General features: G+C 36.6%; 6 protein-coding genes across 13 annotated transcripts; 1 reads left to right on the top strand and 5 right to left on the bottom strand.

Annotated features, from left to right (window-relative positions):
- The first annotated feature begins 49,961 nt into the window (after nt 1–49,961).
- Nucleotides 49,962–51,299, top strand: LOC115626553. Its single transcript, XM_030521931.1, has one exon. The coding sequence runs from the start codon at nt 49,962–49,964 to the stop codon at nt 51,297–51,299; it is 1,338 nt and encodes a 445-aa protein (XP_030377791.1).
- Nucleotides 51,300–52,721: 1,422 nt separating this feature from the next.
- Nucleotides 52,722–72,577, bottom strand: LOC115626309 (excitatory amino acid transporter 3). 3 transcript variants are annotated; one of them, XM_030521644.1, is made up of 11 exons: nt 72,560–72,577; nt 57,090–57,425; nt 56,925–57,020; nt 56,697–56,864; nt 56,586–56,628; nt 55,477–55,519; nt 55,222–55,405; nt 55,031–55,161; nt 54,256–54,685; nt 54,106–54,202; nt 52,722–54,042 (listed from the first exon to the last, which is right to left on the bottom strand). In XM_030521644.1, exons 2-11 carry the CDS (start codon nt 57,272–57,274, stop codon nt 53,980–53,982), a joined length of 1,440 nt encoding a protein of 479 aa, XP_030377504.1. In that variant the 5' UTR covers nt 57,275–57,425; nt 72,560–72,577; the 3' UTR covers nt 52,722–53,979. The 3 variants fall into 3 exon arrangements, with proteins under 3 accessions (XP_030377504.1, XP_030377502.1, XP_030377503.1); XM_030521642.1 differs by lacking the exon at nt 72,560–72,577 and adding an exon at nt 66,664–66,948; XM_030521643.1 differs by lacking the exon at nt 72,560–72,577 and adding an exon at nt 58,054–58,178.
- Nucleotides 72,578–73,223: 646 nt separating this feature from the next.
- On the bottom strand, nt 73,224–74,450 carry LOC115626310 (cyclin-dependent kinases regulatory subunit). The gene is made up of 2 exons (XM_030521645.1): nt 74,094–74,450; nt 73,224–74,004 (listed from the first exon to the last, which is right to left on the bottom strand). The coding sequence occupies exons 1-2, from the start codon at nt 74,147–74,149 to the stop codon at nt 73,833–73,835; spliced, it is 228 nt and encodes a 75-aa protein (XP_030377505.1). The 5' UTR covers nt 74,150–74,450; the 3' UTR covers nt 73,224–73,832.
- A 257-nt stretch (nt 74,451–74,707) lies between these two features.
- LOC115626604 (transcription factor HNF-4 homolog) lies at nt 74,708–110,270 on the bottom strand. 2 transcript variants are annotated; one of them, XM_030521996.1, is made up of 8 exons: nt 109,117–110,270; nt 104,284–104,431; nt 78,566–79,013; nt 77,721–78,217; nt 77,512–77,649; nt 76,808–77,044; nt 75,753–76,487; nt 74,709–75,319 (listed from the first exon to the last, which is right to left on the bottom strand). In XM_030521996.1, exons 2-8 carry the CDS (start codon nt 104,375–104,377, stop codon nt 75,273–75,275), a joined length of 2,196 nt encoding a protein of 731 aa, XP_030377856.1. In that variant the 5' UTR covers nt 104,378–104,431; nt 109,117–110,270; the 3' UTR covers nt 74,709–75,272. The 2 variants fall into 2 exon arrangements, with proteins under 2 accessions (XP_030377855.1, XP_030377856.1); XM_030521995.1 differs by lacking the exons at nt 104,284–104,431; nt 109,117–110,270 and adding an exon at nt 94,356–94,990 and having other exon boundaries at nt 74,708–75,319.
- On the bottom strand, nt 106,343–108,059 carry LOC115626605 (catalase). The gene has a single exon (XM_030521997.1). It carries the CDS (start codon nt 107,964–107,966, stop codon nt 106,446–106,448), a length of 1,521 nt encoding a protein of 506 aa, XP_030377857.1. The 5' UTR covers nt 107,967–108,059; the 3' UTR covers nt 106,343–106,445.
- A 1,359-nt stretch (nt 110,271–111,629) lies between the features above and the next one.
- On the bottom strand, nt 111,630–143,166 carry LOC115626365. 5 transcript variants are annotated; one of them, XM_030521717.1, is made up of 10 exons: nt 142,981–143,166; nt 135,057–135,859; nt 115,662–115,768; nt 115,476–115,587; nt 114,960–115,413; nt 114,673–114,887; nt 114,453–114,611; nt 113,665–114,032; nt 112,088–113,058; nt 111,630–111,946 (listed from the first exon to the last, which is right to left on the bottom strand). In XM_030521717.1, exons 2-10 carry the CDS (start codon nt 135,566–135,568, stop codon nt 111,791–111,793), a joined length of 3,054 nt encoding a protein of 1,017 aa, XP_030377577.1. In that variant the 5' UTR covers nt 135,569–135,859; nt 142,981–143,166; the 3' UTR covers nt 111,630–111,790. The 5 variants fall into 5 exon arrangements, with proteins under 5 accessions (XP_030377577.1, XP_030377579.1, XP_030377576.1 ...); XM_030521719.1 differs by lacking the exon at nt 135,057–135,859 and having other exon boundaries at nt 142,981–143,164; XM_030521716.1 differs by lacking the exon at nt 142,981–143,166 and having other exon boundaries at nt 135,057–136,201.
- Between the last annotated feature and the right edge of the window lie 1,013 nt (nt 143,167–144,179).

Below are 144,179 nucleotides of genomic sequence, written 5' to 3'. Positions count from 1 at the left end.
AACATAACATTTACCGCAATTAATCAGGGGTGTCGATGGAACAAACGCACGCAGGGGCCGACCGCCTAAAAGTAGACTGTTAAAGCAAAAGCCGTGAAACAGGAGTACACTGGAATGCAATTGCGTTGTGCCAAATCCAATTTGAATTAAATGAAATAAGTTACTTGTGCAAATGCTACAAAAATATTTGTTTTATTTTATATTAAAACCCTTGTTTCTCAACTTGTCTATTGATAAAAAGTACTTTATTAAATTTCTTTTTAAACATAAAAAGGTTAAGCGGATTTAAGGTTTGAATCAATTAAAATAGTTTCCGAATTTTTAATGATTTTCCGAACATTCCAAAAACAATTATGTTTGAAAAAATTCGAAAAACGAGCAAATTTTATTTATTTATGTTTATTTATATTTTATTTAAAAAAAGCTAATAGAGTTGAATACAAAAATAATGTAAAATCATATTCGAGTAGGGTCCATAAAAACTGCGCATTTTCGATTTATTTTATTGATTTAGGCTTAGGTACACTTTTTAATCAGATAATTTTTTTGTTTTCTTTATTTCTGATTCACTGAAAGGTTTTACAATGTTTCCGATTAAAACTTATACCTAAGAGTGATTTGTGATTAGAATAAAGAACAATGGATAAATATATATATGAAAAATTGTAATATTTAGCCTCCACATGGAGCTGTCTGTTTACCAATGGCGAGCAGTGTATTCAGTTTGGGATCAAGCCGGAATACAACCGTTATCTGCTACCTGTATCCAACTGTGAACTTGTATCTAGAAAAGTCATTTGCTGCGGGGGCTGACAGTTACAGGCTCGTAAGATAGGCCCACAGACACAGATTCAAGCACACACATCCAGGCACACACAGACACACACACACAAGGATAGGCAGACAACTTGAGGAGGGTTCATGTTGGCTCGTTTGCTGGCCTGTATGCGGCCTGAGCTTTGTATCTATGGTCACGAGCATCACAGCCCGCCCTGTCTGCCCTTGTATTCCAGCCCTGCCGCCTGTCTGCCAGCCTGTCTATTCAAAAATTGATTTGTTGTTATTTACATGCGACATTTATCTAAGTTGTGTTTTTAAAGCGGCATTTTTCGGTGCCATCAGACATTATGGGTTGCCCTGATAATTGGCTGTTGTTGGTGCTGTCGAAAATCCAATTTGTAAGTGTCAATGACAGTTTTTTCCCTACCTTTCCTTTCCGCAGCGGCCGGCTGCCCATTTTTATTGGCGCTTAGTCCATTGAACCGAAAATCACAGTTGATTTTGCATGCAACAGGTTGGCTGCTTGATGAGGATACACAAAGGTGGCACAGCATGACATTTGTTATTGTATGCCAGAGAATGGCAAATGTGGACGTAAATGATTTTATTTCTATAAAGGCTTAGAGAACTCGAATGCGGTCGAGCGAGATAGACGCGCCACACGAGCGAGACGGCATGCGTCTAAAATTTTCTCTTTGCTTCAAATTGAAATCGTTCGTGTAGAAAAATCAATCAAAATTGCGCGTGTGCATTTTTGAATTGACATGCAAATGAATAGTGAAGTGTGATTGAGGCAATAGCCAAAAATATCCGGCTTATAGAAATGTGATAGGAGAATATTTGTATAAATGTAAATGTGCTCATACGTCTGAGGTGGCAAAGCTTATAGCGAATCGTTTTAAACTGTATTATATTTAAATTTTAGTAGGAAGAACTATTAAAATTAATAAGTTGTTAGAAAGGACTATAAGTTTGTTAAATAATATTTTGGGGGACTCAGGTTTGAAAGGCGGACTTTTTAAAAGCACAACGACTTAAATCTCTTTTCTAAAGAAATACAATGAATTATTAATAACGTTTTAAAAAGTTTCTTTGTCAAAAACATTGCAGTCAATTGACAAATATTTATGTCCATATTCAATTACTTTCATGCAGATAGAAAACTATTTTTGAGTTATATTTGAACAAAATGAATTGCTGATTCTCTAAATAATACTTTATATTGATAGACAGTCTCATATTAATATAATCTGTGTATTTTTTCAATTATGGTGAAGGTTTACAAAAAAAAAAAAAAATTCATAAATACTATACAATGCAGATCTGATGGAGAAATCTTATTAGTGGATGAATGATTGCTAATGATTGTCTACAGCTCTTCATAGATGATGGCATATTTGGGGATTGTCTTTAAGAAAAACCAAAATATATGTATTTACAAGCTTTAAAAAGTGTAGCTATAGTTTGCAGTTAATTCTCCATAGAATTCGTGAAGTGATTGACATTCGAAGCCTATTATTCATTCATTAATTTATATAGTATTTCCTTCCGAAGTATATTTTAAATAATAACATGGCCCAGCAAGCTTACTCTACCTTCGAAAATTGCAGTGAACATTTATTGCAATTAAATAATAAATCAGCTAAGGAGGAAGTAATGACTGCACTGTCGACGGCAGCGGCGGCAATTAAGCGCAAACAACATAAAATGGCTTGGGAAAATAATTTGCACTTCCTGCGACGTCGACGGCCCAAACGATTGCCGTAACGACTGCGGATGCACTGGCGGCCGGAGAGTAGGCTTGGGAAAGGGGTCGAGCAAGTCAAGTCATGCACTTAAAATTTCATATAATTTCGCACGTGCAACTTTAATGAACTTTTCACACTCATTACACCCTCACACATAGACATACACACAAACAGAGAGACACACATACACACATGCACACATAGACAACAGCATGTGCACCTAACTTCCGTTTTGGTGCTTTTTTGTAACCGCATGCAACTTCCGCACACACACACACACACACACCCACCCACCCACACACAGCAAAACGCACATAAGCGCCCATGCGATTTCGCAAACAGGGTGACCAAAGTTCTAATAGAGGAAAAGCAGACGACTTTTCTACTTTTAATGGTAATTAAATTCAGCATATTCTATTGGGTGAAGTCAACTTAACGAGCTCAGGGGCCGGCTCTTATCTTAAGCTTAATATATGCATGAATAGAAGCTCGAACATAGCATGAAATTCAATGCCTAGAGGCATTACTTTCTTTAAATTCACACTAATGAGCCCAAACCGTACAAGAGATGCAAGATTGCAAGTATTCCAAATAGGATTTCTAATAATATTATATAGTAATACTATATATGCAATAATTTATATTGCCAAAAACATACACTAGTACATACTCAATCAGAATAATTACTTGTTAAGGAGACTCATTTAACCTTAAATTCCAGCTAATGTCAATCAATCTTTTCTTAAACCTAAAGTTAAGAACTTAAATATTTCTTAACCCTTCCCTTAGCAATATACATGATTGATGGAAAGAAAATCTAGATACACTTTAATTTAAATACACAAATGAGAACATTTTCGTACTTGTAAATAGATTTAATCTGATTCCAAGAAGGGGGCGAAGCTTTGTGTAACTTTTCTCATTCGAAAAACTAACAAAGGTTAGGTTTACTTTCTCAGTTAGTCACCTCTACCTTTTTTTTTTCCAAACATCAGCTATTGTTAAAGTCATTCTCATTTTGTTAACTTTCAATGTTTCGACTTCCTTTCTAGTTTGTGATATATTCTTTCGACATTTCGTCTAAATTATTAATATTATTACAGCCAAACCACTGAGAAACGGCAATCTGTAAATTACAAAATCATTATAATTATTACCTTTAGAGCTTAAATTAACAAATATTTTCTAACCCAATCGTTTTGGCACCAAAGTAGGGCATGATATTTGCATTTTTTGCAGGGAATCAAAGAGATACTGAAAGGTATTAATAGTAGTGGAATGGTCACCTTGTTGGCTATGTCCTAAGGCATGGTAGGAGAGCATGGCCAAGTATTCGGTCGTTCCGGGCTCTGGGAGGGCAACAACATTCTTGACTTGTCAAATCGTGCGCATAAAAGTTTAGCCATGAAAAGTTTCGCCTTTTACCTTGCTCGTCTCCGTTGTTATTGTTGCTATTGCTGTTGCTGTTATTGTTGCTGCAACTGACACTGACAGCAGAACAACAGCAGTAGCAGTAGCAGTAGCAGCAACAACTACAAAGTTGCTTCCTCCCATGTCAGGCGCTGCATTTTGCGTCATGTTAGGACAGGCGTGCGTCGTTTTACGTGAGTTGAGTTTGCGATTTGTCAAAAGGGCTGACGTGAGCGGTTGACAGGGGTTGGGGGTTGGGGGATGCTGGGTGGGGTGTGTGGGTGGGAGGGTGATAGGGTCTGCCGCAGTTTGGCGATCGCTTGCTCCAAGCACTCGAGACAAATTGAATTCATGTATTTTTCGCAGTTGCTCTGCATACCAAAATGCTACGAATATATGTACTTGTATATGGACGGACTGTTTTATGCTTGATTTGCAAATTGCGCATACGCCGCATGGTGCACGCCAGGGGAAAAATCACGCTAATTGTCGCGTTGCAAAGTGCTGTGTTGCATACATTTAGGCAGACCGGAGCAGTGAACTGTGATGTCTGCATTAACATTAATTTGCATAAGGCATGCCAATGGCCCAGCAATGATATTCGAATAGAGCGGAGACTTCGAGAGAATAATAAATACAAGTACACACAATTATGGATGTATTTCTAGAACGGAAAATAGTTTACTTTGAAGAACAGATGAAGTATTGCGAGAAGAAATAGTGGCCGTAAATAAATAAAAGACAAATCGCCTAATAATGAAAACAGTAATGCTGCCATTGTGATTAAAAAGCTTAACTACCTACAGTTTCAAAAACTATGTACAGTGGTTATTGAAACATAAAACTAACGTTTGTAGCAATACTTCACAGCAATCGAGCATTGGAAGTGATGTGGGATCGCTAAGGATGACTTGTCAGTCAGCAAAGGATCGCATTAATAATTCCATCAATAACGCCACTTTAGAAATATCGAATATAGTAAACGAAAAGTAAGGTAGCAGCGATATTGTCATAGATACTTTGAAGCTCAACGGGACACACTACGAGCTACACTTTTCACTCTCTGTTATAGGATTATAAATATTTCCATTACCCACGACACAACCCTTCTTTCCACTAGTCTCACCTACGGGTCGACATGCAAATACTTGTCCCAGCTGCCGCCACAGCCCAAACGGTCTTGTAGTAACTACAACATTGGACTGACAAACCAAACGAAAGACAAACAAAGTCAATGCTCGCAGCTATTAGTGAAGCAACAACAGAAACAATAATGCAAACAACAAACACTTGGCCAGCAGCACCCGGAGCTCTGAAATCAGCAAACCAAAACCGTGCGAAACTAAAACTCGCGCAACAAATGAAGCCAACTACAAGGACGATGACAACGCCAGCCGCAAAGCATGCATAATTTATAAGGAGCGGGTGCGGTGCAGTGGCTATGCTCCTGGCACTGCCGGGGGGCGATAAGCGATGGGCGGTGGTGTGCGGTGGTGGGCGGTCGTAGGGGGTGGGAGAAGGAGCCCGCAGCTGGGAGGTTCTTCCAGCGGCAACATTTGCATTTCAACACTCATGAGAACCAAATGCGCGTTTAACAAATGGCAGACTACGATGACGTTGACGATGGCACCGAACGCCGACCGCCAATGGCAATAGCCATAATGGCTACAAAAGGCAAGTGGTGCAGGTTGTGGTTCAGCAGCCATCAGAAGCCGCTGGTGCCGCTGTGGCTTCCGGCTTAATCTGGGGCACAAATGAAGCAATTATTTGCGCTGGATAGCGGCTAGTGGGTCAGTTGGCCTCGGCATAGTGTCTGATGCTTTTCAAAGTGGTCAAAGCGAGTTTGTATTAATCATGCGCCATGTGGGCCTGCAATCCAAATAATGCCGGATTATGATTGCATTGAACCTATGGGACTGTCCAACTTTTTGGCTAAGTACTCGAGGGCTTCCAACTCGTGGAAATTGGGATAAAAGCAAAATGTAGCACACTAACAATTATTAGCTCTATTTGCCTATTAAGCCTAAAAGCTTAGAGCTTTTCGCATACAGCAAAAATAATTTCGTTTCAACGTTCGATGAGTTTTCAACTGTAATGCTAAATTTAACAGAAATGAGTATAAAAACACTTAACACCTATCGTTAAGATTATTGAGAGTGCTAAGGAACAAGCAACTATTAAAGAACTACTTGCTGCCAGTTTTAATTTGGTGATGGGCTTATTTCTTACAATACGCTTTGTTGCCTAGAATTGGTCTATTTGGTGTGACACTCATCTAATTCAATCTGATCCCTCACTTTAAAACATCATCTTCCCCCATTCATCTCAGCCTACGCCCTGAAAAAAGAAGAAAGTATAATAATTTAATTTTTCAAGCTATTATATGTATGTGTATTACAAATTTAAAGATCGAAGAATCGATTTTTGTGCAAGGTATTTAAATATCAAGGTTGCGTGCATATAACATTATTGTTAAACAAATTTTTTCATAGCCCCACAAACAACATCACTGTGGAGTAGTTTCGTAAATAAACATTGGTTATTACAAACAATCGACTCATTGTGCAAACAAATTTCCATTTATCTATTGTTAAAATAAATCGTTAAAATAAAACGAAAACCTGTGAGCTCTCCATCGAAATGAAACGAAATCGACATGACTTGTAAGCTTGCATTTTTACCCAAAAACAATAAACAAACAAATGTTTTAATTACTTTACGAGTATATGCGTTTTTGTCACATACACGTACATAACAATTCTGAACAGTAGAGATATGCGCTCCCCAAAAAATAAAATTATTTCAATGGAAAAGTTTGGTAATCTGTAATCGAAATGAACAAATGTGAAGTAATTATTATTTTGCAATAAATATGATTAAATAGAATGTATTTTGCGGAAAAAACAACGACTTAAAATAAATAAATTTGTGCATAATCTAAAAGCATTTCGTTTACCCGCTTTGCCGACAAACAACAAAATGTATACAAGTTGCATAAAAACAGGAAATATATAAATACAGAGTGATGGATTTTCATTAAACTAATAATAACCGAAAAGGCGGGGCATTGTAAAAAAGTAACGAATATTTAAATGAATATCGATTGCGTTATAAACAAAGAAAGAAGTACTTCGAACAAAAGGTATTATTGCGATAAAGGCTGCTAAATAAAATAATCAAGCAATATATTGTTTGAACTGCATATATATAACTACACAATGGTGACTGCTACATTGTGTAAATAGCTATATGTATACATATACGAGTATATATGTATATTTACTAAAAAAAAACTCGTTCAAACACAGATTTATATTCACATAATAACGATGAATGCCATCCAATGCAAAGGAAAATAAAGGAGATTTCAATGCGTTCTGAATATTGAAACAAGCTGTGTGGTGTATATTTACTCCTGTTATACTCTTTAACCCTTTGCGTGCAGGGTAGATACAAAGTTTTGGATATTGCTACAGAAAAACAGCGACTAACAGATTACAGAAATCTCGCCACGGAGCGGTCCAGACTACCAGTAATCAGAATGCACTTATCGATTCGGCCTTATGCAGCTGCCCTGACATTTGAAATTGCGCATACCACACGTTGTCTTAACAAACATTTCAATTAGCCAAACTGGCGTTTAAATTTCTTGTCAGCTGCAAAAACTTGATAAATGCCAAAGTGTCAAACAGTCCAGAACGCCGACTAGGTGGTCGATATACGGCAAGAGGGAGGAAATTGTGGGGCGGGGGATGAGGGCGGCACAGGGACAATGACAGCAGCCTTACACACGCCTGGCTGAGTTTGTACTGAGCCTGACGTCAAAACATTTAAAACACGATTTTCACATTTATTTTGCAATTTTGTTATTGTTAAAGCTATTGTATAGACGGCTATACATAGGATAGATATGTATGCATGTAAATGTACGGTTGTATGTGTGTTGGGGCGGCGACATATTGGCAGGCGCGTCTAGCAACAAAAATTGAATCAGAGACTGTGGCTGGCAATGCTTCAGCATCTGCCACAGCCTCTGCCACAGCCTCTGCCACAGCCTCTGCCACAGCCTCTGCCACAGCCTCTGCCGCCGCCACTCCGCAGCGCCGATTCGATTAAGTTAAATCGAATTTTTGGTTTGCCGATAAAAACATCAACTAAGTCATTGTGTTACACACACACACATACAAACACATGTGTGTGTGTGTGTGTGTGTGTGTGTGTGTGTGTGTGTGTGTGTGTGTGTGTGTGTGTGTGTGTGTGTGTGTGGAGGCAGACTGGCGTCGACTGGCATTGTCAGAGTCACAGTCCACGACGCTGCCGCCCTCAACAAGTCCATTGGGGGGCGTTTAGAGTTGCCAAGACTGGCAGCTTGCAAAGTTCTCTTTTGCTTTTTTACTTTTACTTTGACTCTTTCCCCGCTTTCTTTTTCGCAACATAAAGAAGATTTATATCGGCAATAAAATATTTCATGCTCGAGCGCATTTCAACTAAGAACAATGCGCATAAACACATACTCCCACATATCTACGCATACTTACCTATCGACTCACGTGTGTGGCAATACTAAAGCACACCTCACACGGACGACAACCGTACAACACTCGACCAGACCACCTCGGTGGCGAACAGTGGAACTAAAGTTTAATTCCTAATCCCAGTCCCATTCATTACATAAGTCATTGTGATTGAGAAGTCGTGAAATCTGAAATTTACAACCTCTTTTTTTATTAAAATAGTAATAGCTCGAAACATTTACTGCAGAAGAAGTTCTTCTTGACCCACAGAAAACAATTTAAAACGATCCAAAGGGATGCCATTATTCGATAATTTTAACAACTCTAATAAATCAATTAAAAATCGTAGAAATAATTCAATTGAAAATTCAATTTGCCTTTAGTTAGAAATCAGAGCGCAAGAATTGTCATCTCTTTTGTCGTTTAGAGGCCACTGTGCGGCAGTTATTGAAGCAGTTCCGCAAATGGCAGCCATTTTCTTGTTTTTGCAACTAGGCAGACGAAGTTGTTTTATAAAGTGGGCCTAATTCATCATAGAATTTTTGGACTTGGGCAAAAGTGGAACTAAGAGCTGTTAGGCCGCATGGGGCTGGTGTGAGTGTGAATTATTATGCAATGGAAACATAATTGATTTTGGTCTTATTTGAAACCGTCTTGTATGGACGTTATTAATTTTATTTTTAAAACGGATTGCTACACATTTCCAAACTGGATTGTATTTGTTTTCAAATTGCTTCCCAAGTCATGCATACACACTTCAGAATTCGTGTAGATGGCCTATATGTTCCCAACCCTCATCAATCGGCCGGGATATCCACATGCTCCTTTAGCTACCTGTAACTGCTTTTGTTACTGTTATCAGGCAAATAGGCTGGCTGACAACCTCCGCCTTTGTGTTGTCTGTTTTCTATATATACAAACAATTTAATGCCAAGGATAACAAGGCGTTCCAAGGGATCACACATACACAGACACACACACACACACGCACATACCTACATGCAGCTGCCAGTATTCAGTGTAAAGTCAGGGAGCATGCAAAGCTGCCTTAAGCAGCAGTTTTGGAAGAGACATCTGCCGCATGCCCGGCTGCTGGAGCGTCTCTCGATTAACCCTATTTTTTCGAAATCCAAAACATTTTCAAATCTAAGCTGGTCCTGTAGTTTCAGGTCAGGATTTAAAGCCAAGAACAAAAGACATTAAGTGTTTGATGGGCAATTTATTTAACATTTGCAATTGTTTGTTTTATGTAACTTAGTTAATAGTTATTGAACAGTTGGGACAACTTTTCATATTTCTGTTGACCTTTGCTGGAACATATTGCACCAGCAGTTGGCAAAGGGTTAACTTCTGTGCGAGACTGTAAAATGCTTGCACAAATGCAATTTCTGTCATTTTTAATGGTTTTATAAGTTGCACACAAGTTGCCGTTGTCGTCTTCGTCCGCCCTCCTTTCCCATCCCATCCCCTCCCCTCCTCACCTTTCATGCAGCATTTCTGCTGCTGTTTATGTCCTTGTTGCTATCATTATGGCGCTGTTCGGTATTTGCTTGACTTTACTTGACTTGACTTGCCGGGTTTTAGCCCAGCATTAGTTGAGGTATTAAGTTTGTTTGCTCTTTAAATGATTGCATTGGACTTCCTGCCGTGTCGCCCTGACTCACGAGTATATACTTGTACTAGTGTGTCCACTTTGTTTCGCCTGCTGCCTGTTTCTGCACCTGTCTGCAGTCCTCTACACCTTTTTAATGATGATGCTGCTTTTGTTAGTGCTCCATGTTCATGCCACAGTGGCTAACTATCCTAGTGGTGGCAATTAGTAAGCCGCTTGTGTAGCTGGTAAATGTGTTTAGTTTTGATTAGCTGAGTAATTGCTGACGTTGTAGTCCGTTGTTGGCGTCTGTTAAGCACATTTGTGCATTTGACTGACTTGCAGTTTTAGGCTCCGGTCATTAAAATGCTAAATTATGAGCAAATACCACCCGGAACTAAGGGGCGTAAGTCAACAAACCCACTTAGGCTGGAAGTCTATAATAAAACAATTACAGCAGAAAACAAATGCAAATGCATTTCGTAATCGTAATCTGATTCTGATTCTGTGGGCTTGTATGATTGCCTGTGAAGAAAACTAAGTTCAAATGATTATTTAATAAGATTCCCTTTATTTCCCTTTATTTAAGTCATTTGTGCTGTGAGTCTATCACACGCATGTTAATTTAAATTGAACGAAAGAAAAATGTGCTTTCAAGATCCGCAAAATATACATATTGTGTGGCACACAATGTTTTTTGTTTCGAAAAATGATTTACTTCAATTTCAATTGCACATTGATATTACAGAAATATGTGCATTAATAAAAAGGTTTATTAACCTACAATCAGAGGTGTAGTGACATTAATCGAAACTAATCACAATTTCAAGCAAAAATTTCGGTTTTCTGGCAGTACAAATATTCTGGAAACAAACTCTTTAACTATATACTATATACTATATAACTATATACTTATATGGTTAAGTCCAGCATTTATGGAAAATACAAACTCTATACAAATATTTTGTTACTTGTAAATGTAGCTTATAAAAAGTTATGTTATTGTAGAATCAATGTCACTATACAAGTATATTGCTCAGTGTATGAAACACACACACAGCCAGTAAGAATTGCGTTCAGAGCTGAAGTAATGCGCATGCTCACCTCAAATGCTGTGGACTCTCATTGAAAGGACTTGCCGCAAACACTGCCGCATGCCACACGCCTGTGAGAGTTTGTGGCCGAAAGCTTCGTTGTTGTTATCATTGCGAAAACGGTCAGGGCAAGGCAAACATGTGGAGTCAACGAAGCGAACGGGCTTGGCAGTCAAATGGGCAACAGCAAGGGCCTGTCTGCATCAACAACGAAATTGTTGCAATTGAAATCAAAATTCTGCGGCAGCTTTAAAACTATTCAAAAGTTATGAGAGAAGCGAATGCGCAAAGTTTAATTGAAAACAAAACCGCCCCTCCAGGGAGGTGCCGGAATCAGCCAAATAGAGGCTATTAGCTGGAAATATGTGGCAAGTAGCGGGAAACTCATCGTTGGCGGCGAAACGCGCGCAATTGAAGGCAATCGAGCGATTTTGTGTGCTACGAGAGAGCGAGCAACATTTGCATAAATGTATTTAATATTCAAATTAGTTTCATCGCATTTCGTCTATGCAGTTGTGTGTTCTTGTTGGTTGCTTTAAATTTAGTAGCTCCCTGCAGCATAATACTGGTAAGTCGAAGTCTGCCTCTTGTCTGTCTGCCTGCCTGCCTGCAGCCCTACGTTATCGTTGGGACACCGATAATCCAGGCTGTCGCTTCAAGTAATTGCCTTTGACGGCAAAGAAATGCATGCGGGCACACAACATCCATTGGTCGAAATGTGGCCAATTCAGTGGGCTTAGCGCAGACAGCAAACCGCAACTTTGATGGCCAACACGACAACCACAAAAACACAGACGACCGAAACAAAAAGGGAATTGCACATTAGGCAGATGTCGAGCTGGGAATTGTCGTGGAAATTTGCGCTTAATATAATGGTTGGCATTGGGCGTTTGTTTTAAAAGTGTATGTATGTTTTGCTAAGAAAAAATGAAATGGAAAAAAAACGTGAACTTTTGGGTTTGCATAGAATGCAGGCACTGTTAAGTTCTTGCTTACTTGCAGTCTCGACACGCTTTTCCTTTACAAGTTGTTGGCCTTTAATTGTAATTATTCAAAGCATAGCTATTAATTTATACAATACTTACCTCTTATTAATTGGAAGATACTACAAGAATTAATTTATTAGGAGCAATTTAAAAATATTATCATTGAATTCATTTTGTATGCTTGTAGAATTTGTCTTCGATTAATATTGCTTTATAAATTTGTTTGTGGAGAAAGCAATGGACACATTTTAAAATCCTCTGCTAACAAATAAGCACAGCCTAAGAGAAATGTTGAACTTGTTATTAAAAATTCACAAAAATTTGTTTTTATTGCAAAAACTGTTGCCGTAGCTATGTATTAATACTGATTAAGAGTCGTGTGTAATTTCAATTGAAAATATACGAATATGTTCATCCTTTGAACCAACAGCACTTACGCATATTATTACAAACAGATATTTCAACCTGCTTAATACATTTCAACATGTATTAATACATTTAGTTGCCACCAACAAAAATCCCAATAAGTACTTTTATTACTTAAAACTAAAATAAAGCATTCGTTAGAGCATGCATTTATCTCTATTGCTTGTGCTGGAAAATAGTGCAAAGGATGTTTTTGTTGGAACATTGTTCCTCAAGCTGCACAAAAATCCTGACGTTCACTGACCTCAACTCTGGTCCTAACACTGGTCCCAGCTATTCCGTTTGCCAACTCCTTGTACTCATGAGTATGTACATATATTTGTAATCCCACCAACAACATAACAACTTGTCGCAGGCTGTGGAAATGTGTTTGCGCATTTTACGGCGACCCGCGTTTATTTCCAGGCCAAGCTTTTCCGTGTGTCTGGCTTCGACTACTTCAGCGACAGTTTTTCGAGTCGTTTGCCTAAAAACATTTCCCTCATCTGTTTTGCAGCTCCCAGAGCGGCGTTGCTTTTACTTTTAAATTTTGTTACTTGAATACCCTGTAGCCTTGCGCATATTTCCATATTAAGTATATTTTTATAGCTAATGGCGCTTTTAGCTTAATATAAACAAACACAGAGATGACTACAATATATACATATTCGTATACAGATATGTATAGTATGTATTTATATGAAGACATGCATATCGCGCTGCATGCTTGTAATTTTAGCATTTTATGTGTTTTTATAACGATTTTTATGAGTTTTCGCTTATTTCGGGGCTCGAGTTTCCTGTGCCACCTGTTATCAATTGATTTTTGCGCCCCAGACACCAACGCCTGTCAATTGCGTAACTGTAACTGAAACGACGAGCTCTTGAACTTTGCTGTTTGTTCAGCTATTGTGTCTTGTTGTTGCTGCTGCTGCTGCTGCTGCTTTTGAAACACAATTTGCCATAAACACGCATATGCATGCTTGCATACATACAAACTCGCATACTCGTATATTCTACAAAGACAAAGTCAGACAATGTGGCACGTCAACGCCTGCTGGGGAGCGGAACAGCGGCGCACATGTTGATTGACAAGCTCCAGCTCTTTAGTTAGCAACGTACAACATGTCGTATACGTTACCTATGCGATGCTACCTATGTTACGCACCCACATACCGGCCATAGGGATATGACTCCAGAGGGAAAAATATGAAGTTATACATTTAAAAGGGTTCGCATTACTGATTGCTTTGTTTAGTAACCGAGTCCGAATACATTTTCAAGGCTTTAAAGAAAACCGACTCTGCACGGTTGACTTCAAATTATCAACGGTTTTTATTAGGGAAGGTATTGTTGAGTTTATAAACAATTTTTTAACTAACATATGATTTGAGATTAAATAATTACAAATTTCCTTATCTGGTTTTTAAGTAGACTATATTTTCTTTTGATTGATACCAGCTGCTTACAGTGTTTGTTTACTTCCTGTTTTATTTTCCAATGCCCAATGCTTCGTTTTTCAAATCTATTTTCTTACAAAATGTGGGCATAGCTTCAGAACAAGAAACAATATATTTTAACTATGCATTCGACAAATAACATATCAGTCAATACTTATTTGATAGCAACTATGATTATTTTAACAATTCGAATAATTCAATTTTTATATTTCAACAGTTGAGAATCTGATATAAACGAACTGCGGGTGTAAAGTTTCAAGTAAGGAGTAGGCGACAGTTTGATTTAAATGTATTTTTCAAAATTATGTATTTAGAATATCGTTTATTTGAAATAAATTATCAGTTAAAATATGAAGAAACTTACACTTTATATAATTCTTGGGATTGTGTCACTTCTCATTTTTATTATATGCCTTACGATTTTCGGCTGTTACTGTTGTGCGGGCTGTTCATGTTGTTGTTGTTGCGATGACGATTTAGATGAAGATGTGGACTTCGGCTTTTGAATGGGTTCACATTCTCCTTGTATATGTATCGCATGTATACTCCTGGTGTACAAAGATGAAAATGCAGACCAGTCTTTCAAGTAAAGTGATGCTCAGTATATAGATATTAACATCTGTAATCGCTAAAGCCATTAATGTACTATACGTTGAGAAGAAAATAAAGGAAACATCCACTCAAGGTTGCTCTTTTATAATAAGTAACCATAGTACTTATTATCTGAAAACTAGCGTTTTAAAGCCCAGAGTAGCTTACGCTACAATGTTAACTAAACTAGACTATAGTGTGAACTAAAATAACTTTTAGACAAACTCTACTCCTCCTACTTATCAAAAAAATATATAAATTTGTTGGGTCTTTAAAATATTAAAAATGTATACCTGTTGCGGAATAATGTGTGGAAGTATTAAATATTAAAAGTGCTAAGAGGCAGAAGTTCTTCTCAGTTCTGCGAGTTATGATTTTAATTTCACTGCCTTCTGTTTTCCCCGTTTTCTTTATCACCATTTTCGTGATTTCTTAGTTGCGTGGAAATGTTGATTTTTCCAAAGTTTGACTTAAAGCCAAAAACTAAACTATTCCTATCTAGCAGCCAGCGGGTTGACATTGCTATATGAGTTGCCAGTCTGTTGCTATTGTTGTTGTTTTCTGCAAAAATGGTTATTGTTATGTTTGTCAGCTTCCACGCACACGCACACGCATACACACGCACACTAGCATACAGGATGCGCCCGTGCGGCTTGTTTTCGTGCAGCTGCTTTGTGGGTCCTGGCATTTGGCTTGGCTTTGTGCGTGTCGCTCGCACCACATTAACCAAAGTGTTATGAAAGGCACGCTGTGCTCCTGACACTACCGCTGACTTGACCTTTCGCTTTTTGTTTCTGTCTCTCTCTCTCTCCTGCCATACCTTTTGTTTGATTTGGCATGTTCCATGCTATCAAATTTTAAGGCTATTATAAACAATTTGGTTGCCTGCCTTTTGTTTAGCGCAACATTGAAATTCGCCACTTAAATTTTAAGATTCTGTAATGTTGCGCAGCATTATGTGCTAATTTGCCAGGCAACTAAACAAATTTGGCCACATTACTCATACGCCATGTGGCAGGGACAAAGCAAAAGGATAAAAACAACTTATACAACTTGATCATAAATGTACTCAAAAGTTTCTTTGTGAAGCAGATGCTTCAATTTCTGCCTTTCAAGATAAACAACGAATAATTTCTTGTGTACTACAAAGCCGACATTAAACTTTTACTTCAGCACAATTTATTTCATTATCACAAATTATCCCAAATGCGTGAATAATTCTTTAGTATAGTAACAGATTATTTATTCAAACAAAAAGCAAATAAATAGCTTTATTGCTGGTATATGCGAAAAAAAAACTAGATGCTGCTTAGAACAGTTCTTTGTAGACAATAATTTCAGCACCTTGCTCTTTGATTACGACGTTTTTAGTTTCCATCAAAACTTATAGCTGTTTTGGGAAGATAAGAAGGCCCTGCTTGAGTGTTTGCTAGCTATGTTGAGAAAAAAAGCATTTAATCTGCATTCAAGCACTGCCATCTGAAGTATGCTACACTTTGCGCTTCTACTTGTATTTAATTTTAAATTCTCGCTCCCTCCACCTGCATTGTATTTTGAATATTTGTGCAATTTGCACCCGGATGATAATCGTAACGTTGTCATGTCGTGACTGTTTTTGTTGCTGAATTGATTTAATGACTTAAACGGTTTTAGTTTAAATTATTTAATTGTATAAATGTTCCACTCCATTGCCCTTCTCTCCGCCAACCACGAGCTGTGGCTCGTTGTTTTTGTTGTTGCTGCCGCTTCGTAATTGAATTAAATTATTTAGTGGTCGGTGTGCTGGCAATTCCAAAAAGCTTTCATTTTATTTCATTTTACTTACATCCCATGTGTGCGGTTGACTGTAGTAGTTACATAAATGGGCGGAAAATGCAAACTGCTCCACGAGTACGAGTAGTTGAAACGAAATTGCATTAGTTGCGCTTTTTTGGGTTTAAAAAAAGTTCCACCCAACAAGGGATAATATAAATATATAGTGTGTGGCGTAAGTTTAATCAAATGAGCTGAATAGAACACTTGATTGCTTCTGTTTTTACGAAAACTTTATCGAACCGGCTGCAAATTAGAACTAATAGGTACAACAGAATATTTATTGGAAGCTTTCAATTGTGTTGTTCTGCCATGATTTTGGTTATTCAGTTAAAAAAATACATATATCTAACAATATACAAAATTGTTTAAATAGTTTCCAACTGCCTATGATGAAATGAAGAAACTATTTGTTACACTTCAATATTTACATTTATAATTTAAATTAAAATCCGGAATTTCGCATAAAAATACTTACTTTAATAAATGTGATAGTGTCTTTGTCTTTGTCAATGTCCCAACTCAGCCTAAACTTAAATATCTTTTATCACATTTTAACAGTTTTGATAATTTCACTTTAAATATTGTAAGCTGCTTTAAGATCGTTAATATGATGTTTCTTTTTCGCTAACAGCTCAATTCAAAAATTGTTGTACATTTGTGGCGTCTACTTTTGTGTCATACGAGTATTCTGTTTACCTGTGGTCATAAATATGAATTATTTTTAGCCATATTTATTTTTCATTGTCGACCAACAGCTTAGGTTACCAAGAGCTCTTCTTTCTCCGGTTCGGTGCTAAGTAACAAGAAATTCCATTGTGTGTCAGTGCATAAAGTTTATTTAATTCTCTGACTAAGGCCTTTAGGCATTCAAATAAACAAACGCAAATGCCAAAAATATATACATACTTGTACTCCTACTACAAGTATAATTATACATACTTGTATGAATTATATTTTAATAAAATGTCAACACAGCGTAGGAATAAATCCCAAGGCGCTGCACAAAGTCACAAGCGGCAACTGTCAAAGTTCAAATGAGCTGCTACCTCTTAGCTCTGCTCCTAACGGCCACGTTTGTTGACCCACCAGTCGAACTCATAAAAACACGCACACACACACACACACACACACACACACACACACACACACACACACACACATGCACTTAGGCGCCCATGTCTCGCACGTGTGTGGCGTAATTATTGCGTCGCCAGCTGGCGTCTGGTAGTATTAAAGTCTAGCTCCCACGTGCCAGCCCATCGTTTAATATGCTTTAAAATTCATTTTTATTATCACAATATTTGTATAATTCCTGCCTCCCCAAGTTTATCACCAACGCACAGACGCACACTGGGTCTAAATAGTAGTAGTATTAATGACAAAATTTAAAATAAAATATATAATATAAAAATATTCATAGCACTCTTACCAGGTTCCTAATTACAAAAAAACCAAAGACAATGTTTTATTTCAATTCATATCAATAATCAATAAACAACTCGTATTTATTGAATTGGGCGGATCATCATTACAACAATCCTTATAGGTAAATGAAAAGAATCCTTTGGGGAATATTCAATATACTTGTTCTTGTATTGGCCGTTCTAATTCCTAAAAGAAAATGTTATTAAAATAAATGGAATAAATACGAAATTAATATGCAGTGCCCCATAACTATATAAGCTTAAGATTTTTTTTAAAACTATTGCACATACGATTGTATGTACTTTTCAACCTTTTAAGCTAAGCGGCAGTCTACTTGTATATATGAATACTTACGGGTAGTGAGAATTATTGAACCACCATCCACTCATCCTAGAAGTTGCACAATTTCCTCCACTCCAGTTGTCGTTATCGTTGTCTGGTGTGCTAAACTTTCGATCTAAGCTTGCAGCCATCGCATTAAAATAGGTGCCATTATGATCTCCTAATGATATTATCTTATACTTAGCAGCCTCATTAGCTACAATGAAATTGTTGTATCGAACGAAACGGATATTTAATCTGAGTTTATTTTCTATTAGTATAAGCAATTCATGTTGTTGTGAATTTGTCAGATGGTGAAGTACTTCCAAACCAAGCCAATATTCCCCTTCGGGGTCGCCAAAGCCGTCGCGGTACTCAGCCCAATTACGATTGAAATTCACACTCCCATCTACCCGCCTTTGAATAACCATCCATCCTGGACCTGCTATTTGATCAGTACATTGGACTTTAAAGGGTTTCACACCAGGCAAAGAGATGACTTGTAAATTTTCCATTTTCTTCCATTTTTCCTTCAATATAACTAATAATTGCTGCTTTCCCGTTGTTGTCGTATTGCAGGTTTTCAATTTCTTTCATCTTTTCACCAAGTGTAACTTCCAGATAATTTGCCTTTTTTACTATATTGTCGGGTGATAATTTTGAAAGCAATAGAGTCCGCATTTACGTTCCATCTCCACGAATGAACTGCAAGACTGCAATTTATTGTTTTTTCAAAAAAGGAGGTATTTTTATGAGTTATGTTATTAACCCTTTAACATATAGTATTTATTTTAGCGATTCGATGCTGTGGACACTAGAGGTTTTAAGTAACATAAATGTTACGAAAATAAACATAATCACGTTTTTCATTTCACTAATTTTTAGGAATACGTGGCTGTAGTCGATAGTTGCACCGTCGTTGAGACACTGAGCTCTGCCTAATTTATTTCCATCATTATAAGTAGTCGCCGGATTTGTTCTCAAAAGATTAAATAAAGAGGGCAGCAGGCACATGCTCGGGTCACAAATGCTCCGACTTTTGCAAAGAGCGTGAATTTTGATGCTTCTTATCAAATATTTAGACGTTTAATGCGTTCGTTTATATAAAAAAACAACAATGATCACGTTTTTGTTTTTGTTTTAGTTACTTAATGTTGTGGCGTTAATGAAAGAAACGTAGCGCCACTCGGTGATCGTTTTAGAGACAGATCGTCGATTTTGTTGAACAATTTGCTTAATAAAGACAGTGTCAGATCTGATTGCGAATACAGGCAAGCAAGGAACATGCGCATTGTCGGACAATACAGAGCTCAGCAGCTGTGTTTGTAATGCATTGATTTTTCTAACATAACTTTCAATTTTAATTGTGCCTTGGTTGGTAAATGTTAACAACAAATTCAAAATCTAGATTAACTTGAGTCTTACAAAACTGACAACTTATTAATGCGTTCAAGTTTGAGCCCACTGTGCGATGTTGTGGTGCTTGCAGCTGGCACCATAAGTTGATGGAGTGGTAGAGGGGGAAAAATGCAAAACTCTTTTTGCATATGCGCGTTTTTATGGCATTTGACAACATTTTGTTGTGCATGTGTTTTGCCTCAGTGCGCGGTTAATTTACATTTTCATGGTAATTAAAGTGTGCGTCGCCTGTCAAGCAGCCGGGCCACAAACCCAGAAAGCTGCCAAGTTCAACTCGTTTACATAATTATGTGTGTGGCAATATTCTCATGTATTTGTACAGATGGGTGTCTATGTGTGTGTGAGTAACTTTTGCTTAAGATTTGCTGCTTCCCACAGAGACAAAAACCAGGACAACCATTTTGTGGCATAAATAAATTTATTACAATAATTTTCTGTCTGTGAATAAATGTATAGGATGTGTGTGTATGCTGCGGTGCTGTTTGCATTTCGTGCTTTGTGGTTGTTGAGGGCGAACAGTAACAACTGTCAGGACATTTGCATAACGCACTAATGTATGCTATGAAATAAGTTTTTAATGTTTGCCAATTACTTAACTAAAACACAACTTGTCTGATTTGAAAGCCTAATTGTTGATAATGATTGAAACAAATGGCGCTTAATAAGTTTCTGTTTGTCGTTCTAAGTGCCTATAAAGATATATTTGATTGGCATTTTAATTAAAATGAAGAATACGCAAAATGGAGTTCAGTCGAATTTTATCTCCAACAAGCAAAAATATAGGCATTGTTTAATAATTGGGTTAATTATTAATTCTAGCTGCAGTAAATCGCTTTTTTGTTTCGTTGATATATCTGTAACTTGGCAATCGGTGTTGTTATGTAAAGATTAACCAGTTGTAAGCACTGGCTGTATGTTTTATATTTTTAAATTTTCATTTATATATTTTTTCAATATTCAATAATAATGCGTATTTGATAATAATTTCACACAGCCGTAAAAGGTTGGTACTAACAACAAATTCTACAATATTTTTTAATGAAATATCTATTACATTGATATTTACATTTTTTCTTTAATGTAACATTTCAATTGGTTTCAATGTTAAAGGGAATTTAATATTTGTGCATAAAGCAGCGTGTCATCAAAATAAAAATGCCACTTTAATTACATAACTTATTATCATATTAATTGCATTTCCACCAAATCATAAATATTAATTTCCATAATAATTTATTTGAACACATATTCAATCAATAGAGCATAACAAATTGGCAAACAGGGTGAGAAGCGTATAAATTAAAGCAAAACAATTGGCAGCAGAGCAGCAGGAAACGTGCTTTTGAGTGCAAACAAGCGTGCAAAAACATGCAAGCACATACACATGCGTACATACATATACTTGTAGTATGTATGTATGTATATACGTAAATGCATATTTATATAGATACCTAAGGATACGCCTTCAAGCCAAATGGTAATCAATTCTGAGCTTAACGCAGGAAAAGTAAGCAGACAAATGTATTGCTCGATTGCTTGATAAAACATAATTTATGGACGAAATGAAAATTGAATCAAAAGCAATTGGCATATTGTTAGAGAAGTTCATTTAAATACATTTGGACGTGCAATGAATGAGCGACAAATTAGCTTAACAGATCTAATATATAATTTGAAAGGCATTTAAATATTACATGCCTAGGATTGGGCAGAAGTAACGTAATAAGTTTCCGCTAAATATATTTTCGCAATGCTATTGTCTAAGAAATTTAATGTTTTTAATCAACAAAATATAATCAATAGTACAACAGTTTGTAATAATATATTGCTAATTGTTTTCTTTCTTCTGCAAATTTTCGTATACTTGTTGAATACTGTCCACATTGCTGGCCCTGTCACTGTGTTTGATCAAAATACTCAATTTTGTATTTCTCTTTGAGAAATTAAAAAGTAAGCAAACAGTTTTCCATCAGCTGCAGAACTGATGTTTCTAAATAGCCATCAACATTGACACAGATGTCTCAATAGAACCTGTCATTTATACGAATTGCCTCACCATCAAGTCAATTGAATATTAAGCATACGCAACGTGTCCGCAACATTTAAGCCGCAACTCTGCCCTTTTCCCAAGCTTCATGAATAGTTAAAACGCAGACAAACACATAATGAAAATTATTTGAAGGCCCAACAACAATGACAGCGAGCACTCATTAACGTCAATAGCGCACAGACAATAGTGTTCACACACACACACACACACACTTAACAAGAATTCATTTGTACAGGCTTTCCAAGTAGATAGCCAACAAAAAAAAAAGCAGCAGAAAACTCAAGTAAACGGCCAAGCAATAAGCATGGGTGGCTCCTGTGGAAAGTCAATAGGCAATGGCAACATAAGTCAACACTAATGCCAACAAATAATGAAGCTAGCCAGTCAGAGCACATAGCCAACCCAAAAGCTGCATGCACTTGGAAAAATAAAAATTAAAAAACCCTAATAAACGTAAATTTTCCATATTGCTCGTAATGAGGGGTTTATGGATATTCGCCAATAATTAAATAAAACATAACTTAAATAACATTTCTAAAAACAGAAACTAAACTATCTAACAAAGAGGAGCGTTTTGATATTCATTGTGGATGTATATTTTTCTTTAAGTGTAGCTAATAGGAAATAGATGTGTGTTGGATTTCAGTACCCACTTGAAAAACCTTGATAACTGCTGCTGATGCTGCTTCTCCATTACTGCCATTGCCACGGCTGGTTTTGGCATTTTGTGGAGTGGTATTACGAGCGCTTAGCAGCCACGTTTCAGCTAATCCGCGTGCACAGCAACTGGCGAGCTGCCGAGCAGCCGAGATGGCGAGCTCTAGACACCCGCATCGCATCTATGGCGTCTTAGGACGGAAATTCCCAGCACTAATTATTGACAGCAACAGGAGACTGACAAGTGGCCGGGCGAAAGCAATTAGAGCTGGGGCGAGGGCAGAGTTTGGTGTAAAATTTTCGTTTTGGCAAGTTTTATTTATTTGTTGTCGTTCGCTTGTTACCAAAAAGCTTTGAGATATGGCCTAATTAAACCATTGAGATTTGTTTCGTGTGAATGAATGACTGAGCAGCAGGCACTTTGTCTTTGTGCACGCAACGAGCAATGCTTCAGCAATTTTAATTTGTTGCAAATAATTTTTTCTTGAAACTTTTGCCCCACTCTATAGCTCGCTGGGGACTCGTTTCCTTTGGGCGCAATTAGAAAATATTTTCGCCTTTGCCTCTTTTTTGTTGCTTTTTTGTTGTTGGTTTTCCTTCCTCTGCTTGGCTATTCAAAAAGTTTGTTTGCCCCGAATCAGGCGTAGGCTTTTGAGCCAAAATGAACTTGTTGTTAGAATTAATCACAAGCATTATGCGAAGTTGTTGCCGCTCATGAATTTAATTTCGTTTAATGGTTGCATTAATTTCTGAAGTTATGGCCAATGCGCTGAAGCGTAAGGGAAAAAGGGTTAAGGTCGACACAAATCGATTTTAAATGTAAATTCTAAAGATTGCATTTCATGAAATATGCTAAATGGGTCACAGTCAGAGATGTGGGAAAGCCTTGAAATGGTTTTCTGATTTAAGGTAATCTTTGGCAGGCCAAGCAATGGTAGGCTTACATCTTTAGTGGCATTTTACTTTTGATAACCTGAAATACTCGTACACAAAATTTAAAGGGGCTTATCTGAATACACAGCATGTTAGACAATTTATAAAAAATGGCTGATAATGTGCCTATTTTAATTTAGAGGAATGCGGTTCAAGCAGCGGCTACTATAGTATAATCATAGCTAATGCCCCTGAAGCTAGTAAAATACAATTTAATAGTGGATTTTTAAATTGAATGGCGTAATTCCTATTGACCAACAATGAGGTTCTTAACTCAGAAGCTGGTAAAATACTTTAATGAAAAATACTCAATAAAATCTATTAAATTCTAAGAAAATTATTTGAGAAGAGCTGCCTGGGGCTATAAACGAATGGATTAAATACTTTCCATTAGTTACTAAGCCCATAAAAATTAAAATTTCAACACTCACATTCTAAGTAATTTCTGAAATTGTTTTTTTTAGATTCACCTGTTTTGTTACTTCATGTTGAAATGCAATTATTTTAAACGCTTATTTTGTTATTTTTACCTAAATTTAAATGTGTATTATTTAACATTTAAAATTTACAACTTTAAAATTAGCTCTTAAGAGTTGTTTCTCATTGCGTCAGCTTCGAACAGTTCTAACTAACAATGGCCTTCTACTCGTATTCGCTTTGCTATTAAAAATATAGTATATTATTTTCTTATATACAATGAAATACATAGACATTTTAGCTCCACCATGGATTGACGACCACAACCAGCCATTGTTGATGCTTCCAATTAGATCCCTTGTGCAGGCATCTAACGGCCGCTTAACAGACCGTTCGACCCCCACGAAAAATCATTTTCAATTCCGGTTATGAAAACAAATAAATTTCAATTGGCTTTTTTATTTTCTAGTTTTTTGTACAGCTCTCTACTTATTTAGGCGAGTGTTTGTGTGTGTGTGTTTGTATGTGAATGCGCACGCCACTCAACTAGACTTTCAATTTTGGCTCTGAAACAAATAAAATTCCAAATGCCAACATTTCCAAAGGCCAATGCCAAGACCAAGGCCCACACGCTTTGCTCTACCATTTTAGTATTTATGGCTAGTTGGCTGTGGGTTGGCTCAACACCTCGGCCAATATGCTTGCCACTTAAGCTCAGTATGTGCGAGTACAACGTGTCATGCCAAAAAAAAACGAAACAAAAAAAAAAAAACAAGTGAAAGGTGCGTGTTGCTTTTTGCAAGAATTTGATAAACAATTTTCAGGCCCGACACACGTACCGGCAGTTATTTAGGCAGTCAGCAACCAAGATGGCTGCCAACGTCTGCTGGTTTTCATTTAATAACGGTATAACAGGTCGCCTCAACTCTTAGGCCAAGAACAAGACAAAGCTATGCGCCCCAGTTATGTGAAAGTTTGAATGACTTTAACTTGCGTACTGTCATGTATCCTAATACACTGAAAAGCTAGAACAGTTTTAAAAATAAATATTTTTAAGGCCTAATAGTAATTTATTTTCGAGTGAACCGTTTTTAAGATTCGCATGCCACTTCGGAATTTGAAAGATATAAAAATGACTACTTTTTAGCACATACTATTAGTCAGAAATGAGAGCTCTGGAGAGTTATACATATGTATATACATATAATGTATGTACATATAATTCCTATATACTAGGAAAAACTGTGCAACCAGACTGATGAATACGAAGTAATAGTTTCATGAAATTCGATAAATTATCTTTGAAATTGTGTATCAAAAACAACAAACGAAACAAAATGTTTAATAAGAACCACAAAAATGGAAAACAAATTTAATCCTACAATCTGACCAGGAGAATAGAAACCTACAAAATGAATAGTCAAGGGTTTTGGCCAGTCCTTTGTGCTTTTATAGGCTTGTAAGCCACCAAACACGATAGCTCGTAAGAAAAACCCGTCGAGTTAAAACCGATTAAGGTTTCAAAACTTCTGGCATTGTAATATGTGAAAACTTCTGTCTGTGTATCTTTAATATTGAGCAGTTGAGACTATAATGTTTTAGTGATTTATAGTTAACATTCAATGCATATTTATTTGATTATATGTCTGCATTTTGTATATACATAATTAGCATTGCATTTACCTGCAAGAAACGCCAACTGGAGAGATAAGTAATACTATCTGGTTTATTGCTGTGCTAATATATAATAATATTTTCTATTTGATATTTCATGCTTATTTGTACATTAAATTTATAGTGGCATTATATTTTGTGCAGTGTACATATAAGTTGTGTTTCGGTCGAGTTTAGTTGACTTCGCATTGCATTACAGGGTACTGGTAACACTTGGTAAAAAGTTTCAAATGCACTGGAAGCTATCCACAACGTCTAGGCTGTCCAACTCAACTCAACTTACACATAACTTGAGGAGAACTGTTTGTTTGCCTTTTTGCTGTTTACTAGCTTCAAATTTACTTGCATCTTTTCTTTTTGTACTTGCTGTTGCTGTGGGCGCAACAAGCAGTTGTCCTTGTGCGAGCATTGTTTGCTGTTGCCTGCTTTTGGGCGCTACCTGCTGAGCAGCGCGAAAGTCCGAGCAGCTTTCGCTCTGCCAGTGTGCGCTGAATTTGAAATTAGATTCAGTAAAGCGTAAAAAATCGTTTTCGATGAAAATGAGGGAAGGCGGCCTGAAAAGCGCAAACAATTTGATCAGCATTATTTCTTACGTCGTTGTTTGTTGTTGTTATCCATCCTTTTTAGGCTGACCTTTAAAATGCGCAATCAAGCGCGATTTTTTTATTATGTCTGAATAAGGTTTGTTGGGAATTAAAGACGGAATATTCACGTGATCGTGATTACGATTCAGAATGCTAAATTATTTTGGAGCTAAGACAATTTTTTAAATGATGTTTTATATTCTATCCAAGCGGCCTCGATTGGCAACAAAAAAAATTGAATACCATACAAATATTTCACGATTATTAGGCTCAATTAAAATTATATTATTATTCCTAACTTATCGGACAATTGTGTTGAAGAGTAAAAGCCTCTGATTTAAATATTTAGTATCCTGTTAGGACATACAAGTAAATACTACATTCAGTAAATAATAATGTTATCCAATACTTGAGATCGTGAGCAGGACCTATCGCTTTGGCACGCCCCTATTATTAGTATGCGTTAATTTAAGCAAAAACAAAGCTTGCTGCAGGCGTATGAAAATGTTTCAATGTTTAACTGCCATATACATTCGTTTTTGGCGCCTGAGGATGAAGAATTCAAAAAATACAAACAGCCAAAACATCAGAAGCAGACCGTCCATTTAAACCCCTACTTAGCCTTTTTCCGCAAGCACTTATTCATAATTAAATTGCTACTTCTTTGCCTTTCTGTTTCGTTTATATTCTCCTTTGCTCTGCGACTGCTCTGCACTTTGGCGATTCCTGCTATTTGTCTAAGGCTTCAAGCCATTTTAATTTAATTGCCTGTCTAATTTGTATTGTTTTGCAAGTTTTGCCTGCAATTATGCTAAGAATAAATGAGAAATTATGTTTGGCCCGCACTCAAGTTTTGACCGGAAAGCCAACCAGATAGAGAATTTCCTGCAAACTTGTTGTGTCATTCGATGTCACATGGTTTTGTCAGCACAAGGGTTGCCTAACATTCTATTTTGGTTGAATGATGTGCAGAATTGCTGCAAAAAACCTTAAATGTTGGAATGTTGAACCCTGGCCCATGTGTAACAATTCTAAAAATACCAACGAATGTCAAAATTCGAACACAAGTCCAATGCTTGGCCTCTTAAGAACTATATTTTCGTGGAACTACTTACTTTTGCAAACATTCTAAATTACTTAATAAAATTCAATATGTATGTATTAATCAACAACTAAGGCTATTTTTCCCATAATAGCAGTTGTTTTAAATCACAACCATTTACCTGTGCTGCTTTTTTGTTGTAGCAAATGTTACAGATTTCGAAGCAGCAAATAATATGGTTGTCGATTTCAATATCAGACAGATGGTCGACTATCTGTCTGGGTGCTGCGCATCGCATTTCAATGACACCGCCAAAAAGAAAACCGTCTCAGACAGCTAACACCAAATACTTTTGCAGCCTCTTTCCTTCTTTCTCTGCTAAGACCTTGGCGAGCCGAGTCAGTCAACCGCAGACTGTTATCAACAAGCGGCAAGAAGAACTGGCGGGCTCCTCTTATCAACTCACCATTCAGATGCGTTAAGTTTGAAAACCGCAGTCGACGCACGCTGTTCAACATCAACATCAATTTTCAAACGAAACATAAAACTTTGCGCCAAGTTATGGGCGGCGCGGAGGGCGGTAATGAGCTGAGGCCAACAGCCAGCGACAAGCGATATCGGTATAATATAACAACATAACTTTTTGAACTTTATGCGCGTCGATTGTTGTTGTCATTTCAGTTCGCTGTCAGGTTGTTGTTGTTGTTGGCGGCAGCGGCATCAAAAGTTTCGCGGTTTCAAGTAAAAGTTTTGTCTTTGATTTTGGCCAAATATGAAAAACTGAACTTTTTGTCCTGACAGTTGCCCAAGTTTTCCGGCTTTTCTGCATTTCCCTCTTGCTTCTCTTCTTCCGAGCGAGTGGCATACTTTTTAGCTGAAATGCGTGAGATCTGCAACAATGCAGTCGGGATTCGAACTCTGATGCATTCTAGTTTATAATTAATTATTATGTGACATTGTAGAATGATTTTCATGATATCTGCATTGCATATGCATGACTAATCACAACAAAAGCACAGCCACAATGGTAGTGAGAGCGGCACATCATTAGCCACTGGCAGGCACCAGTATTATTTATGCAGGCGCACAGTGATTTCTCATTTGCGTGGAACATATGTTCAAATCGTTGACAGTTGTTGAAATTCAATCTGTCTCGCATTTTTGTGCTGGTGCAGACATTTGTTTTAACCCCCACAACCCCCTCGAACACCTATTGTCATTATACAGTGGGCGATATATTTGTTCTTAGCGGTTTTCATACAAATGTTTATGCAATATTATTGGTGTATTTATTTATTTAAGTAAGATAAGCTCACAAAAGTTAGCCTCGTACCCGATTTGCGCAAAAGAACCAGTTGCTTCTGTGTTATTTTCAGGTTTTATTTGCGTTGCTAAATTTCTGATATGTACATATTTTGCATTGAATTTCATTTTAAATTGCTATTTATAGAAAAAATATATGTAATTTGTGGGGATTGAGAATAAACTTAAATCATTAAATGAAATGGTGAGCAAAAGGCTTGTCATTTGAAGTACTTGTATAATATATTTTTGCCCTTTCGTTCTGACTGCTTTTAATGTAACAGCAACCACAAGTTATTGGTAAACTATTTCATAATATCATTTTATTTAGGGCGGAAATCGGATTATTAATTACGCAATTAAAATCCCTCTGTCATTGTTGTATTATACACATTTACATTAGAGTTCATTTTACATTTTTTTTTGTCTAAGTTGAAGTTTTCAGCCGATAATTTTCTTCTTGTGCCCCCAGTTAAAAAATCGCTCAGTGGATCGGTAATTAGGCAGCAATCATTGCTTTGTTTGATTGATTTGAGCAAACACAACTGCTGCCATATGGCATAAGCCAGTACTTATATATAAGTACAAACACATATCGGCGCGGTTGTCTAAAATGTCAAATATAAATATTTGCGTGGGCGCCATTCGGTTTTTGGTTTCGTGCTCATTTCGGTTTTGGCTTGCATACTCTTAGGCTCCGCTGTCGTGTATTGTACTTGCCATCGAGTGGTGTTTATTTATCTGCCACTCCGCCACTCCGCCATTCTGTCAGTCCTTCTGTCTCTCTGTACATCGTGCATGGTGTTGTTTATTGAACTGGTGTCCACGTTTGTTTGAACTTTGGTCGCCCTGCAACTTAGTCTGGTCCATTAATTACAATGTCAATAGATTGGGTTGCATGTGCGTTTGGGCGTTTGTGGCTCTTTGTGTATTTATACTGTTAATGAATGAACTGTAACTTAGCTATTGAAGAGCGCCCCTCATTGGGCTCAGAGCCCCGACAAGTCAGGCGTTTTGTAAACAATGTGTTGTAATTAAATAAATGTTTGTAGACACAGCTGCCAAAGCACAGAGTATAAACAACATTCTGATGGGCTGACAGGCTTGGATTTAAGAGATTCAAATTGTAGGTAGGCGTGTTTACAGTAATGGCTTAATAGATTTTCAAGCAAATATGATAATTGCATTTGAATAAACAGCATACACAACTAATTCTAATCCCTTTCTAATATATTTTCAAAGAAAGTCTCTTTAACTTTTGTTCTTTGCTGTATGAGTAGCCACATATATATTTGTAATTATTAAACAGCAACAGAGGTTCTTCATTAAAACAAACTAAGTGAATGCATAAAAATTGCAATCCAGTATTTAGCATAATTCCATGACTTTTATTATTTGCAATTAATATTTTAATCGTGCAGAATATATTTTTACCTTTCTACTTTTGCATATATACCCGTACTACTCTACATTAATCAACAATTGACTCCGAAGTTATTGATGCGAAACATATCAGCCGTTGAAGCGTATAAATTAATCTCTCTCCCTATTATGGTATGTAACAATTAAAATTATTATTTTTTAACATAATTATAGTTTTTGTTTATGCAGCATTTAACACACATATTCTATTAGTCGAATTATAAATGAAATGTGTTTTATGGCATTCATATAATGTTTATTTTTTTGATAATAGAAAAACACATTTTGAATTTTCCTAATTGTAGAGTTCCATGTGCGGACAAACATGTCACCACGCTTAGCACGTTGTTATCACTTCTGCTTCTCCCAATATTCACACAATTTATTAAGCAAGCGAGCTAGTTTTCAGCTCCTAAACGGTTTTATTAAAAAGTTGTACAATTCCAAAGTTATTAGGATATTAATAAAAGAGTTACTTTTTGATTTGGGAGGCAATAATTATTTAAGATTGGAAACAAGTTTCTTTTCCTCATATTATTACAATATATTTTATTTCATAACCGCAGTACCTTTTTATAGATAACATAATTTGAAGTATCCATACATATAAAGCCTAGATATAGATAGTCTGTAATGTCTATAGGCTTAGCAATAATGTATTTTTTGGGAATGAATCAAAAGCATATTTTCAATAGAGATGTGAAGGATGGAATGTCTTAATTATGTTACTCGGCGCACAAATTTTTTATTTTTATTTAATAAAAATAAGTGTAGGAACATTTCGAGCATAATAAGTAGCTTACATGTTTTATACACATTGTTGCTAATCCCAAGTATTTTGTTCAGCTTATTACAATCGTATTCAAAGTTGGTTCTATTGCTAAGCCCCGGCAATAACTATAACAATGTTTCGCTACGAGTAGTTGCAAAATTATGAACCTATCGTATGGCTTTAATCTTTGCACCGTACGCTTTTCAATTGCCATTCAAAATGCCATCAATTACTTGCGTCCACACAGCCTACATGCTCGAATATGAAATTGTGTGTGTGTGTGTGTGTGTGTGGGAGAGAGAGATGGGCATGAGATTTTGCTAGTTATAGCAAATCCACAGGCATTTAACCGCAAACACTCGGCATACACGCCCCACACATACTACGTACAGAAATGACGCGCGCCTGGCCGCATGCCACAAATGCCGCACACTAAAGCACTTAGACATATAAGCACACACACATACATACATATTGGCAGTGCCTTTTATCGATTTGCCGTTATGTTTTGGCATGCCGGCATACACAAAAACTGATTTTTAATGCCCGAAACCCATTTGGACATCTGCTTGACCAACTGTGCGAATACGCAATTTTTCGTTTCCATGTTCATTAAACGCCATTTTGGGTGTACGTGTGTGTGTGTGTGTGTGTTTGTTTGTGTGTGTGTGTCTGTGGGTATGCCTGTGACGAGTTAATAAAGTCACATAATGTGGCAATTTTACGCGTCGCGCATTTGCGCAGATAAATTTTATATACCAGCGTACATTTTATTTTCTGACGCACTGTTAAGTAGAGATTATGTGCTAATTTGCCAGCCGATGCTAGGACAGAACATTGCGCATAAAAACAAGCTGCAGGTCAGCTATAATTTATGTCATTTAATATCCGAATTATTATTTGCGGCAATTTTTTATCTAAATATATAGAGTATTGGCTCAATTCGTATATCATATTAATTATAGAGTATTTTAAATGCAAATTCCAGGTTTGTAGTCAAATGACATAGTTTTTAGCTCATCAAATGATAGGCTACCACGAGCTCAGCTACTGATGCCTCCTCTCTCGATTGCTTACAGTTTGGCATGCACTGTGCGCTAGCTTCAACACTTTTGAGGTATCAATCGTTAAGCTGCTCGCAAACACATGAGCATTTATTTTCAATTTAAACACGTGCCCAGAAGTGTGTGTACGTATAATGTGCGTGTGTGTGTGTGTGTTTTCGGTTGGGTTATTTATATGTTTTTGTCTCCCTACCGCTTGTTGCCTCATAAGCCATTGATACGTTAATGTGTGTCAGAATGTTCGAGTGTGACTGCGACAGTGCTTGCCGTGGGTTTAAGTTGGCTTTTTAAAGGATTTGTACTACTTGCGAGTGTTCTGTGCTGTTTTTTATGCGTCGTTGTTGCTGCTTGTGTTTTTGTTTTCACAAAACAAATACATCACGTATACGCACGCTTCACTGCCGTCGTACAAACAATAAAACACCCAGATATACAAGTATGTAGTATATGTATGTGTCTGTGTGTACATACATTTGGATGCACAAATGAAACTGAACTTCAGTCACATACTACATATATATGCATGTATATGTGTATTTATTATTTAAACGAAGTGCTGGCAAATTTTATTTTGCTTATTTATTATTTATTTGATATACTTTTGGGGGTATTTGTTCTTTTTGTTCTCCTGATTGCTTTTAGGCTTTAGCTGCTGCCTTTGACATGAGCTTTCGAAATGATGCAACAGTGTGTTAAGTCAATATATATGTTTATATACGTATGTATATTGAATGTGTAGGCATGGCTTATAAGTTTTATTAATAATCAAAAAAGCAGAAAAAAGAAAAAGTTATCTTTAATTGGTAAATATCTATAATTAACATAATACCTCGTATTATTTGCCATTGTTTTATCATATTTGAATCACAAATTTGGATAGATAGAAAAAAAACCTTCCTTGCATGACAATACGAGCCGAACTACAAGGCTTTTTCTATAGATGAATCAAACTCGTTTAAGTAATTCAGTTTATTAAAATGTTTTTTAAGCGCTTTACAACATAACATAACATTTAACCTTCAGTACCTCAGCAGTGGATGTGCGGCTCTTTAGTGTCTTTAGGACATCTCAAGATGAGGCCATTTATCTTATTAGTTCAGATCATTGCAGTACTTTTCGTTGTATTTGCCAAAGGTATAGTATATAGTTAATAATCGCTACAAACTGCAAGGAATGGTTTATTACCGAATGTGCACCTGAAATTTTAGTTTTATTAAAATATTGATCGATAAACACTAGTAAGCAAAAGATTAGTGCATATATTGTGATTACCATTCAACGAACGTACAATTCCCTTGTGAGCTCGCCATAACCGCAACGAATTCCCAATTGGGTTCACCTTGTACAGGTGTGCCAATATTCATTAATATCTGCACATCGTTTGCCACCTGCCAAAATGCCAATGCCCCGATAGTTCTGATGCGCCTGGCCACAATTTCATCTAATTTCCACTTAATGTATTTTTCATGAGTCCACACGGCGTATACCTAATCAGTTTCAATCATAACACGCATACTCGTACACACACACTCACACCCTCATGGCCGTGTCAACAGTGGGTCAATATATGCTAATCACATAGGCGCACGTCTCACGCCATTGAAGCCACAACGCTCCCATTGCCCCTCAGTTCAATCAGCCGCACATTGGGGCCGCACACTGGGGCCAGTACGCTAACTTACTTAATATGCAGTGCCAGGCACAAATTAAAACTATACAATAACAGCAACAATAATCAGCAAGAACAACGTTGGCAAAAAGAGCACAAAATTGTGTTATCATTGGGGATTGTGTTTTTGGACCGCTGCCTGTTATTAGATTTCCGCTAACAGACAAAACAAACTTCACTTGACGTTAACACCAGGCATCCACATCCTGTCGACAGTCATTATCATGCACGTATGTCTGTGTATGTTTGTGTGTGTCTGTGTGTGTGTGTGTGTGTTTATGAAAGAGGGGAATTAAATTCATTAGCAATTTGCACGCCAACCAGCAGGCCAATCTGCAGGAGCAGCCGTCAACAAGCGGGGAGCTGGTTCGGCAGACGGGCGGGCAAAAAAGCAACAGCAGCAGCAGCACTAGTTCCCGTTGAAGCTGACATTGTGTGCTGCAGATACGCACACATATACACACACACACACACACACCCACGCACTTGCGCTCTAAAGCGCTGGGAAGACATGCTGACATGCACATGAGCATCCGTGCCTCTTTAAACAGTTTCGAAACTTGAACGAAGAAAACAACACACATACGAGTAGCTCGGCACGCAATTAAGAAAGAAAACTTTACAAAGCGGCCCTAATTAGCAGGTTCGAGGAAAATTAAACGTAACAGCATTTGATGTTTTCACATAATCGTACTTAACAGAGATTAAGTTCTTTCTATTATATTGAAAATAATGCACAAATTAAATCATTTACGAGTATTACAATAATAGCTCAATGAGCTCAAAGTTGGCCAGGTGTTTGCAAAATGTTGCTGAGCTATAGGAGTTCACAAGTATAAATCTGATAAAAATAATAACATACCTCATAGCACTCTCCATTTCAATTGGATTCCACTTTTATTTAATATTTACCAAACAGCTTGAAAACAAATTGAAACTAGATAGTAGTTTTGATAAATGTTGCCGAGCTGTATGAGTTTGTAAATCTGATAAAAATAATAACATACTGCCCATTATAATTTTGGAAACAGCTTACGTATTATTTATTTACATACAAGTATGTATGCACACTTTGACGAGTTTTGTTTGCGTTTGCTTCATGACTAAATATTGAAGCTACTACTATCTTCCACATAGCATAATATAGTATATTAGTTTACTTGCCAGCCAGCCCCAATGCCTCGAAGCTAAAACGTATACTATATTGGACCCTTTCAATTGACAGACTGGGTTGACTTAGTACGCCACTCTATTGCATTGATTTTGGGTGACAGAGTGTGCAGACAAACTAAACAGAAAGCCACTCAAGCATTAAGTACGCCCAAACACCGCCTGCTCAATCAATCAGTTTGCCTGCCAGTTTCCCTACTTTCGTGGGCTACAGCAATAACAACAGGCTCTTTAGGCTCCCAAGGCGAAGGTCGCAAATGTCGCCTGACTTCAATTAGTCAAGAGTCAGACGTTCACAATTCACCTGCCAGCGATTCGAACGAACAACATTGTCAACATTGTTTTGTTGCTCTGTGCATTGGTGGTCTTGTCCTCTCTCGGTCTTAGGAGAATAAAATGGCAGCAGCTGTCATAAATTGCACGCATCTACACACACACACACACATACATATACATACATACACACTTGTACAAATCATGGACGTGATTAATATTGCGCATACGAGCCGTTGTACGAGAGCAAAATCAAATTATGTATTAAGTTAATTGCACAAACACCAGTGCCAGAGGCAAGCGAAAGCATTTGCTTAATTGACAATCAAGGGGAAAAAGAAAGAAAGCCAACTGCTTGGAAAAAATGCGTAAGCATGAAAATCAATCAGCGCCACGACAGTTTCCTTTTATGATCTTCATTATGAAGCAAGGCAACGGAGCAACCTGAGAAACATTTTACGTATATCGACGGCAGGCCATCAATCATCTTAGGCATTTGAATTAGAGATGCGCATTTCAATAAATAATTCATCATATAGAGCGACAAATCACGGCTCACTTATAAAGTAAACTTAAAACTGCAACCATTCCAACAAATTTGTTTTTTCTTCAGCATGTTTTTTAGAATACTTTAAAGCTGAACTTATTTTGTATATTTTTGGTTTATTTGAATATAGTAGTAAAAAAAAGAGGTCCGGTTTTAGTTAAAGCTAAATACCTTTTTCAAATTTGATAACCATTTCCATTCCATTCCATTGATATTCCATTTCCAACTTATCATTTACCATTTAAATAAGAAGCCACAAAGTGAAAGTGGACACTTTTATTATTAAACTGTTCAACCGACAGTTGAACAACTTCCAATCAATGCTAATAGAATTCAATTATTGCAGAGCAGAACAGCAATTTGTCAAAAATCATCGCTGACTGCCTCACAAAACAACAACATCAAGCTTGTTAAGTTTGTTGTTTGTTTGTTTGTTTTTGATTTCTGACCATATTCAGTGAAGCGTTAACAGCGCAGGGCAATATTTGTAAGTAGCTGTCCGCCAAACATTTGAACAGCTCTAATTGCTTGGCAGACAGGAGCACGACCCCAATCCCAGCTAACAGTTGTCAATTGGCTTCATCGCTTCGGCAATGCATTCGGCTGAAATAAAAACTGTTGGCACACACTTCTGCTGCAATTTGGCAATCTGGTCAACAAAGTAAGTGCCCTTTTTCTAAAACGATGTCATTTAGCAAGAAAGCTGAGATTTAAAAGAACACAAGGTTCAGAAATAAATTTCAACTGGCTATTAAGCAGGTGCAGGACGAATTAGGCCAGCCTCGGATATTCGATAGTCAGTTAACGGAAGACATACATTCTCTTATTTATTTTTCCCAATTCTTTTGAATTAGTTCCATGGTTTCAAATTTGAAGAACAGCCTAAAAAATTCTTTTATGTAACAATTTTTCTAAATAAATGGAAAAATGGAAACTTGTGAGCGAACATTTTTCCTTAAATATCATTAGTGGGTTCCTTCTGATCTCTTTATTTCTTAGGTTTCATTAATTTTAAACAAAACAATGCACAATGCAATCACATTTCTAAAGATATTTTTATAGCCTGTACCCAAAGGGTGAAAGGCTATACTAGTTTTGTGCGCATGTATGTAACACACAGAAGGAGGCGTGGCAGACCCCACAAAGTATATATATTCTTGATCAGGATGAGAAGCCGAGTCGATATAGCCTTGTCCGTCCGTCCGTCTGTCCGTCTGTCCGTCTGTCCGTCTGTCCGTCTGTCTGTCCGTCTGTCCGTCTGTCCGTCTGTCCGTATGAACGCAAGGATCTCAGAAAGTATAAGAGCTAGAATAACCAAACTTGGTTTCCATATTCTCCTAAGACCGAGAAAGTACGAGTTTGAGTTTTTTTTCGATGCACCCCCCCACTCCCCCGCAATTCGTGTTTTTTCTTATAACTTCCGTAATTCTCGGAATTTTGAAATCAATTTTGGTAGGTACATCCAGTTAGTACTAATGTGTCCGTGTGCCAAATTTCATCATGATAGATCAATTCTGAAGAAAGTTATAGCCATAAGTAAAATCGCTGCTCATGCGCTGCCTCTGTCGGCAGCGCTGCCCGCAGCTGTTGTTGTTGTTGCTGCTTTGGTTCAACTTTGTGCTGCATACATACACGCATATAAACACGCATAGGTACGTGATGTAAATGTATGCTGTTAAAACTAAACATAAACATATATTCTAATTTAATTTAATTAATTAATTCATTAATTTTTTTTAATAATTTAATTTTTTTTTTAATTTTTTTTTTTTAATTTTTCTTTTTTTGTGGAGAGTACAGGCTATTTTACTGTCGGGCTTGCTCGACTGTAGCGTTCTATCTTGTTATATATTCTTTCGAGCTTTCATTACCAGATGAACGACATATGTCCGCCGCTTAGAATTCAGTCAGTAACGACAATTTATTTAGCTTTTATTTTATTTTATTTAGCGTAGGGGTTAGAGTTGTCATTTAAGTTTGTATAAATTAATCGACAGCACTGCTAATGCCATAGGCTGTCCATTGCACATTTCATAACAATAGCTTCAACGTGTATCTCTTTTCCAAAACTGTAGCCATGTGGGTGCTTTTTAAAATAAGTTTTTCCCTAACACAGCGATTCCTTCATCCACATATGAAGGGGTTATATTTCAGACGCAGTATTTAACTGTATAATATCATTACACCTGCTCTACAAATATGTGTTCTTAAATAAACATATCTACTATGTTTTGAGAGTCTCTTCGTTCTGTCTGTCGAAGCAATTCCATTACCTTTCGGCCGTCTTTTGCTCATCTCTCGATACAAGCCCGGAGTTGTTTAAAGCGCGCCCGAAACTTATTGCAAATAGCAGCCAATTAGGCTACAAAGAATGTTAGCATCTCGAATTGCCTGAAAAGTTTAAACAGACTCTGCCTTTTAAACCGAAACCAACACAAACAACGCTCAATGAGTTTGCCTAATTATTAAGAACAACTTGAAGCTATAAGGAGCAGTACCAAAATGAACTTCGTTTTCCAAATATCAACAATTAATTTTCAAGCAAAAATATGCACAGCCTCACAAAACAAACGAGCAAACAAACAAATAAGCAAACAGTCATATAAAAAGTATGAAACGAGAAACGAAATGACTTGCCAAATGCTGTTGGGTAATTAAAGCTGAAAAAAACCGAGTGGAACGGAGGAGAGCAGCTGCGAATCGAGCTCGAAGCTGGGAACTTTTAAAGCGAGAGATGGGAGCGGGGCAGGTGGCCAGGAATGCGCTAAGGAATGCTTCAAATGTGAAAGCGCAATCCAGCATTGCGCTGACTCCAAGTCTTCTTAGTCTTCGAATATATGGGTGTATTAGTGTGTGGGTGTGTGTCTGTCTGTGTGTGTGTGTGTCGGAAGTTGCAGGTGCGACGCCCAATGTCAGCATCATAAACAACAAAACAGCAAACGAAGTGGATGATGCAGAGAAAGCTGTTGATGTCGATGATGGCACATAAGTCCTTTGGAAGCTGCCGCACTCTGTTTATTTTTTATACCCTGTACCTGTAGGGTATATTAGGTTCGTGCCAAGTATGTAACAGAGTATATAGTATATATATTAGTATATAACAGGCAGAAGAAATCGAACTAAACATGTCCATGCTGATTACTTCTAATCATCTCCGGCGCCAAGAATAAAGCACAGCAAATAATAAAGAATAGAATCTGGAATATAATAGAGAATAGAACAATGAATAGAACAGAAAAGGACAATAGAATAGCGAATTGAATACAGAACACAATAAAGAAAGAGGATAAAACAGAGAATGAAATGTAGAATATAATAGAGAATTGAATCCAGAATAGAATAGAATAGAATAGAGAATAGAAATTAGAACACAGGATATAATAGAGAATAGATCACAGAACAGAAAAGAGAATTAAATAGAATAAACAATAGAATACATAATAATATAGAATAATAAAGAAAACAGGAGAAAATAGAGAATGAAATATGGAAAAGAATGCAGAGTTGAATATAGAATAGAATACTAAAAAGAATATGTATAATATAGAATGGAGAGTAGAATACAGAATAGAAAACAGAGTAGAATACAAAGTAGAATAGAGAGTAGAATATGACTAGAATAGAGAAACAAATACAAACTAGAATAGAATACAGAATAGAAGAGAGAATAGAATGCAATATAGAATGCAGAATAGTACTTTGCGAAATTGTAGAATTTTGATTATGTTTATATTTTATTCTTTTTTTCTATTAATAGTACTGTTCTTTTTACAATAATTTGAACAAGTTTTGCAACAGAACAGAAAAATACAATCTATTTAACGAGGTCCTTTTACTCAACTACATTACTCTGCAGGTCATCCCAAAGTGAAGCTGTTCTGGACACATGGTGGTCTGCCGGGCACCACCGAAGGCGTGCATTGCGGCAAACCGATGCTGGTAACCCCCATCTATAGCGTCATTATGTAAATTTTTCTGTATGTTTGTAATTATAAAATAACTACTATTATTATTATTATTTTTATTATTATCCGTTGTTTATTTACAAGTACATACTAGTGTCCTTAAGCGCGCAAACATAAAACTAAAAGAAATATACACACAAATATGGGGTTGCCTTATAGGTTTTAAGTTAAGTTAGAAAATAATAAATACAACTTTATGATCTTAAATTACGAAATTGTATATAATTTCTTAAAACTGTACAGTACTGTTTTTATTTAAAAATAAGCTTATGGAATTAACTAATTATTTTTTATACTTATAGTGCATAAGAATCGAATGGCAAGGTCGACCGGATGTGAGCTCTTCAGTCTCCTCCTCACAGGCCCCATGCTCTGCGCAGCTAGCTCGTTAAGGAAGTCACCAACTTGGATACTCCTTGGTCCTTTTCGATATTAACGGCTCTCATATACCAGGCACAATTGCTCGCAGAATTCCAATTTTCCCTAGATGGGATTTTGTAACGATTCTGTAAATCTACAAACCATATCTCCGGGCAAGAGCAATACAGGATAAATTGAGTGGGCGCAGCAGCGTTCGTATCCTTGTTTATAAGCCACAGACTAGGTGCTGGAAAGGATGTTCGAAAAGCGATTATACTAATTAATATTAAAATAAGTTTTAAATTATATGTAAATACCAAATTAATTGTTATTTTAATTTGTAAACAAATAAGAAATTTATGGATATTAATTAATTAATACTGTTCTTCTTCTTGTAAAAGGAGCTATGTTTATCCTTTATCCTTAAAATTATCACTTACCATAAGGCAATTATTTTATACAGTTTTTTTAAAGTTTGAAATAAAACAACTGCAAACCGCTGCAAACTTATTTATCTATTTATTTATTTATTAATTATTATTTGGTTTGGAACCCGGTTTGACATGGAAGCCGTTTAAAGAAAATTTTTAGTTTGCAAACTGGCATCTTTGCTAGGTACCAGGCGAACATAATGCAGCAGCAAGCTGCTGCTTTAAAAAATTTAAAAATAAAATTCAGTCAGGTCTCAAACCATTTGCAGCTGGGCTTCAAACCAGTTGGGTAAATTGGTTGCAGGCCTGGCTACTAAATGGTGCGAAGCCCGGCTTGCATTTAAAAAGTGTAGCATACTTTTAGGCTGCCGCATTTAATTAAAAATTTTAGAAAAAATTAATCTTGCTGCTGGTTTCTGTTCGCCTGGTACTTCAGATGTTGATTTTTAGCATTTGCAAGCGTTTTGATAAATTTGTTGAAAGCCACGCCGGCCTCGGTTTTAGTTTGCAAACTGGCATCTTTGCTAGGTACCAGGCGAACATAATGCAGCAGCAAGCTGCTGCTTTAAAAAATTAAAAAATAAAAATCAGCCAGGTTTCAAACCATTTGCAGCTGGGCTTCAAACCAGTTGGGTAAATTGGTTGCAGGCCTGGCTACGAAATGGTGCGAAACCCGGCTTACATTTAAAAAGTGTAGCATACTTTTAGGCAGCCGCATTTAATTTAAAAATTTTAGAAAAAATTCATCTTGCTGCTGGTTTCTGTTCGCCTGGTACTTCAGATTTTGATTTTTAGCAAACCGGCCGTTTTGGCCATCGACCAAACTTTCTATAACCACCCTCTTCACCCCCCTCACCCACAACAATAAAAAATTCATTAAGAAATCAATTTTTAGGCATTTTTATTTCCTTTTATTTACAAAACAATAATTATTGTTATTATTAATGCAAATTTAATACCTACATAGAACAAGTTAAAGATAGGAAATAAAATATACACAAAAAAGGACAAAAGGGATATCCATATATTATTATTATTATAATTTCAAATTCTTTGTTTTGCTGGCTTAAACTTTCGATTGCCATTCTCACTTTGCTCATTTGGCGAGCTGTCGGAACTTCAAAAAGGACATCCATCATCATGAATCCATATACATACATACAAATAAATACATACATACATACATATACATTTTATTATTATTATAATTAATTTAACTATTATTATAATATAAGCAATCCCTTCGTTTTGCTCCTTTCGTTTGCCATTCTAATCAAGCCGACTTCTGTTCAGAACATTGATCCTGCCGTTGGTTAATCGCAGGATTTTCCTTGGTGTTGTGTTCTTCGAAGAAAAATGTTTGTCGGTGGACGATTGTTTCGCTAATAACTTTTCTTAGGATTGATCGAATGGGATCAAATTTGAAGCAATCGTAGATATTTGTATCCAGACGTTCATCCAGAAGGATCATTTCTCTCGTCGGGCTGATTCAGAATATATATGTATATAGTACTATTTTATGGGGTTGGAGATGCTTCCTTCTGCCGAAATTCAGAAAAAATAAATTAAACAAAATAATATAAACACGATTAGACTCACATGATGGGGTATTTCACTGTCGGGCTTGCTCGACTGTAGCGTTCTCTCTTGTTTTTTCTTTCTTGTTTTCTTCCTGTCTCCCTTTCTCTCTTGAGTGCTGAAGCATGCTTTTAAATTAACGAGATTATTATGGTGTTGAGCTGAAACTTCCTGCTGTCGTAAATATAAAATTGGCTTGTTGGCAAAATACATTTTTTAGATGTTTGCATCAAATTGAAAAGCAGTAGATTTTTCCTATTTTATTGAAGTGGGCAACAGTGCGTATGCTCAATAATCCATTCGATTTTATGTTCAACCAAAAACTTGGGCTTCATTTGAAAGTTTTTAGTGACAGGTAAACAATGCTCATAAATATGCAAGCATATTGCCAAAGTTCTGGGCTACAGTTTTTTCTTCACAGATGCGGATTAGCTTTTAATGAAACCTACTAGCTTATACGCATATATGAAGAAAGTTTATACCTACGCCATAATCACAAAATAGTTGGGCGAACAGCTATTAAATGCCGCAGACAGGAACTAACATTAGCTATTCATAAGCTTAGTAGTGTGTCCTTGGAAGCCTGGCCAATTTAATAATTAAAGAGCTAGTTGGACGAAGTAAACAGCTCTTTTGGCAATGCACAGCTGTGTATCTAAAGTACTTTATAAATAAACAATCAAGTAAAAACGTAAAATAATAGGCAAATATTTGCATGTGTTATGGAAATAAATATGATTTTGCATTAATTACTGTTTCTACCTCAATATAAACTTTTAGCATTACAAAATAGATAAAATAAACACTCAACTATTGGCAGCCCTTTTTAATAACCCTTTTTAGTAACAGAAATAGCATAATGGTTTTGTATAAATAGTCCAAATACTCGCGTTGGGGTCCTCGAGCTATACTTTAGGTAGTAGACACTCGATTACTACCACCAATACCGCTAGACGACAGGGAAACGATATGGATTGTTTAGAAACCAATGCGCAGCACTCGTAAATATTTATTATATAATGAGCTGAACCTCATTATGTAAAGAATGAATTTAAGTGGGTCCACGCCACGTGAATTCCTTATTAAATTCTCATCCTAGTTCGTAGCTTACTAACACATACCCATGTTAAACTTTATAGATTCGGAGGCAGTGTAAGCTGCTGTTTAAAAGCAATAAAAATCAGTGCAGTTTTAAGGCATTACAATTTTTCTAAATATGTTTTTAAAACCGAAACAAATTGTTTAACTTACAATTGAAAAAATCCACAAAAAACCACAATGCGTCAAATAAATATCAATATATTATAAGCATATACATTAGAGCTTAATATCCTAGCCAAATGCCTTGTGGCATAAAGTATATTCTGAACTTTAATTTATAAGCGAAAGTGAATATCTTTGGCATAATTCATACTTTTCTCCTACGAAATTTTATGAAGTCCGCAGGAACTTTTCCCCACTTATCATTCTTACAAATATTTCCCACTACGTTAAAGCCAGTCGCCACATATTTTAATAATTTATAGCCCATTCAAATTTATGGATTTATCCTCCCATTTATCTATGATTTGTATAAAAATGAAACGGATGTAAAAAATGTATTTCTCCCTTTAAAGCAGACAGACACTTATGTAATGCCCCGGTCAATGTGTTTCTATATAGATTCTGACACTCGATTTCGTTTGTTTGCTTAAAAAAAAAAATACACACAAAAAAACTTTTGTCACTTTTCTGATTGATTTGTTGGCCAATTTGCTGCCAGGCCCAAAAAGAGTTTCGTAAAAGTTTCGCACAAACTTTTACTGTGTGCTTTCTCTATTTGCTTTTGTGCTGCATAAGCATGAGCTTAGCTTACAAGTATATACATACGACTGTATGTATATACTTACTTGTATATGCACGTCTGTGGCAGACGATGCTTCAGGGTCAAAGGAAAACAAACAATGAAGGAAAATCAATCGCTAGCTTAGCTCTTATCGCGCATATCTTCAACTTGTATGTTCCACTTAATTTTCAAGTTAGCTCGGGGGCAATCAATCAGACAGCTGAAGTTTCCATTAAAACTAAGTGATAATAATGGGATTGTCAAGAAGACTTTTCGTGTGAATTGTGAGCGGGATAGGATAGGGATCTGAGTCACGTTCACATTTTGAAAATCAATTCCTAAGACTGAGAAGAGAACATACTTTCTATAATCTAATCATGGTCTTACATATACTAGTATTAAAGAGGATATTGAATTGAAACTACATCTTAACAAATAATTTATATTTTTGCGAATTTAAAAATAAATGAAAATGCACAATAAGAGAACAAAACAATTTTCTTTTCAAATTTCAGGTAAACACACGCTCCCTATGCATACAGGTTGTCAACTTAAAGCTGGCCACGAATTTCTAAGAATGTCTAAGCAAGGACTCTGTGGAGGGCTCTGTGGCACACAAGGCATGGTGACCGATTCACATACCATACTTAGTGTTGGTTTGCCTGACTCGTAGTTCTGATGGTTGAATATGTTTTAAAATTAATATTTGTATACGAAACTGGCAGCGATGTTGGCCGAACATTCAAAATGCATAAATAAATAAATAAAACAAAGACTTTTTACCTTACAATCCAACTAATTTATCACAATTTCAGCAATCTTTCGTCAGCACACCGTCGAAACCCCTCCAAAGGACACTTCCCAACTAACATTCCCCTACACGTGCCATTACAAATATTAAAATTCAATTCCGACACCGAAATATTTGCCGCATCGCCTGCTTCTGTCATGCAAACAAACTGATGCATTTCAACATCTTCATTTCACATGCATAACTGGCATCATGCACATAATGATAATATACGAATATTTTTTGGAAAAGCAATTCCAATGTGAAGACCACAAAAGTGCATAGCCAGTAACTGCGAAATATCTATGTTATAGATGTACTGTGTGTATGTAAGCGCACACATATTTTATGCAAAGCATTTCAGTTTTTAGCTGTTTAGTTTTTTTTTGACTATGTGCACAAAATTCCAAATGGTTTGGCTACGACTTCCTTCCCAGACATCAAGGCAGACTGAATGGCTGCCTCTGTTTGCCGCTTGCCCAACTATGCAGCAAGTCCACGCCCGCGTCCGACTGTCTATATAAAATGCATTACACAAATTGTCGTTTATGCCACCCGAACCACATGTAAGAAAAATCTGCACGTAAACCGCACATAAAAACTATTACGGGGAATACCACCGTTCTGGTCTACATTGGGAGCTGGTACACTGCGAAAAAATACAGTTAATATAGACAACTCTTCAACTACAAAAACTGAAGCCGCAGCAAATGTTCACTCTCTAAGGACCCATTGCCATTTCGCCAATAACATAACAATAACGTAACCGCCGTTAATTTCGAAATAAATGCAAAATTTCCCAACGCTGTTGAAGCTATTAATTTTGTTCCCCGCTCTCCGTTTGATAAGCGTTTTCAATTGCCACAAGAATGTCAGTAGCTTTTATTAATATAGTAATATAATTCTTCTAGCTCTATGTATAAGTTCGCCAATTCTTATAATTGCTAATAATTTATAAGATTTATGTTGTATTCAATTTTGTGATTACAAATAAAAACGTTGAACTGTTTTTGCGTAAAAAAAAAGTATGCATACAAGCAGATCAAATAAAACAACTGTACTTTCAAATGAATTATTCAAAATTTGGTAAGAAGTTGAATACGTCTTCTTCTTATTTTCTTTAAATGTGAAGGAGCAAACGGCGCAGTGTCTGATAACAAGCCGCGACCTGCGACCTATTCCCCCTCGCCCCCTTAAACAAAGTGCAACTATTACTGCATACTAAGCGAACTACAAGTACGTAGTAAAGAAAACAGGGAGCAGTTATTGATGTACATACATACATTAAGGCCTTGATAAAAGGAATTCCGGCTTTATGCCACTCTCATTAATAATGCATGATACACCAAAAAGCAAATAATTGAACAATCAAAGCTTTGAGAATTCGCTCTAACTATGCTCCTCAATAGAATTTCCATTTAATTCCAATACCTGTTTCTGCAGTTTCCCCAACAGTTACAAAGTTTTCAACCTAAAACACCTCAAGAAATCGCACATCCGACACTCTATATCCGTTGAATTTAGAATTTAACCAAAAACAAACAATTTATTGAGACTACAGAAGAATTTGGAAAAGCTTGGTATTATTTTTGATACAAGAAAAACTTACCATATTTCTTGAAAAGCAATTTGGCCAAGCTCTACTGTATCCTGTGTTTTGTTTGTGAGTGTTTTGGTTGTCAGTGTCGCTTCAGCATGATATCGATAGAACGAATTGGCAGACATTTCACGTACACACATACAGAATCGCCCACATATGCTGTAAATGGGTTAACATTTCAAACTTTCAGCTTGCTCGCTGTCTCAGGCTCTCCGCCTCTCCGCCTCGGTCTTACTCGCACTTGGCAGCTTTAAGCGCCTGACTCTCGGAGTGGTTTATCGTCTTATCTCGTACATATTTTACAAATTGCATCCGTTTGTCGCTTTTGGCAGCCATATTGCATAGCTAAACAACTTCCGCACGACTGATTGTGAGTCAATTACCAAAATTTCATTTTGTCGGGCTTAAGCAGATAGTTTGACTTCCCGGTTAGTCGCTTGATCTACGCCCTGCCTACAATTTCCACGTTATCGGGCGAAACGTGAAGCTACAAAAATATATATAATTTTATATTTTAGTAATGATTGTGATAGCTTACAGAAAATTAAATTTATTTCGAGAAAAATATCAACTTAAAAGCGTTTTGTTTTTGACAACAGTACATTTGAAAACCTAATATTAATTAATGAGTTATTTAACTTTTAAAAAATATGATTACACTTATTTATTTTCATATCAGTAGTTAAATGCTTTATGTTTGGAAATGAAAATTTCATCTTGGAGATTTATTTACAATGTTATCAATAAATTCATGTTGTTATAGAAAGAAGCCAAAATTAGAGGCCAATTCTGTTGATAACTTAAAAGACTCCCGGAACATACTTAAAAAGCGTTAGTTAGAATGCATTGAAAGCCTATTTATTGCCCTTTCTTTAAAATGGTGCTGATACACGAATACGGCCGGCTGGTGCAGCGCCTCTGTTTCTGGCAAAAACTATAACAACAAAGTGCGAACACCAGCCATGCCCACTCAACGAACCATGAAGCGAGTCTAAAACAAGAAAGAGCATTAGCATCAGCAGGCACCGAATTGAACATTCATACATACTTGTACTCGTACCGGGAGGGAGCAAATGTTACAACAACAATGAGAGTCATAAAACCGACAGAGGGACTGACCCAATGAAATGGGCTAAGATTTGCGCCAAAGTCACGTAAGGCAAATAAATTTTGTATGATGCTGGGTAGCTGGTAGCAGCTCGCAGCTCTGGACCTAGGGGAGGCGTACCATCAAAGTAGCTCAAATTTGTAACGGTAATTTACGCTAGACAGCTAGCCAAGTACATAGAAGTGCCGCAAACTTGTAAGCATATACACACATACACATACATACATACATATTTACTAAGTATATCATGCAATGACTACTAAATAGACTTGACCGCGCCCAACTGTTTCCTGTCGCTCTCCAGCTGCCCAACTTTGTTCGGCTGCCCATCTAATTTAAATGGATTCGCATCGTGCACCAAATTGAATTAAAAGCCCACACACACACACACATACACACACACACACTCACACCCACATACATACACTCACACACAAACGGGCACTTGGAAAAATGTGCCCAAATTATCCATAAAAATGTAAAAATCTTTTGCACGCAATTTACGAAATAAATTTATTGCCCGAAATATGCTTTTGATTTGCCTTTCTATTCTACTTGTATTCTCCCCTTCGACCATTTTGCCCATACACATACAAGTATATACATACAAGTATATCTTTTATGGCTCTTATAGAAATTAAAATGCCATTAAATTGGCTGGCAAGTAAATAAAGTGAGCGCCCATAAATGAAATAAGTAGACGCAGTTTTATTAGTTGTCTGCAGTTGCAAATTGAATTGGCATTAAAACAAACTTTTATCTTTTTGCTCCGCCTCCGCCTCTGCTTTGTTTTTGGCAACAGCTCTCGATTGCCTGCCCCATTTTTATGGCCCAAATACCAGTAAGTATCTCAATTTGTGTGCAGCCACCGCTCTGCTGCTTCATTTTATTGCAGATGACGGTTTTTATGTCTGCATTTTGAAATTGTGCGATTTTTAGTTGCTTTTATTAGACAACTTGTCGCAACAAGATGGAAGCAACACAAAGCAAAGGCGCTCCTCTGAGTGAGGGAGCGTTGTACCTTTCGTATCAATTCTTTATGCTGCTTAAGTTTTATGTGCAATTTCATGATTTTCTCACTTTTATGAGAAAAGTTTTATTTATGACTCTCTAATTTGCTGTGCGTTATTATTTGCAATCAATTCTTGCATTAATATCTGTCGATAATATCAAGGAAACTTGTGACATTATCGTAGAGTTGTAAGCGAGAAAAGAATCAATTAAATATAAATGAACATGTCTAAGGTATTTCTATTATTAATTATTTATAATATATAAAGAAACTGCTTGTAATTAATCCATTTAATAGCTATAAGAATTAAGACAAAAACAACTTTTCATGCCAAAAAGATAGTCCCCTCATTTAACTCCTATAAAAAATATTTATTTCTTAAACTCTCTCAATCTGAGATTGTCAGTTGCTGAATGAAAGATGTTTACTTAAAGAAAATGAAACATTATTTCAATATTGCTGCCTCTCCACTTACAGACCCCAATACACAATCCCCACAATCAGAAACAAATTGATAATTCTGACCTAATTGTGAACTCTATATATCATTGACTTAACTACTGCATTTAGCTATTTATACTTGTATAGCGATGAGGTGCAGGTTCACTCTTATTTTGGCTACAATTTCCATTTAAATACCAAAGCAAAATAACTTCATCAACTTGGCACTTATACGGAAGCGCAAAAACGAAACGAAACGAAAAGGAAAGGCAAGGAAAGGAAAGGAAGGGAAGGAACCCATCCCAGCACCCTCTTTCGTATAAATTAGTTGTCTGAGGCACCACTCCCTCCATGTCCAGCCATTTGGCAGCCAAGTAGCCGTGTGCTGTGTTGATTTTACGACATTTAAGAAGATTTATGGCTACACCTTGCTTACAAACGTGCGCCAAGTTCACCAGCGTCCATCGTCCAGCGACCGGAAGTCGTCGACTCGGAGTCGTCACGAGCCAGCGATGCTGCAGTTGACGTCCAGTAACCAGATTCAAGTTGGGCAAATTGCCGAAAGTCATTAAGTTTGCGCATCAGTGCAACAGCAATGAGATTTCCTTCAGCCGTGCACCCAGGCAGTCGAGCAGCGGATAGGTTGCAGCAACATTCAACGTTGTTGGCAACGACTGCTACGGCTTATTTTTATTCAATCCCATTTTTATATGCGTTCTGAAGGCCCAGACCGAGTCGGAGGCGCTTGGGCTCTTAATACGTGCCAGTCTGCTTTGGCGAGCTCTTATCATAAATATAATTACACTTTCATTTCCGTTTTCGACTCAAGAGCATTTCGTCTCGTGGTCGTACTTGACGTCCCATGTGGCGTATGAGTAATGCGCCTTTACTACTAGATGTGAGTGTTTATAACACTATAATGTTCAGAAGCAGCGTAAACTGCTGATGTAACTACCCCCCCCTTTGTTGGGCTACGTATTTTTTACTTACAATTATCCAAAAAGAGAAGAAACCCTTTATAAATATAATTACAAAGATAGTCGTTGATCCGATTCAGAAAACAAAAAAAAAAAAACACAGAAAAACACAGTAGTAATCGATATAGTATCACTATCATAATGGTTTGCACTACGCTTCAATTTCCAAAAACATACTAAGCAGCTTATCTGAAAGAAAATAAACCAGTAGATTTCTTTGCATACAATTGGCAATAATCACCAAACAAATAGAAATCCTATATATACTATATATAATTATAGAGATAGTCCTCGACCTGATTCAGAATACAAGCAAACAGGCGCTATATCAATCCATATAGAATTCAGTAGTAATCTATATAATCTATTCTTCTACTCGTTGCGTATAGCACATAGATAGGTAGTTCACCCAAATAACCATTGGAAGACTAACCTGGTAGAGGAATTTCGAAACACAAGTTGAAATACCGAAATATCGAATTCAAAATGATTTATTTGTAGGCTCAAAGTATACTTATACGTTTACGAGTAAGGGAAACTGCTGGCAATAATAAAAAGCAACCAAAAACAAAGAAAAATAAGTCAAAATTTGCAGTTCAAAAGCATTCAAAAAATATTGATAATGCGAAAAAATCGCATTCAACTGGAATAGTGACCGCCATCCACACACAGCCGAACCCAAGCACGTACATACGGCAACTGCCACAAATAACAGAGACACCGGGACACCGGCAACAAGATGTCTACAATGCTGGAGGAGCTGCAGCAAATGACCAACGCCCAATTGTGCATCATGTGCCATGACTATCACATCACACCTGGCCACATAACCAGCCAGAGTCGTCGGGAACTGGAACGGAGATTACTGCTGGCCATAATTGCGGAGCGAGCCAAGCAGCGAGCCAAGGAGCAGAGTCGACGCGAACAGGCCCTGCGGGAACATTATGAAGTCTGCAAGAAGCCAAATAATATTAACAACACTGCGCCCAGGCGTGTGCTCGAACAGGTGGCCAGAAATACGGGAAATCTCGCTCCTCTGCCCGCCCCCAATGCTGTGGCTCGGCGCGGCATTCTGCGCAATGCCACACGCCATGCCTGCACCATGACCACGCCCTCGGTACTGCAGACGAGCCACATACGTCGCCCCACGCCCTATCCCTTGCCCACCCACCAATACCAACGCAGCCGCCCACACCCCACACCTCAGTGCTCGGAGACCTCGACGGCCACAACAATAGCCTCCATAAGCAGTCGCCTGCCCATGCAGCTGTGGCGGTATCAAGCCGCCCGCGGCTTGGGCGCCCACACACTGCCTCTCAAGCGGACGATCCGCATTGAGGAGCGACGCGGCGGAGAGCGCCGGACCGCTGGTGCCGAATGGCAACGGCAAAGCGAGGAGGAATGCGAACAGTATGATCAGCAGGATGAGGAATACAATCATTATCAGCTATATGCTCAGCAGTGGCGTGAATATGCTCATCGCCAGTCGCACTTCTGGGACCAACTACCCATCGCAGATAATAGGGAGCATACGCAACATGCTCCAGAGATGGAGGAGAGCGACTTTCGAAACAACTATGGCTCCTTTTCAAGCTGCAGCAGCAGTGTCAGCCTGCTTAGCCGCCTGACACAGAATAGCCAGAGCCTTGAAAACTATTTGATGAGCGCCTCACGCCTAGCCTGTCTATCGAAATCAGCGGCATCAATGAATCAGGCATTTCAGTTCAAATGCGATGACAATACATCGCAATCGGAGCACGAGTTGCGCACCCTGAACTATTTGTCGGCCGAGGAGCAACTGCAGCTGCTGGCAGAGAAGCGGGCCTATCTGGAGGATAAGGAAGTGCTGGAGATAATGCGCCGCAGAGATCAGCTTGAGGACAGCGATGATGGATTTGAAATTGATTGGTTCGTTTCGGAGGAGCGGCAACGGCATGAACCCAGCTTCTGGCGCTATATGTTTCAACTGATCTGTTGCAATCGCTATGGCAAGCTCGATGCTGAGAAAATTCGATGCACCATTCTGTGTTGCGGCATGGCGGTATGCGTGTTTATGGTCTACAAAGCCATGCATTGAACACACTGCACACACCAGAACCATGCAAGCATTATGAGAAATAGATTTTGTTTAAGAAAGAAAGATATAAAGATATCTATCTGATACGAGAGTTCGCAACCAACAAATCTGCGGTAGGTGGTGTTAGAAAAAAAAGCCATCATCGAGCTTGGCTTGGGTTCGGCATGCGTGTCAATGTCGATGCATTGAGAAACACTGCTGATTGATTGATTTCTGTGCAACCAGTTTGATTTCTCAATCATTGCATTGCACTGCTCTCGCGTCCTAGGTTGCTATTCAAAATTCAGAAAAATGTCGCAGAAAAAAAATTTGTTTCCATAGAGTACAACAATAAAATTTAAATTTATGCGCGCAAATGCAAACAAAAATATTAATTAAAGCGCCAGCACAGGGCTGCCCTTTTACCATCGGAAATATATGTATACAAAGTATATTGTTCGATATGTGTTTATTTCATTTAATGAAAAAAACAGCATTAGAAACAGTTAAAATTAACATAAATCGATTGCGCACCATATAAGCCGGAAAATGTAAGCCCAAGAAACAAGCAGGCCCAGGAGCTCGGTCATCTTATCTTAACTAAAAGAATATATTAGCACGCAACGCGACTCTTATACTACGTCCTTTTGATTTATTTCTTTACATTGTAAGCACGACGCTTAAATGGAAAATTTGTTTACATACTCTACCGATTATTGCACTGATATGTCAGTTTTAATATTTATAGCCTGTACCCAAAGGGTAAAGGGCTATACTAGTCTAATATTAATTGGTGCCATCTATGGGACATAGGCAATACTTATTCGGGGTGTGTGTCTTATTTCAAATAACTCTGTTGTTAGCGCATGTGCACAAGCATCTTTAGTTAATACACTTACCTTATTTTAAAGAAACATAAACCATGATTATCACAGAAATCTCATCCGACCGTATTCCAATCCAATACTTGGATTCCTCAAGCCCTATCATGTAAAATATCACTTGCTTTATATAGTATAGGGGTCATATTTGGCGGCATTGTTATCAATAGGCCGCATAAGTTTATTCGATAGATAGCTATGTGTTATGTCTTGAGCTTGATATTCCTGTTCCGAAGGAGTTATGTTACCGATTAATGCTACATACCTGGGCATCAAGCTGGCTTACATTCAAGCCTCGTGGTTGCCAACTGCTGGAAACTGGCCAATTTCAATTGGCTCCTATAGCTGGCCTGGCCAAACTGCTCCTGAGATGCAGGAGGGCTGTCATTAATACTCCGCATTTTGTCCCAACATGGAGCTGTGGTGTCCTGTTTCGGAGATTTGCAGATAAACAGGCACACCAGTTGGTTCAACGAGCGATTAAGACCTCTCCGCAGCAGACTGGCCAGCCAGAAAGGAGCCGCACCTTTAAATACTCAAAATTGTTGTATATGTGTATATATGTATATGTATTCGCACAATTTTATTAGTAAACGTTCATTAAAACTACACTCAACTACAAACATGTATGTTATGCAACTTATTACGATTAGAATTCTTTTATTTCTCGACATACTCTTGCCGGGTTGGAAACATTTTAAACTGCAATCGGTTAGAGAGTTAGTGTTGATTCGATTTTACATGACGTCACAAACCTAATTTAAATTTATTTAAAAGTATGTAATAAATACGTACGTATAAATTATAATGCAGTTGCTTCGGCTGAACGCCTTCGCGTTGTGCTCCTTGCAGCGCTTTATTGTCCTTCAATAAATGTGGTTTTATTATTAATTTTATTATTATAAATATCCGTTTATGTTAATTTTTATATATACTTAAGCTATTAAGTATTTACAAAGCTCAACTATGAACACGAACTTTAACGGCATTGAAATTTAAATGTTTTATAGTGTTACGAAATCTATTTGATCGTTTTACCATTTTCCATGACAATCAATAAAAGGTGTATTCTCAAGTTATAAAGTATAATTGTCTTTTTTCAGATCCATAATTGGTTATGGTTTTGTGTTTATAAAGCTTGCTTATCGACTGCACCAACAAGAACTAAATACATACATACTTGTATGTATATTTAATTTTCTTTAACACTCTCGACTTGCATTTTTGTTGCCCTCAAATATACTTTATAATAATATGTCCATTAATTTTTAACTTCTTGTATTACTAATTATGAAATTATGCAAATTAATTATGCAAATTTGAACTCGATCTGATTTAATTGTAATTATATTATAAATTATTTACACAATGAAATACATAAGTATTGCTCAAATTTAGTCGCTAACAAAATGGAAGAATTTTCTTTTAATCGCTTTAAATCGATTCTTTCATTTGCTTCATTTAATTTGTTGTTTTTGTTGGTTTTGTTGTACAGTTGTCTCGCTTAAGACAAATGCTTTTAAAAATTCGTTGCTGTTTTAATTGTGTTTGTGTTTTTATTAGTACTTGTACTCTGGCAGCTGAGAGGCTGCTGCTTCCTTAAATCTTCTTGAAACTCAAATGCGTCTTGGTCGCCTCCAATGCAAACAAATTGAGGCCAGCTAACGAAAACGATAGGCGATGTTACCATAATCCTCCTCATCATCGTCGTCATCATCGCTATCGCTATCGTCGCGTGGCAGTATATGGAGCCAGGTCCACAACTTGGACAACACGCCCACTCATCGTTTGCGATTATAAGCGCCAAGGCAAGACTGCCTTCATTCCTTCATTTCATGTCCATTGGCGCCCAGCTCGAGGAGCTCATGGGGCTCAGCATTTAGCTGTAAGGCATAAAGAATGTGAGCACTGCGTTTAAAAACTATTCATAGGGCCTGTCAGCTTACCCGGTCTACGCTCGCCAGATCGTTCTTCGACAGATGATTAACCAAAATAGTGCCGAGGGCATCGCACATAACGTTGATGGTGGTGCGGAAGCGATCCCTAAACAAAAGTCCTTTAGTAAGCAGTACTTAGCCAACCACAGCTATACTTACAGCAACCAGTCGACCGCAATAATCAGCGACACATCCTTCGGCTCCAGCCCCACCGTGTCCAACACCATGACCATGGTAACCAATCCCGCTTGGGGTATGCCAGCCGCTCCAATAGAAGCCGCCGTTGCCGTAATACTGACCGCCACAATGGTGCCAAAGGAGTAGCTCATCTCACGATACTGAGCAATGAACAAGGCCGCAACAGCCTCGTACAAGGCCGTGCCATCCATGTTGATGGTGGCGCCCACAGGAATGACGAAACGCGTAACTCGCGGATCAATGCCCATATTATCCAGACATTTGATGGTTAACGGCATCGTAGCCGAACTCGATCCTGTGCCAAATGCTGTGGCCAGCACTTGACTGAGCTTGGCAATATAGCGATAGGGCAGTCGACGTGTTCCCAAAAAGAATATCACGGCAATGGTACCTAAAGAAATTATTTAATACACATAAGTACGATGCCTGCTTCCAATTAGCCTTAATTATGAAAAGCGGGGATGGAATCGTTTTCAATTTCTCGATTTTGAATCTTTTTAATGTAATTCCCTTGGACTGTTTTCTTTTTTTAAATATTTTATTTTTTGTGAAAAGAAAAATATTCAATTATCAAAATTATTTAAATGGATTTTAATTAAAACATGATTGTATTTTCTTTTTGAAAAGAATAAATTCATGATACTGCGAGTCAAAGCTCTTAGAAATAAAATATAAATGTATAGTATACCAAGTATAATAATATAATAAAAATCAATTAAATCAAACATAAACTTACCAAAGCCATGCAGGAATAGGCCTATCATAACTGTGATGAAATACCAGCCTAATGACTGTATGGTGGCAGCTATAGATTCCATTTCAATGATCTTAGCCGCTATCAGAAATGCAACACCCAGCGGCGATATCCTAAAAGGCAACTTGATTTGAGCGCATTTCCTATAAACTGGTGCTCCCCCGTTTGCTTACCAAATAACCCAGGACGTGATTGTCATCATTGCCTCACTGAGCGTGGTAAAGAAATCCTGCAACAGCTGGCCCTTCTCCCTCATCCGGCCAATGGTCGTTCCTAATATCACACTGAACATGACTAGACCCAGAACATTGGAGCCTTCACGTTGCGCGGACTTGAAGTCCCATTCCTCCATCGGCACTGTTAACGGGAGAAGTAGTATTTGATCAATCAATGGAGAGTTCGCTTGAATTCCTTATTTTCTCACTTACATGCGGGCGAAATGCTGGTATTCTCAAAGATCTCTGTGCGATGCTGTGGGTTGAGAGAAGTAAGCAATTTAGGCAAAGATCTTAGTGGTTATAGTACACCCCAATAATCCAATTGTGTACGTAAATATGCATCCGAGATATAAGTATGTGTGGAGGAGTATTTCAACAGCCCTCTGCTTGGTGCTTTGATTCAATTTAAAGCTGAGCTGCTAATGGATGCACACACACACATACACACACACACACGCGCGCGGGTGTAGATTCATTTAAATATTTGTACGTGCTATAATTGAAATATAAACCATAAGCACTGCCGCTGCACTCGTTCGCCGTTTCCCATTTGTTTTGTTCATTGGCCGATGTTATCCCCAAATACCGCACGGACGAAAGCAGCGACTCATGTCAGTTTTGATTATGCGACTTTTTTTGTTGTAAACAGATTTTTGCGCTGCAGAACCTCAGCAGTAGCACCACAATTGGATAATTGACGTTGACGTTCAGTGGCCCAACAGTGCGTATGCGTAATGCCATTTCGCGGATTAGCGATCGTGACAAGACACAGCAGAGGGGCCCCTAAATGTGGTGGCATTTCAGCAGCTCAGTAACACTCAGTGATATTCCATTCCCTTACAGAAATTTCCACTGCCAGCCATTCCTACTTCCAAACAAGTTCGTTTTAAATAATTCCCGCGTGTTACAATGTATCTTTTTGTAACTATTTTTCAATCAAACAATCTAATTAGTCCTCTCTATTCAACGTGCATAAACCCCAAACTAAAAATCAGTCACGTATAATGAGATCATTAAAAACCATCACATTTATCACTTATGTTCCCATTTCTAATGTTTCGTCGCCCTTTTTCACTCCAGCTATTCCTTTCCTTCAAAAACCACCTCAAATGCTATTATTCTTTTGCAGTTATTAACGTTTCATCTTGTTTCTCCCATTCCTAACCACTTTCATTAACAACTAAAAATAATGGTATATTTCTTGGAAACCAATTAATGTTCACTGTCAACCAAATACTTAAGCAAGGCTATTGTTTTTTAATTTTAGGCGACAGTTCTAATTTTAATTCTATTTCATTTTTTAATTAGATGTGGCTTACCTGAAACATTGTGGACTGTATGATGTTATCCGTAAACATATTGCTATAATACAAAAATATTGAAGTGTTAGTGTAAGTGATAATAAATATTTCTCGAGTCCGTCCACCTACCGCACTAAATCCATTAACGTATCGGGCGTCAACACCTTTGATGCCTTATCAATAGTCTCGGTGCGCGTTTCCACAATTTTGGCGCCCTGGCCGGGCCTGATGGTTGTGACTAGACAAATGCCCAATATAACGGCAGATAGAGTCGTAACAAAGTAATATGTTATCGCTCTGCAACAACAACAACCCGTTATTGAAAAGATACAATTAATAGAATTGTAAGTGACCTACCTTGTGGCAATTTTACTGGACATGCTCAGATCCAAGCCACCAATAGCGCTCGTTATGGAAGAAACCAGTAAGGGCACAATGAGACATTTCAACATGCTGGAAATTGGCAATGGAATAGTTAATAAAGTTCAGGACTTAAGGATCTGCAAATGGCCTCTCACTTACCGCAAGAATATCTCACCCGGGAATGATATATACATAATCTCACGTTTTGTCCATTCGCCGGTGCTGTTCTTAATGATAAAGCCCACGAGGCCGCCCGCAAAGACACCAATGACGGTGGCCATTGTGAGCACATTCTCCTTCATGAAACTTTTGAATTTGCTTTCATCTTGCTTGGGTCGCGTCATTTTGAATGTGTGTGTGTGTGTGTGTGTGTGTGATTAGATGTGCGCTCTAGATCAGAACGCACTATTTCGATGCGTTGTCAATATGAATTAGAATTCCCTTGGACTTAGACAAAGCTAAGCCAATTTAGGGACCTTCTCCTTAGGTTTGCTGCTGCAAGTAGAGAAACGGAAAGCCTGTTATTATTCCTATGAAACTAATCCATTTTAAGGCCCCACACTGGGCGCTCATATTTTTGAATACCCCAAGCTTTTATAAATAATTTCTTTATGGGTTGCTGTAAGGTTAAAACAAATTTATGAGTCACCTTTGCCATTTAAATATATTCTGTTTGTGTTCTAAATAAATATTTAGTTGCCTCTAAGATTAAGCCTTATTTATAGCTTTTTAAGAAATGTAAGTGAAAACCTTTCAAGGCCTCTTTTTATGAGCGCATTCAGGTACAACGCACTTCTACTGTGTTTTTTTTTTTACTGTTCCACTTCTGTTGCCTTGTGTACACATATTTTATTATAATTTTTGTGTTTCCATTGAAACGTTTAAGCTCTTAAGCGCATTTGATGGATTAGGAACGCCCATCCTAAGAAATCCAACGATTGCGGTCACTAAAAGTGCCTCATTTTAGGCGCCTAATTATTATTATTATTATTTTATAGAACTATGCCCGCTTTCCTTTATGCTGTGTTTAATTTATACAATGTTAGCTTATTTTTAATGCACTTTGCAGTATCACCTTTTTTCACCCTAAAAGCTTATAAGTATTTTAATCCTGTCAGCTCACTTTTTTCAACAAGTCTATCGCACATGCGCAGCTGCAAAAGTTTATTTTGCGTCTACTTATATAGGCTTTTTATTTCACGTCCGAGTTTTTCGCTTCTACCTCGCTTGGCGGCAAGCCGTTGACTACTGAACGAGCGAGCTCAGATGTCGAGCTTTTGGCAAATGAGTTCAAATTACAACCCCCATGAACCTGAAGCGAAAACTGCGATCCAGCATCCGCAACGGGCGCGTCGCTCGCTCGTAGAACCGATTCGGTATGGTTCTCAATTCAAGGGGTATACGAGCATGCCTGTATGTACATACTTGTATGTATGTTGGTTTATATAACCAGCTGCCATCGGTTTTTGCGATTTGCCTGGTGGTGTTACTTTTGACGCTTCAGTAGTCAATGGGCGGATGTTGTTTGTTGCGTTTCGCGGAAGGAAGTTGCCCAAACTTTCAGGATTTGCTGTACTTAGGGCTGCAACAACCAAGGTCGTTGAAAGTGCTGCCCAAGTATGCCCAAATACTCAGCCATGTAAGCTGGCATCGACACACCCTTATAGAATAATACAAATATTGTGGCTGGCAATTAAAACCCCAACGGCTTTTAGCACCAATTAGGCTTTGACACTTTGGTTTTGTTTTCAAATTCATTGCACTTGCAGTTTTTCGCACCAAATGTGCTAAAAATTGTTTACAAACAAACAAATTGCATCCATAAATGCAGCTCAATTAATGGACTCGATAAACATTTTCCATCAAGTGAATTTGAATAGAATTCGCCAACTAATGAAAAGTAATGCGCGCTCTCTACCGTGGGTGCAAGGCCATCATTTGTGCCCCACAAATGGCCATACGCGTCCCCTCCGACGGTGTGATCAATGAAAGCTGATAGTCCGATCATGTGCCAACACTCAGAACTGACCCAAATTGATGTTAGTCTCAATGTAAAAAGAGTGCTTAATTGGGCGCACAGACAACGATCTATGCACATACATTCGAGTAGTACTTGTGGTACGAAACCACAGTAGAGAGCTGTGCAGCACAATGGATTAATAAAGAAATTTCACACTTCGCTACTCGTGCCTATTTGTTGCCTCAATGGCAATACAATTCACAGGCAGATGTGGCAAGAATGTAATTTACAAATTTGATCGCATTTTCGACAAGTACATATTTGAATGTGACAGCAAATTGAATTTGGTTCTGAAAGACTAAAATCATTAGGAGAAGGCAAATGTACCTTTGTGAAATGCAAATGTAAACCAAATACAAATTCACAAATAATTGTAACAAATCGAGCAAAAGTATAATAACTAAAACGCTAATAAATAAAAACAAACACACATATCGATTGCAGTATTGAATACAACTAAGCACTACAGAGCTATGCTCAAGGATTTGAATTAATTTTAAGAGGTTATAAATGTGAATATTTCTGGCCGGGCATGAGATTTTTATATACAAGTACTATATATTCGATTTAAAGTAATTGAAACTATCACTAATAAATATTTAGCAAGCGCCAACTTGAAATTATTGCAGCGATAAGTTTCGTCTGTCCATTACAATGGCAGGCTTCTTCAAATACACATTAAGCTGCTTAAATCAGTTCTAGAAATGTGCAATTACCGATAAATACCGGTTGAATTCCTAGCATAAGGGCTCGCTCCCTGATTGATCATCCCACATGAGGTAATGAGATCATTGATCGTGGCTGAAATGAAAACAGTCGCGTGCCTCGTAAACTGCGCAATAATCGCTTGGGAATGTCATTATGTGGATCTCATGGAATACCTATCTGTCTGCCTATATAGTACACATTTCTGTGGCTCATCTGATTGCTGTATCGTATTTGAATTGTGACATGTGCTCGTCGTTGAGGCTGTGCCACACCCCCGTATGCGTGGCAGCAGATACATAGGTGTGTGTTCTATTTATTGGAGAATGAAATTCGATTCTTCACAATAGGTGCACATTTATTGTATGTGGATGGAGAAACTATGTATGTATGTTCTAAGCTCATAGTAGTTCTATATTGTGGTTTGCTGACAGACCATCCGAGGTGAATGAAAAGCATGCGGCCTTTTAATAACTAAGTAACTAACTAGCAAAAGCATGTTTATCCTACATTTCCTTCATCTTGTTTGATTAACGATCATCTCATTTGATATCTACATACCGGTTATACAACTGCATATAAACCTGTTTTGTAAATAAGACATTCCCATTTGTATATGGCAATTTGAAAAGCATTCACAAACTAATTTACTTACAAAAACTGCACATTAATATGCCGCCTAGGCACGAGTATGTCGTCACGCCTAGCCCCTTAGTCAGACAGTGCCGCTATTTGTTTGTTATTCTTGTTTTTTTATTATTACTTTGTTTATTTGCAATGCATCAACATTGCATAAATGTGCCTGCTGCTGTGTTTTCCACAGAATTGACCGCGAATAGTGCAAGTAAATGAATTTATTTACACATACTTCTGAGTAGGAACAAATGTTTTCCAATGCAAGCGCGAAAAAGTCAAAGTATATATAATACTTGTATGTAAAGTGCTTCACTAATCATTTCAATTTATTTATAAATAATATTGCACTTCCTAAACGGAAGCTTGTGATATACGAGCATGTGGGCTTTGCAATTAAGCATGGCAGGATCACAAGTCTGCTATTGAACTTGGTGTGAATGACAACGGAAGTATAGGATTGCCATGGAAATTCGAAGCGACTGATGATGATGAAAGCTATTTGGGGTGCAACGATATTTATCATTCAAACTGGGGAACTTGAACTAGATCGCATAATTGTGCAATATAACCAATTTATTATAATCATACAAGTAATTCACGTATTGCTGCAGTCATCCGTCTGTTTGTTGTAGCTCTTCAACTGCACACTTGGCATATTTCTTCACAAATTTCTAATATTTACGGTCTCTTTAAAAACAAATGTTGTTAAATATTTATTTTGTTCTTCAGCATTTTATCTCAAGTGTTAAATAAATGTAATTTTTAGTGGGGATACTTGTAGTATAGTATTTTTACTTCTTTCTATGGATGAGAATGACAAACTCTAATTTCTCATTTTAGGACAAATTTCATAGAAAAGTATTGCTCGTTTTAAAATAATAATAATAACTGACAAGGACTGCGTATAAAAGCTGTTAATTAATGAGTTCTTTACAGTCTGTAAAGTCTTTAAAGCTAAGCAAGTCAAACCAAAATAATTGAAGATCCATGATAGATTTTCTCTTCCAACCTTGAAAATCGTCGAATTGTCTAGAAACTACACAAATAATATTTATCAATAGAGTGGAACACGCCCAGAAAGTGCTGATTAAGCATGCCACTAACCTCTATTTCTAACACATACTGGACAGCTCGCAACAACTGCGAAATGCCCTGCATTGATTGGCATAAAGGTCAATCAGTTGAATAAACAAAACAAGATAGAACGCTACAGTCGAGCAAGCCCGACAGTAAAATAGCCTGTACCCTCCACAAAAAAAGAAAAATTAAAAAAAAAAAATTTTAAAAAAAATTAAATTATTAAAAAAAATTAATGAATTAATTAATTAAATTAAATTAGAGTATATGTTTATGTTTAGTTTTAACAGCATACATTTACATCACGTACCTATGCGTGTTTATATGCGTGTATGTATGCAGCACAAAGTTGAACCAAAGCAGCAACAACAACAACAGCTGCGGGCAGCGCTGCCGACAGAGGCAGCGCATGAGCAGCGATTTTACTTATGGCTATAACTTTCTTCAGAATTGACCTATCATGATGAAATTTGGCACACGGACACATTAGTACTAACTGGATGTACCTACCAAAATTGATTTCAAAATTCCGAGAATTACGGAAGTTATAAGAAAAAACACGAATTGCGGGGGAGTGGGGGGGTGCATCGAAAAAAAACTCAAACTCGTACTTTCTCGGTCTTAGGAGAATATGGAAACCAAGTTTGGTTATTCTAGCTCTTATACTTTCTGAGATCCTTGCGTTCATACGGACAGACGGACAGACAGACGGACAGACGGACAGACGGACAGACGGACGGACGGACAGGGCTATATCGACTCGGCTTCTCATCCTGATCAAGAATATATATACTTTGTGGGGTCTGCCACGCCTCCTTCAGTGTGTTACATACATGCGCACAAAACTAGTATAGCCTTTCACCCTTTGGGTACAGGCTATAAAAATAACAATTGCCGGCAACTAATGCTGTCGTTCGTTGTTGTTGCTGCGGGAGTGTTTATACACATATATGTATATATGTATGCTTAAATATGCTTACTAATTAAATAGCTAGACACCTTTTTTAATACAAGTACATGCAATAAATGCAAAACAACAAATATTTCAGTGTCAATGCTGCTTCTAATTTGCATTTTCATTGTAAACAATTATAAAAACATCAAACAGCGAGAGCGTGGACATATGCTAGAAAAGGCGAGTCTCATACTTTATGGGAGAATAAATTAAAATGCCGACGCCTATTGAAAAACCAGTTCAGACTGAACGAAACTGCAATGAGTTAGACCATAGACTGAGATCATGCCAATCAATATGACTTACTTACTAAGTGGGCTCAATTATTGATTAACTGGGTGTTGGACAAAATGAAAAATATTTAACTATAATCCAGGATTATAATAATAATATAACCGAAACTATTCCAGACTGATTGGCTATTCGTAAATAGATTTATAGATAGATATAGATATCATTAGTGCAGCATAAAGCACTGAATAATCGTAAAGTAGTCCGTTCATAATTGATTCAAAGACATTATCATATCGTTCAGATCCTCTTTTATGCGCATGATAATTATCCTTGATATATCATACCTCTATACTGCTAATGCAGAAAGGCATGAGCGCCACTTGAACGCCTTAATAACCCAATTGTCAGGTGGGGATTACCTCGCCCGCGCTTTCATCTATTAGCGCGCATTCACTTGCTTTGCACTTAAGGCCCCCGCCTCATACCCTTCGCATACAAGTTCATTAAGCCTTTTGGCTTGCAGTGTCCGCCCTGCAAGGACACACAAGATTACAGCTTGGATGCACAAGTAAAAGCACCAATCTCCATTTGATTGCTATATTATGCGTAGAGGAAATATATAGCAAAAGGGGTATTTCTGACAAATTTTAAATATAGAAATACATAATCAAAGATAATTTACAACATTTAAATAATTCAAAACTATAGTATATTCTACGAAGTATGTATGTATGTCCTTCTCAGAGAAAAGATCCTGTTAGCTTTCTATAGAAATAGAGGATATGAAAGAATTGTTAATCATCTTTTTAACCTACCCAACATAATAAAAAGACCTCACCTAGCAACTCATGGTCATAAAGCTACCGTTAAGCTAAGAATCAACCGCTTTAAGCCAGATGGGATGATAAGCCATATATATGGATGCTATAAACGATGATGCTATGTTGATAAAAACGATTGTTTTGCAGCTGCTGGTTTTAATTGACCCGTAGACTAGTTGTCTGTTTGAGATTCGAGCATTCGTGTCTTATCAAGATCTATGGAATCTTCTGGAGCGCAAATATTAAAACAATGCTCACTAGATAATGAAATTCGAGCAAAAAAAAAGTGAATATGTATGAGTCTTATGGGCGAACATAGATAACAAACAAACTTAAACTAGTAGCTGATATACAAATTGCTTAGCATACGAAAAGTTTACAAATTGAACAAAGCTTATAAATATGTATTTAGGAATTTTTTCAGCTTGAAGAGTCTGCAAATCATTCAAATGATTACCAGTTCATTGGCAGTAAATATTTCATTTAAAACATGAGCATTCTAGATTTCATTTGCAAATGCCAAAATAAATTATTTTAATCTAAATTTGAAGCAGCCCAGACGGACTTTATTCAATAACATTTTAACTGACAGTGAATTTTTTGTTTTTACTGATAAGAAAAGTGTTTTTGTCTACTCAGACAAAACGAATAAATTTGCTTATTTAGGTTGACATACTTGAGGCAAAAAGAAAAGAACAAACAGGTGCTGGTGAGCGCCACTTCACTTGTGATTTGATTAATGCTCCGCGGCACAAACAATATATATTTTAAGTGTCTAATGCGATTAAATTTATTGGTCTGTCAATTTATTTAATTAAAAATGGAAAATTCTAGAAATATACCATATAAATTCATTAATTATATATGTATACGAGCATACAACTGGGCGTCTTACTAGAAGCTAAAAATGCTGCCCAATTAAGGGCCGCCACAAAAATTGGCGAAGTCGCCCATAATTGAAAGGTTACGAACTTCTCATCGAATTCTGTTTCACTTCTTACAGAAGTGTAGCTATGTTGCTAGGGAATGAATATTATTAATTAATGGCACTTTTTTCTATTGAGAATGTAAATTAGCTGCTGTCAACATTTATTTTCGACCCGTTTTCCCTTCGTTTTAATGTGAAACTTAGATCAAGTATTTTTGTTGTAAAGCCAACTACGAACGTCGACAATAGTTGGCTTATTATGCAAATACTACTCTTCAAATTATGAATTAAAGTACGATTCTTTAAGTGTACAAGAAGTATTAAATTTTATAATTTTTTACAACTTTTTCAGCTCCCACTACTTTATTGTATTGTATTGAATGTTTTCAATACAGATATAAGACATTTATGCCCTGTACATGAAGGATAAAAGGATATACTAGAAAGTCCATGTGCCAAATGTATGAAACAGACAGAAGGAAGCGTGGTAGACCCAACATTATAGGTACATACAAGTATATGAACATCATGAAGAGACGAATCGTTATATGTAGACTGATCTGCGCGCCCGCTCATCTGCCCGGCCGTCTGCACGTCTGCCTGTCTGTGTGACCACCGAGAACTCAAAAATACATATTTTAAATAAAAGTGAATGAACCTAAAATGTTTAATATTGCTGACAAAAGTTCCAAGGCTAAGAATATGCTGACATATGTACAAGTGCAGGCCTCAAAGTGCAATCAATGTAATTTTAGCAAAAGTGCAATCAATGTTATTTTATTAAATAACATATTCGTATAATGTGTCATATTTTGAAGAAAAGTTCTTGTATATTTCAAGAAATTGTTTGCTTTAAAATGTAAACAACCAAGACGCAAAAGCAACAATAAAAGCTCTCCCAGCCACTTGCGCATCGCTTTGTCTCTTTGTCTCTAAAATAATGCAACTATTTTTATAAATCACAAAACTTACAACAACAACAACAAAAAGTTTGATGCTAAAAATAAGAATTGCAAGTGCAGAATAAACAGAAAACCTTAGCGGTGTCTGCAAATATGTGCCACACCCACACTTTTCGAAGGCGCCTGACCAACCAGCCTACATGCGCTCTTTCCAAAATCTCTCGCTATTTCTTTCTCTCTCTCTCTCTCTCTCTCTCACACTCTCTCTCAAACACACAAGCACGCATCATTCCCCGCTTTCTTTCACAATCGTCCTTCCCCACTCCCTCGCTGCATTTGGCCAACAGATGCGACGATTTTAACAGCGGCGCACGCTTATCAGCGCCAGTAATCGACAATTTGCACGCGCTCTGTTTTTCATTTAGCTCTCTAAACTGCAGGCACTGTTAGTAAATCGATGAAAACACAAAACAATAACAATAACCATAACAGATATGACATTGAGCGTCGAGTCTGTTAAAAAAACAAACAAAAACGAAAAACTTGCCCATAATCTGACAAGATGCTAAGTAAACGTAAAAAATAAAAACAGCAACATAACGGCTTTATAATGTGGAGAACGAAGAAGAGATTAAAGAGATTAAATAAGCTATGCATTTTTGTGTAACAGCTAAAACATTTTAATGGGCCTATTAGATAAAAAATCGTGTTAAACTAAAACCGCTGCTAAAAAGAACAAGTCATTCTAAAGGTCCTCGCAATAACTCTTTTCGCCCAAGTTTCTCCAAAAGTTAAGGTTAAATCTAACTTAGATAGTCACAAAATAAACATATTTTTTGAAAAATAAATATTAATTGAATTTAGAAGAGTCTCTCTGGACGATACATCAGTTTTAGTAGAGTACGCGTATTAGAAGAGCATTTGGGCTGATTTTTGACGCATTCACGATATATATTCATTCAACTAATACACATTCATTTACTATATAGTATATTGAATACTTGTAATTTGTACGTTCAAGACATATTATTTGTCAGCAAAAAGTAGAAGAAAGTACTTTTTATTTAAAATTCATTTCGGATAGATTAATTAGTAGTGACTAGTCAATTATTTATGGTTTCAAGTTTTCCAATTGCTTTTTATTTCTCATAATGAAAACATACTATGATTTGTTGCTTTTGTTTATTTTTTATTTCACTGCTGTAAGATGCGCATAACATTATCCTCAAAGACACCAATACTGAGCACATTTCATTAATAGAACAATTTGCAATTTCATAGAATTGTTTGTCATATGTACATATAGTACATACTTGTACATACATATATTTCATTTCATTGCCCATGTTTTTAATATTATTTGGCAGCTGTCTCAAAGGCTTTTACTGAAATATTTTTCATTATATTTTGTGTCATTTCTGCTGCTTTTGTTTAAATTAATATTGCTTCACTTACAATGCAATGTATTTTGCTGCTGTCTAGAATTTTTGTTTTCTTATTTCTGAGAATTGGTCGTTTGTTGAAAACACACGCGCACGCAACACGATATTTGTTGTTGGAGGACACTGAGATTAGAGCGTTTAGTGTTGAAACGTACGCGGCGATCGCACGACTGATCGACTGATCGACTGATCGGCTTAACCTGCGAGCATCCAGGCAACAAATTGACTGCCTGACTGATACACTTAATGACTGGCGACGTTTTGAACGGCAATTGTGCGAAGCAGCACAGAACAGAACCTGACTCGTCTGATTATAAAATAGTACTAAAAACTAAATCGAAATCAAATTCGAAATATAGCCAACGACCGCGCAAAGTATCAGAGACGACAACGACGACGACGAACCGCAGAAACGTCAACGCTGACGCTGACGTGGACGTCGACATCGACGCTTGTCGCGCCAAAAGCGCGAAATGAGTACTATATAGTACTATATATGCTAATAGATAACTGTATACACTGGCAAGCGAAAATTTAGGCGTGTATGAGTGTATTCGCTTGTTTTCATTCATCAAACGCCGACTGCGCTGCCGCGAGCTCTGTTTCTGCTGCTGCTGCTGCTACCGCTGCCGCGATGCTTATCAATTGCATGATGATGCTGCGCTGCCCAGCGCACGTAACTCATACGCCCCGTTGCCGTCCGTTGTCATTCGGTGACTTGGCATCGCGTAATTTGTCGTCTTGTTCCACAGCCACTAAATGTGTGCGTACTTGTACTTGCACAGACATAGTTTCGCTTTCTTTAGAGCAAGTGAAATTGAAAAGAGTTCATTATCATTTTGCTCCTTACACACTATTCATCTTCCCGCCCGCACTCTCCTCTCTACACATACAAATACATACACACTCAATAAGTAGTTCAGTGTCGATGTTTCTGTCCCATTTCCTTGCACAACACTCTTCTCATTACTTGCTGCATTGTTCGCTCAGAGAGGTGATCACAGTCCGATTGTCGGCGGTTACAGTAAGTGTTGACGCTGCCTTGTAATTAGCGATTAAGAGAAATGCTATGGTGTTAGGTGGGATTAGGGATTATCCTCCAACAAATATAAACCAAATGTCTGTGGAAATTATTCCAAAATGCAGCCCTTCTGATTTCTTTACAAAATTTAAAATGGCATTTATGCACTAAAAGCAAAACAATAAGCTTTGCTGAAATGGCAAAACATCCCTTAAATGTTTCTTTTTTGCATGAAATAGTAAACGAGCGACCATTTCGAAAAAACCTAAATGTTCAGGCAAAGGCGCTTGTGAAGTGAAGAAAAGCGACGACAAATAATTAACAGCAGAGTCTCAGCTGAGATGTTAATGTTAATTTAACAGTCTTATACGAATTTAATTATACAGCGCAGTTTTAAAGTAAGTGCTGTTAACATGCAAGTACATGTATGTTAGACATAACAGCCTGTTTAAGTCTAAAAAAGCGTATATGCAGATTTAATTTCTAAACAAACAAATAGTATAAGTCGGTCAATCAGTTAGCTTAGATTGTTTTTTGTTTAGTTTGCTATATTTAGGCCACTTATGTCAACACGATCCGTCGTTTCAATAGCCCGCTAAATACTCATACTAAATCCCACTTCATTAAGTACATTTTAGAAAGAAAGAGGACAGGAAAAAGCTATCTTAGCTTAGACAGCAGAGAAGTTTTTCTCTTTTTCAGTATATTATTATATTGATTCTTATAAAATATGTGAATAATTAAGTGTGTTATATGTACTTGTATGTTCATTCCATTCATTAATTGGATTTATTAAATAATTTTCAAATAATATATCTGTCAAGGGATGTATAAAAGTATCCTTCGCCCATTCTATCCATAACTTACTCTATCTATTTCTTTCGGAGATTCTTCTGATACCACATTATGCATATCGTTCTACCATTCAACATAGCCTGCTATTTGGAACTTGTGGTGCCCCCTTACAAGCGCTCATCCTCATTATCGTGTCGAGTGGACTAAATGAACTTTGCCACCTATAATATATATTTATAGAGACACAAATATATTGTGTACGTGCAATTTTTGTACACACAGCATGTGTGTATTTCAATATTAATAGCATGGGCAACACGCTCACATCTATTTCAAATTTCCAGTGTCAAAAATGAAGATCGACAGTTCCGGTCCAAATGTCGTTGGCAGGCATGGGCATAAATGCTTGCATGGATCTGGATATGAGAAAGAGGTGACCGAAATGCCCTACATTGTTGCTGTTGTTGTGTAAAGGTAGTTACAGTTAGTTATCATACGCTTCAATACAAAGGTATTGCGTGTTTTTGGTGACAAATGTAAAAAAGATCCCTTGCTAGTTCCAATTCCATTTATACTTCTCTGTATACTCGGAGATGTAGTTTACAGATAGGTATTTTTATATTAAAACAAATAATAGTGAATTTCGCAAAAAAAGAACAAAACAAAGTTAAACTAAAAATTTAAAAGTTCCAGTCATAATTACAAGAAAAAAAAAACTAACAAATATGATTAAACAAAATCAGTTGAAACACTAATATTCAATTACCGCTTTACATTATCCAATAACTTACAAAATTAATACTTGAATCAGTTTTTTTTAAAGCAGAAAGGGTATTTAAGCTGCTCATACTGGTTTTCATATAGAAAGCAAAGCGCTGGCCTCCATTCCAAGGGACTCTGACGACTGTGACAAATGCTGTCAACGCCATTGCAGGCAGTCGAGCCGTCCGGCATTTTAGATGGGCCTAGGCCACTTAGTTACTAACTAAACACAAACATACTAAATGACGAGCATCCCAACCAACGGCCGCTCATGCGTTTCCCACCAGCATGTGCTGCGCGCTCTGTTAGAGAAAACTAACCCCCAAGGCAAATCGAATTTAGCAGATCAAAGGCAGCAGCTGCGACGCAGCGGCGGGAGCGGTGTTGATTTTTATTACAGAGAACAAAAAACCAAAAACAAAAAAAAAAACAAATAGAAAAAGTAGAAAATAAAGCGACAATAAACCGGAAATACTCAACTAAAATTTGTGTGAGGCGCGCATTTTGGGCAACGGCGTTTGCTAAACTTTCTTGTCGAGCTATATAAATAATCTCTTTTTTATAAACATACACAGGAACATATGTATGTATATGCCAGAGCTCGGGTAACAAAGTTGAAGTGGTCTATGGCAATGGCAGCAGTTAAGCTACACTACAAAGTAGTTTAATTTTAGGCGCTTAGGAAATATTTTTCATCTCTGCTGTAACTTAAAATTAACTTTAATGGGGGCTGCTTTACCTATTTAAAATAGAACTTCCCAAATTGATATAAAGGAGAAATTAAATACATTTACCTACGACTTTAAAGAACAAAGGCAATTGTTTCGCTAATAACTTTTCTTAGAATTAACCGATTTAAATGAAACAAAAGTAGATAATTATATAGTTTAATTAAAAAACTTTTTTTTTTTAAACTCAAAAAAGGAAAATAAACTCGTATAGACTAGGGATTAGGAGCGTCTACTTACCAAGTTTGGTTTATGTACGCTCACCCGTTTGCAAAATCCAGGCGTTCATCCAGACAGACGAACGGACGGACGGACGTGTCTAGATCGAATATATAATATATATATACTTTATAGGGTCCGAGATGCTACCTTCTGTCTGTTAGAAGCTTTGCACAAACCTAATATACCCTTTTTACCCTACGGGTACAGGGTATAATTACCCTGCTCATCCATCTGTCTGTAATTTTATGTGAACAAGGCTGTCTGAATGAACGCCTGATTTCGAAAACGGATGAGCCCATATTCACCAAACTAGGTATGTAGACTCTCCAAATCTCATATGTGCACAGGGTATTTCAGAGTTGAATCCGCCTGACGGTAGCGTTCCATTCCTTTCTATATTATACTTATTGTTTTATTTATTATCACACATAAAATTCAAAAGCGTAACCTCTGAGTCGCTTTATTGATAACCTAATCTTAAAGTCTCAAGATAACCCAATGAGGCTGAGTCTCATGAAAACCAACATTTATTTTACTGCCATTCGCAGAGTCAGAAACGCGGAAACAGCTCGAGGACTAATATTAAAGAGTGATGGAATCATCCGCAATGTTTCCGCTGATTTTATTTTTAATTTGTTGCGCAACATTTTGCAAATCTACAGGCAACTACCATAATGTTATGGACAAAAAGACAGAAGTCTTTTTATTTTCAGAAAGATATGATAACAGAGCTGGAAGAAATGCGGCACATACTGCTAACAGAAGTTATCATCGCGGACATCGGAGACATCCGAAACAATTCACAAATATAAATCAAACGAATACGAAAGCATTATTAAAGAAAGGGATAGTCACATTGCGAAGCTACAAGTCCAGCTTGCTTCTCTAAAGAAAGAAATCACGGAATTCAAAAATCAGCTTGAAATAAAAACAGTGGAATGTGGAGAATGTGGAATGCAAGACTAGATGAAAAATCAAATCAATTAACAGCTCAGAATTCTATAATTCAGTCATATATCGTTAATAGCAATAACGGCGCTGAACGAATAGTAAAAGACAATGAATTTAGACTATCAGGCAAAGAGAATGACTCCGCAAGTCGGTTGGCGGCTACACAAAGCAGTTTTGGTCCTACAACTGTGTTGGAAAACAACAAAGAGATCCTCATTTGTGAGTCCTTTGAAAACTCTTCAAAAACTAAAGTCCTACAAATTCCGGGCATAGCTGAGCCATTCTCAGCTCTTTGTGATACTGGAGTAGCGGGTTCGGGCTGGATTGTGATTCAGCGTCGATTCGATGGTAGTATCGATTTTAATCGCATATGTGAGGATTATCGGTTATGGTTTGGCAATTTGAATGGTGAATATTTCCTTGGAATGGAAAAGCTGCACCAAATAATCAAATGGAAACCCCATATATACTGATTGAGAGAAACGACAATCAGACTTTTTATGTCCGTTTTGAACAATTTGAAATTGATAGCGAGGAGAGGGCTTACATAATAAAAAGAATAGGCAATTATATCGGTAACGCTACTATTTACGAAACACCGCAAAAGTTTACTAAATTTAGTAGCCGCGAATATAGACATTCTAAAATTCTCTGTGCATGAAGAAGTGGTTGGTGGTACCATTCTTTTTTGGAGTAAGTAGTAAATTTAAGATTTTCTTCCCATTATTATTAATATTATTAATTGACACTATCCACAGCAACATAAACGACCCATATTCTAGACTATCTTGGAACGATGCGAGATTGAAGTCCAAAAAACTGATGATCAAACCAAAAAAGACGACTGCAGGAATAACTACGTAAAGTTTTAAATTTTTGACGAAAATGTATTTGCACGTCAGTAAATAAATGAATAAAACCTATATCTTTATAAGTTATGAAATTCCTTGAGAAGTCCCTAGTCTTCACTAGCAAATATAACATATACTATATATATGTAGACAAAATATGCCAAACATGGTGCGTTCTTTCGTTCTTCCGATACCTACAATGTTGAAAATCTGTTCTCAACTTGAAAAACGATTGAAATAAAAATTATGTATATACGAAACAGTCTATACAATATACATTCGCTGACTTCTATAATTTTTAATTTATTTATAATCCTTTGGATTCCCTAGAACGAAGCAGGTTAAAATAATGTTGTAGATAATTGGCCGCGATGTCCAGTTAGAGAACCGATAATAAATGATTGTTGACTATTTTATTCAAACAAGAATCGGTCAGAAGTACCGACTGTTGATTTTTTCAGAGCGAGCGGGCGAGCTGACAGTATTACAAGTGTTAAAAACACTATAAAATTATATTTTGCGTTGGCGATCTTTGATAGATAGGGCTCCTTAATAGTATAAGCTTAAAACGAAACTTACCATTAATTATTTTTGTTTAACTTTAGCAAGACGGATTAATTGTGTAACTCCAAATATCTTAAACGACTGGAAGTTGGGAAAGTATATCTTTCATGGCATATTTAAACACGCTTTGTGTGATCAGTTTGCAATTTTCGACTGCATAGAAGAAAATGTAATAAGTTAGGTTTGAAACAAATGTCATTAAATTTTCATATTGTACCTTTACATTTAGTAAATATTGTGATTAAGCTTTAGCAAGATGCATTAAGTGTGTAACTCCAAATATCTTAAACGACTGGAAGTTGGGAAAGTATTTCTTTCATGGCATATTTAAACGGTCAGTGTCAGTTTGCAATTTTCAACTGCATAGAAGAAAATGTAATAAGTTAGATTTGAAACAAATGTCATTAAATTTTCGTATTGTACCTTTACATTTAGTTAGTATTGTGATTAAGCATCCAAACACTTAGTAGGCATAGCTCCAGCTCATCCCTTCTTAAAATAATAATGAAATGCCGGTTCACGGCTTACAAATATTTTCTCCATCAACGCCGTCAGCTTGGCTTATACATTTACAGATACATATTTGTATTTATTTTAAGTTTATATTATGTGTAGACGAATGCATTATATATTGATTAATAATGCGTTTTAAATTGATTAAAAATTTCAAGATCACAAATATTTCTTTTATCATATTTCTATTTAAGCAATAATGCGCAGAAAAGTGAAATTCAAAAGAATATTCACGCAGATCTGCAGGCTTTTTACATTTGTTTTCACGGTTTCTAAGACAAACTACGAGCTAAAAGAAGTGTTGTGGGTGGGGTGTGGGGGGACAGCATCATGTTTCTTGGTAAGGTGTTTTTAAAAACGTAATTCAAGGCAACATATTAAAAAGGTAATGGCAACTCCTTATTCTTGTTTGTTTTTGCACATTCTGCGACAATGTCGGGAATAGCGCTCAAAACCCAAATGGCAACTTAGTTAAACGAGATTTTACTTTTACAGGGATGTAGTGTGCGAGTGTGTGTGCGTGTGTGTGTGTGCGTGTGTAGGGTACGCTCCTTGGCTGACAGCAACAGTTGTTTTTACCACCTTTTGTGGCAGAGGCAGCAGCAGCAGCAGCAGCTGCCGGACGTCGTTTGCACACACATATCTATGTATGTATGCAGGCATGACAATGCCTCTGTGTGTGTGTGTGTGTATGTTTTACAGCTGTGGCAGTTATTGTTGTTGTTGCTCGTGCGGATCGACCCCTTTCTGTTTCTGCGCTACGCACGCACATCTTCTACTCCTCTGTTTTGGGTCGCCGAAATAGCAGAATGTGCGGCTCCGGCTTATGGATCATATAATGTATCCAGCCGCGGGATTGCTGTACGCCAATCGCACGCCATTCCGCCTCCGACATCAAGTGTGTTTTGGGCACCAATTTGACAAGCTCCTTCGGCAAGACAACATGTCTGTAATTGCAATGAGTTTGCAAAATAAATACACACACAAATGCAATTATTTATAAATATGTGCATACTACACGCACACACATACATACCTATACTCGAATTTTTCGTCGTAATATTTATCCGAATAGTAGATTTCCTTGCTCATGTTGGCAAATGTGTGAGCTGATGCTGCGGCTTAGTCCTGCTGTTGCTTTTGCTGCCACAAAAAACGATAACGATAGAGCCTGTGGCTCGGCCTTGGCAGAAAAGCGCGCGTGCGTGTGTTGGAATGTGCGCCGCCGCAATCTCTTGGCGTCCTTGTGCCTTCACTTAGTACGACACTTCACTGCTTTCACTAGTTTGCCGATAACTGTTTTGCACTTAATACACAGGCCTGTTTTCTATTAAGAGTTAGCAGTGACAAAATAGGCAATGTATAATTACAGAATAAATACAATTTCTTTAAAAATGATGTTTAAAAGCGACGCGGTCTGAGCTAGCGATTAAAACAGTAAAACAATCGATAGCACCGATATCTTCGCCACTTTAGCACGTGTGTGCGTTTCATAGCAAGCAGCTTTGAAACATGTAATTTATCGGTGTTTGACAGCACTGAAATAATTAACGGCATTCGATTTTCAATTTTAAAAGAATGCTAGGTATGATTATTCTAAGAAGCAATTATTTTGTAGCCATTTTTTCCAAAATGTTTTTTTTTATTCTCAGCCATTTTAAATTACGTTGTATTTCATACAATATGTTTATATAAAAATAGTTCTTCATCTCAATCTTCGTACAGTATTTAACATAGTGTGTGTGTAATTTAAAACTAAAAATTTCCTTGACAACACCCTAACCTAAAACAAAATATTGCATATCGTTTTAATAGGCTTGTAAATATAAAGGTATATGTGTATATATAGATAACCAACAAACTCACAGTACATACTAAAGTGTATAAAGTTTTGAGCAGCATATTGACTCCATTTCAATTGCAATCAATAATATAAAAATAGTTTTTTCTCGTTTTATGTTTGTGTTTAAAAATTAAGCAACAATTTTCCAAAATACCTACTTAAATACTAATAAAAAGTATCAAAAAGAAATGTGGGGGCAACAATTTTAAGTAATTTCTTCCTTTTCTTCCTTACTGCACTTAATAGCTAACAAGAAGGGCCTGTATGCGATGATATCGATGTGAATGATGAGGTGGGTGGTTCTGGGTTGGGGAACAATAGGGAGTGTTTGCATAATATGTATGTGTGTATTTGGCACTTGTATTGCACCATTTAGTAGCCCGTTTCGGGTTCCTGTTTAAGCGTCATGCGACAGGGTTCTGCAAAGGCAAATAGAAAATAAATATTAATGCAATGTTTCCATATCTACCTTTAAGTAGTTATATCGTTTTTTATTAATTTCAATTTGGATTTTCTTTCATGAGAAATCATTCCTCCACACAAATTTTTCTCAATTTACAAGTGGGCTGTAAAAAGTTTGCCTCAAAGAAGTTAAACTTTTATTGTTGAATGAATATACATATGTATGTTTTCAATTAATTAATTCTTAAACTCATCATGTGGTGTATAAACTCGTGGCTATACAAACTGAATGCATTTTGGAAATGCTTATATTGCTTATATACATAGAGGCGGAGATTCTCAACTCTATACTACTTGTATATATTAATAGGATTAAATTGAACGCCAGTCAACATTTATTCGGTCAGGAAATTCCCAAAGCTGTCCCCACTTCTCTATTTAATAACTCACCCATCATATAGCCGACGGGTGTGCCTCCAGGCCCAGCACCATTGGCGCTCGCTGACAGTAGCTCCGGCGCCCGAATCTTCAACGGCGTGCGTCGCAGCAGCTCCTCGGCGCTGCTGCCCTCACTACGATTGTACTCGTTGAGGGTCATCTCGGCAGGACTGCGCATGCTCAGCGCCGCTTCGGCCGGCGATGCTGAAATTCTTTGGTACGGATGCACGCGCTGTGGACTGTGCGGCTGCATAACGCCTCGTCCGCCATTAAAATGCCGCGCCGCGGCATCCAAATATGTTGCATCCTGCAGCAATGCTGAATGATTGTTGTTGTTGTTGTTGTTGTTATTATTATTATTGTTGTTGTTGTTATTGTTACTGTTGCCCAACTGCTCCGATTTGGGGCTGTTGCAGAGCGTGGAATTGCTATTGCTGTTTAGGGGCGGCGTGGCGGGTGCATTGACAATGGAGGCTCCGGAAGGTGCGGCGGCCGAGATTGCGGCCGCTGCTGCTGCCGAACTGGCCGTGTAGGCGCGAAAAGTGTCCTCCGCATTGTTGGCCTCGATCAGAGCCTGAATGTGCTGCACATCCAGATCCAAATTATGCTCCGAGCTGCTGGCCGTGGTCATCGTATCCAGCGTCGAACTGACCTGATTGTTGTCCAGGCCGCCACCGTGTGTGGGACTGTGGTAATCATTTGGCTGATTAGATGGCGATAGCGGCAAGGAATTATCGGCCAGCTCACCTGCAAGGCGGAAGCGAAAAATTAGCGGTTGTTGGGTATTAACTGATTCCATATAAAGATCCGAAACGATAAGGAAATAACAAGTGAAACTTTCCTTTTAATTTTTGAACGTGAATAATTAGGAGGCTGACTAAAGGCTTTAAATAATTTATAAGTTAGGGTACATATTGGAGCAAGAAATGCATTCAAACATTTTTTACCATCGATGCACAATATTTGGAAACAATTTATTAAATTTCCAACACCCCTTTATGGCATTTCCGTTCGCATTCTCTCAAATATTTTGGCCCACTATCTGATTAGGTAGAGGTAATACGTACCGCCCAATAGCATTTCCTGCAGCAGGGAATCGATGTGCGCCACACCAAAGATTTTCGCAAACTGTATCTGTTCAATCATTTGCCAGGTGATGGACTGAAGGACCGGCAAGATAAGCAAAATCTCGCCAAAACGACCACGCGACTCGTACTGACGATCCGATATATAGTCTTCGAGATTGTTGAGTATCTGATGACGCAAAGATTTAATACGATGGGGCTCGTTTAAACCCTTGGCATCTGTAAAGAAAATAGGTTCAATTGAGTAAAGATCAAATAAAAAAGTTATTTGAAAAGAGAATAAGGAAAGAGAATTAGAATGGTAGAAAAGAGTGTAGAGAGGAATCCAGAAGGAGATATCATGAAAGAATGATCAGTTATGAGCGATCAGCAGAGAGATTACGAAATGTAACAAATGAAAAATGAAAATACTTTCACACAAATAGCAGGCAAGAGAGATAAATAAATTTAATGAATCTAAAATACAGAAAACGAAAGAGAGTTCAGGAATGACAGTTCATAATCAGTAAAGAGGGAGCAGTTAAGAAGGAAAAGGTTACATCAGGAAAGCTCGGGTGAGAAAATAACTGGAAGAGTAAACAGAAACAACAGTTTATGCTACAAATCTCTGGAGCACTAACAAAAAGAAAAAAGGTTGAAATCAAAGGAAAGTTGAGCTTGTGTTGCACTTTCTAGCATCTACTTACTGGGATCAAAGAAGACGAGGGCTTTAATGCACGCAAACTCGGTATCATCGATGCCCACATCCTTCATAACAACGACCAGCTCGTCAATAATGCGCGCACCAATACGTGATATGTCCAAATTGGGCGAAACATGGGGATCTGGAAGAGTGGTAAAGTAACGTTGTATGTAAGTGCATGAATCTCATGGAATTTGAAAAGCACGAGCTCACCTGGACAATGTCTGGTGATCACACAGTTATTGCTCAGCAGCAGCACATCCTTCAGGTGCATGGAGCGACGGGACAGACCCAACAGCAAGTGCTCGCCTGCATGTGCACGCAGGAGCGCCACCTGATCGTCCAGTTGGAGTTCATTGAAGGCCGGAATCTGCTTGGCCCACTCGACCAGGGTGAGCAGCTGTTGCTTCATCGATTCGCAGACATCGTTGATGCTGGCAAATTGTTTATTGGAGAGATCCTCATTGATGTTTGGTTCCATCGCAGCGCCAGCCTTCGATTGCCGCGACTCGTTCTCGGCCTTCACCAGCGAGACGACGGAGAGACCATTGCCCGGATCAGGATCATCGTTTGAGGCTCTACGGCAGCTAATTCGATCACGTTCATTTTGCACTGCCTCCTTTTTCATGCCTGCCTTAAAACACTTCCTCAGGCGACAATAGCGACACTGATTGCGCTTATCCTTGTCCACGACGCAGTTGCGTGAGAATCTGAAAGAGCGATTATGAGCGAAAGGTATAATAGTTAGAAAGCGGTTTGGCAGATGGATTATAATTGATAGTTTATAATCAATCTCTAATTCTTGTTACCAATATTTCTATTATTAAATAAATTAATAAAAATCAACTTGCAAATAAGAAATGTCTTTTTGATCCAAACTTGTAGAATTATTATGCGTTATTTCTTCTAGGCATCTAATTTGTGGAGTTGGTTAAATAATAGAGATGTCTATCATGCTTTAGTCTCATTTATACATAACTTCCAGCAGATCTCTTTCAACTATATGTATTTATTTTCTGTGCAAATCTGACTTAATGCTATTCTGTTAAATAAATCACCTGCAGGTGTATTGATGATTTTTTCGCACGCTGCGACGAAAGAAACCCTTACAGCCGTCACAACTAGATGCTCCATAATGCTTGCCCGTCGCCCGATCTCCACAGATCGCACAGACTGTGGGCGATTGCTGTTGTTGTTGCTGCTGCTGCTGTTGTTGTTGCTGTTGCGCCGCACTTGAGCCGTTGCCGTTTCCACTACTAGTATTGTTATTATTATTATTATTATTATTGGGTGAGTACATATTGTTGTTGTTGTTATTATTATTATTATTATTGCTGGCATTGCTATTGCCATTGCATAAGGCGAAATTCTCGCTGCTCTGATTGCTGCTATTGCTCATGCCCAGACCCAAGCCATTGGGACTCAGCGCATGGCCAATGGGACTGTGCGAGCTGGCGGGATGAAGGGGCATGGTGTCGGCATGCATCATATGACTTTCGGCCGATTCTGTAATGGAATAGAGAGAGAACGAGGGAGAGAGAGAGAGTGGACATTTATTAGTCAGAGAGAGCAACACATGCCTAAACAATTGCTTATTAAACGGATCGTTTATTGGCACAGTTCTAAAGTAATTGTCGAGATTGTTTGAGGTACAATCAGCAACTCAATAATAATATGATATAAAACTATTTCAGGTTTTGATCTACACAAAAACAATTTCTATATGTTGTCATTTAGCGTACAGAGAGAGCACGGTTAGAAAATAGAACCGAAAAGGGTTTGGGGTTTGGGGAGCGTTTTGTGAAACTACTCTTAAACTTTGTACTTAAATTATAGAGAAATTATTCTCACATTTGCTCAAATCAAATTCATGAACTATATCTATAATTGTATGCTATAAGATCGCCAAGAAAGGCTTTCATGTACAAGCCCTCGTATACCCATGGAGTTCTATATACTAGTTTATAAAGTGAAATAAGAAAATACAAATTTGAATATTCAAGATCTGAAGTTCTTTTCTATAGAGAGAATAATTGCAGCGTTTGCACAGTTTTAGAGCGACTGTAACGTTGCTTTCTCAATAATAGTTTGAGGCGATTGAAAACAAGGAATGTAAATGATTTGCCGCTACACAGTTTGAAAGTCACGATTCACAACTCACAAACTCGGTTTTGAAATTTACCACAAACTGTAACCGTTTAGGAGTCACTGACACGCACTGCTGGCTAATAAACAGTTTGAGAGGCAGCCACTGCTGCTATCACACTTTTTCTTTGTCTATCGCCGGACAAACAGACATTCACACATTCTAATAAACTTGTTATTTGTTTATTAGCGGACAGACAGACAGAAACATTCTTCAACAGTTTGAGTAGCGATAGGCAATTTGTGCTATGCGCAATATTTCAAAAATGGCAAAAAATAAGTAAATATCGCGCAATAATGCACGAAAACAACAATAATAGTAAACACAGAAACACACACACACACACCGTCACTTGAGGCCGTGTGGCTGGCGCTGCTGCCCCGACGTCGTTTGGCCCCCTTCGCCAGCCCCAATGTGCTGCCCCTTCCACCGCTGCTGCTGCCACTGTTGCTGCCATTAAGAGCTGCCACTTTACGTGTGCTACCACGCAACAAGTTGTTGTCGTTGTTGCGACTACGAATTTTGACTCTACCGGACTTGCGCACCATTTTAGTGCAACTGATTAATGAAAAAGCGAAACGACATACTAGCCGCGACAAAAACTTTTTCACTGAGCGCAAGCGACGCACACATGCCAAGCCCCTGTTAAAATGAATCGTATGTTTTACACTACGGTAGAACCTCGCTATAACGACACTCTCAATTACAGTATTTGTTCGTGCTATGAACTACTTTCTAACTAGTAGTAGTAATTAATTTTAATTACCTACCACAAGTAATTAATTAGTTAGACACGACTAAAAGTTGGAAAAATGTTTTTTTGATTTAATGCATCCATCCATCTAGCCATTCATTCTTAATAATATAATTCATTCATTCATCATATATAATTGATTAAAATATTCAATACTATTCCTTATATTCTTCCTTAAAACTCTGCCAAACTTTTGATTTGATTACAAGGCATTTAACTTGTGTGAATAGAACATTATAGTACCAAATTTTTTTAAATTGTTTACTACTTATGTTAAATTAAAGTTTTAAAAGAATTGGACTAGAATGATTTTAAGTGGATCTAAGATTGTAAAATGTTCAAAATTGTACGATAACTCGACAAATTGAAGATCCGAAGCATTTTAACAAATCAGCCCGCAAATGTATGTATATATAATGATAATATTTCCAAACTCTCTTATCTGAACAAATAATAAGTTTTTAGGCAAAACTATTTCAATCTTGCAAACGTGTATAAGTTCTTTATACGATTTAGGGGCCATTTTATAGTGTTTCAAAAAGGTATAAAGTAACATTTCATCCACAAGCAAAAACAAATCGTTGAGCTAATTATCTCAAAACTTTCTCTCCCAATTTTTTTCTCAACGCAGACCCCCGCAAAGCCATCATAGAGAATCTCAACTTTGTTGCCCGTACGTTTGTGCTGTATTTACATACACACACACATACACAAATGTGCGTTTGTATGTGTGTGTAAATCAATTCAAAGCGTCTTTGCATATTGCGGCTCCCTCTCAGCGGGAGAGAGGAAGAGAGCAAGAGCGTGTATAGATCGCGTGAGCCAGAAACCAGACTTGTACACACACACACCCATGTATACATATGTATGTATATACACACACACTCGCACATTTGTATATCCGTGTGCATGAGCGTAGCCCCACAGCTGAAGATAGAAATTTATTTTGGAGACAACAGCGTAAATGAACAGACAGCCTGACTGACTGACTGACTGACAAACAAACATACTATAAGTGTGTAGAAAAAAGCCGGCTTTAAATTGATCGTCCGCACGAGTGAGGGAGAGAGCCAACTAACGAGCATGCATTGGCTATGCATGTGAAAACGAGAAGCACATACATACATACAATAAGAATAATAAATATAATGCAAACATACAGACATAGATAGATACATATGTATGTATGTATAATAAAAGCAACTAGAACTGTCTATTAGTTCGATGCATGATATGGGTATAGGCCAGTGAAAAAATGTTAGAAATATTGAAGATAAGCATCCATATAAGTATGTGCATTCAATTTTAATTAAAATGATGAATAACAACTGATTTGTAATGAATACGTTATAGAATTTTGAAATATTTCTGCGAATGTAAGTACAAATATGCACTTTAAATACACATTAATCGGTCATCACAAGATTATAGATCAACATTTCAAGATTATCAACACACGTTGTTTGTTTTATTTGGAATTAGTTATTACTAAACACATATTTGTATGACATTCACTGAAAAGTATCAGGAGAATATTCGAATTGAGTTCCATAAACTCCTTAGTTTTGTGAAACGGTTAATAGAAAATGTAGGCCACTTGAAATAGAACCTATAAATGCTATCAAATTCAACAGTCGGATAACTATATCCACAATTCTCACATTGGCAGTTCAGGAAAGAGCTTAGATGCTTTACAGCATCCACCCACATACCCTACTTAATTCATATATCAACTTTATTAACAGATAACAGTTTATATACAAAAATGTGCCCATGCCATATACTTGTATAATAGAGCAATATAACAGATCTTAAGTCATCTTTTATCTTATCTAATAATTTCACTCACTACGTGAAACAATTTTCTTATCAGGAAATTATAATATAATTCTTCAAATGCGATATAAAATATCATGTTTGTTGTTTCAGAGACTTATACATGAATCTCTATTATATTTTCTCACAATATTTTTGTTGAATACTTTCTACTGAAAAGGTATCTTCAATTTGTGATGATCACAATTACATGATGGGGGCTTAAGATGCTGAGGTTCCTAGTTGCTGGCATCTAGTATTTGGCAAAATTAAATGAGGCATGTGAAATAATTTGAAATCGTCGAGAAGATTTCGATAGAAAGCAAAAAATGGCAAACGCAATCATGTTTACTATGCCGCCAAAGAGACGCTAAATTTCTGGAAGATTGTTAACCAAACTCTTTAACACCTTAATTAAACAAGCACTAGAGCATTAAACACAACACCACAGCCATTTTTAATTAACACCTATTTTTTTAGACGCACACCGACAGGGTTTATTGTTAAGGCAAACAAAAATGTAAAAAAAGGCGAATCAGAATAGATTTAGTGAGTAAATGAGAGGCTTATCTCCTGAAGCTACGCAACTAACTATTTACTGCATACGAGTATTTATAAATATATTATTTTAAACTAAAATGTTTTTTAGAATTTTTTTACTAACAGAATTGTTTTGGGAACTTCACATCTATAATATCTTGATATGTTTTCATTATCTTTGACAATTTCATTCGAATACTATTAACTTGGCAGAAATAGCTGGTTCGGTTTAATATTTGAAGACAATACTTTACTAAAATATAGTTTGTTTTTCTTTTGGATTTATACATATTTGCCTCAAACATGATTGTTATTACTTGTATTATTATGACTTTAGGATTTCAACTAACCAAATAAATAGCATATGGATCTAAAGATTCTTCTGTTATAAGCAATTTGGTGGATTTTGAAGAGACCTAATAATAATGGTAAAGTCAAATTCTTCTCCAAAATTGTTTGACTCTTGTTGTAGTTTTTGTCGCCTCTCATACGAATACTAATGATAATGTAAAGCCCGACTATATCAGGCCTGGTAGTTGTTATGATGTCTAAAAATATGTTTTCACATGTGTGCCTTTTCTTCAGCTGCAAATTATAATGCGGCTATAATTTTGTGGCATAAAGTAAACACACCAACACACATAAAAAAGAGAGTATAAACAAAACGTATCTGTGTGGATTTGTGTTTGTGAGTGGAGTTTCTGCTCAGTTGACTAGATACGAATATTCCGCGATTGTTGTTGCTGGAGAAATAGTCGCGCTGCAAATACGTGTATACTCGTGTTTGTGCTGCGTCATCATTAGAATTCATATTGTCTGATATGCCATGTCACCGTTAGTTCTGCTAAATGGACTGTTATTGTTGTTGCTGATGGTGTTGTTACGTTTCTAAATACGGGGGTCGTCTTAATTTCTAAACGCTTTTGGGTCATAATGTTAAATTAGTTAGTTAGCTGCAAACTCCTCTTGTTGTTGTTTTTGTGGCTAACACGATTTTTCGATTTCGTTTTGTGCATTTGTTGTTTTGCTTGTTTTCCTTTTTTTCCTTTACACGTTTTTGTGTTCAGCAAAAGCAACAACAACAGGAATTGTTGATAAGCGGACAAAACAAAGTCTGCGACAATGTGTTAAGTGCTAAGCGCGTTTAATTAATTAAATTATTTAATCATTTTTATTTAATAGTTGTCTAGCCAAGGCGAGCCCCCAAAAATTGCGCCGTGCCCCAAAAAATACCAAAAAATCAACTGAATTACTGAGCTGACAAGAACAACAATTTTCGCGTGCTGCTGTGAATTTATTATGTATGTCTATATTTACACACATACAAGTGTATGTATACATACATAAGTATATATACATACATAAATATGTGTATGGGGAGATAAGTGATTTCTGCTGTTGAATTTCTCCGTGTTTTGATTTTTGTTTTGCTGTTTCCTACACTCTATGTGTATTTACTTTTATTGCGAACATCACACAGATATATACATTTATGTATATGTAGTATGATCGGATGTGTATTGAAGGGGCGTGGCTCAAATCTGGCGATTATCTCAATAAAGTTGTTTATCATACACTATACGATTTACTATACTATATGCACATAGTACAAGTATACAAACTAAATAGCAACATTATATATTTGTTCCTATATTCTAGCTCTCCTCTTATTGCGCCACTACGCGGGATTAACAAAATATTATTGGAAGATATTATATAATATGTACACACATATATCAATATATGTAAGGAAATCACTTTTTTGCGGGCTCATCTAATATGTAGACACGAGATATATATATATATATATATATAGGTACAATCGCGGCATACGTGCAAAGCAAAATCAACGTCAATTTGTGGTTATTTTTAGCTGAAATGTTTTTGTTTTCAAAATGTATAAATATATTTGAGCATATCATAACAAAATACGTAAGCGTGCAGATATTTGGACTGAACATTTTTACTATAACATTTCACTAATTCCAAGCAAGAAACAAGATGTATGGGAAGATGTGTGGGAATGTAAATCAAATCTAAATAAAGACATACAACATTTATAATACATACTTATATACAATACATCGCTTTCTATTGTCAATAAATTTAAAAATTGGGTTAATTTTCTAATCCTATTGTCAGCCAAAAATGAGAATTATTGTAACAGTCAATAAGCTGTTTTTTAAATAATATTTAATTAAATCAACTGCTTATATAACCCTGTATTATTCAAAGATAATTTCCGGCACTTCTTCGAAATAATAAAACTAGCAAGGCCATCTAAGTTAGGTAAAGCCTATTTAATAGATCCCTATCAAGATCAAAACATGGACAACGATTGGAGGCATCAATCACCTAGAACCACACTTCACCATTGATATTCCTATCCTTACTAATATCACATTTTTGGCCATTCTGTAAGTTTTTAATATTCATCACCCTTCCTATTTTATTATGTCTAGTTACCTTCTAATACAATTCCTTTATTTTGTATTGATATCAATACTTTTACAGATATCAATATCTGAATTGCAAGTGAACTAAAAACTTAATTGAAAAAAATTACTCAATTAAATACTTGGCGACTAAAAAGAAACTTCAATGTCAGTAATTAGTCATGCCGCAGAATAAAAGCACATATGTATGAATTCACATATTTATAGATAAGCGGTTATTACTTTATAGTCTTTTTCTGCTATCGAACTGAAGGTTGAGCATTGTAAGTGCCATATACAAGTTGAAAAGATATAAAGCTGTATTCAAATTTGTAAGTAATTCATACTAAGCCAATATAAATAAATAAATCAACGAGCCATGTACTATATAATCAATGTTGATATATTAAAATATTTTCCGCATTTTGAGGAAGTCGCATATTCACCATTGCCAGACAATAAAATATATATATTTCAATTATTTTGCGATTACTATATTAGTATACTATTTATTGAGGCATTTTTGTAACTGTCTCCTTTGTATTTGATGTAATACTTCGTGTAATTTCTCAAAGAAATGTCTTTGCAGACGACATTCTGCAAAAATTGTAGACTCCTAAAGAAATCGACTCAGCAGATTATATTTCCTCAGTTATTGCTATTTCTTTAAAGGCTATCTACCTACATAAGTTTCGATTCATTGCACACTATTCAACATTTGAATGTAACGAATCACGTAAAATATTAACCAACCAGTATATACTTGAATTAACTAACTAGTACGACTGCAGGTCTATAGGTCTGTTGCATGGCGATAAGCCACAATTCTTTTTCAAGAGCAGCATACTTTTGGGGGTAACGTGTTGAATTTCTCGACCTAAGCCAGATTTTAGGACCTTTATTCTGAAAAGCATTAAAAGCGACTAACAAAAGAAGAAATGTTAAAAAAGAAAGCAGAATTCATTACAAACTTTGAAGAAAAAGTTGCTTATTTACTTTAAAAGCAAACAACTTTTCTAACTGAAACAACCATCTTAATCGATTTACTATATTTTATTAAAATTGACAGAAATAATTGAAAGAGTATATTTTCGGCGAACAGTTTCGTGATTATTTCGCAGTCAGATTTACGATTTTAAGAAACGATTTTCATGCACATGTGCATGAAAAGAAACAATATAACTCACTATATACACGAATGGACTGAACAAAAGATCTCAATTATTATTGCATTTCGCATTATAACCATATAGGCGACAACAAAGACTTCCAAGTCTAGAATTAGCTAATTTCGCAGCTCCAATGCCAGGCCAGGCACCCCACCTGCCCCCCTTCCCCACCCACACATATACTTTTTTTATAAGCGCTTATCGGCAACAACAACATTTTCAATAACGTGCCTAATGGCGAGCGCTCAACTGATAGCAGGGCATATGGAAAAATATACTCGTATGTACTAAGTGTATATTCGTATACTCGTATATAAGTATTTCAAATCGAAACTATACATTACACACGATTTGGCGTGGAAGGAAAGTAAGCAACGAAATGAAAAAAAAAATAAGGAAAACAGTGAGTCAACGACGAGCAGCGACATCAATAATACTATAGTGTGTAGTTGTTGTTGGGCTTTTGTTCTATATTGCCATTCGATTTCCAATTGCGTGTCAAAAGATCAAATTCAGCTAAAAATGCGTAGCCACGAAATGGTTTTCAATTGCCAGGTGGAAGCACTTGGGAAATCGAATACCGAATTGACGCATACTCTTGCAATGCTACGATGATTGTGCATTAACAAAGCTAATGATTACTCATTTGCATAAATTCACATGTGTGTGTGTGTGTGTGTGTGTGTCTGTGTGTAAATAGCCGCCCACGCAGTCGACTGATGATCAACGTCAAATATTCAAATTTGCAATTGTCATGCCTGGCTGGGTCAGAGGCGGTCATTCATGTACCCATCTGGAAATCCAGCAGCACTCGCATGTACATAAGTATTTATTAAATCTGAAAACTTGTAAAATGCCCTTTATTGAGTCGATACAATATTGAAATTTACATTTTTATTGATTTTTCGCATACACATGCTATACTGTAGCTTGTCAACTTTGTTGCCAAAGACGAGGCTGACTCGTCTCTATAAAACTTGATCTATGGTATATTTAGCCGTTTATAGTGTAATTTCTGACAAGAACAGCAATATCTCATGCTCCTCCTTCTAATTAACTATAATTAGTAGGAACATAGCTTTTACTAAGAAGCAATTCTCAAAAAAATAAACGAAATATCAAAACTAGACTTTGCATTGTGCATAAATAGTTTTTTAAATTTTATTTCCAGGTGCATTGACAGAGAGGGCGTTCAACCTTTTTAGAGCTTGGACACTCAGAACCTACAATTAAATAGTGTGATTTGTAAAAACTTTACTGTTTTGTGTTGGCCAAAGGCAACAAATAAATGTTCAGCTCAGTTTCTAGACTGCACGCGGCTCTCACATGCATTGAAAACCATAAAATATTTCAGCAACTCATCGTCCACACATCCGTTTGCATACTTTGTAGGGTCCAAAATAAATCAACCTATTCTACCAACCTATTTCTATATACTATTCTAGCCAATTTTCTGCAAGATTCATCTATTTTAGCATTGCAAGATAGATGTAGATATTCATTTGTTGCAGCGCTACAACTTTACGTTTGTTAAGTACATCTTTAATCGACATTGGCTTGATAGAAGCCGAAGTAACACTGTGCGATCGGTAGAAAATAATTAAAAATTGCTCAGAAATAAATATTTAAATAAAGGACCAACATTTTGTGAACACTATTGTGGCTGATGATGAAACCTAATGTTTTCAAAAGGTTTCCAAGCATAATGCCGAACAAGTCATTTGGAGAAGTCAAAAATGAAGACAATATTGTTTTATTTCTGCGATTCGGAGGGAGGCATATTTACTGGATTAAAATAAAATGCGATCATAAATCAATGATCATCTCCGTAATTCAGCTATTTTATTAAAGTACCTATCAAGCTTACTTCGTTTAAACAACATTTATGTATTCTTTTGCAAATAATTGTCCATAAAATTCACAATATCATATTTATGTGTCTTATTTTCTTTTCAGAAAATGAAAACAAAAGCCCATTAATAATCATGTGCTTCACAGTTATACTTTCTAATTGGTTACCAAATCTTGTTGTCTTTATTAACAACTTGGTTTATATAATGTGCAATGTGTGATATTTTGCTAACAGCCCGATTTACTGAACTGCTTTCAGCAAAACAAACAACAATAGTGCTGAGCTCATTCCCGATTAGTTGACCTACGGAAAACCCTAGATATCTATTTGGATTGCTGCACAATCCTCCACTACGTCATTGGCACCTTTCGTAATATTATTTTAGTAGTTTATCATTTATTTGATCATTATTTAGCTAATCATTTAAATCTCGCCGGATGTTTGTCAGCGGCATTGGAAAATTCCTAACCAACTGCATATATGCATAGATTTTAGTGTTGATATTATTTTTAGAGGTGGATAAAGAGTATGTCAATATCGGTGGATCAAAGTTGCAAGAAAACAAAGGGGGAAATATGAAGCGTGTGCCTGTGAAATGTTCTATGTGTACACACGTAGACCTCAAACGATAAACGCCTGTTATTTGGGCAATTCCGATGCGTTCATTGGGTTAGGTCGGCGTTAAAATTAGCGGCAAGGGTCTGAAGCAAACATTAGGCTTTACAGATCCGTCAATTGGGTTATGTCAGCAAATAGGGAAAGACTTGCACTTGCACTCAAACAATATAATCAATTAGTGGTCATTCCAACTTGAGCTTTGGTGCATAGTTTCTAAGCCATGTTGGCAGGCAGTATTGGCAGACTGGGCTGCAGTGTGAGGTGCGATTTGTGGCCTTGATCCGAGAAACCCCAGGGCCCGTAGTGCCATACATATATTAAAACTTGATGTGTGGCTACAGTACACTGATATAATCATAAAAACGCGCGGTTTCTATGCGACTTTTGAGCTTCTTGCATACTGGGAAGTTCCAATAGTTTGCGGTGTTGTTGTCGCCACAATTATGGAAGGGTTCTATTTATTTAGACTGATCACAAGCGACACAAATAGAGCGTAGTTTGCAGTAAGTCTTAGAATACTGATCACTTATTCGACGTGCAGTTACTACTTTACGCTAGATATGGGCATTTTGCGATCATGATCCACTTTGAATATAGATTGTTTTGATTTTATTCATTAATTCACTAAAAGTTTAAGAGTTTTTGAATTGTATCCTTGAACTTTGAATGCCTCTAAAACCTCTGAACTGTATGCCTTTGACGAAAATTTGCAACACCTCTTTTAGTCTAATATAGGAAATGGTTAAAATTAAATGCCGTTCAGGTGCTTATAAAAGTTTAGAATTGTTCAATAATAATTAAAAAGATATCTTTATTTTTGTCAAATAGGTTTTAAAGCACTGCACATTTGTTATCAATTCATTTACTTATAAATATAGCGCCGTTATTTGGAAGTCCAAAGAAAAGTAGAATCAGTATTAATGAGCTAAGATCTAAGGGTCTTACTTTTAATGCGTTTAAGTACTTTTTCTAGTTTTAATTAAATATGTTCTTAAAATTTTTAGCAACTTTTTAGTGCGTTTCTTTTTCCTTTTCCTTTTCGTTGCTTCTTTGTTTAATAATTTCGGACAAAAGTGAACAATTTTGTGCTTAATTGGGACTTTAAATGTACATGTCTTACTGTCTGTTTTTCAAATAGATTTTTTTTCTTGGTATAAAGAACATTTTTAATTTTACTTCAATCAGCTTTATATGCGTATTAAGAGCTCCTTTCCATTTAGCTGCACTTGCACATGAGATACGATTTTTATTGCCATTTCATTAGTTTTATGACTAATAATTGCACACTTATTGTGTATAATTAAAATACTAAAAACGTCTCAATTAAATTGTTATTTTGAAAGAACACAACACACACACTCAAGCGTCGACTACATATAACAACAAATACAATAATAACAACAGCACAGTGGACCAATCATATATATTAGAACATATAGTATATGACTTGCACAACGGCTTAGTCTGGCTATTGTGTCTATCGTATATGCCTGATTACATATAAATTAAAGCTACAGCAACAAATAAATGACGGCGCCTCAAAAAAATCAAGTCAAGTGTAATTTTCATTATAATCGTATATAGTAGTAGTATGTTTGCAGTTGTATTTGTTTCTGTAATCTCGTTCTTGTCATTTAATTGGGCGCTAACGTGTTTCAGATACATTTGTATCTCTTAATAGTCGCTTGCAATTAAACAGTTTTGGCCTTGAACTGCGTGGCACACACACACAAAACTACATAGACAACGACATTTAGAACTTGACTCTTACATATAAGCTTTAATAAAATAAGCCCGCTCGTAAATCGCGCGCCGGACAAATGTCTCAGAATATGAATATATAGTACTTCACGTATATACAAGTCTGTATATGTATGTGCTCTTCCTCTGACTTCGGCTTAGGTTTGTTTGCTTAGAATGGGTTTTATAGCAAATATACTATTTAGAATAGTTTAGAACTTTAAATGCCATATTGCGCATACGCCCCATGCCACACAAACTAATGTAGGAAATCTAAAAACAAAAATGAACTCTTTGGTTATTCTACTTTTATTACAGTATTTGTCTATAATTTCCTGCCACCTTCCATATTTAGTTCAAATAGCTCCTCTATTTAGCAAATAATATTTTGCCATTATTTTTTAATCAACTACACATTTTTGTAGTTATTATAAATTTGCATTAAATACAAATTGAAATCATGGCCCTTCTCGAAACCCCCTTCTTAGTATTTGACATTTGTTATTAGCGGCAAGCAAATATTATTGTTTTAAAGTTATAGTATAAAGTAAATTCCTACACAGATAGCGCCCTTTTAATCACAAGGTGCTCAGGAGATTAGGAAGCCTACCACCTTGCCTATTGGTACCTCGATTAGTCATCCAGAAGATTAAAAGGCCACTTCAAACAAATCCCTAATAGCTTGACCATAAGCTGCACTTCACAATATGGGAATATATTTTAAATCAAATATAGAGCCCATCAATTCTTAGTCTAAATGTCTTTCAAGAAGGGATATGGATACCCATTTATAATATAAATATGTCTGTATTTCTATGTCTAGTAGTATTTCCGGTTAGATAAATACTACTGGTTAGCCGATGATTATTTTATAAGGTAACTGAATAATTACAAGAAATTAAGTACAACACGTGTGTCGACTTTATTGTTGTTGTTATAGTTATTATTACAATTGTTGCTGTTGTGGGACAGAAAGGGGTCGCAGGGTTACATGGCGCATCACCTTGGCAATAAATACATATGTATGTATCCAGCTATATGGTAATATTTAGCAGAGTCGTCAATAATTTGACGTATTCAGACAGATTTTCAATGCAGCACCAGTTAACAATTAACTTAATCATTCATGTGTGAAGAGCATAGAAATATTTTTATTGTGTTTGCTTATTTCTTTTTTCCACATCATCTATGCGACAACTAATATGAAATATGAAAATTTCGGACATTTGAGCAACTTCGAGAGCTACCCACAATTCGGCATTATGCATAATCTAAAAATAAATATGCGACGCATATTATGTTGATTGCAACTTTATATTTGTACGTCCATTTGAGCGAAATCTTATCATCAAAAATAATAAAAGAAGCAAACTATGTAAATGTGTGGCATTATCTTAAAATCCAGACAACAGAGTTCAGATATGGAAACGCTAAGCCAGCCATTTAAAGTCAAAGATTATAGCCATTAATACCCCAAATCTAGTCCAGCAGCGATAGTGAATAGTTTGTTCTTCGGCATACTACGGATTTCAACTAAAAGTGGGCTCGTCAAACGAAGAGGCACACCCGAAAGTGCTGTTTCTTATCGTGGAAAAAGCAACACAATATGTTTAAATCATTAAAAAGAATATTACGAACATATCGCCTGATTTTGATTTATTCCTCATGTTGCCACTTATTTGTGATTATAAAACCGAGCCGAAAAAAACACCATTACTTCTATCTTATCAGTGCCAATCGATTGTTCGCATAGCAATTTTGACAATATGGTTAAAATAAAAATTATAACAAGATAGAACGCTACAGTCGAGCAAGCCCGACAGTAAAATAGCCTGTACTCTCCACAAAAAGGAAAAATTAAAAAAAAAAAAAATTTAAAAGAAATTAAATTATTAAAAACAAGAAAGGAATGCTAAAGTCGAGCAGGCTCAACTCTTAAATACCCTGTACCACCCCACAAAAAAGTAATTTAATTAATTTAATTAAATTAATTAATTAATTTAATTTAATTAATTAATTTAATTTAATTAATTAACTAAATTAATTTAATTAATTAACTAAATATTCCATGCATGCATAGATACATTTACATTTACATCAGAATCGTGCCTTATGCGTGTTTGTGTACTGTACATATGTATGTATGTGTGCATTGGGCCTGGTTATATGGCTATAACTTTCTTTCCAATCATTCTATCATAATGAAACTTGGTATACGGATATACAATTACTAACTGGATGTGTCTACCAAATTTCAGTTCAAAATTCCAAGAATTACGGGAGTTATAGAAAATCGTTAATAGGGGGGGAGTGGGGGGGTGGATCAGAAAAAATGAACAAACTCGTCCTTTCTCGGTCTCAGGAGAATCTGTATACCAAGTTTGGTTATTCTAGCTCTTATACTTTCGGAGATCCTTGCGTTCATACAGACAGACAGACAGACAGACAGACGGACAGACGGACAGACGGACAGACGGACAGACGGACATGGCTATATCGACTCGTCTTCTCATCCTGATCAAGAATATATATACTTTGTGGGGTCTGCCACGCCTCCTTCTGTGTGTTACATACATGCGCACAAAACTAGTATAGCCTTTCACCCTTTGGGTACAGGCTATAAAAATATGTATAGTATATAGCGACATCTAATATTAACTTTCTTTCAGCGATAATTCCCGCTCACGGTGACTAAACGCAAATGTGATAGGCACGTTGTTTTTTGCAGAAGAAAAATGTTATCGCAGTTCTATAGAAACCACAATTCTATACAATAGCTGCGAAAAGTAGTCTATAAATAGTATTAAAAATATTGATTTACCAAATTAAAATTCATTTTAGTAGCCTACCACACCCTGTTGGAAGACATTTACGAACAGCGTCTGGAATCGAATTGAAATCAACTAATTTATATAGGTAACTAACTCCAAGATAAACTCCTTAACCTTATTTGTTTCAAACAATAGGTCTGATTAAATAAGAAGTAACATCACTTGAAATTTATGGTTTATGGTTGCTTCATAAACATTTGAGAAATTGAACTGAAGGCAAGATGAAGAGAGAGAAATAATCTTAATTCTGATATACTCCTCTGTAACTTTATTAAATAAATTTGTATATTATTGTTATTATTTTCGCACTCTACTGTGATTAAAGGCAGTAAATGGCTACAATGAAATTATTCTATTTTATATAATGAATAATATATATCTGTTTTTACGCCACTCTGTGTGTTTGATCGTCTGTTTAAAAGCGTCGATCTTGGAAAATATAGATACCAGAGCCCCAAACTTAAATGTCCTAGTCTTATATTTTAATAACTTACTAAAATGATTTTCAAATGTTTGTCTGTATGACGAGACGCATTTTGAAAACTATCAGAGCTACAGGCATCAATATTTAACTAACATCCATTGTAACTCATCCATTGCAAACAAAAAAAGATGCGTAGATTCTCTACAAAATTATTATTTTTCGGCCATGCTGCCAAACTATTTGACTGTATGAACGCCTTAAGCTTGCAACCCATTCGCGTTGGATCCCTCAAAATTGGCATTAATGTTCTGCTAATTTTAATAAGCCTAATTAGTGGCTTATGTTTAATTTTTCTATCATTTTATTTTTCTTCGCACTCGAAATGGAATCATCAAATTGAAAATGTGACGGGTTTGTATGATGTAGAAGCAGGTGTTCACAAGAATAAAAAAGGATATTAGAGAAGTTGAAGTTATGCAGCAGTTATCCAATAACTATATAATATTTGTGAAATTATAACTCACCCATCATATGCAATAGGTTCTCTTCTAGCATAAATGCATCTTCATAGCCCGAATTTGTTAGATTCTCGGTTTTCATATTTAATAAACTGGGCAACATTGAGGCGTACATTTAGGTAATGTTTAAATATGCCACACAAATATTAGATATTAGGTATGTATGTACTTATTGTTAGAGCTGAGCTCTAGTTCCTTGCGAGCGATGTGTTTGGTGGCAAATATTTGAAATCCTTCACACTTTTGCAAAAATTTATTTTTCACAAATTCTTGTTGTTGCTCTAGCTGCGGCGAACATTTTTTTTAGCTACTCGTAGACACACGCACACTATGTAGTATATGTATATAATTGTATGTATATACACTGAAGTAAAGTTAAATATTTGCACAAATTAAAAAGGAAAATAGCGACGACAGACGTGGCTGCCAATATTTACATATCACGGTTTTCTTATTTGTCTTCGTTTTTTCGTCTACATTTAATTTCTAATAATGTTGCAGTGCACACATAACAAATGCAAATTAATCACAAACAGGAAATATAGCGACGAGTTATCTCACAACAGTCCTTTATACATATACACATATATGTACTATACGTAGTATATAGTATAAATAATAATTTTGAAATTTTCTATGCAGATTCTTCCAAGCCGACCGGCAATTCTCAAGACTCTCGATTCAGCGTTTCCCGGTGTCTCTGTCTCTGTGTGTATTATAACCACCCAGTGCAAAACACTGACTAAACCTCAAATAATGTTCTCAACACGTACTAACTGTCTTAATATTATTTGTTGTAGATATAGAAGTCGGCATCGGCGTCGCCGTCAACGTCAACGTCAACGCCGACGTCAACGTCAACGTTTGTGCCGATCGTTTGCAGTCGTCGGCGTAGCTCGCGTCGTTGGCCGCCGTGCAAACAAACATACATAGACATAAAGTTTAATAAATATTATTACTATAGTTGTTCTTGTTGTTATTGTTGTTGTTGTTGTTGCTGGCGCACTTGCCTTCATTGCGCACTCATCTTAGCAAATTTGTTAACAATTTACGCTGATTACGAGTCGGCCGGGCGGGCACGAAGGCGCCTCGGGGCATGCGCAAAGCGGGCCGCTCGGCTTTTAAGACGAACGAGTCGAGTCGCGTCGAGTCGAGTCGAGCCGCCGTCTGTTATCAACGCAGGTTAATCGTCTATATATGTATGTATGTACTTGTGTATGTATGTATGTCTGTGCATGAACAGTAAACTAATACTAGTACATACGTATAATTCTAATTGTTTAATGGCATATATAAAATGCTTCAAATAAACACACAAACACACACACACACTCATCAAGTTTATACTTACTTTTATGTATGTGTGTGTGTGTGTCCATGCAGTAGGTATGGAGCTGTTAAGTTGTTCTCTAGCGTGGCACATACATATATAAGCTAAAATAAGACCCTAGATTTGTGGCGATTATCACGACTAGGGGGTAAGTGCATAGGCACTCGATTCCCAAATGGTAGCGAAATCCCTAGCGGCGATAACTTATCTAAGAAGTGGGTGAGATTAACAACAAGATAGGCAGCAAAAGGTGTGAAAGAAAAGAAAACGAACAACGATAGCTGTTCGTTAGCAAAGCCCCTTTCACAATCACAAGAAGAATTTAAAATTCACAAATTGCGGGGGTCTAAGAAAATTTATAAATCTCTAAAAAAAAAACAAAAATTTATAACCATAAGGCATAAGGCAATATTATTAAACAGTCAAAACATGTCCACAATAACATGGAAAACGGATAAACTAACTAGGGCTTAAGTGTAAAAGACAGCCACTTCAAAATGGGAACAATAGTATTAGTGGCATCTTATGAGCAGTCCAAATAAAATTCAAGCTATTGATAATTAATTTGTTATATTTAAAACCTAAAACTATGGCCAGGCAGCAATATAATTTTCGCTGATAATTTGGCAAATTTTATAAGTTCAAAAGATACTTCAATGGAATTTTGTTTTCAAATATAGTTTTCTGCTACAAAAGCTGCTTTAGAGTTTTATTTCTGTATTAATTCTGTTCATATTTGACCCACGCCTTGCATTACTAAAATTTTTCAATCTGAGCTTCGAAGCAGTTGAATACTGAGCTTATTCGATTCATAAATGAATAACGTAATGAAAAGTAAAATTTAAAGCTTTTTTAATGGTTTTCTTTCTAACTATATAGAGCTGCCATGGAACGGGAAACTATCGTCAAGGCGCCAATATTCCCATGTCTTTGCGATTTGGAATCGCTAGAATCGTGTTAGATTTTGTTGCTGCAGCCTAAAAATGGCGTTTTAATTTCAAGTTGAAGAAGAGTTATTGATTCTGCACTTAAAGAAATTGCTTGTGCTTGGCATTTTGTTTGACTTTCTTCAACTCTCGTCAGCTATTCAGAAGTGCTGGCTTGGTTGTTATCAAATGATTAACAATTTAAATTCGAAATTTTTCCATACCCCCACGTCAGGCCCCAAATCTTTGAACTCATTTATGTTTAGAACCCCAATTCGACTGGAGAGTGCATTAAATCGTCTAATCAGTTACATGGCAGCATCAACAGCAACAGCAGCTCAACTAATCGCATGTAGAATTATTAACGCATTTTTATGAATATTTATATTTGTTGATCAGCTCACTTTCAGCTTCGCAAACAAACGTATCGCACATCGGCGAGAGCTTATCAAACCGGAGCTCCTCGCGAGCCTCAGTAGCAACAGAGGTCGCATGTCTTGTTGTTGTTGTTGTTGTTGTTACTGTTGTTGTTGTTATACATACACATGTAAGACAGAACTGTCCACAACAGCAGAACAGCAACAACGATCGCTGAGTAAGCTATAGTGCTGAGCTGTCAAAGGCGTTTGGTTATCAGTCGCCGCAATAAATAACAAGTGAGAAACAGTGGCTAGGCTGGACACAAGCGGCATATAAGTATTTAAGTATGTGCGAGTATGTGGGTACACTTAGAGAATTAATGTACACATTTATTTATTCCTCAGTGTGCTCTAATGGTTTCGTTTCTTCGTGCAGACTTATCAAGTATCGTATAGTATATATAAGTTTAGAAAAAGGAATTCAAAATAATTAATTTAATTATTAGTCTTTTGGCTGAAAATATTAAGCTTAGAATTTCCTAAAATTCGAAAACATATATAAATAATTTACTTCGGTCTCTAAACTTTATTTAAGATCTGTCCTGGATTGGACAGTTATTAAATTTTACGATAACTTTGAAGTTTCAATTATAATTAGATGAGTTAACTCTGAAGCTTTCAAAAAAGGATAGAGATTGAAATTTACAGAACTTTTTTTTTTTCGAATGTCCGCACCAATTGAAGGCACAAAAGTGTACAACAGGTTTTAAAAATATGCTTGCGAAACATTTCAAACAAAAGATGCTTAGTTTTTATTCATATGGCAATTATCTTTAGTATTTGGTCATTCACAAAAGGCTGTTTTTTTAATCTTGATGCTGAAGAAATTAAAAATGAATGCCCTTTTTAGGAATACAAGTACTCCTATGGCTTCTGGTTATATAGCAATCAGCTTGTGTTAGCTGTGATATTTCCAATTTAGAGCACACCTTCAAAACTCAATGCACTTTTTCTTTGAGTGTATACATGCACACTCATCTATGTATGTATGTATGTATGCATATGCATGCAGATAAGGTCTGCCAGGCTCGTCGCCTGGCCGTACCGGTCGCTTGGGCTCCCAGGCCAAATGGTTTGAACAGCTCGCCTCGCCACTCGCAAAAACAAATGACAATTTTTCGGTCTTGAGCTGAATGCAAGCTCTTGCCCGAAGCGTTGATTGATACCGCTGATTCAATTGAAAATAATTTGTGATTGTCATTCTACACCCGTGGCACATGCTTTTACTCATGCACAATCATTATTGTGCCGTTGACGACGACGATGACGCCGAAGAAGAAGAAGACGGCGACGGCCACAACGACAACGACTACAACGAGGCGGTAGCCAGGGGAGCCCGCCGGCTGCTTTTTCATTTTTGTACTTTAACCGGTACGCTATACGGCGGAATTTCTGTGACGAAACAGCGGAGCAACAGCGTCCGCGGCATTGTTGTACATACATTCGTATGGATTGCTTTTATTTTGAATGCTCGCTGCTGGTGGGGAGGTGCTGGTGTCATTGGCGTCACTTGTTCGCCAATGGTTCTGCCATGGCAGCAATCCGATGGAACGCGACTTTGGTGGGCCAGCGAATGACAGATGGGACATACGAAAAAGTTAAGCTCTAACTAACAGTTAATATTTGAAAAGTTCAAGTTGATTTTAATTCTAGTTTTGCTCGTTTTCTAAATTCATTTTTCCACACTCAAGCAGTAGTTCTTGTTCTAGTCTAGTTTTAGTTCGGCTAAAAATAAGGAAATGCCTTACAAACATAGTAAGGGACTGCCTCTCTCCTATAGACTAGTTTCTGATATAAACGAAAACTTCTAGAATATAACAAAAGATGTCTTTGGTAACTGATTGTGCACTTTTTTTTACCAACTTATCTATCAATGACATCATGGCATTAACTCATATTAACTTTCATATTGTAGAGCATAATAAAAGTTTCACAACGCTTCATCTTCACTATATGCCTTATTGTGCCAAGGGTGCCACAATAACGCGATGTCATCACAGTATTCAGTATAGTTCAGTTCCTTCAACATTATAATGCACAGATATTAGGAAAAGTTTAAGAATTTCTTTAAACTTATATTTTCTCTGCTTATTAATTATTCTGTTTCCAAAGACACTGCCTCTTTTTTATAGGTAATGTGAAATAGAAAGCAATTTCAATCCATGCGTAAACTCATTATTGATTTGTATACAAGTATAGTTTTCTTATCAAACAGGTTTACGGATATTATTTACCGAGCGAGTTCAGCGATCTTAGTGATCAGCAATCGAATTTAACGTCACTTTTAAGAGCAAGCCTGTCTATACCGTTCTTAATAAGCATTATTATTGGCAATTGCAGACGTTCTGCTTCTTTTTATGCATATAGTATATAGTGGGTACAGCCTATTCCGGAAAACTTGTATTCCATTTAATGAGACAGCTGTTGCTGAGTCTCTGAGTCAAATCGTCTGCTGTTGTCAGCGACTTGCACGGCCATTCGCTTACCATATGGAGCGGAGATTGCAAAAATCGCAATTACAGAATTATGGGGAGTATGGAAGATGCAGTGCGACATGACGCATATGTTTTGGTTTGAAACGCAAGCACATCAGTGATTCATAAAGGGTCGGATCAGCGGCTACTGTGCGGTTGCTATCTGAGCTTCCTACACACACACACACCGAATGGGAAAGAGAGAGATAGAGAGAGAGAGAGAGAGATAGAGAGAGAGAGAGAGAGAGAGAGATACTGTGTGTAGATACGGGTGTGACGAAAAACACTGAAGATACAATAAGTAGTATCGTGCAATAAGTATAGGAGGAAAAATGGAAAATAAAATGCATGTCATGTTCGTGTCGCTTGTCGCTTTTCCCGGTGCCCACATGTGGCCTGAAGCCCTCGCCAGCCATTTCCAGCGAATTATGAAAATTAGCCAAGCCAGAGTGTGCAAAGAAAGACACTTCTCCTCACTTCGGTTTTGCCTTTTTGCAGTTTTTGTTGTTTCTTTTTTTTTTTAATGCACTTCGTTAAGTGAATTTTGTGCGAAAATTATTATTTTATTTGCATACTTTCTGTTGTTGTTGTTGTTGTTGTCGCTTTGCATATGTGTTGTATGTAGGCCCATGTGATTTGCATGTGTTGTTCGTCATCAGCGTCATGATCATTATTATTGTGTGACTGACTAACTGACTGACTGGGTGGCTGGCTGGGCAGCTGTTGTTCATGATAACGAAGATAATGACGATAATGATGATGATGTTCATAATGGTTTGACTGCAATTTACTATTTACACTTCATTTAGCGGCGACAACTTTAAGTGAAATGTGTCCACACTATGGAGTGGTTTCCACGTACATGTGAGAGTATCTGTGAGATACATTGTGTTTGGCTCAAAGCTATGAGAAAACCAAAGCTCCTTTGTATGTAGGCAGGCATGGTATGCAATTGAAGAAGATGGCTAAATTGAAAAATTAGCTCAAGTGTAAGTGTAGGGGAGTGCTGTCTGGCTGAGCATAACCCGTAAGTGTATAGGAAGTCGCTCAAAGAACTTGGCCAAGTGGGCACTCAACGGCGAAAACCGCTGAGCAAGTGCGATAGGAAAGCAAAGCGTATAGTAAAACGCTCTAGACCGATTAGTCCTATAAAGTTCTGCTCCACTTAAAGGGGTTTTACTATCTATACACAAATTGTAGTCATTAAGTAAATAAATTACTTTGTAAATATGGACAATGCAAGCTTTTAATGCAATTTGTTGAGAACTAGTATTGTTCTACTAAAACAATTGAAAAGCGTACAGAAATTGTAAAAGTCGAGTAAGTCCGACTGTGAAATACAGAGTAGGAAGACGGAATTCTATTAAGAGCAGTATAGAAAGTAGCGAATTGACATTAAAATGAGTGGAAGAGCGAGTTGATTTCAAAAATAAAATAGCTTAATAGCGCTTAAGATACTCTGATAACCCCTAAGGTTCGGTTTGGGTATATGCGTGCATAGAAGAAGAAAAATCATTCATCACTGCTAAACATGGAAAAATTAGAGCATCCAGTGCTTAAGTCTTAAGGCTGTAGGCTATTCTGAACGTATCTAGTATATATTCAGCAAAGCTAGACAAGCTTCGCATTATGGTTGATGGCCAGAAAATCGAAGTCGCTCATTTCCACGGTTTCTAGATTTAGGTTTTAGTGCAGCATTCAGTGATAAGCCGTAAGGGTTTATTTTGGAGCGTCTGGACCTGTCTGTAATCCGAAGGGGCAGTCAATCCCTAATTTTGGAGACCGTGGAACCCCCATCAGCCATTATGTCTAAAGTTGCTTTTAACTTTTTATACCCAACCGTACATTATTCTGTATACGTAATTTTGGTTTCTTTTCATAATAGAAGACCGTAGTATTCTGGCCGATTGCCCGCTTCATCAATAAAAATAAAAATGAATAGGTATTAATTCTATTAGCTATTAATTCTAATTAGCGTATTTAAGTTGCTAAGAAATATGAAATTAATATTAAATATATTTAGCTATAGATTTTAAAATAATGAAAAAAACAAACATTACGAAATTAATATTTCAGATCATACAAAATTGCACAAAAAGAAAATTATAAACCATATTTATTTAAAGAACTTTCCTTAAATTATTAAATTAAATATTTAATGTAGTTTAACATTGATAATTAACTCTCACGTATTTTATATGGATATTCCCAATTAAGTGCATATTTTCTACGCATTTTAGTTGAGGACTTCAATAGCTTGCAAGTTCTTCGTTATTGTTCAAGAAATGCTTGCAAGAATATGAGTCTTTCAAAATAAATACTATATTTACTTATATGTACATATATGTGTAAAGCATATGGCAACAAATAACTGAGCTAACAATATACCCTTATCGGCTGTGTCTGTTTTGCAATGTTGGCCACCAATGTTGGGTTATGAGAACCCTTCAAAGACCTCCAACAAGTTACTACAACACTTGCTAGTTTATTTCAAAAATATGACGCAAGACTGCTTCAATTATCTTTATGGAAATTAATGAATGTCTAAGGCGGATATCGTAAAAAAAAGAGCAGCACTCTTTTATACTTTTTGTATATAAATAGCCACAATTGTTAATAGGCTATCTAGATAGTCCACAATTTTTTAATTATAAAGAGGGGCGTATGTACAGCAACCCAGAAACCCCAATGAAAACATAGACATAGACAGACAATGAGCTCAAGAGCTGAGATTTTCCATATTTAAACAACAACAACAACAACAAGAACAAGAAAACAAAACCAAATAAATACAAAAAGCGCAAATCAATTGAGTTCGCGTCTGGGCGATAACCTCCATATCATATCAGTGCGCGAACTGTCTAGGAATTGTCCATCTGTCCATTTGTCCATCTGTCCATCAGGCAGTCAGTCAGTCAGTCAGTCAGTCAGTCACTCAAACGTTGTCTATATGGTGAATATATAAGTATAAGTATAAGTATAAGTAGTGCTATGTATGTGTGATCCACTGCAGGTCGTGCCGTTTAGCCGGTCAGTCAGTTGCCTGAACTATATGGCTTGCTTTTTTATTTATTTGTGTTTTTTATATTTTGTTGTTGTTGTTGTTGTTGCTGCTGCTTTTTGCATAATGCGCAACGACGTTGAGTGCGCAAAGCTTTTCAATTTTTTCTGCCGTTTTTATTTAGCTAAGGAGCCGAGCCGAGCTGAGCTGTCGCTAGCTTAGCTGGCAAATCAAATTAAGTACGAGTACGCTTCAGCTAAAAATCGCTTTCGTCATGTCATAAGCTAAGGTGACACTAGAGAACCACTGCCCCCCACCTGCCCAGCCCAGCCCAGTCCAGTCCAGCCCAGCCCAGCCTACCAACCAGCCTGTCTGCCAGGCAGCAAGATCGTCAACATGCCCATCTATAAATATTCAACAATTAAAAGCCCGCCAGCCGGCGCACGGCCCGACTCGACACTTCAGTTTGCTTGCTTTGCTCAGTTTTCTTGTTTTTTCTTTATTTTTTGTGTTTTTTTTTCGTTTTCATTTTAGCAACACATATTTGCTATTGCGCATATTTAACCCTTCGGGGTTAAGTTAAACATTACGTTTACGTTTTAAGTATTTCATTTAATTTTGCGCGATTTTGCTTCATTTTCAAGTTATTTTCGCGACTTTTCTAGCAGCTCTCTTGGCAGGTCCTTGACTATTCCCTATTATATAACCAATATACTATAGAGAGTGGTGAGCTGGGCAGTAGGAGAGTGGGGGTGGGGCTACAATAAAAATGGCTAATCGAATATATTTAATCTGCCATGTCAAACAACAAGTTTTTGCTTAATCAATAAAAACAAATTATAAACATTTATAATGATCGTACGGTTATCAAGTCATATTCGAAAGGTGGTTTATCAAGCGAAGCTAATAATTTTCACAACATCTACGAGTACACCTGACATTGAAATGTGGCATTATTCGAATGATTTGAATTTGGTTGAGAATTTTCAGGCACGTGGCACGTGTTAGGCATCGCTTTGGCGAGTGCCACTCGCCAATAATAGCCAAATGATCTTTGACTCTAACTATACTATATAGTATTGTACTTGTATAGTATAGTATAGTATAGTATAGTATAGTATAGTTTATGATAATAGTCGTATAATTTCCGAATGATTTGAGCTTTTGGGGCACATAAATCGTAGCTGAATGACAAAGTGGGGCACAATTCGATGGCGTATCTAATAAAATGAATCTTACGATAAAACACTTTAGGACACCATTAAAGGAAAGAGCCAATTAATGAAAAGCACACATAATAAAAATCGGAATTAACCAATTTCCAGAACATACACTTTCAGAAAATGCTCTTAAACGAGCAACAATTATTCTCACTGATTAGTTTAAAAACAGAATTTCACATAGTCAGAACATTTTCGAAAAAGCGACACTTGGCTTAAAAATCAGAGCTACAAATAACAATTAACCCATTCCCACAGGGGTGCATCAAAAAAAAAACTTGACCTTCCTTAGGTTTAGAGGATTCTGAATTTGAAGTTTTGTTATTATAAGTCTATTACTTTTTGAGATGCTTGCGTTCATACAGACGGACATGGCTATTCCAACTCGCTTGTTTTTTTTTTGTGCTATTTTTAATAAATTGTTGTTTTTATTCCGTTAAATTTTAAATACAAATGCCTGCCGACAATTTGTTCAATAAGTTTAAAATTCAACAACTGTAGCTATTTTCAAAAAATTGGAATTGTTTGTTTAAATTGGAAGGAAGAAATTTATAATAGGCTCACCTGACTCGTGTAGTTCCTGCTCCATTTTCTCCACTTTATTGATTTTCATTAGCTGCTGCCCATGGGTTACAGTCAAATCTTGTGGATGCTTCATTATAGGCACTCACATGAGCTCAATTACACGATCATACCTTTGCGGTAAGTTTAGCTGAAAATAATCAATAAGCAATACGATCTGATAAGTTTTAAAAACTTTGCAAATGGCAACAGTTCATAATCAAAACAACTATCTATTACAATTTTAATGACTACGATTAAGTGTGGGATTGATAAGCAGTCCATTTATATAATAAGTAGTTGACAGTCGACTTGTTTGTGAAATGATTGTTGAATTGCCGACCATTACCACCATTTAGGCGAGTATTGCAGAAGAGAGCCCCCTGGGTGCAGGAAGCCCATGGTTTATGGGGTGTTTAAGGAGTTTATGTGCCGCACACCTGCACTGCATGCCATACTATAAGTATGTGTTTGGCTATATGCAGGAATATTGCTCTACACTTTTAGATAAACAAACAAATTTTATGAGCCACTCGTAAACCAAAACAACAATATGATATGCCTGCAGCGTAGGCAATCGTGTAAAGAGGCTCCGAAATAATATTTTTGGCTGCTTTATTGACTGCCCAGGTCAGATAAAAGCTGTACTACACACGAGTATAGTATGTACATTATATGGCCACCCAGCATGATAAGCCCAACAAAAACGCAGAGCGGCAAAACTTGTTTTTTCTATTCTCAGCGTTGTAGTTGAAAAAAAGAAAAAGAAAAATTTGCAGCCAGCTGATAATGTTAGAACAGAAATTGTGATTATTATCAAACGTTTATTATTTCTTTGCCATTTCGGCCCTGTAGTTGTTGCTGCTTTCGCTGAAGTGCCATAACAGCCGATAAGCCCCATGGGCCTCCACTGGCCGGTCCCCTTATCAAGCTCCGAACGACTGACGCAGACCCCACCGATTGCCTTGGAGCACCTTTGAACGCTCGTGACTGTCGCGAGCGACGCCAATCGGAACGTGTCGAAGTTATGGGGATTTTATGTGCAACGAAAGTGAAAGTTTCGGAGGGGTCAGGAAGGTGATCTGATGTTGAAGAGAAATGGGAACGCTTCAACCATTATTACACACAGAATATATGCCAAGAAGTAAAACAGATAGGACCCACAAAGGGACTTAGGTCCTACATTCAGTGTGAGTGAGGAAAAACTCTAGTTCCTGGATAATGCTTTAATGTTGAAAATGAAATTATATCTATAATTAGAGTATTATATAGTATTTTTGTCAATTGAAGAAACTCTTAAGAAGCCACACAGCCAATTACCGAATTGTTTCTTATAAATATCATCCATATTATTGCCAAAGCCCCTTCAAGAAAGAGAGAAAGAAAGTCTAATTCTCTGTACATGATAGTTAAGAAGAGCATATGGTACAAGGAAGTATTCATATTTGTCACGTCATTAAGTTCATCAAAGATATCTGACTTAGCAAGAGGTGGCAGAGTTCTATTCCTCAGGTTGGAAAAACAGACATACTTATTATACTTGTAATTGGTCGCAGTGTCAAATCAACTGCTTAAAACTTCGTGAATTGTTTTAGTTTTCATTCCCAATACGAGTTCACTGTTATTTAGATTATTTCTTCGATAACAAGCTAAAACTTTGCATTTTTATATAGTCAGAAAATACACTTAATATTATGCACAAAAATCTTTCCCTTTTCCAACACAACTCTTATATTATTTATCTCTTTCAGATCAGTCTTTAGGAATTATTAAGCCTCTAATTAATAAGCCTCTACTCGTATATTATATCCACATATTTATCGATATAAACTACACTTTAGTTTAGAAAATATAAATTTAAGTAAAGTCTAAGACTTTAATAATCGATTACTTCTGATGGACTAATTTATTGCCAAATTTTTCATACTTCAAAAACCTCTCTAATTTCAACTCAGAACTGACAACTTTTCAGATCGAATACGTTTTCAAAAACTAAATATCCAACTTCAATATAATTTCATGAAATTATATTTTATCTATCAATTAAGGCAAGCAAAGGGACTATTATTCTATCACGTGTATGGTATTTATTTGAGAACCAGCTCCCAAAAACTACACAAACAATGCCGCTGCAATTGCAGTGCTCTACAAGAAATTAAACTGAATTAGAATTTGGATATTCTGGCCGTGTTCAAGGCCTCGGTCATCAGGCGTCCAAAGTCGGCGTGGACCATGGTGAACAGCTTTACGGCCCGCTCCTGCAGGAATTGGCTCGCTTCGCACAAATGCTCGGACATATTGCGTATCAAGCGCTTGCGCCCACAATTGTCCAGTGTATAGGTCCAGAAATCGGTGACCTGACTGAAATTATCCTCGGTATCGCCGCTGCCATAGCGATAGACATCGCCGGTGATGGGACAGCAGGTTTGCAAGGCCAGTGCACGCGAACTCTCCTTCGGCCCACAGAAGGAGTTGGGCCAATAATTAGGGGCTCCGTTTTGATTATCGTTGACCGTCATGTGACCATCGCGCTGGAAATTCTTCACATGCACTCGATAAGGGCAGTTCACGGGTATTTGCATGTAATTGGTGCCCAGACGATAGCGCTGGGCGTCTCCATAGGCAAAGAGACGACCCTGAAGCATTTTGTCCGGCGACGCTTCAATGCCGGGTATCATGTGGGCGGGACTGAAGGCTAGTTGCTCGACCTCGGTAAAGTAGTTGGTGGGATTGCGATCGAGCACGAGTTTTCCCACCGGAAGCAACGGATAGTCCTTTTGTGGCCAAACTTTGGTCACATCGAACGGATTGAATCGACACTTCTTGGCCTCCTCGCCCAGCATAACCTGTATGTACATGCTCCAGCTGGGATAGTTGCCTTTCTTGATGGCGTTGTATAGATCGCGGATGGCATAATCGGGATCGTGGGCAACCAGCTCATCGCAGCGTCGTGTGTCCAAGTTCTTGATGCCCTGATCGGTCTTGAAGTGGAACTTCACGTAAAACGCCTCGCCAGTTGCATTCACCATGCGATAGGTATGCGCTCCATAGCCATGCATGTGGCGATAGCCATCTGGGGTGCCACGATCACTGAAATACATCAGTAGGGCGTGCAAAGTTTCGGGCCGCAGCGTCATAAAGTCCCAAAACATGTCGGCATCACGTAAATGGGTCTGAGGATTTCGCTTCTGTGCATGCACCAGACTGGGAAAGAGCGACGGATCACGCACATATGAGACGGGCATGTTGGCGCCCACTATATCCCAGATGCCATCCTCAGTATAGAACTTGACTGCAAAGCCACGCTGTTCACGGACCGTATCCGCCGATCCATTCTCCCCACAGGCCACAGAGAAGCGCATCGCAACGGCCGTACGCTTCCTGATGCGATCGAAAAGTGTGGCCGCACAGAACTTCGTAATGTCGTGGGTACACTCGAAATACCCAAAAGCCCCAGCACCCTTGGCATAGGCCACACGTTCGGGTATACGCTCCGAATCGAAATGAGCCATTTCGTCTAGAAATATGAAATCCTGAAGCAAGGCCGGACCCCGTGGTCCCACCGTTTGTATGGCATCCTTAACGCCCACAGGCACACCCGTCGAGGCTGTGCATTCCTTTTGCACCTCGGCATCATTGGTCTTGTAATCAATCAATTGGTTGGAAGCTGGATCACGCGTACACATTTTGAATTTGGATTTGTTGAAAGGCGAGCGGAACTTTGAAAAACTACCGGAATTCTTAACTGTTGAATTTTTCCAATGGAATTGAATTGAATTTTTTACTTATAAATATTTTCAACTGAACGATCTAGTGTTTGAAGTTAAAGCAAATGACAAGGCTGATGAGCAATTTTTAGCAAACATTAACACATGCATTTATTGATAATTCAACACAGCTTTCGGAATTATTTAACCTGACCCCTACAGGCGCCTAAGCTTTAGGATTATGCAACCACAGACCGTGTGCGACAAAAGCCATCAATCTATTCACACTATCAACGCCTGCTTCGCCATTCAATGACAATATAAATACATACATACATATGTATATAGTATGAGCAAGTATGTTTAAAGATTTGTTCGATGTAATACGCTTTAGTCTAAGGTTTGTAATAGATCCTAATGGGTGCCTTCAGCGCAAATAATGCGGAAATAATAATTTACTAAGATTAAACAATTTAAAAATATTTTAAAAACTGATACGACTACTGGTACGAAAAGTTTCCCTTTAAATTAATTACTTGATTTGTCCATAGCTTTCAATTTTTAATATTAAATGTTATTTTTCCTTAGCGGTAAATAAATACCAACATTTTCTAAAACATTTCGTAGCAGGTTTATTTATTATTTACTCGACTATCAATATTTATATTATTTTCTGAATGCCGATCTATTGATTCATTCCCTAAACAATTGTTGAATTGACTTCCTTCAATTGAATAATGGGCTATGATGGGCTTATTACGATTTCAAGATATTTCATATTTATTTATTCTGTAATTTATATACAGAAATAAGAAAATAAAATGTATCTTTAAAATTAAATGGAATAACTGAACTGAACGGCTGATCGTACCGAATAAATAATGTCGTTGACAGAATCAGCTCAAAATAGTTTCTAAGCGTATTTAATCATCGCAGCCACGAAGATAACGTGTTTGCTAGTTTATTACTATAGTATATAGTATGTTTTTATATATAAATATATGTATGTGTGTAGATCAGCTTCTAAAGCTACGAAAGCTGACTTGAGAGGTTTAATAAATCGACAAACAAAAAGGTTAGAACAATATGTTTATTTATAAATATATGTATAAGTAGTGTGGAAACTTACAAAAAAGCTTTGCAGCAGACAATGCCTTTGTTATTGTTGTTGCTGCTGTAACAGTTGGAACTTTTTTTTATCAGTGTCTACTTGTTGTTCCTGCCGCTATTATCGCTACTGGTGTTGGTGTTGCTGTTGTTTTTGTTGTTGCTGAATCGCACTGACCGCATGAATGAAAGCGAAGTAGACCGACCAGACGAAACGCCACACACTTGTTGATTTCTTTATATGTATGTACGTGTATGCGTGTATGTATAGTTATATTTGACTTTTCCTCTCGTTATAATTAAACCCGCTGACGCTTATTTGGCACTGAAATTGTATTTTACACGCTTGTACACTGCTACATTTTATTGTTATTATTTCCCTCTCTTATTTTGGTCTTGTCTGTTTTATTATGTTTGCTTTTGATGTTGCTTTATATTGCACTGTTTCTTTAAGCGGCTTACGTATGGCTTGCTGCTGTTGTTATTGTTATTATTATTGTTGTTGTTGCTGCACAGTTATTGTTGTTGTGTGCATTTTGCGCTTTTGTTCTTCTTCGCGAGACAGACAACTTTTAATTAAAATACAAAACTGATTTTGGTTCAGTTAACGTTCATTTATTTTAATTAAACAGAATAAAGTTTTTTATTCTGTTTATTTGCTATTTTGTATTTCTTGCCGTTGTCTTCACGAGCACGTCACTTGAACTCAACTACGGCTTCTGTCGCCGTCGCAGCCGCAGCTGAAAAATGCAAGAGAGCCGCCGACACTTTGGCTCTCTGCTCACTTATCACTGCCTTGCACTCTCTCTGGTGCTCTGCCGCGGTCGCTCTCAATCTGGCTCACCTACACAAATGTGCGATGTTACGTAGTTGTTTTTGCAAAAATCAAACAATTTTCCAAGTTTTCTGTCCAATAGGAAATTCATTAATGCCATCGATTGAACAAATTTGTTATTTTTTCTTTATTAGCCACAATTAACACTTTGTCATGCATTCACTTCAACTTTTGCTCATTCACACGATGGGGGGGAGTGGGGCGCTAGTCTAGTCGAAGAATGTGCGGGACTAGAAAACTAAAACACAGTTGATTGAACCCGCCGTCGCACTCACTCACTCACACGCATACACACACACACATACTTGGCCCCGACACAGCCAACTAGACAACTATATAGACTGGGCTAGCAAACCGTACGTACCACAGACGTTTGGCGACTGAAAATCAAAGCGGCGCACAGCCCACACTGCCCCCAAATAGAAGAAGGAGACAAAAGAATGTTCTAAAAACCAATACCTACAAGTTGTATGCAACAAACTTGTGCGGTACAAATATTAGGTTTACAATTAATTCTTACATTGGCAAAAATCTTTAAAAATCGCATTAAATAGCAACAAAGCGAAACTGACAACAGTATAATCGCGCGGAGAGTGAGAGTGCTGGTGCTCACTGAGTGTTTGTGTGTGCGTGCGCGCCACTTGTCACGTCACATTGCGCTCTGGTGGGCGGCTGATCGAGGCAGTGCTGCCAGCTTGTTGGAATGGGAGCTCTCTATTTTCCCCTGACAGGCAGCGCAAGCTAAATTTGGATACGTATAGCAAAATGGCAGCGCTGCAGCTGAAGTGTTGGTAAGCAACTGATGCCCCCCAACGTATGTTTGTATGCTATAACAGCCAGCTTTTGTACTTGTATGTGGCCAATACACCGTGGAATAGAAGCTATAATTTTTGAATAAAAGAACAATTTTCTGAATGCAGAATTGCTGAAAATATATTTGATGCGTGATATGAAAAGATGAGATAAAAAAAGCGCACTGGTGAGTCGAAATTGTAATAGTCCATTTAAAATCTTTCAACATTTTCAACAACATTTTTGTTGACAACAAAATTCAATTAAGCGGGTAGTGATTTTTATTTGGGAAACCGTTTCATCGATTCTTGCAACTTGTATAGCGATATGGGATACCAAAACTATTAAAACGAAATGTTTGTAAGCAAACTATTAAATTTTTCGAGCTTTCAAAAACATTGGATTTATTCAGAGCTCCGATTTTTCGAAGCTTTGAGAAATTCAATTATTTTGTTTGTTAGAAAATCTTGTTTATTGAGATATTTTGCAACCAAAACTGGTACTGTGGGCCACTATGTGTATATAATATGCGTATAATTCTATGTAATAAAATATTTATATGTTTGGCAGCAATTGATGACTGCATAAATATTTAACTAAACGTTAATATAGCTACAATTTTATGCATATTTACGCATGTGTCTCTGTGGATATATTTACATTGAATTTAACACATGCACTAATATGTTAAATAAATAATAAGTTAGCATAAGTTGTAATGCTCGATTTGAAATGCGCTTTCTGGGCGACGACAATTTTATAAAATTTTATACACTTACAAATTATGGGGGGCATACAAATTACGTATAAGCTTTAGGGGGACGCATAGCATATAGCAGGTAGAAGAGACAATAGCTTTAAGTATAATTTAATGGATACATTTTAGATAGCATAGATTAGTAAATAGATTGACTTTAGACTAAATTATAATTTAATTAAACACTTTTAGGTAATTTGTTTTTATGGTCCAGAGTTTAGAAAATATAAACATAAATTTCACTAAATAAAACAATTACATAGTATTAGCTTAAATTGTCACGTGCTGGAACTGAAAGCAGGTACGAATAATTTAGCAACGATCGCGATTGTTAATGGCCTGCACTTTGGCAACAGTGCAGTCGAGGGCCGCCTGTATATCATTGAAGACGGGCACACCCTGACGCTTGGCCAAGTCGATGAGATAGGAGCGACCACGATTGTAGTCCTTGATGGCAGCCGGAGTGAGCTGTGGACGGAAAAAACAGAGTTTAGATCACGATAACAAAGCATTTTCCTTTTCCCCTTTTTCCACAATTCAACCCATATTGTATATTGAAACTTAAACAATTGATATTTGAATTGAAATGTTTAAGACTGCGTAACCTACCTTTTCCCCATTCAAGACACAATCGTCCGGCAGCATTTGGACGGCCAAGACGACATTGTACATTAGGCCTATGCAGTGAGCCGCCAACGTCATGGGCGCCAACGATCGGGTCTCATTGGTGATGACGAAGAGCAGTACGCGACTGGAGTCGAGCAAGGCTGGATTATATAGACTCTGACGCACAGCAACCGATGGCAGTGACCAGCTGAGCGAATCCTCAGTGACCGTCAGCTCCTCCTCCTCCTCCAGCTGCAGTTGATTGCCCCGACACTTGCGACGCGTGCGCGTATAGGAACGTTGCTGCTGTTGCTCCTGCAAATTGTCCGAGTTGGACGACTCTTGCGCCTGTGTCTGGGCCTGGGTGTAGGCCTGCTGTATGCTCTCGTGGAGTGCGGGTATATGGAAGGAGATGCCCTTGGCTTGCAAAAACGGACCGGCGAACTTTTGGCGCCACTTGGTGCGCATAACACAGCTGCCACCCAAGTAGACATCGCGCATGTCCCAGCCATTGCTGATGCAGGAAAGAATATCGCCGGCACTAGCTATCGAACTGCTGCTGGAGAAGACCGAATCATTGCTGTCGCTTTCCTCCTCCTCGCCAATATTGGCTGTCGAGGTCCCTATCCCTGTTCCAGTAGCTGTCGCAGCTGAGCCACTTCCTGCCACATTTGTTTCTATAGTCTTCGTCGTGATTATTTCGGTTGTCTCTATCGATTCGACATTTAACAATATTTGTGGCTGTTGCTTTTTACTTAGCGCCGTTGAATTGGTGGCCAAGCGTTTGTTCAGCGGCTCCAATTGTGGCTGTGGCGAAGAGGTGCCACTATCCCGACTGCGACTCAGCTGCTCCAAGATATTTTGACGTTCCAGATCGTGTCCGATGCCGCTGCTGCTGTTGGATGGCACGCTTGCATTGCTCGAAGTTCGCGAAATGTTTTTACTGGCCGAGTAGTAGATGTCCACATCGGGAGCTGAAAATAGACAAGTATTACATTATATTGGTACTAAAGGTTTGAAAAATACAATAATATTTTATTCATTTAAAATCTTTTAAAGAATCTTCAACTCTAGGATAAAAGCTGTTTTCAAATAATTAGAAATATCTTCGCTAAAACTAATATTCGAATCGCCAAATACATATCAAAGAAGTGATCATGGTTTATACATTCGTCTGTGTTGAATAACAAAGTCCGAAAAGAAATTAGAAACATTTTGTTGTGGGACTACTTTCGTGAAACGTTTTTAGAGCCCTTTTTCCCCCTTTGGAGTTCGAATTGTCTTCAACGACTTCTTGGAAAACTTGTGTTTTCTGCAGAAAAACGCCATAAATTAATACATTGTTCTTTGATAGACGCTTTTTAGGAACGTATCTACAAATGTATTAATATTTTCAACCTCTCAAGATCAAGAATTTCTTCCTCTAAAATCGTCAAAAATTTGTAGGATTTTACCAATTATTCAACCAATTTTTAATTACAACAGAAGAATCTGTAATTAATTCATTTCTGGATTGTTCTTGGTGATAATAAATCAACTTGTCATTAGTGAATCATTCAGTTGTCAATTGGTGTACTCACCATTTGTAAAATAAACCTGCGGCGGTGGCACATTCGTTCCCTTGATGGGCGATATGCATCCACTCTCGTGTATTTCCTGTTGCAGAACGGATAAATAGGCCGAGATGACACAGAATAGATCGAAATCGATGAGCTCATGATTTGGCAATGTGGGCGCGGGCTCGCATACTGGCTGTTCCTCGCCTGCCTTTGTACTGTGCGTTTGTAGCAGTTTTAATGATTCGCGTTGGTTGATTATTATCTTAGTTAGATTATCTATATTAACTAAACTCTGAGCATAGCCTAAGAATAAGAGAGCTTGTTTACACTGTTCCACAGTGAGTAGTTCGCTTTGGGGATTAACGCGATCGAAAGCGCCGCGTACGGTACTGCAAAGAAGGAAAAGTTATGGAATTAGATAAGTATAATAAATAAAAAATAAATAATATATAAATAAAAATAAATAGATAAAAACAAAGAATTTAGCCACATGGTGAGCGGAAAAGTCTTCCAAAAGATATATATTCAACAGTAGTATCAATTTTTAGAGAGTTCCCATTATTTTGATTTTGTTTTTATGCTACAATATCCATATATAAGAGTAGATTCCTTATTTTCATTCACATGTTTATAACAAAGAAAAAGTCGTGCCGTCTAATAATATAAATAATTTCTATTAGCTCTTAAATGGTTTAATATTTGTAATAGTAGATCTAAGCAGAAATGGGCTGATGTAGTAAGCATTTTCTATTCTCAGTCGGACGAAGAATTATACTCTATTTGAGTGAAAATTATGTTTAGTTACTTACTTTAATATAGAAGATATTTTGGACGGTGGATCCCTAATGCCAGATAGTATTTCCTTGGTGCGCTGCAAACCAGATGGTATATTGTCCAATACTGGCAGGCCGCGACGGGAGACCAGCTCCTTAAGTATCAACTGATTTCGATTTAAATCGAGGTATTCTCTGAACAAAAGAAACAAAAGTCAATATGCATTGATCGATCTTGGAAATCTGTGCGACTTACTGCTGCGACAGAGGCTCATTCAGTATCTTCTGATTGGGTTTATACGGATGTAAGACCAACACGAGCTGCTTGCAGTTTTGACCCGCTATATGTGCCGCCTCGATGGCACCAGCAGATGCGCGAGTTTCCGAATCCATAACAAAGAATAGTACACGGGCCTTCTCCTTGGCACGATGCTCGAGTTCAATGAGATCGGGCGTCCAATCGGATACTTGCTGTAAAGTCAGTTGCAGGAATATTAGTTTAAGTTTTCGAAATATCATCTCTGAGTAATTTGGGATACCTACAGGGTTATAGAATGAAATGCCATATCTTTTAAGCGCGGGAATAGCCACATCTGCTCTCCAAGTGGTGGGATTGCAGGAGCCGCCGAGAAAGACCTCGACAGGCTCGTTGATGGAATTCTTTTTCTTTTTCGTGTCATCGACACTGCTAAAAGATTTTGTACTGCGGAGTTCCGTGCCATAATTCTCGGGCTTTTTGATATTATAATGCGTGTTCTTAGACGTTGCTGTTGAGTTGCTGGTGGACGAAGACGATGACGATGGCGATGAAGATGTCGAAGAGGACGATGAGTTGGTTGAACTCTTTTTTGTAGCGGGTTGCAGTTTTGTAGTTATATTGGAGCTAGATTCATTAATCGCTTCTTGGCTGACATCATCTACTTGTTGTAATAGAGGGCTTGAGGTTTTTGTGCAATTAAATTCACAGAAGTTCAGTGCATTCGAAATCGTTGGAGCGCTACACAGCATGGGGAGACAATCGATTAATGTTGAAATATAATCACAATTTAGACAACATACCGAAAACGCTTCAAATCCGCAGCCAATACAAAAAATTGTCCCACTGTTAGACCATTATTCTGTCCCTTGCTTTTGCGGGAAACTTTCTTCGCCGTTTGCAACATTTCGATAACTACATATAGAAGCAACAATTTAAGTCAGTTAGTAAGGAGAATAGATAGTAGTAATGGGACTGGTGTTACTTACTCTGTGCCTGGCTGGGATGAAAACTCATTTCCTGAAAGAGCTCTTGTGTACGCCCTTCTGGCACCACATTGCAATGTGCTTTGGCTCGCCATACATCTAAGAGTTCTCTGTAAGTATCAGATGTGGTATACATGGGGTTAGATAAATAACTTTAAGTTTTCCTAACAATATAAGAGTGTATCCCAAAAGTGTTAATTGGTTAATAAACGTATTAGATGTTGAAGAAAATGTTTCTCAATCGCTTTTTTTAAAAATTGAAGTCAAGAAAATATTCTATCAGTATTCTATTGTTTGTATTTCTTTTAGAACAAATATATTGAGCACTGAAACTTTTTCGCGATATTTATTTTATTTTTATTTCAAATTCTTACAATAAAGAACATAGGTTGGAACTATTAGCGCCTATCAATTAAGAATTAGCTCTCTTTTATTCTCGAAGTAAGATAAAATGTTGTCAATCAGTTCAAGTTAGTCTGAGAAAGCATTATAATGTTGATAGGATTTTGAAATCTAATAGCTAATTACCTTATGAACAGAATCGTATAAGAACAGTATTTAAAAAAGTTTCGAAAAATTATCACCTGCAATATGTTTTTCATATCTTTTGAGAGACCTGCTTGCTGGGAAAACGTGCTTTAAAATTAAAGTGTTCCACTTTCTATTCTTTTTTCGACAGAAACTTAATCTTGTTCTATTTGTCACTGTTCTTTTCTTGATATTTCAAAGTAATGGAGCTTTGAAAGAATCCAAGTAAAGGAGAAAATGATGTTAGAAGAAACGTTTCTAATCCATGGCATTGACTGCTTGTGTTTAGTTTTGCAGAAACAGGAAGCATAACCACAATTTAAATTAATTCTGGCTGATGTTTTTGTTTATTTCCAAACACACTGCTCTGTTTAGCTTGAACATTAAACAGCAGATTTCAGCAGATTCTATATAACGACTATATAGTATACACATTCCTTAAGCGTGTAGTCTTCTGTCGCAACTTCAGAAATGGCGAATCAGGAACTTAGCTGCTTATCTTGGCAACTACATACATACATACATACTTATAAGTAGTGTGTACAGACATTTCATTAACGCGCATTAATTGCCATTTACGATAAGTTCGCACTAAACAGCAATGAACTCTCGAAGGACAACAACGAAAATACAAAAACACACCTTAAAACACTGTGTAAAAAGCTGAACATTAATGGCTAGCCAATTTTCAAATGCAATTTTATGCCAGGCACGTTCCATAAGGCGGCGACACATGTTTCCATTTCGAAACACCCAAAATAATAAAACACGCGTCATATAAGTAGATCTGAAGTAGTCTCAGCTTTGTAGACTTCGTTGGAAAGCCATAAAAAAAGCAACGAACACACAATATGAGGAAAAACACGGGCACGCGCTCGCGCCTTACATGAGAACAACAACAAACTTATAAAAAAAATTAAACTACAATACTTATAGTATGTACAAGTAGGTATGTATTTATTTATGGCCCGATGCGCTGAAGCGGCGTAAACAACAACAGCAACAGTATAGTATTTACGTGAATATTTTTGTTGTGGCTACCGCACTGGGAGCTTCCATTACAGTGGAAGCTTCAGCTTCCGTGTTTGTGGCAAGGCAATGAGTAGTGGATGTCGTGAGCAGAATCAGCAACAACAACAACAGCAGCAATCGCGATGGTAATTGCATCATTGTACAATTGCAGTTTGTCTAAGAAATTTTTTTGAAATATTGCTCATACGTAACGTAGGCGTCTAGCATATAGCCGATATGAAGCGCTTATAAGCAACACGAGCTGGTCAGATATTTTGTGCGACGCAGTTAGTTGATTTCCATATACATATTATACTATGTATATATCATATATTTTTACAATATATTGTATTTTTGTGAACAGCGAAAGCGCAAATATGAAATCATGCGCACAAATTTGTAATAAATAATAAAAATGAAATATCCAAAACAAAAACAAAGACGCTTTTGTTTATTATTGCTGTCGTCGTTGCTGTCAATTCACATTTTGTAGTTGATTTTGTTAAATTATAATATGTTGTTACTGCACCAAATGAGCTTCAAATTGTGACTGATGTTACAGGAACTGATGATAGACATAGAGTCTTGATAAGCCTCGTCTTCGGTGACAAATATCATCAGCTAGAACTGGGCTTATCAATTGGAATATTTATAGCGAGAGAGAGAGAGAGAGTCTGGGGAATGACGTCAAGCATTAATGTGTATTTAAGATTAATACATATTTACTCATTAAGCTTGTCGGAAGAAAACTTGGGAACAAAATTGCCAGTGACATTGACAAATTAAAATAAATTATTCTCGATCCATTTATATTATTCATTTAAACTGTTACAGCGCTCTTAAACGACCTTCTATGTTTGCCATTTCAATAAATCAATGGACCTGTAATCTCCCAGTTGAGAGAGAAGAGGCCGACGAACTTACAAATCAGTTCCCATTAAGCTGGATATCAAATCATCTTTAACTTTGAAGAAGCTACTTTATTCTATTAATTCTAAGAGACCTGGAAGCTATATCTGTGAGAGAATTAGAACCTGAAAAAGAATATCTTCTCTTTAAAGCAATAATATTTGAATGCACTTCCTTTTGACTATCGATTGAGATGATGAAATGAAATTTACATAATACAATTTTTAAATAAAATGTTCTCCTTTTAAACTAGTCTAGCTTGACGTTTTTAAAAACTCAAATACCATGCTTCTACATTACTTTAATAATACTAAGATTTTGATAATTAGTACGCGTACAGAAATCATCAATTATTCTCTAACTCTATGAGCACCCGGAGAAGATCGATCAACCATGAAACTACTTCTTTAAGGAATAAAATCGTCTTCAATTTGCACGTTTAGATCTTCGTTCGTTTCTGAGAATCAAGTTCTACTCTAAGTCTATTAGGAGCGCCTTCAATTTGCACGTTTCCAACACAATTTTAGATCTCCAATCATTTCTGAATTTGAAATACTAATGACCTAACAATGACAGAATAATTATATATATTATATTTAAACAAATTAGAAAGCATTATTTTGCAATCTTCAATTTAAATACTACACACAATTAGGTTGACAGAGAATTTATAAAAAAAGAACAACTGCTAATTACATTTGTTGTTTTTAACAATTTGTCAAATAGTTTTAGAAGTCAATAAATAGATAAGCTAAGTACAAATAATGCGTTAGCAATACTCGTATGTGTTTTTGTTAAATATTGATGCGAAAAATTAGCAATTAATTATGAAAGCGACTTAAAACGCTGCAATATTTGTTGAAAAACGCGCGGAAAACGCGCCCAATTAGTTGCTGTTGTTGTTGCTGCTGCTGCGGCTGCATAGTGACAATATTTTTTTATGACCGAACAAACTTGTCCGCACGCTGTTGGTAGCTGCCCACACACGATAACAACAACAACAACAATTAAACTGATCATAAAATATGCACAATATAAGCTATATTTGTTTTCTTTTTTCTGGTTTTGAGCTGAGAGGTAAAGAAACTCAAATGACACATGTTGAGAAACTAATACTACAACAACACGAAGAATACACACACACATGCTAGATGGAGGACAGACCTGTGCAAAAAATTCAATTCAAATGCAAACGAACGTACGATCCGGCGATTATGTCATTGCCTTAAAGAATCCAAACCAAAGTGAATTTAGTGCAGGCGGCTTTTGAGCGTTTTTAGCCGGTCTAACTTGTCTAGCGGTTTGTGTGAGATGCCAATTACATGACTGCATACACACACACACACACACAAACTCGCACTCTAAGCAGCCCACCTAAGTTGCCAAAGATGCACGCCCACATGGCCAAAAAGAGAAACACCTCCGTCACCTACCAAGTGTGTTCGTGCCACTAAATTTGGCATATCATTGAGAGATTTCTTTAAGGTTTCTTTTTTTTTACTTTGTCTATTTTCGGCTTCGGTCCGCACTTATGTATGCATACATGCATGCATGTTTGTGTGGGTGCCACAGGCGTCCAACTTACGCCATATTTGTATTTTGGTATTTGGTATTTTAATGGCAGGTAAATTTCATGTCTTGTATACAAAAGCGTGTGAGAGTCTGCTGATGATCGCATCAACAACAACAACAACCACAAGAATAGAACAATTCTGACTAGCACTTGGCAACCATTTGCAACATTTCCGGTTCCTGTAAAAGGAAAAGCAGCAGAGCATATGCGAGTGCAGCATTTATTTATATGCCAAGCAACCTAGCAGACTGTTAGAAGCGTCTACGTAAAGTAATAAAGATAATTGGAAGTACTTGCTTGTTACAAAATAAAAAGTGCAACGATAACAGTTTACACTATTTCCGGATCCCGGAAAGAGAAGAAGCAAGAGAGTGGGACTGCTGGGTTTATTTACTTAACAGAATTTGTTTAACAGTTTATGTTATTACATACATATTTAGAAATACATAGTACTTTTAAATTGCTAAGGAATGTACACATTTAAATTAAATTTTAGAGCCATTAGCAACTATTTGCATGTTTTGAAAAAAGGGTTAAAACAATTGTATACAACAGAAGGAAAGCATATAAGAGAGAGAGAGAGAGAGAGGAGGTGATGAGTAAGGCTGCAATTTTAATTGCAATGCCAGAAAAAGTAACAGACTGTTATAATTGATATGCCAGAAAACTTAACAGACTGTTAGAATTGATATGCCAGAAAACTTAACAGACTGTTAGAACAGACCGTGTGAAACAACACATTTGGAAATACTTTTGAATCCTTGGTATACAAGTATAAAACTAAATTATATTGCCATTAGTAAATATTTTCCTACAATTGAAAATTTCAAAAAGGTGTATTTACATCCCATTAATTGTGAAATGATGCAGGTATTTAAAAACGGATACTTTGTATAATCAAGAATATAAAATTAAAAGAGAGCTGATCTCATTCAACCTGATCGTGAACCTGATCACTGAACTCTAGCCCGCATCTAAGGAAATTGCAAGCATTTCTTTGACCCTCCAACTGTCACTGTCGAACGTGATTCATTTTCGGTCTGATGAAATATTTATCTGGATTCTAAGAACTTGACATGATGTGCTACATACTGTGGTAAACAAGTTTTGTATTCGTTAAAGCTAAAACGACGCATATTCACACGTTAAAATTTATTCATGAATAAGCAATAAGCAGCAGCCTGGGCTATAAATTATTAAAGCAGAGTAACAGAAAGACAAAAAGAGAGGGATAAATATATGTAATGTCTGTAAACAAAATTGTTTATGTTTTTCGTTCAGGTGCTACCGGAAATAGCCCTAGCTCTAGATAAGCCATATTAATGGGCCAGGCAAGCATTCAAAAGCACGCCAACATAGTAAATGTAATGGTCAGATAAGCAAATTTATAAACTGCCTATGTATGAGTCAGATTAGATAGAGGATCTAAAAAATCATACGTTGCGGCTCTGATTTGTAATGGAAACTATGTAAAATGTATGTCATCGCGTCATAGCTTTAATCTTTTCCAAATAAATGTGAAAATATATCGCTCTATTGTTAGATTTCACAATCTCATACAATTTGAAAAGCCGACAATAAAAAGTATGAAGCACAAAGGCTTTTTTAATTATCTTTTACGAATAGATACAGTTTTAATTGGTTTATCTGTGGGAAAATTACACAATTTGTACGAAAACCGTACGAGTACTTAAATATAACAATGGGACAAAATGAAATGGTTGTACTAATATATTAACCGAATAGTAAAAACATATGGGATGAAATATATCGATGATAAACAAATGGAAGAACAAATTTGTAAAAGAGCACTACAAACATAATCACGTTATTTCTAACGTGTAGTCTTGTAGTATTGTATTGTAGCCTTTTTCAAACTATTTAGAAGAAGTTATTTGTAGCAGCAATTAGTATTCCTTTTTCATAGTTAAGCCATATGTTAAACTCTTTTGTATTCCTATTGGAGAAGGTTTAAACTAATCTTTGGATATCCTTAATATAAATTGTTGAAACACATCGAATGGTTATCTGCTTAAAAAGAAAATAGACAAGCTCAATTACTCAACTTTTTGCTTCTAAAATTAAATGCTATTATTGCTCACTGTCGCACTTTAGACACGAAAACCTAAGCGGTTAATTAACACCTCCATAAGCGTTTGTTGTTCATCACTTCGACAAAAAAAAATGCATTTAGAATTTTGGCACCCGGACAATGCGAAATAACGATTTGAACGCCATAATTGCACAATCATTCAAATGCGATCTATTAAGCAGACATAAAAACAAAAATTGCATCTTACTAACGACGCGTGCAGATGATTTCATTGACCCAAGCTGACAGAGACATAGAGAAGTGAGTAATAAACAATTTCCGAACGCGATTAAACAAAACAGACATAATGTACATTGAACTTTTAAATGTGTCTGACATTCTGTCTGCGCAGTGTGTTGAATGTCGGACACTTAGAGAAAAATCTGGTGCAATTTTAACTCAAATATGAGGCACAGATAATTCTTATCTAAATATACCAAAGTCTTACTTCTAAACTTTTCGATGATATGGTGTTTAAGCAGTAGCTGTTATCGAAACTAATGTATCGAAAGCAATGAAAAATTGCATATATTCATAAAATAAAATAATAATAATAAGTATAACAAAATATACCATTAACCAATTTTCATTAACTACAACACTGTAGTTATTTTTAACAGCAACAGCTATCGAGAACTGTAAAAACAAACAACTCTCCCTACTACACTTCTACTAAGTAAAATTTTCTGAGTGTACTGACATTTTTGCATTAATGCGAAAAAATTTTTGGGGGCGCCTAAGCCAAACGCTAGGCATATATTTGCATTTAACAGCTTGTAAATTAAGGCAGAAAACAAAAAATATTTGCATAAAAATCTGATGAAAAACATAACTGCTACACATGTCCAAACTGAGTTGAGCTTTGATCAGGGAATGAGAGGGAGAGAGAGCAGGAGGGAGGGGCGAGGGGGGAACAACAGATTAATCAGCATGCCGCTATGCACGCTTGGCAACTATAATAACAAAAACAACATTAACAATGGCTGTGAATAAACAGAAAAATTAACAAGAGGTGTGTTAGATTTGTTTGTACAACACTCGTGGCGCCCAACTTACAGGTAACAACAGGTAGCAGAGCCAACCGCAAGAGCGACAACAACAACAACAACAACAACAGCCAAAGCTCAGTCATTAAGTTGCAGCTGCTGTTGCTGTTATAGCTGCGCGACGCCCGCGTAGACGCCAACATTGACGACTCGTTTCAATACAGTATCAACAGAAACACACACACACACTTATACACATTCACACACTTGCACACTCACACACTCTTACTCTCACAGAGCAATAATCGATGATGAGGTCATAACTAATAATAAAAATGACTGGGACGGCGGCAGCTGCCGCTCAGCAACAATAACAACAAAGCGAGACAAAGAGCAATGCGGCTCACTCATGCGGAGCGTTTGGAGCAAGTTTATAGCATAAAAGAGCGGATGGGGAGCGCAAGCTATAGACGGAAATCGAATTGGCGCGTCGTGCTCTCTCTTCTATGAACGTGAAAACATGTGTGTTGGCTATTAAACAGCTGTTTCAAAATTCTGTCGTTCGCATTGTTGTTGCGCAAATGTTTTTGGCTTAGCAAAGACTTGGCTAAATGAAAAAAAGTATTTTATTTTATTTATTTTAATAATTGTCGCAGTTTTATCGCCAACACAAACACAGTAAAAATTTATCAATGGCGCGTCGCCGAAACTGACGTCATTTTTAAGCTCTTTGAACTTTCAGGTACATGCATATCTACAAGTATGTAGAAAGATACCAGCATAGGTATTTAGAAGCACCTTTGTACATACATATGTGAATGAAATGGCATTTTGATCGACATGCCAGGTTCATAAATCAAAGTTCCTAAAGCCCTAATGAGAATTTGACAAATTTCGTGTCTGACATCAGCAGAAGAAACAGAAGAAAGGAAGAAAGAACAAATGCCACCGAACGTGTTATGTGAGATAATCAATGGAATTTTATCTTCCACTTTGGGTTGGGAAATACTGTCTTAAATATTAAACAGTCAAGATAATGCGAAAGCAAGCTAACACTATCGATCGTTTTTAGAGAATACTATATTACAGAAAAGTAAATAAATTACTCAGCTTCACAATCTCACTCATGAAAGAACTTAACGAGCGCCATAGATATTTTTAATTAAATAATGGGTTTTTTGATAATCTAGAGTTCAATAGCAAAGCATAAACCGAAAAGAGCAGAATCTGTAATGCTTCTGACCTAAAACCTCATTAGTCATTAGTGATCATTCAATATAAAATCAAGCACACAAGCTTGACTTTTGACTTCTAATCTTCTGCACTACTATATGATCTCTTAAGTCTCGAGTATTTCAATTGCATATTGAACGAACGACCAATTAGTAACCGTAACATAATCAACAACCTACGACAATTTAGTTACTTACTATCTGCCCAATTGTGTGTTGATTTTTGACGCTGTTCTAATGCCATTGTAGGCGCTCCCTTACTTCTGACAACACTCCGGCTCCTACACAAGCAGACTATTTATAGACGGGACGCAAACACGACGTTATAATGTTAAATGGGCAGACAATGCGGCAAGTCGAAGCTTTCACAGAAAGCAGTTAGACTATAAACACAAACATTGGTAGTCTGGCAGACGACAGGCTGCCATTTAAGCTGCTCGCTGGTTAGTTCTTTTTGGTAGACAAACAAAACTGAAAGACATAACGTCATCATTTTGCTGGTCATCGTCATCGTTCAGTTAAAAGCGTACGAACAACAACAGCTTACAAGAGTTTTTCTATTCTAGAGTATTATATTCACTTTGCTTGGCTTTCGGCATCATTACAATGTCGTTGTCCTATAACCTTTTGCGGTCGCTCGTTGGCTTCATTCGCTTTATTTCGGTTTATTTGTGACATCAACATTTATTTTTAAGTTACATACACAACTTTTTTCCACTCTTTCCAATTCTGCTCTCCAATTTTGTATTTATTTATTTCACATGCGCCGTATTCCAAAAACTGTAGCGCAGCTATGATATCACTTAGAAATCATTTGTTTTGTTAGGTAAACATATGGAAGTATTTCGAATTCATTTATTTATTTATTTTTTTCGCTGGGCCTGGAACGCCAAAAGGTGTCGATGGTCGACTGGACGAAGTTTAATTGACTCGATCGTTTTTTGTACAAGTATGATTTCAAATGGATTTTTGTCGTCAATCACTTTTTTTTTAAATGGCTATAGCTATCGTTTCGGTAATCTAATCTGAACGCTTGGAACGCAAAGAAATAAGTTATTTGTGTCAGTTTGTTTGGCAACCATTAGATAGAGCGAGCGATAGGGGAGCCGAAGGGGTAATTGAAATGCACCAAATGGCCTTGAGATTATACAACGTCTTTGAGTTATAAACTAAATTGTAAATTATAGTAAAAGCCAACTAAGCATAATAGGACAAATGTGGACACATAACAAGAATTTATGGGCTGATCAGACGGATGAGTAACATACAAGTTTTTGTCTTCAAATCTTCATTCTTTATGTATGTTTCATTATGTAAATTCGTTATGTAAATATCTGTTATGTATTTAATAGCATTTGAACAAGAAAGTAAGGCAAAGCGTGGAATTTTTTTTTATAAGCAAAATTGAAATATTAAATCAAACATTTCTACAGTTAATGGATTTGTTTTTAAATCTATTTGTTTTCCATTCGAATATTTCTGTTTTATAAAACTATATTTTTGTAGGATATGCTTAGTTTTTGAGTTACTGGAGAATTTGAATATTAAATAGACGCTGTATCGTCTTACCATTAAAATTAAATGCTGTGTCCAAATATTTAATAAATCCAAATATAGGGTAGTAATGGTAATGGTTTATAAATTAACAATATTCCATGAGCAATGACCACAAATACAATTCACAACTTTTACAGCTCAGCACAATTTATTCGTATCTACAGGATAAACAACCGCAAAGATTCAACAGCGGTTGGAGAGAGGAATGATTTTACAACCACACTTTCTGGGCGCACACGGGCAACTGAATGCGGTTGCTTGCACTGCGCAATAGCGACGTTTTCCCACAAGTCTTAATAATTACACAATACAAAGAACAATAAAAGCAACAACAATAATAATAACAAAAACAACAACAGCAACAACAAGAACGACAACATGCAACATGTGCGCCCAATGAAGCTTAAGAAAATCATAAGCAAAACAAAGCGAAGTAGTAAACGAATTTTGATGTCATGGCAGATTATAGCAGACCTATTACACATCTACTAGACGAGTATGTGTGTGTGTGTATTTGTGTATTTATAGCGATTACAGGGCGGCAGAGGCAAGGTCTGTCCAACCATAGAATGGTTCATTTGCTTAATACCGTGTTAAATTAATAATTAAGCGAGGCATTCAACCGGTGACAGACTGCGATATTAAACTAAAACCAAAAGGGTGTTCTCTTTTTAAATTAATGTGTGAGACATGCAGTAAGAAAATTTTCAGAGAAACGCTGCGGAATGAAGATCTGTTTGTTTGTTTGTTTGTCTGTATGAATGCACGTAATTCAGGAACTAGGTACCCTATAGCTATCAAATGTTGCGTTCAGATACTTCAAACAGTTCTGCAATACAAGTTTATTTCGAATTATTGATATGTCAAGAAATTAGCTTAAATAAGCTGACTGACAAAGATTAGAAAGTGCTTGGGATTGTAATCGATGGTATAATATACGTAGGGTGTATTTCAGTCGATTGCATTTGTATTTAACATTCATACTCATTGCTATAGCTGAGTCGTGTAGTATTTGATGATGTCATGAATTATCGTTTTCTGATTGAAAGTATCGATAGCGACTCACTAACACACAGTCACACGGCTTGTCGGTTCACAACAAAGCACTGAGCATGTCAAGCCTACAGTCTGTCAGACCACATACAACTAATACTCATAATGAAGTTGTCATCGCCACATTTGGCTGCTGTCACTTTTGTTGGTGTTGTTGTTGTTGCTGTTACGCCCATGCAGCCGACCGCACGCCATAGGCCGACGGCCTTCTCGCGTGTGTTCGAGAGTGCGTATGAGGTCAACATTTCAAAAATAAATAGGTTACATGTGCCGCCAACCAGCCAGCCTATCAAGAACAAACGAAATACTTAGAGTGGACTAAGAAAACCCGGGGCCTTAAATGGCGTGCAATATTATTTTGGTGAATGACGGCAAATCGAAAGCATTTCGATCGCATTACGGAATGCTGAGTGGGTGCTATTTTATTTGATCAACGCTTTGTCACTCCCTCCCTCTATACTCCTTACCTCTGATCTGATAAAAATCGGACGGGCAGGCCTCTCTTTTGTGCAAGATTAGTAAACAGGCCCTACCCGATCGACAACAAAGACGCAACTACTTCGACAAACCTTGATTTGTGGCACTCATTCCAGTTATAGAAGGGCCTATTCGCACTTGAATTTAGATCCCATTGAGTGGGAAGATAAACCTAAAATGGTGCCGCTCATAAGCCCTACGAAACAACTGAAGAGAACAGTCTTTATGGAGTTTTGGAGCCCTATTGAATATTGAACGTTTCGCTGTCTCATTATTTTAAATCTTCCCTTCAGAATCATTGTAGGAAGTATTTACTGTATGAATGTTTTGCACGTCAAATGGGGGAATGCAAATCGAATTGGCGAAATGAGTACATGAGTCAACAATTGACGAGGTGTGCATGCGGGTCAGGTGAGGTGTACAGAGTGAGGAGCAGTCAATCACTTCTGCTGTCTGTCTGTCTGTCTGTTGTGAGGTCATAGAGTTCCAATTAAGAGGTAGTTGATATGAAGGGCAATTATACTCTGAAAACTTCAAAGGAGGACTAATGAAGATATAACTTAACAGTTCAGATAATCTTGATATTTTACAGATGAATCTTTCAGTCTATAGAAGATGAAACTGATTTAACCATAGGTTGTTTGTAGATTTGTTAGATTCTATATTGCGGAAATGTTTAACAAATTAAAAATAGGCTCAGACATGCAAATAGTTTGCACACAATTTCGTCTAAGTGTTATTAGTAGGCAATGAAGTGTAGGTGCAAATGAGGTTGGTTTTAGCATGAAGCCATCATTTGATGTAGCAATGGAACTGATATGACATACTTTTGAAATTTGACAAATTATGTGCGTGTCCGACCATACCTTTAATAGTTTATTAACAAATTCAGCTCATGATGACATGCTAAAAAGTTTTGAAAAACGTAAATTATAGATACCATCATTAAGTATTTAAAAAGCGCAGCTGAAAGCGTCCTAAAGATAGATTTAATCGCTATCGTTAAATGCATGACAGACATGAAGATTTCATTCAGAATGACAGAAACCAAACAGAATTATGTATACGTCTTATCCAGTTGTTGTTTGTTAAGCGACCACATTTTGGCATTATAGTACATACATATATGCTATTTGTATTTATATTATGGCGCTCACATGATTGAATGTGATACATAAATTTAATTTTTGCAACAATTTTGCTTGTTGTTTAAATATTTGCGATATATACTATACATATGCTATAAGTATTTCTCATTTTATCTGCCGCATATTTGCTCTGCAAATTATAGAGTGAAGCAGCCTCAGCAGCCTCAGCAGCCACCACCAACGCATTTGTGCGCTCGGCCTCCAAAATTCACACTTTCTTCGACTTAGGCGATTATTTTTAGAAGCGAGAGCGCATAAATAAAACGACGGGCGCAAATATTTAAGCGCTTTTGTTTAATGCTCATAAAAATTATGGCAATGAATAATGTAGACCATGAAAATGAGGTGCATATGAGCATAAACAAAAGCTGTCTATACAAACAAATACTATACTATATAATTAAGTGGGCAACTACTTTTAGCAGCCATGACGGCAACATCGTTTAGACCAAAAATAGCCATAGCCATAGACAACAATTAAGTTTTGCATTGCTCATAAAAATTGGTAAATAATTACACATAGTTTTTATGCCTTGATTTGCTGGCGAATGCCAGACACGCATCGGCTTACTGTACTCGTAAGCATGTGTGTAGCTTTAATTATTTGTAAAGGTGACAACATCACGCATATTGGGAACAAACTATTTGTATTTGCCGACTGGCATATCTAACTGTCATATAATACGAATGCATTGTTGCCATATTCGCATTATCTTGCCGGAACATCACATATTTGTATAACACTTTGATTGATATGCATTCGCATTGTTCGAGTGCTTGCCATAGATTCCAGCAGAAGAGTTGAGTCAGTCCGAGCTTGTTCGGTTAATTGAGCAATCGTTTCTGAGTCTTAAACACAGCTTCTCATTCACACATAATATTATTAGTTAGATAGTTCTATTTAAGTTTGAAGAAGTTCCCATTTCATTTTGCTCAGAGATATACTTTCGCTAACGTTAACTTTTTAAATTTATAATCAAAAATATACACGAATGTTTAACTAATGATGATATAATAATAAGGAATCTATGGATTTCTGATTATAATAAGAAACTATATAAAAATGTGTTAAAATACGTACAATAACAAATTTCAATCAAATTGGTTTTAAACTTAATTTTCTTACTTTTTTGTAATCAAATATCCTAATCATTTATTAAGTAAAATCAATTTGGCTCCCACAAATGCGTTTATCTAATTGGAAATTCAAAGTTGGATTTGGAAAATTAATAATTATATTGATTTGAAATACAATCGCTCAAGCCACGAATTATAATTTATCTGCACTGTTTCAAGCGGCAACTGAACTAGTTCTCGCAATGGAATGGATTCGCACATCCACAGTTTGCGAACACAATCAAGTTCTTCATGTGAGAATGGCAGAATGTTTGCAATTATTTTAAGGTGACGGTGCAGCTGCAGTTTGCAGTTTCTATTATTTTCCACTTTATTGTTTTTATTTTTAAACGATTAGCTCAGTGGTTGTATGTTGTTGCTGGCCGTTTATAACAACAAGGTATAAATTGCACGGCGCTCATTCATACGCGTATTAATAAGTTTATGGTATTCGTAAACATTCGTTATGCGATACACTGGTTATGTTTACATTTTTCCGAGCAACTTTCCAACATTTTGCATTCTTCCTCGCCGCCCACATGCGCACACATTTGATTTACTGTTGATTATGTCGATTGAGAAGTCAATGAATAATTTAAGCACATTGCCGCTTAATGATTTTCCAGCACATTAATTATTATTTATTAACTATTTGGCGGTGCAGTTCCGCAATGGAAGCTCATTTGTATGCTTCACTTCTGACACATTGTAAAGCTTTTGAATTTGCCTAATTGATTTCGAGTAAAAGTATTGAGCGGATAAGTACGAGTATCAACGGATAAAACAACTTTTTCTATAAAAAGCGATGACGTTACTTTTAAAAGCAATTCTAGGGTTTTGCCTAATGAAGGTTACATTCCTCGTGATTAACATTAGGTATAGAGAAATGTACATCGAAAGAAAAATGAAAAGTTATACAAATCCCAGCTTCATTTGAAGCGATTGAATTTATTTAAGTTTTGCTTATCCACTTAATCCACGTAATGTAATTATTTCTTCTTTTTCGAAACTAAACACGCTTAAAATTGTGTTTGGTTGAGCTCTTGGTTTTATCTGCATAGCTATTGGTTGTAAATAATACTTAAGAAGCTATTATTTGTTGAACTAAGCAACTAAACAGCCTATGAAATTAATTTGGTTTAATTATCCGTTTTATCAGCAAAGCCGCTAATTATATATAAAGTGTTGCCAAAGTTATAGAAATTGATTTTCTTATATCTTTAACCATCCTAATAGGAATTGACATCCTAGATGCAGTAGTTCGGCACACTTTTGTGACTTTAAATAAAAACAAATTACCATTAAGTAAGGTTTCTAAGAAATCGAAATAAACTTTAACAGATATGCTTAACTTAGTTTTTTATTCGCAATGAGTAAGAGTGCAGTCTTAGACTTTTGAATTTACTGCCTTTAGACAGAAACAGAAATACTTAATTACTAACCCAACACGTTAAGTGCCTGCCAAGACAGCCTTTAGTATTTAATTAAATTAATTGGAGATCGTTTGTGGAATTGTTTTCATTGCGGTCACTGCTTGTGGGCCATTGTATTGTGTCATAATCGAGTTAAAAATAAAGCATAATAGAACGACGCAAAATAAAATATGATTCCATTTACTAGTAGTTATAAACTAAATAAAAAGATAAATGCACTCCAACAACAATGTGTGTGTAGTAAAAGGAACCATAAAAAAACAATTGACAAAGAATGCGGCATTTTGTTTAATTGAATTGCCTTTGATAAACATATAAAGGAAATGGCGAATTGTGACAAGGCAGTGGCCGCCGGACGCGGTCAATGCTTGATTTATTGATGCATGAATGAAATGAGACGACGCGAAGAGACTGCGATTCTGCTGCTGCTGATGACGACGCAGACAAGTGCACAATTGAATTAAGGCGACATTAAAAAGCAAACTCACACACACGCACAACCCTTTTAATTTAAAATCGCGAATGTGTGTGTGTGTGTGTGTGTGTGTGTGTGTGTGTGTGAGTAACATTTATGCCAAAGTGCTGTGATTTATGAGGTTAAATTAGTTGCCTTTTTATTGAGCGTTTGGGCAACACTTTTATTACACACACCAAAAACTGCTGACGCAATGCAATATCAATTCCTACAAAAAGCTAAACAATTAGCAAACGGGGCTCCCAGCTGCAAATGCAACTCGAGTGTGCCCTGAAAACAAACATCTTATACAATGAATGAACACGTGAGTGAGTGAGTTCAAAAAAAACTGTAGTAGTGATGGGAGTTCGATGCAGAGATGATGCTGGACACGTGAGGGGTTTGTTCATACCAAGAAATTCTGCACAAAGCTATGATAGTTGTAGTAGTATCTGGAGTTCAATTACAAACAGAGAGGAATATCGAGGAGCATCGCTGCTGAACAAAACGCTATTAGGATAAGATCGTAATAATAATTATGTATGTTTCCTACAAGTACAGCTGTTTTGTTAATTATAAAGAAATCAGGGAGCTGACTTCCTGTAAAGGAATGTATTTACATTTAGAAACGCTCTTCAGAGCTTCCACTAAAATTTAATTAATTGAAAATTTCATTTAACACACGACTTACTTTTCTTTAAATTTTGAATTTTAATTGAACCAAAACTATGATAATTGAAAACGTGAAGATTATTTATTATTGTTTTACATATTATTAACTGCAAGTACAATTTGTATTTTCAATAACAATTAGTATAAAAAGCAATCAATTAATGCAAATTTTAACACTAAGGCTAGAAAGCTAATTGATAAATGAATGTCTATATTTTCGTTGCATTCCTTTCTTTCTTCTACTAAGCTACAAATTTTATCGCTGCTGATTGAAAATTAACAAATAAAACACAAATAAATAGTGTTTACAAAAATAAACAAAAACATCTATCCATTACGATGTACATCTCTAACTTGTTCAACAAAATCACAGCGCCACAAAAAAATTGATTGGAGCCAGCTCTAAAATTAGGTTTCTCATGCGAAAGACGAAGAGAGACAACGTTTATTTAGATTCTTGATTAATTGAAGTCTTTCGTTTCTTTTCCACAATTTCTGCTGCGAAATCGTGAGCCCAGCAGGCATCAATAAATGTGACAATTCGTTGCCTTATTTATGACTTTATTAAACGCAAATTGAGATAAATAACAACAATTGCAATAACAACAATACACGAACGGCAGCTTGTCTGCTTACAAGCTTGACATGTTAATGCTTTGTTATTATTTTAAATTTAAATCCAATTTATTTTATTACATTTGTGTTGGTCGCTTGGTTGTTGAGGAAAAATATGCAATGCACGCGCGTTGCTTTGCAAAATGCCAGAAAGATCAAGTTCATTGAATTTTCACACTAGCTCACATCGTCATATATATACTGTATATTACATATATAGTATATGTATATAGATCAGTAAAATGTCTTTGCACTCTGAGAACGCCTTGCCATTTAATTGAATATGTATATTTAGTGTCTGTTTTGAGCAAAGAAAATAAAATGAAGAAAACGCAAATGTATGTATAAATTTTAAAATAACGATGACAAAATCCGCCGTTGTATTTCTTTTCTTTTCTTTCTTTTTATTTTTATTATTATTATTTTTTGTGCAACGAAACGCGCACAAAGAAAGCCAAACACATTGAGAATTTTGAGCAGAGGAGCAGGCGAGGCGTTTCGCAGATAATTAGACTATAGCAGGCCGGCGGACTATGGTCGAGATACTGCAGATTCAATCAACAGCCCTTTATAAAATAATGCTGATTTCATTCATGAACATGAATATAATACGCTTCAATGGATGCTACAATGCAATCAACTTTTATCCAAATGGATAAAAAGAAAAGTGAAGTTTTCAAATTGGCATGATTTCTTATTCTGTTCAACTGATGGCGTAATGGGAATATGCAATTAGTCAGCTTTTTATGACATTTGGCATTAGCGGATAAAACCGGATGACCGTTATAAATAATTTCCTGAAGTCGCTTAGGATTGTCAAATACGATAGCTGTGTAGGATAAACAAAATTGCGCCCATATTTGAGTACAAAGATACATTTGTAGAGTAAGATAAAATAATCAAGGACTCTAAGCAACACTTCCAGCTGATTATTTCTTGCAGACAACCATCTAGATTATAAGCGTAATTGTTATTATAGCGGATAAAAGGAATTAATTGTTTTATAACAGTGGAAAGAAGTTCCAGCTTAAGTTTATTAAGGAAGAAGCAAACAAGGAAGCCTCGTATGCTGACTCATGTGGAGAACAGCCGATAAGCTGTTAATATTTTCCATTTATAGGCGTGAAAACATAAAGACAGTTTATTATGTCATAAATAACAAACATGATGATAACAATCAATATAACTCTGAAGACGTCAACAATTTATTTTGCAAGATAGGAACGAACAATTCAATTCGAATCTTTTTGATTTACTGAATGATAATTGATTATAAATGATTCTTTCAAGCTTCCTTGTCTCCGGTCAATGATTTGCAACAATATTGATTTCATACAAAGAAGAAGATATATCCTAAATAACTATTTCTTAGGCAGGAAATCAAGTTCTGTCATTTTATAGAGGCTGTAGATTTATATAAATTATATTTTAGCAAGGAAATAGAGGTGTGTCATCTCCTCGGTTGCTGAGAACAGAAATTTCCTCAAGATCTATAGTACGTCTAAAACAGGAGCTATATACTTGTATAGGGAAATTCTTCTATTGCTTTAATTTTATAATGTCGTCAGATGTATATTTTAGATTACAGATATAATATAATGTTTAATATCTGTAAGACGTAATATTTGCTTGGATCTTAACTTACATTACACCAAGTGTTATATTTCAATAGCCGCTCATTTCGCATTTTATTATTTAAAGTCTGAAGTCACAACTGGGTGCTAAACGATTGCTGACCTAATATTGGATTATCTTGGAGTATTATCAAATAGATTTTAAGCACTTAGCTGAGATTGTATTTAAACTCGCACGATTCTAACGAACATGGTAATTTCGGAGAAAGATAGGTATTTGTTTATAAATATTTGTGCTCGTTTTTTGATGTTTTCAGTACTGCAAATAGACGATTTATCTTTTGTTAGTTGATTGTCTTCTTGAGGCTTATATCTTGAATATTTTTGTAAATAAGTCCTGAGGCTACTGGTTGATAGAACATTTCTGTAACCCATAATTGAAAAAAAAAGTTAAATAACTTGAATTTGATCTGAACATTTGATCTTGCTTCGAAATGAATTATTATTATAAAATATAGAGAAGTTTACACAACTAAACTAACTTAGATGATATAGCGCTAGCTCCAAGGCCTTCAGCTATTCGAAATGAATTATTTTGCAAAATTGACTATTATTGTAAAAAGGAAATATTTAAATTTTGACACAATTATCAACAGCTATTGGGGGCGTAAAATTATCATTATAAGTGCCCCCAAAGAGACCCATAATTATTCTCATGAATTTTTAGCAATGGTGCATGTACGGAAAAGAATATATTTTACAATATTATTTTTATTGTAAAATGGGAAAAATATATAGGGGAAGGCAATAATAACTATACTTTTGCATATAAACTGTTATAGCTTCGTAGTACCTGTATCTCTGTAGATTTGAAAACCAGAGTTAGTTGTTAGTAATCCCAGTTACCATGAATTTGTGTTAGCAACCGCAACCAAAGAAAGCCAAGAAGGAATTGGAGCAGAACATACCTAATGAATATTTCTGTTGTGTGTGGCGGCGTCTGCCAGAAGTTGTTAACGTTTAAGGTGCGGGGTCTGGTACACAACATATTCGAAAGTCCGGGATCGACCAGCATGGCCGAAGTCGAACTACTGCGCAGGGTGTTGAAAAGCCGGAAATGCGAGGAGGCTGTGGTGCGAAGCTCGACTTCCGTCGTCGTCTCCTCCTGCACGGGTAAGTCTTCCACCGACATGGGATGGTTGTTGAATGGTGTATTTACTACCAATGTGGTTCGCATTGTGGCGTTGTTGTCGTTTTTTGTTGCACGCAATTTGTTGTTGCCGTTAGCAAGGGTGTTGTTGTTGTTATTGTTGTGGCTCAGCTTCTTCGCACGCTGATTGTTAGTTTTATTATTACGACTGCTGCTAGAGTTGTTGTTGCTGCTGCTGTTGTTGCCAATCGTTTGTGTTGCCGGGCTGCTATACCGTTGTTGGAGACGCATTTTAGCGACTTTGTTGTAAGCAGCACAATTGTTTCTCATCGAAACTCATCAATTAATAAATTAACAATTTCTATCCGTTATTATCCAGTACGATCCGTATTTATCCGTGTGGGTCTTAGTTGGGCAAAAGTTTAAAAACTTTTGGCCCGCATTTTGCTTTCAATTTAATGCCGTTACGTTACTGAATTTATTTCTTTTGCATCTGCTATGTCTTATGATCCGTGTGTATGATTAGCATAACTTGTCTTGCGTTTTATCCATTTTATTTTCTTAAAATATATTTTAAACGTGCCGGCAACAACATCTCATAGACGCTGCTTTCACTTTCAACTAAAGAATAAACAATGTTTTTGTTTTTAAAAAGCGACAAAAAAATGCAACGCAATATTTTTAAATTCTTGACTAAATATTTATGGGGGTATATAAGATGTTCATCGTCTATATACACAAATTGCGTACTTTGGAAGTCACTTTTAACTGTGTGGGTATTTGGCGTGTTTGTTGTTGTTGTTGTTGTTGCTGTTGTCCAATAAATATTTGAATGTAAATATGCTTTTCGTGCGCAACAAACAATTTTTTAATTCAAGTTAGGAGGCGCGCGAGTACGTGCGGACAACAAAAAACACAAACGTTTTTATAAATATGTACTATATACCTAAGTATGCGCGTGTACACACTATTTTATATGCTGTTTTATAAATTTAGAAATGATTTTATAACCACAACAACGAACGGAAGTTGCTCGCAGGCGAAGCGCAGCCAAATGAGAAGCACACACGGCGTATACGCAACGTTGTGAACGCGCCGACCCAACGCAGCCGAATGAAATGCGAGGCAAAGCGCAGCGCGCAGAAGTATTCGAAGCGCCCAATCGGGTCGGGTGCGATGATCAGCGCTTGCCCGAACGAGGCCGCAAGAGAGGATGAGAGCGCACAATTGGACTAAGAGAGAACAAAGAGACGCCAGCTCTTAGTTCGCGCACAATGTGCCATTTTCACAGTGTTTTTGTTGTTGTTGTCGTCGTCGTCGTCGCCGTGCCTCAAAACAAACATTCAATCAAACTTTTTGGCCGCTGGCTGGCTGGCTGCTTTTGAAATGTCTTGAAGACGCGTGGGCTTCTCTGATTGTTGAAATATCGAAAAAATGAGTCTTATACAAACAATTCACACGGCATGTAGAGCACAATGGAAAAAAATAATAGAAGAAACTTACAAAAAAAGGGGATTTCGTTTGATTTATGAAATTAAAATGTGAAAACAAAACAGGCGATTGAAACTTATGTATTTCGATTATAAATAACTCAACTTATTTTCTGGTTAACAATTTAAAAACACTGTCTATTATATAGGAATACGTTGCTTAGATGTAGGAAGTTACTTCCATAACTCCTAGAAACTTGTGAATCACATGAAGCATAAAACTCTACAGAATATCTAATATAAATTTGTATAAAATCATTACAGAAACGATTGAAATAAGATTTAAGAATTTAGATAACGAATACTGATCAAAAAAATTGGTTCGATGGAGAATAATACAATCTCTCTAAAAAACTGTTGAAAAAATAAAATTATTAAATTATTAATTAAAAAATTAAAATTTCATTCAATACTTCTATCTTTTCAACGCGGAAAGATTGCATCGAACTAAAGTCATAAGAAATATATGAAATGGGGAAACTGTAGCTGTTGTAATTCTCAGATGAATGAGGGGACGGGCAAACCGTAGCTGCCTGACTACACCCTGATTAATAATGTGTGAATGTTTTGAACTGTTTCGAAATAATCCGTTATTCAGGAGATCCTTTAAAATAATCATATTTCTTGGCTATTCGCCGCAAGTTTAGACAATTGCAGCCCACTGTGCAGAGCTTTCTCTTTTTGTGTGCGACAAACAACGAATTGTGGTGCTTTCTTCGACTTCAAATGCAAAGAAAGTCATTGAAATAAAAAAATTCTGCAACATATCTTAGTGTTATATCATGTCTTGGATAGGAAATACGCATGAGTAAGCGACCTGCATACTCCCTATTGGTAGCTAAATATGTATATCGGAACTAATGGGTTACTCATGTTCGTGAAATGTTGGGTTCGATTAAAGTCATTTCAAATGACTAACGGTCAAGCCGATAAGGTGAGTTGTTGATAAGGCCAAGAAATAGGGGCGTGTATACATCGAGTGCTTAGCACAGCTGGTTCTTTAATAGACAGAATATGCAAAACCAGTCACTGACAATGACATTATAGTAGAACACACATAGTACTTATGTAGAGCCACAAACGTTTTAGCGATTGTTTCGTGTGATTCTCAACAGCTGTTTGTAGGTGTTCCTATTGTTGTTGTTATTGCTTCTGTGTGCCCACATTAAAGACGACATGCCGAATATATAGTACATACATATTGGGACAGACAACCTATATATGACGGATATATGTATACGTACATACATAGTTGTCTGTTTTCTGTTTCGAATCCTAAATTTATTGGCGTTACTCGAAATGAGATTATGCGCGCGTGTAGGTGAATGGCATGATGAAGAAAACAAAAATGAATAAAAAGCAGCAACATATTTTTTCAAATGTTTAAAGAAATATAAAAAACGGTTTGACTACAGAAAAGAGGGCGTTACTAACAAATTGTTGTGTGGCATAATGTGTGTCAGGGTTCGCTCTTGGCACTTGTTTCTCTAGCGAAAACTCAAATGGATTTGCGCACAATTTTAATACCTCATACCATATATCTTCTTATATAGTAGTTGCCTGTATTTTGGCCAAAAATATGCACACTTGATGTTGACATGTGCGCGCCTTTTATGAGCATTTCGACGATGATGCCATTTGTGTGGGCTTTGCCAGATATTGTCGTTATTTATCTGTCTATCTAGCTATCGAAATGACTAAAAATTGCTAAGCAATTATTAAAAGTGTGTATGGTGTGGCCTAAACATTATGATTTGTGGCCTCGGATAAATGCGGATAATTAATAACAAACTATGCAAAGCGAGCTAGAGACTTGAGAATGGCATCATTGGCTTTACTCAACTGGATAAAAAGACAATTTGAGTTCTTCTTGTAAACCATGATGCATTTTTCCATCATTTTGCAGTACCCTTGAATGTTAAATATGAGAATTGTATTCATATTTGTTTGGCGGAATTATGTGTAGAATCTAAACTGGTTTCGTACTTGGAAAGGTAGTGTCTTGCCTTTAAATTTGTTTAAATTCAGTTAAATTACAATTCATGTAGGTACGGCATAAGAGTATTCAAGAAGTTCATAAATAAGCCTATATCTGATTTGCTTGCTTTGCATATGAATAAGGACAGTCTATAATGGTTCAGTGCTCCTATGTAACTACAACAATTCTTCGTGAGCTCCCTAATGATCTAGTAATTGCGGACTTTTGAACTGACGCATTGCATATGCTTTATAGTTTTGGTTGGCGACTAATTAAAAGCCTCAATTTTATTTTATGGCTTATACGTGAATTCTTTTCGAGTGATTTATGTTTTGAACAGAACAGAGATGAGGCAAGCCTCATCGATAGGAGACGACACTGAATGGGTTGAAGAAGAGCTTAGAATTATTTCATAGGAGCGACGATCTGAGGCCAATTCGGCTTAAATGTGACTCAGAACAATTAGCCAGCTCAGCTGAGAAAATAAAGTAAATAAAGCCAATCGGTATGCAAATAGTTCACAAAATAAACAAAGCAAAAGTGTTTGGCATTAAAAGAACTTACATTGTTAAAGATTTTAATCAGCTATGCTTAAATTAATTGCTTTTGCAAATAATTTCTATTCGTCATATTTATACGGTCGCTTTAATTTCTAAACGAGCCATCAAATCGACAGATAGTCTGTAGCTTATAATATTTTAAAACCGAACAGATCTACCATAAACTGTTCGTGATAATAAAACATATATAGACGACATTGGGCGGCTCTCTCAGAGTCTACATGAGTTGATTGGCAACTGATTGTCAGTTGATTGACAAATTGAGTGTGCGTCTGTGTGTGTGTCTTAATAGCACACATACATACACATATAATACACGTATGTTTGTTATTTTTGCTCTGCTGATAAGCATTGGACAATTATTTTAGGCGACAACAGTTCAATCAAATTTAGGTACATATATACTTATTATACATATATATGTACTATATATGTATATACAATAGATAAGCGCAAAAATGTGTCGTAGATAAAAGCAACACACACACACACATATATGCATAAATATACATAAAAATCTGTGGGGCGACATAAAAGGCAAAAATAAATACGTTCGACCATAAAATGTATTTGCATACGCGGCGTATGCGCGATATTTGTTTAAAGCCAGAACACTTATGCGCGTGTGCGTGCGTTCGCAAACAAATACGACCTTCAGTTTTATGGCAACATTCTTCTTTCATACTGCTTCTTATTATTGCATTTTGTTTCCGTTTCGCTTTGAATTACTCAAATTTTGTGCACTAATTTGTTTTGTTAAATGTACATATTTTAATAATTTTGAATCTTGATTTTAATATACATAGCCGTGAGCACAGTTCTGAATTCTTAATGTATTCTTTGTCTTATCTTTAAATGGAACAGAAATTGAAACAAACAAATTTTCGGACATGTCTGTAAATATTAAACGTATGATAGCTATAAAAACAAATATCATCTGAACGACAAATCGTTATGATCTGAAACGATTTCAAACAAATGCTTAATATATAGCATAATTTTTACAAATTGTTTAATTCGAAAGCTTCATTTGAGGTTTAATTTTTGTCCACCATTTATTTTTCAAAAAGTTGAAAAAAGAGACGTAATCAAGCCTGCATTCGTTTGAAATAAAAATGATTTGGATTCATTAGTTAAATGAAATTAAAAGTAGTTAGTATATTTATACTTTGTGGTAAAATTTGATTTAATGTAACTCATAATAAGAAAAAGTCCTACATAACTATAGCTTTTTGTTGAACGATTTTATGTTTTTAATTATTTGCGGTTAATATGTTTAAATATATTCAAAGAATTCAACAACTCGATTTATTATTACAGCACAACATGAATTTCTTTTGCTAAATATTTGTATATTAACATTAAAGTTTCTTATTTGTTTACTTTTAATTAAAATTATTTTACTTTTTTTCTTGAACTAAGAAGCATTTGCTTTTCTGTGCTACTTTAAGCTCATATTGCGTGTAATTATACTTATATTTATTTAAGTTTATTTATTTATTTATGCCAGTTCCTACAGCTCTGCTTGTTTACATTTGCAACGCTTGGCTGGTACTGCCGTATAAAGAAAATGGAAAGCACAGCCACTGGAGAGCCATAAAACGCCCACACACTGAACGCACTCTACCTTTATGGCTTTCTTTCGCTCTCCCGCTCTCTTTCGATTTGGCGCTCTTTTAGATTCTGTTACACAAAGCATCCGTAAACAAAAACAAATGTGACAGCAACTGTGGTTTTCGTCGTAATTGTTTTTCACTTTTTACAATCGCTTGGCGGAATTTCGTTTTGTTTTTGTTTTTAATATGGTTGCAAAAATATTTATTTAATTTTTTTTGCGTCGCTGTCACTGTCAGTCCGCTGTTTATGTTTATTAATGAAATTTTATTTTTGCTAAAATTTATCAACATTACATGTTTCCGTGTTTATCGCATTTAAGTGCAAAGTTTATTCGCTTTTATTGTCGAAATACAACCAGTGCGTGGATGAGTCAAAGCATTAGGTTCTGTGGATATTGTGGAGTACCTTGAATCAGATTTATGGAGCTTTTCGCATAAAGCCTAATTGTTTAGATAGCGTGCAGAAGCTGTCAGAGTTCCCTATAACTAATTCCTTTACAACTCATATCACAGATAATGAATCGTGAAAGGACTTGACTATGAAACTAGCCCTTAGAGAAATTGAAGAACATTAAACATTGGTTCCAAAATTCCTAATATGTATCTGTTTTATTTTATACGGTTTATGTATTGAAAAAAGTATAAATGCCATCATATTACATGGACGATGAAGAAAATGATGTGGAATGTTGAATATTTCATTTTCATTTGAGTATCCGAAAGATATACTTTCTTAAATTACAATTAAACGTCTCTCTAATAACTAATCAAGTGTGTTTAAATGTCTAATATTGTTAATTCAATATACATATAACATAATAACAATAATTTCAAAATAATTGTTGTATATTAATCATATTTGTCATAAATAATGCTGAAATACCGATATTAGAAATGATTCGCATCTCGAGGTAATAGTGTAGAGGCCTCTTTCGGTCCAAGACCATTATTTAAAGGTCATTCTTCTCTACCAGAGTTGCAAAATGTGTTTACACCAGTTCAAAGGTTGCAGCTATTTTTATTTTTGTTCAAACAAATTTGCATGTTCTTCAAATTTATGGGATATGTATTTAAATTTCATGGCAAGAAAGAACTGAATTTCTTTTGATTTTTAAAAACAATGAACTGTACATGAAATCTCTTTCCGAAATATGTTTAGTTTGAGGCGTTCCTAAATCAGTTTGTAAACGAATCCAAAATGGTTCAAATTGAGACCAATAAGTCAATTTTCAGTAAACATTTAAGACATTTTGCATTGTTTTTGGTTGCCTTGAAGGTGTCTGTTTTATTGCATTGTTTAAAAAGCCGCTCGCTGCCGAAATGTGCCACAAAACGAATACGAAAACGAAATAATTCACATGTGTGCGAAAAATCAAGGTTCCACGCTCTATTTTTTTTTTGTGTAGAGCGGCAAACTAACGGCAAGCGAAATTAACCTTGCACGCTTTTTCTATTTTTCTTTTCGCATGATAAACAATAATAAACAACTTTTCGAAACTTTTTCTAACAATTTAATGAAATGTTGCAAAGATTTGAGTCACACACACACACACATACTCGCGCAAAAAACTAACGGCCAGTGAAGAGAGCGCTTAGGTCATTGACCAAAAAAAGAAATAATAGTAAAAATTACAAAGAGAGCGGCCCCAAACTGGCTCTCTGTAGGGAGAGAGCGCCAACAAGCACGTTTTCCAAGAAAAAACGAACGACGCTTTTTGTGTTTTTGTGTTGCATGTGTGGCTTGCGCTCTCAGAAGCCTCACACACACACACACGTATCCGCTCTGTTGGTCTATGAGGGCAGCACTTTGGCTTTTGTGGGCCCTCTTTACTTTTTTTTGGCAAAGGCACCACCAATAACAACACCAGCAGCAACAACAACAGGGCGCACCGCAACCATAGTGCCATTGTTTTTGTCGTTTTTATTTTTTGTAGCGGTGCCGTCGCCACGCTTACGTCATTCATAAAAATAAAAACGCAGTATAAAAGAGCAAAGAGCAGACACGGCAGCCGCAGCCTCTTGTTGTTGTTGTCGTTGTTGGTGCTGCTGGCCGCTTTGTCTGGTTGTGTGTGTGTGTTTGTTTGTTAATGCCAATTACCTGAAGAATATTTTAACCATTTTGTGCATTATTTATGTTATTGTTGTTGCTGTTGTTGTTGCCACCCGTCACGCTCACGCTACGTATATGAATTTCTAATCAATTCTCAGTGTGCTACATTGCTCTTGTTTTTGTTTTAGCCTTTTGTATGGTTTGCACGGATAGCGACAATATGCACATGCACAGCACTCTAACGTATTTAATTTATTTATTGCATTTGTTTGTTATTTTATTTACATTTTCAGCATTTAAAATTGATTTTGTTGTTTCCACGCATAAAAAAACACAGACGAACTAAACGTACCAGGGTCGCACAGCACACTGTATGGCCAGATCTGCAAAAATATGCCAGCATACAAACACAATATTTACACAGCTGGCAACGCCATAACTATGCAAGTTATAGCCTTAACGCGAGAGCGTAGCATGGGCTGTGTAGCTCGCTGCTACGCGACTTGGGCGCCAAATTTGAATAGCATTTTAAACAGAAAGGAAGCCAGTGAAGTAAACAATAATTGCGAGTTAATGCAACATATCGCCTACATTGTTTCATGTCGGCGTCGGCACTTAGTCATAATATTACTCCCCATTGCCATTGTCAGTTACTTTTTTACAAGAAGAGACTCGTTTTTTTGTCGCTATTGTTATTGTTTTTGCTGTTGCTGTTGCTGGTGCTGTTGGTTAATTGAAATTACCTGTCAAATTAATGGCCAGCTCTTTAGCTCATCTTAATTGTGGCAACAACAAGAGCGTCGCTCATTATGCAGCAGGCGCCTTCGCTCACAACATTTGCTTTGTTTTATTGCCACTCAAGAGCGCCCGCACACCCATATGAATCGCTTGCTCCTTTATGCAAATGTGTGTCTGTATTTATGTGTATATCTTAATGCAGTCCACTCCACTCCACTCCTCCGTGCAACAAAGGCGACAACAGACCTCACCCGTTGCGACCAAACTGCAAATGGCTGCTTAAGTGGCGCATTGAAGTTGTCGCCACCTGCTATGCGGAGCTCCAACTGCCTTTTAGGTGGTGTTAACGCACTTTCCTTAATTATTCCCAACAAAGTTCCTTCCCGTTGTACAAAAATACAATTTATTGGCTACACACTTGTTTTAATTTAGATAAATAGGTGTTGCGTAAAAGTAAACTAACAAAATGAAAACCAGAAACTAATAGTTTTAATCTTTGTGTATATTAA

The sequence above is a fragment of the Scaptodrosophila lebanonensis genome, unplaced genomic scaffold, assembly GCF_003285725.1.
Source record: "Scaptodrosophila lebanonensis strain 11010-0011.00,11010-0021.00 unplaced genomic scaffold, SlebRS2 tig00000085-arrow-pilon, whole genome shotgun sequence".
Lineage (NCBI taxonomy): Eukaryota > Metazoa > Arthropoda > Insecta > Diptera > Drosophilidae > Scaptodrosophila > Scaptodrosophila lebanonensis.
Note: the sequence above shows the minus strand (reverse complement) of the source record. Positions and strands in the feature narration are given on the sequence as shown.

Coding starts and splice junctions, on each gene's coding strand:
- LOC115626310 (XM_030521645.1), bottom strand. CDS start 74,149: ATGAGCAAGGAAATCTACTATTCGGATAAATATTACGACGAAAAATTC. Junction 74,005..74,093: donor GACGAAAAATTCGAGTATAG/GTATGTATGTGT, acceptor TTGCAATTACAG/ACATGTTGTCTTGCCGAAGG.
- LOC115626605 (XM_030521997.1), bottom strand. CDS start 107,966: ATGTGTACGCGTGATCCAGCTTCCAACCAATTGATTGATTACAAGACC.
- LOC115626365 (XM_030521717.1), bottom strand. CDS start 135,568: ATGAGAAACAATTGTGCTGCTTACAACAAAGTCGCTAAAATGCGTCTC. Junction 115,769..135,056: donor ACAACAGAAATATTCATTAG/GTATGTTCTGCT, acceptor TGATACTTACAG/AGAACTCTTAGATGTATGGC. Junction 114,888..114,959: donor GCATTTCATTCTATAACCCT/GTAGGTATCCCA, acceptor CTGACTTTACAG/CAAGTATCCGATTGGACGCC.
- LOC115626309 (XM_030521644.1), bottom strand. CDS start 57,274: ATGACGCGACCCAAGCAAGATGAAAGCAAATTCAAAAGTTTCATGAAG. Junction 57,021..57,089: donor CCGGGTGAGATATTCTTGCG/GTAAGTGAGAGG, acceptor GCCAATTTCCAG/CATGTTGAAATGTCTCATTG. Junction 55,162..55,221: donor ATCACGTCCTGGGTTATTTG/GTAAGCAAACGG, acceptor GTTGCCTTTTAG/GATATCGCCGCTGGGTGTTG.
- LOC115626553 (XM_030521931.1), top strand. CDS start 49,962: ATGTCTACAATGCTGGAGGAGCTGCAGCAAATGACCAACGCCCAATTG.
- LOC115626604 (XM_030521995.1), bottom strand. CDS start 94,464: ATGTACGCCTCAATGTTGCCCAGTTTATTAAATATGAAAACCGAGAAT. Junction 79,014..94,355: donor GAACCTATTGCATATGATGG/GTGAGTTATAAT, acceptor ATTCCATTACAG/AATCGGCCGAAAGTCATATG. Junction 77,045..77,511: donor CCTCGTCTTCTTTGATCCCA/GTAAGTAGATGC, acceptor TTTTCTTTACAG/ATGCCAAGGGTTTAAACGAG.